This window comes from Schistocerca piceifrons, chromosome X (genome assembly GCF_021461385.2).
Source record: "Schistocerca piceifrons isolate TAMUIC-IGC-003096 chromosome X, iqSchPice1.1, whole genome shotgun sequence".
Lineage (NCBI taxonomy): Eukaryota > Metazoa > Arthropoda > Insecta > Orthoptera > Acrididae > Schistocerca > Schistocerca piceifrons.
Genome location: NC_060149.1, coordinates 12,035,061 through 12,179,239, shown reverse-complemented (window position 1 = coordinate 12,179,239; position 144,179 = coordinate 12,035,061). Strand labels below are relative to the sequence as shown.

At 39.1% G+C, this 144,179-nt stretch overlaps 1 protein-coding gene across 1 annotated transcript; it reads right to left on the bottom strand.

Moving 5' to 3' along the window:
• Window positions 1–53,029: 53,029 nt before the first annotated feature.
• Window positions 53,030–117,712, bottom strand: LOC124722147. Its single transcript, XM_047247351.1, has 4 exons — window positions 117,704–117,712; window positions 99,765–99,884; window positions 95,698–95,807; window positions 53,030–53,219 (listed from the first exon to the last, which is right to left on the bottom strand). Exons 1-4 carry the CDS (start codon window positions 117,710–117,712, stop codon window positions 53,030–53,032), a joined length of 429 nt encoding a protein of 142 aa, XP_047103307.1.
• Between the last annotated feature and the right edge of the window lie 26,467 nt (window positions 117,713–144,179).

The window sequence follows — 144,179 nt, the reverse complement described above, 5'->3', positions numbered from 1 at the left end:
AGCAAAAGAGTGTTCATTGCACAAAAGCGTGTAATCAGAATAATTGCTGGAGCTCATCCAAGATCATCCTGCAGACACTTACTTAAAGACCTAGAGATCTTCACTGTAGCATCACAATGTACATAGTCACTTATAAAATTTGTTATTAACAATCCGAACGAATTCAAAAGTAATAGCAGTGTACATGGCTACAACACTAGGAGAAAGGATGATCTTCACTACTGAAGGTTAAATCTAACTTTGGCTCAGAAGGGGGTAAATTATGCTGCCACAAAAGTCTTTGCTCACTTACCAAATAGCATCAAAAATCTGACAGATAGCCATAAAGCATTTAAAAGGAAATTAAAAGAATTTCTTAATGGCAACTCCTTCTACTCATTAGATGAATTTTTGGATATCGTAAGTGGATAACTTCCCCAACCCCCCTCTCCCCCCGTCCCCCCACAAAAAAAAGGAAAATTAAGAATATTAAGTGTCATGTAATATTTTGTGTAATGTAATATCTTGTGTAGGCACCTTTTATTAACCTGACACATTCCACATCATTACGAAGTGTCGTCTTCATGATCTATGGAACAAGTACTAATCTAATCTAATCTAATCTAACTTTCTACTAGTCTGTTCATTTACTATACCCCAGACGATCTTACATTTGTTAGAGGAGCACCTAATTGTTTTATCATTATGGGCTTTTTTAGTCCATTTCATAACTCTCCTGTATGTCGTTTTTTAATTTTTATAGTATACCTTGAACTCTTTGGATTTGCTGCTGTCCAGTTTGCTAAGTCTGTGCAGCAGCCTCATTTCTCGGGTGAAGTTTTAATACCTTTTGTGACCCAAGCATTCTGTTTTTTCTAAGTGATAGTATTTGTTTTCTCAGGGAAATGGCTATTCTACATCTACATCTACAACCATACTCCGCAAGCCACCTGACGGTGTGTGGTAGAGGGTACCCTGAGTACCTCTATCGGTTCTCCCTTCTATTCCAGTCTCGTATTGTTCGTGGAAAGAAGGATTGTCGATATGCATCTGTGTGGGCTCTAATATCTCTGATTTTATCCTCATGGTCTCTTCGCGAGATATACGTTGGAGGGAGCAATATGCTGCTTGACTCTTCGGTGAAGGTATGTTCTCTAAACTTTGACAAAAGCCCGTACCGAGCTACTGAGCGTCTCTCCTGCAGAGTCTTCCACTTGAGTTTATCTATCATCTCCGTAACGCTTTCGCAATTACTAAATGACCCTGTGGGCGAACAAGCGTACTGTAACCTACTTACTTTGTTTTCAGATTGCATTTCCTTTGGATTCTTCCAATTAATCTCAGTCTGGCATCTGCTTTACCGACGATCAACTTTATATGATCATTCCATTTTAAATCACTCCTAATGCGTACTCCCAGATAATTTATGGAATTAACTGAATTAACTGCTTCCAGTTGCTGACGTGCTATTTTGTAGCTAAATGATAAGGGATGTTTCTTTCTATGTATTCGCAGCACATTACACTTGTCTACATTGAGATTCAATTGCCATTCCCTGCACCATGCGTCAATTCGCTGCAGATCCTCCTGCGTTTCAGTACAATTTTCCATTGTTACAACCTCTCGATACACCACAGCATCATCTGCAAAAAGCCTCAGTGAACTTCCGATGTCATCCACAGGGTCATTTATGTATGTTGTGAATAGCAACGGTCCTATGACACTCCCCTGTGGCACACCTGAAATCACTCTTACTTCGGAAGACTTCTCTCCATTGACAATGACATGCTGCATTCTGTTATCTAGGAACTCTTCAATCCAATCACACAATTGGTCTGATACTCCATATGCTCTTACTTTGTTCATTAAATGACTGTGGGGAAGTGTATCGAACGCCTTGCGGAAGTCAAGAAACACGGCATCTACCTGTGAACCTGTGTCTATGGCCCTCTGAGTCTCGTGGACGAATAGCGCGAGCTGGGTTTCACACGACTGTCCTTTTTGAATCCCATGCTGATTCCTACAGAGTAGATTTCTAGTCTCCATAAAAGTCATTATACTCGAACATACTACATGTTCCAAAATTCTACAACTGATTGATGTTAGAGATATAGGCCTATAGTTCTGCACATCTGTTCGACGTCCCTTCTTGAAAACAGGTATGACCTGTGCCCTTTTCCAATTCTTTGGAACGCTACACTCTTCTAGAGACCTACGGTACACCGCTGCAAGAAGGGGGGCAAGTTCCTTCGCATACTCTGTGTAAAATCGAACTGGTATCCCATCAGCTCCAGTGGCCTTTCCTCTTTTGAGCGATTGTAATTGTTTCTCTATCCCTCTGTTGTCTATTTCGATATCTACCATTTTGTCATCTGTGCGACAGTCTAGAGAAGGAACTACAGTGCAGTCTTCCTCTGTGAAACAGCTTTCGAAAAAGACATTTAGTATTTTGGGTGTCTGGAGATTTTGTATTGATACACCTACAGCTTTGACATAAGACCAAAATTCCTTACGATTTTCTGTCATGTCGGTACATAGAACTTTACTTTCGAATTCATCAAACGCCTGTCACATAGCCCTCCTCACACTACATTTCGCTTCGCATAATTTTTGTTTGTCTGCAAGGCTTTGGCTATGTTTATGTTTGCTGTGAAGTTCGCTTTGCTTCTGCAGCAGTTTTCTAAGTCGGTAGTTGTACCACGGTGGCTCATTTCCATCTCTTATAATCTTGGTTGGCACATACTCATCTAACACATATTATACAATGATTTGAACATTGTCCACCATCAGGTACCATGTAATCTGCTTTTTGTCACTTTTGCTAAACTGAAAAATCTTCCTACCTTTATTATATTTCTATTTGCAGCTGAAATCATCGATGCAGTAACTGCTTTATGATCGCTGATTCCCTGTTCTGCGTTAAATGTTTCAAATAGTTTGGGTCTGTTTGTCACCGGAAGGTCTAATATGTTATTGCCACGAGTTGGTTCTCTGTTTAACTGCTCAAGGTAGTTTTCAGATAAAGCACTTAAAAAAATTTCACTGGATTCTTTGTCCCTACCACCCGTGATGAGCATTTCAGTCTCCCAGTCTATACGCTGCAAATTAAAATCTCCTCCCAAAACTATAACATGGTCAGGAAATCTACTCTAAATATTCTCCAAATTTTCCTTCAGGTGCTCTGCCACAACAGCTGCTGAGCCAGGGGGCCTATAGAGACATCCAATTACCATGTCTGAGCCTGCTTTAACTGTGACCTTCACCCAAATTATTTCACATTTCGGATCTTCGTCAATTTCCTTCGATACTATTGCACTTCTTATCACTGTAAACACGCCTCCCCCTTCACTGTCCAGCCTGTCTGTGCAGTATACATTCCAATCTGAGTTTAAGATTTCATTACTGTTTACGTATGGTTTCAGCCAACTTTCTGTCACTAGTACTATATGGGCGTTGTGACAGTTTATTAATGAGAGCAGTTCTGGGACCTTTCTATAGACGCTACTGCAGTTTACTATTAGCAGATTAATACTGTTATTCCCTGTTGCATTTTGCTTACTCCTACCTTGCCGTGTCTCAGGAGGCATCTTGTCGGGCCTAGGGAGGGAATTCTCTAACCTAAAAAACCCACATGTGCACTCCACACGTACTCTGCTACCCTTGTAGCCACTTCTGGCGTGTAGTATTAAAGTAATATTCAAAAATCTGCAAAAAATTGTCATATTTTTCGTTTGTAGTTGAAGAAGTAAATACGGTTTGCCAGTCTTCTTTCTTTAAGCCAAGTACAAAGTTATTTATGTTACTGTCACTATAACTTCTACACTTAATGACTGTTTTTCCTGTTGGGAGTACATTGAGTGGTGGATTAAAATGTATTGTTATTGCAGTGTGGTGTGCACTCAGCCTCGTGATGCCAATTGAGGAGCTACTCGACCGAATAGTAGCAGCTTCAGTCAAGAATACCATCATAACGACCGGGAGAGTGGTGTGCTGACCCCACGCCCATCCTATCCGCATCCTCCACGGAGGATGACATGGTGGTCGGATGGTCCTGGTAGGCCACTTGCGGCCTGAAGACGGACCGCTTTTTTAGTGCACTGTGATCTGAAAAACCAACATCTATAATTTTACAGTGCAATCAGTGTTAGTAGCAGACCTAATCAAGATAGCTGTTTAATCTTGTTGGACATTAAACTTTCATATTTAAGTTGAATGACCCCATTAAATTTACTAATTGCGACTTTTGAGCAGATTCTTCAAGGAAGTCAATGTTAAGAACACCACATATTATTATATTTTTTGACTTATTGTGACATGGTTTCTCTAGCAGTAGTGAAAAGTTTCTGAGAAACTGTACTTTCACAGTTTTGCCATTTTCAACTAAGTTTAGCACTTCAGATTCATTAGAAAGTAGAATATTGTCTTGTTCCTGGGATCTGAATGTGCTATATTTTTTAGGAAACACAAAATCAGACTCATAATTTTTATAGTTCATTTCATCCAAACCTGATGACACCAACTGATCATTGCTCACACAAATACTCAATAAGAACTCATTGTTTTGATTATGTACTGTTTTTGAGGCTGCAACTGTTTTTGAAGATCTTTAATTATTTCACTTATCAGTTCTAAATCTAAGTTGTACTGATGTCCAGTTTCCACGATACAAAAAAGCTCATTGCCAGGTCATAGTTTCACCCATATATTTAATGTTGACTCCTGTACCCTTTTCATGTAGGCAGAAGTTGCACTGTTCACACATCAATCCTCTCATCATCTTTTTGAAACTTCCTATGCTTAATACTATATGAAATCTCATTTTTATCACATGTATTTACGTTTTCAGTATTATGGTAGCTGTTAAAGACATGACTGCTGAGACAACCATTTGGAAGTCCAGAGACTATTAAAAACAGACCAAGGGACAAACTTTATGTCCAGTCTTATGGTAAAGGTATGTCAGCTATGGAAAATAAAGAAAGGGAGAACAATGCCATTTCATCCTAAGAGTAATGGCAGGGTTGAAGGCATTCATAAAACATTTGTTAAAATGTTGTCTTATTATGTGAATAGCTCACACTCAGACTGGGACAGACTATTCACATTTGTGATTTCTTTGTACAATACCAGGATACATGAAGCACCAGGGTTGAGTCCCTTTGAAGTTGTTTACAGTTGCAAAATGAGCCCCCCCTCCCCAATTTGCAATTTGAGATAAAGAAGTCATCATCTGTGATTAAGTCTAGTGAAATGAAGCTTCTGGCAAAATGATTAAAGTTTATTTGGAAGAGAGTTCAGCAAAATGATGCAGCTGTGACATGGAGATATGTAGGGTCCCCCTGAATAGGTCAGGCATGCACTACACGCAGGAAGTGGCTACAAGGGTAGCGGGGTACGTGTGGAGCGCACATGTGGGTTTTTTAGGGTAGAGAATTCCCTCCCTAGGCCCGACAAGACGCCTCCTGAGACGCGGCAAGGTAGGTGTAGGCAAAATGCAACAGGGAATAACAATATTAATCTGCTAATAGTAAACTGCAGGAGCGTCTATAGAAAGGTCCCAGAACTGCTCTCATTAATAAACGGTCACAATGCCCATATAGTACTAGGGACAGAAAGTTGGCTGAAACCAGATGTAAACAGTAATGAAATTCTAAACTCAGATTAGAATGTATACTGCACAGACAGGCTGGACAGTGAAGGGGGAGGCGTGTTTATAGCGATAAGAAGTGCAATAGTATCGAAGGAAATTGACGGAGATCCGAAATGTGAAATAATTTGGGTGAAGGTCACGGTTAAAGCAGGCTGAGGCATGGTAATTGGATGTCTCTATAGGCCCCTTGGCTCAGCAGCTGTTGTGGCAGAGCACCTGAAGGATAATTTGGAAAATATTTCGAGTAGATTTCCCCACCATGTTATAGTTCTGAGTGGAGATTTTAATTTGCAGCATATAGACTGGGAGACTCAAACGTTCATGACGGGTAGCAGGGATAAAGAATCCAGTGAAAGTTTTTTAAGTGCTTTATCTGAAAACTACCTTGAGCAGTTAAACAGAGAACCAACTCAAGGTGATAACATATTAGACCTTCTGGTGACAAACAGACCCGAACTATTTGAGACAGTTAATGCAGAACAGGGAATCAGTGATCATAAAGCAGTTACTGCATTAATGATTTCAGCCATAAATAGAAATATTAAAAAAGATAGGAAGATTTTTCTGTTAAGCAAAAATGACAAAAAGCAGATTTCAGAGTACCTAATGGCTCAACACAAAAGTTTAGTCTCAAGTACAGATAGTGTTGAGGATCAGTGGACAAAGTTCAAATCATTGTACAATATGTGTTAGATGAGTATGTGCCAACCAAGATTGTAAGAGATGGAAAAGAGCCACCGTGGTACAACAACCGACTTAGAAAACTGCTGCGGAAGCAAAGGGAACTTCACACCAAACATAAACATAGCCAAAGCCTTGCAGACAAACAAAAATTACGTGAAGCGAAATGTAGTGTGAGGAGGGCTATGTGACAGGCGTTTGATGAATTCGAAAGTAAAGTTCTATGTACCGACATGACAGAAAATCGTAAGGAATTTTGGTCTTATGTCAAAGCTTTAGGTGTATCAATACAAAATCTCCAGACACTCTGTGACCAAAATGGTACTGAAACAGAGGATGACAGACTAAAGGCTGTAATACTAAATGTCTTTTTCCAAAGCTGTTTCACAGAGGAAGACTGCACTGTAGTTCCTTCTCTAGATTGTCACACAGATGACAAAATGGTAGATATCGAAATAGACGACAGAGGGATAGAGAAACAATTACAATCGCTCAAAAGAGGAAAGGCCACTGTAGCTGATGGGATACCAGTTCGACTTTACACAGAGTACGCGAAGGAACTTGACCCCCTTCTTGCAGCGGTATACCGTAGGTCTCTAGAAGAGCGTAGCGTTCCAAAGAATTGGAAAAGGGCACAGGTCATACCTGTTTTCAAGAAGGGACGTCGAACAGATATGCAGAACTATAGGCCTATATCTCTAACGTCGATCAGTTGTAGAATTTTGGAACACGTAGTATTTTCGAGTATAATGACTTTTATGGAGACTAGAAATCTACTCTGTAGGAATCAGCATGGGATTCAAAATGGACAGTCGTGTGAAACCCAGCTTGCGCTATTCGTCCACGAGACTCAGAGGGCCATAGACATGGGTTCACAGGTAGATGCCGTGTTTCTTGACTTCCACAAGGCGTTCGATACAGTTCCCCACAGTTGTTTAATGAACAAAGTAAGAGCATATGGAGTATCAGACCAATTATGTGATTGGATTGAAGAGTTCCTAGATAACAGAACGCAACATGTCATTGTCAATGGAGAGAAGTCTTCCGAAGTAAGAGTGATTTCAGGTGTGCCGCAGGGGAGTGTCATAGGACCGTTGCTATTCACAGTATACATAAATGACCCTGTGGATGACATCGGAAGTTCACTGAGGCTTTTTGCAGATGATGCTGTGGCGTATCGAGAGGTTGTAACAATGGAAAATTGTACTGAAATGCAGGAGGATCTGTAGCGAATTGACGCATGGTGCAGGGAATGGCAATTGAATCTCAATGTAGCCAAGTGTAATGTGCTGCGAATACATAGAAAGGAAGATCCCTTATCATTTAGCTACAGTATAGCAGGTCAGCAACTGGAAGTAGTTAATTCCATAAATTATCTGGGAGTACGCATTAGGAGTGATTTAAAATGGAATGATCATATAAAGTTGATCGTCGGTAAAGCAGATGCCAGACTGAGATTAATTGGAAGAATCCTAAGGAAATGCAATCTGAAAACAAAGGAAGTAGGTTACAGTACACTTGTTTGCCCACTGCTTGAATACTGCTCAGCAGTGTGGGATCCGTACCAGATAGGGTTGATAGAAGAGATAGAGAGGATCCAACGGAGAGCAACGTGCTTCGTTACAGGATCATTTAGTAATCACGAAAGCGTTATAGAGATGACAGATAAACTCCAGTGGGAGACTCTGCAGGAGAGATGCTCAGTAGCTCAGTACGGGCTTTTGTTGAAGTTTTGAGAACATACCTTCACCAAGGAGTCAAGCAGTATATTGCTCCCTCCTACGTATATCTCGCGAAGAGACCATGAGGATAAAATCAGAGAGTTTAGAGCCCACACAGACGCATACCGACAATCCTCCTTTCCACGAACAATACGAGGCTGGAATAGAAGGGAGAACCAATAGAGGTACTCAAGGTACCCTCCGCCACACACCGTCAGGTGGCTTGCGGAGTATGTATGTAGATGTAGAGGCTACAGCTCCATAGTTGAAAAAATGCTAGGTTACCACTATACCAAGTCGGAGATTATATAATGTCACAACAAGCTGCCATAAAACCAGGCATAACAAAGAAATTTATGTGGCCCTGGGAGGGATAATTTCAAATATTGCGTTTCATGTCACCTACCAATGCCAAATTACAGCTCCCAGATGGGAAGACTGTAGTCCATTTTGATTATTTAACCAGATGTAAAGATCGAGACATACAATCTCCTGTAGCAGATCCATTGAAACTCAGAAAGAATCATTTGGTGGAAAAGCAGTGTGCACTACAACTATTACACAGCAGCCAATGAGTTCTGAGCACTATAATTTACATACCATGCCTCCATACAATTTAATGTCTGGGGCAGGGTTTCCCAAATCGTATTTCATGGAGCACTGGTGTTCCACAAGAAGTGAATATGTGCTTAATAATACGGCATTTTTTTAACATTTTTTCTTATTTTTTAAAAATTTTATTCTGAATGTTGTGTTATTAGCTGTAATTTAGAATTGGACTAATGACTGAGTAAAATGAGTCTTTCCCATTGTTTCAGAATTTTATTAACCTTAAAAATAAATGAGGTGTTCTGTCCAAGTACCAAGACTCTCAAAATATTCCATCAGAAGAAAAGTTTGTCAACTCATGGTCTAGGGATTGAGAACAAATTTTATTGCAAGTCGTAGGTGGGAGGTAGAGTTATTATTATCTATGCCAGTCTATTGTTTTGACATTTTCAAGATTCTGTTGTGATTTTGCCTCAGTCAGGCCCTCATAACTAGAATATTTTTCTTAATTGTTGCATTTCTGCCATTCTTGTAAAGTTGCCTTTATGCCTTATAGGTATTTTATGCATAAAACATTTTAGTTTGACAGCACTTCTGCCTCTACAAAACTTCTTCTCCATTGGATTGTTGCTATGGACAACAGCCAGTCTGATATGAACATCTGGACTTTGTAAATCAATGCCAGACACAAAGCTGGCACCTTTTGCCCACTGTGTGCCACTCTCACATTCTAATGTGGTTGCATCTGAGCTCCACATGACTAGCAGGTACCTCTGCTACTGATGCACCACTACTTTTACTTTTGTATGTTACATTCTCTCTGTTAACCGGTATGTCCTATTCAGCCTGATTTCACTCTCTTGCTTATTCCTCTATATTTCATTATATGGCTCTACTAGTGAATGGTTTTGTCATATAGTTTGCATTATTTTGCTATGTTGAGACATTGTTGCTACATTGTTTTCACTGTTGTATGGTATAATGATGTTATGTTCAAAGTTTACAGAACATGAAAACTTATGTTAAAAAAGCACAGATCAATTGCCATCATCATGGAGAATGCCACCGCATTGTTTTGAAGGAATCTGCAGAAATAGGATCTCACTCTCTGCTGAACTGAACCACTTACTGTTCAACTGCCACTGAATAAGTGCAACTCAACCCAGCTTCACGTGCCCGGCAGTTGAGTAGACACTGCTGGTGCAATTCAGAATCTTTTGTGGACTCTGTTTCTCCTTAGAACATACTGAATACAGTTTGTCCCATACATGGCAAATTAAACTGGTACTCGGCTGATAGTCAAACTGATGCAATCTTTGTTCTGTGGCATTAGAATCAGAAAGTTTTACATCATCCCACACCCCTTTCTAGTTTCACCTGTGTTCCCATCAGAATTTCACTCCACATATACTCTGAGTAACAGACTTCTATTCAAAGCATTCATTGCTATATTCTGCAAGCTCAATTCTGGTTGTCCACTCAGCAGAAAGAAACTTTAAATGCTTCATCAAATCATTCCTGCTATTCATGCCAGAATTTAACTTCTCTCTCGGGACACACCCTGCCTTATCAGCTCTCCCAGATACCAAAAACACTGAATTGTTCAAGTCCTTGGATTAGTTGATAGCACAGTAGCACCAACAAATTTCACTAGATTGAGCTGCTGCCCATGTGATGGCATTCTACCATATTTTACAAGAAATAACTGTTCTCACGGTGATTCTAACCCTGCTGGCTATTCTGATAGTGAGTGTGATTATATAATGATGTTTCATACGCAATTTATGCAGTGAAATAAATACAGCCTCTCCAGCTGACCACATCCCTTGGTTAAGTTCCATTGCAAAAGTTATTTATGACTTTTATTTTTCTAATGTCATGAAGTGTAATTTTATAATCTGGCTTAGAGTTGTTTCCTGAATTAGAACTACTACTTTGTATTTCTCTTACAAACTGCTTAGTTCTGTGAATTCAGACAGTAATCTTTTATTATGTGCTAATTTGTTCATTTGATATTTTTTATTGTCACTGGTTATTTTTATTATCTTTCTGTTCAGATTAGATTAGATTAGATTAGATTAGATTAATACTAGTTCCATGGATCATGAATACGATATTTCGTAATGATGTGGAACGAGTCGAATTTTCCAATACATGACATAATTAGGTTAATTTAACAACATACTTAAGTTAATATAACAACTTTATTTTTTTGTGTTTTTTTTGTTTTTCTTTATTTTTTATTTTTATTTTTTTTTTAATATTTTTGTTTTGGTTTTTTTTCTTTTTTTTCTTAATTTATATCTAAAAATTCCTCTATGGAGTAGAAGGAGTTGTCATTCAGAAATTCTTTTAATTTCTTCTTAAATACTTGTTGGTTATCTGTCAGACTTTTGATACTATTTGGTAAGTGACCAAATACTTTAGTGCCAGTATAATTCACCCCTTTCTGTGCCAAAGTTAGATTTAATCTTGAATAGTGAAGATCGTCCTTTCTCCTAGTATTGTAGTTATGCACACTGCTATTACTTTTGAATTGGGTTTGGTTGTTAATAACAAATATCATAAGAGAGTATATATACTGAGAAGCTACTGTGAATGTCCCTAGATCCTTAAATAAATGTCTGCAGGATGATCTTGGGTGGACTCCAGCTATTATTCTGATTACACGCTTTTGTGCAATAAATACTTTATTCCTCAGTGAAGAATTACCCCAAAATATGATGCCATATGAAAGCAATGAGTGAAAATAGGCGTAGTAAGCTAATTTACTAAGATGTTTATCACCAAAATTTGCAATGACCCTTATTGCATAAGTAGCTGAACTCAAACGTTTCAGCAGATCATCAATGTGTTTCTTCCAATTTAATCTCTCATCAATGGACATACCTAAAAATTTGGAATATTCTACCTTAGCTATATGCTTCTGATTAAGGTCTATATTTATTAATGGCGTCATACCATTCACTGTACGGAACTGTATGTACTGTGTCTTATCAAAATTCAGTGAGAGTCCGTTTACAAGGAACCACTTAGTAATTTTCTGAAAGACAGTATTGACAATTTCATCAGTTAATTCTTGTTTCTCAGGTGTGATTACTATACTTGTATCATCAGCAAAGAGAACTAACTTTGCCTCTTCATGAATATAGAATGGCAAGTCATTAATATATAATAAGAACAACAAAGGACCCAAGACTGACCCTTGTGGAACCCCATTCTTGATAGTTCCCCAGTTTGAGGAATGTGCTGATCTTTGCATGTTACGAGAACTACTTATTTCAACTTTCTGCACTCTTCCAGTTAGATATGAATTAAACCATTTGTTCACTGTCCCACTCATGCCACAATACTTGAGCTTGTCTAGCAGAATTTCATGATTTACGCAATCAAAAGCCTTTGAGAGATCACAGAAAATCCCAATGGGTGGTGTTCGGTTATTCAGATCATTCAAAATTTGACTGGTGAAAGCATATATGGCATTTTCTGTTGAAAAACCTTTCTTGAAACCAAACTGACATTTTGTTAGTACTTCATTTTTACAGATATGTGAAGCTACTCTTGAATACATTACTGTCTCAAAAGTTTTGGATAAAGCTGTTAGAAGGGAGATTGGACGGTAATTGTTGACATCAGATCTATCCCCCTTTTTATGCAAAGGTATAACAATAGCATATTTCAGTCTATCAGGGAAAATGCCCTGTTCCAGAGAGCTATTACACAGATGGCTGAGAATCTTACTTATCTGTTGAGAACAAGCTTTTAGTATTTTGCTGGAAATGCCATCAATTCCATGTGAATTTTTGCTTTTAAGCAAGTTTATTATTTTCCTAATTTCAGAGGGAGAAGTGGGTGAGATTTCAATTGTATCAAATTGCATAGGTATGGCCTCTTCCATTAACAGCCTAGCATCTTCTAATGAACACCTGGATCCTACTATATCCACAACATTTAGAAAATGAATATTAAAAATATTTTCAACTTCTGACTTTTTGTTCGTAAAGTTTTCATTCAATTTGATGGTAATACTGTCTTCCTCTGCTTTTGGTTGACCTGTTTCTCTTTTAATAATATTCCAAATTGTTTTAATTTTATTATCAGAGTTGCTGATTTCAGACATGATACACATACTCCTGGATTTTTTAATAACTTTTCTTAATATAACACAGTAGTTTTTATAATTTTTGATAGTTTCTGGGTCACTACTCTTTCTTGCTGTCAGATACATTTCCCTTTTCCGGTTACAAGATATTTTTATACCCTTAGTAAGCCATGGTTTGTTACAAGGTTTCTTAAGAGTATATTTAACTATTTTCTTGGGGAAGCAGTTTTCAAATGCATTTACAAAAATGTCATGAAATAAATTATATTTTAAATTGGCATCAGGTTCACGGTACACCTCATCCCAGTCTAACTGCTGTAGGCTTTCCCTGAAATTTGCAATTGTTAAATCGTTGACTGAACGTACTACTTTGGAGGACTGTTTAGTATTGCTGAATGGAGCTATGTCATATATTGTAACTAGCTGTGCACCATGATCAGAAAGACCATTCTCAACAGGCTGAGCATTTATCTGGTTAAACTTATCTTGGTCTATAAAGAAGTTATCTATCAGTGAGCTGCTATCCTTTACCACCTGAGTAGGAAAATCAATAACGGGTGTCAAATTGTTCAGTTTAACTGAACTTAATTATTTAGCTTTTGTGATCATGTAAAATTAGGTTGAAAGAATAACCCTTCTGGTGTTTGTTGTAAATTATTTATTATTTGTTTATAAGAAGCATCAATGCGATGAGAAGCATCATGTTTTGTATTTGCAAATTTATACTTCTGGGTTAAATCTATTTAATTTCAAACATCATTCTGGTTGATGCTCAGAAAGATTTAATCAGGCAGTTGACATGATGCCTTACACACATTAATATACTTTTCAGTTGTGCAATTTTTCTTTGGTCAGTTAAGTAGTTAGACTGTTAGTCAGAGGATGTAACTCATGTGGCTAACAAACTCAAAATGAATTTTACTTGCAATGCTTGCATCCCCATGATTAAGTTAAAGCAAACTGTTGTGTTTCAAAATTCTGTTCTGCGACTTTGACCTGTCCTCTCATCAGGTCAGCAGCCAATTTGTGCCACCCTAATGGTTACCCAGGCCCCACGTAAGGATGTTGCACAGAGTATGCCCATCATCATTCTTTTTTTTAAAAAAAAGGTAACTGTCTGCAGTCTGATGAGGAGGCCTCACAATGCCATGTGGCCCCTGCTCTATCACAAATTACATTGCATCTGTTATCTCCTCTAATAATGATAGAAGTCAATCATTCATTTCCATTATTATTAGAGAATATTAAAAGAAAAACTGACCTGTAAACATGTGTTGATTATTTTTGAGTTATATCCTAATCCTTGTCATTCGAGTGTTTCAGTTGCTTGTACTCCTCAAAGCTGTCTCTGAAACCAGCTTTGACTATATTTGTAGTGCCACCACGGTCACAGTACTGTCTCAACAACTGTAGTCATTGCACATTGTCATAACAATTATGTTCACACCCCAAGAGTTTAATTTTTAAATGCAATATAAGTATTGTACTGTTAATAAAAATGAAATATTGTTATTGCCTAGAATTATGGCCCCATTGAGACTGTGAAATTGATGCGTGGTGAACTCTTTCAGGGAGAGGAGTGGAGTTGTACAAGGTGGCCCCAGACCATAAGTAATTTTCATTATTTAAATTTTACAAAGAGGCTGGTTTTTTTGTCCATCACCCTCCAGCTGTTCCAACTATAACTGACCACTTCCTGCAAGAATATGTTGAATCGCCTTCAGTAAAGCCACCTTACCAAACATGTTGCTGGGTCCCCCTGACTTGTAAGACTGAGGACTCTTGGAGCTGTGGCTGAAAATCACCTTTGTATTTGCCATTCTCTTTTAAGATGGCTTTGGGGCTACTACAGTTATCTTCTGTCACCCCCAGGCACTCCTTGCCATATAATTATATAATCCCCCGCCCCAAGTGCTAATAAACAGATACAGTTTACTTTTCTAAACCTCAGTACTATATATTAATTAAAAACCTGCACCTCTTTCCAATCCAGACTATACCTACAAAGGGGTGCAAATCAGTCCTGGTTGCAGATGATACAAGCACTGACGTGAAACTACGCCCACATCTGTATTCTGAGAACCACTGTGAAATGCATGGCAGAGAGAGAGCAAATGAGCATTACTAGAAATGAAGCAAATACTTTTTTGTGAAAGTTACTGACTGATTTTGCATAAAAGGGCTAGCTTTAAAGTTTGGAAAAGAAAGTAGCTCATCCAGTTTTCTACTATCAAAAATATTGCATCTCCTATTAACATACTACATCAACAAGAAGTAATAAACACGTTAGAAACTTCTAAGTCCTTAGGAATGTATGGTGATGAAAACTTAAACTGTAAAATCCATGTAACTGACCTGTTAAAATGTTAAATGTGGCTACTTTTGACATTAGAATAATAGCTAACTTTGGAGATATAAATCTTGATTAAGTTAATATATTTTGAATATTTTAATTCACTGATGTCTTGCAGGATAAAATGAAGTAACTCCTCACTTATGTAAAAAGTACTCATTGTACATAATAAGTAATTAGAATTATGTCTAGAATTTACACTTGACCATCTTCCTGCAGACGTCTCTTTATGCAACTGGGAATATTAACCACAGCCCCACATTACATTTATACACTTTTGAAATTTGTTATAAACAATTCATCTGCGTTTGAGGGTAGCAGTGATATTAACTGCCACAACATTAGAAGGAAAAATGATCTGAGACACCCTTTAATGAATCTGACTTTTAAAACTCTTTGAAAATCTACATATGAAAATAAATGTCTGACAGACAATAGCAGTGTTTCGAAATGTAGAGTAAAGATATTTCTCCTTGACAACTATTTCTATACTGTAGAACAATTCTGGGGTAGAAATAAATAGTTGAGTATAGAGAAAAGGCCTGTCAATGGAGAGCATGTAGGTACATAAATATTTTTCAACTTTATTTTTTAAAATACATGTACTGTGGTTTTTGTAATTAAAAAGAAAAGGGCAAAGATGGATGGGTCACACACTGAGAAAGCCAGACAGAGCAATTAAGAAGGATGCATTTGAATGGAACCCTCAGGGACCAAGGAAGAGAAAGAGGCCCAGAGCTACATGGAAGAGGATGGTGGAAGGGGAAGCAAGGATGGTTGGCAAGTTCAGGTTTGAATTGAGGGAAATGAGCGAAGACAGATGTGGATGATGAGTTCTCCTGGATGCCATATACCCCAAAAGAGGCCAGAGAAATCAAGTTAAGTCTACGTTTTTTCAATTGACACATTATTGTGACCTGTGGAACATGTGTAACTAACTAAACTTAAATTGGTTCACTTGATTTTTTTAAAATAAAAAGCAGTACAGGTCAAAATAAATTTTTATTTTTAATTCTGGTTATCAGTCTATAAGACCATCTTCAGATCATTACTCCAGATGATATGAGAAACCAGTGTATAGACCCGCTGCATAGTGCAGACTTTTACCTTCTGTGAACTGCTCCAGAACTGGGCACTTCTTGGCAGGTATGCCAGTACTACATACTGACTCTGTGCACTGTCTGCCCTGGAGCTGGTCCAGACTTGTCAGTATAACAGCAGCTCCTTGCTCTGCCTCCTTACATCATCTGGAGACTTGGACTGAGGATGGTCGCATAGATGGAAACCAATAACCAGAATTAAAAATTAAATTTTATTGTGATTTGGACTACTTTTTAATAAAATATTAAGTATGACTGCTGTGTTCCAAAATGATATCAACAATTATTACGTTATTAAACAATTTTTCCCTGTGTGTTGAGGATTTATTGGGTTCTTGTTTGTATATACACTGTGAATACCAAGCTCACATATCCTATTACGTCCTCTTTTGAGACTATTAAGAGTCCTGTTGGTCATAGGTATTACCTCCAGCATCACTACTATGATGTGCTTGCAGCATCAAGAAAATAAAAATCAATACATTTTAAAAACGTACCAACAAGTGTGGCTGGTTCACTATCAAAGCAGAATCTGTTAAATACCTTATTAGGGTAATGGTGTGTAGACATCTATTAGGCACTAAGGAAATTTCATTAAATGTAAATTACAGATAAATGGAAAAATTATGCCAGAAAACTGGAAAGACAGGATGACATGAATAGTAGAAAGGAGAATAGGTGGGAAATAGGAACACAGGAAAGGAATGATTTACTTGGGGGGCTTGTTTTCAAACAGCTAACATTTTTCTTAATGACGATGAATGAGACTGGGAAGCTCATTTATTAGAATAATAATCTTTATTTCTGTAATTTAATAATACTTTTACACTGTAATATATTTGTTAGTTTCCCAACTATAACTTATATAGTGAAGAACACAATTTTCTTTCTTAATTTATGGGTACTAGAAAATTAGCTCCAAAATTACAAAAATAAAATATGGCAAGTGCTCATAACAGTGCATAGACCTGCTTATGTCAGTGATATGCTAGAAAGAGAGTAGCCACAGCCATTGACCACCTCACAAAACTTTAACTCTGTCAGCATACTTAGAGTGCGTACAGCTCAAAACATTTCTTTAATCCAATCATAATATTGTTCTGCGGTGAAATGATTGAGAACCTCACAAAACTTTAACTCTGGTTGCATGCAGCTTCTTGAACACAAGTTTATAATGAAGCCTGGACCATGTAAGTGTCCATTTCCTGGCAAAACCTCAACGTAGACTCTGAAACTGGGTATATAACGGCATGCAATAGAGCTCTCAAAATATCCACCAGAACATATTGCACAAAATTGCACGCTTCGCAGATACTCTATAAGACTCCATGGTAAAGAGGTCACAGGTAATCTGAAAGAAAAAAAGCACATTTAACGATGGATATCAATGTAATGTACCACTTAATACATAAGCTGAATCTTAAAAAAAATCTTACTTCCAGGAGATGAAGTTTTAAGTACAGTTAATAGACACTTTTAAAAGTGTGCTGTGTGTGTGTGTGTGTGTGTGTGTGTGTGTGTGTGTGTGTGTGTGTGTGTGTGTGTGTGGGAGGGGGGGGGGAGGAAGCGGTGGCAAATTATGACTAGTTTTTTGAATGGTTAGTTTCTCCCTCAGGAAAGAAAGGTTGGTGAAGGCTAGAAAGGAGGGACAGTTCATTCAGCATCAAGGATGACAGGGATTCACATGTTGCATGGACAACAAGAAATGGACCCCTTTCAGTCTGGGGTGTGAGTGACCTGTCCCTTCTGTCTAATCTCTCCCAACCTGTATGTTTTTTATCCTTAAAGGAGAACTTGTAGTGAACCAGATAGATCCACACGTGATATCCTGTCACGCAGTTGTAAGGTGTGCCACAGAAGTCAGCAGATGCAGCTACACGTTTGACAACAATCGGAGGTTGCCACTCATGGATGCACATTGTAACGGAATGTATTAAAGGCTTTACTTTAATGAAGTAAGTTATACCCTCCAAATTCAACCAGTTTAACGAGTATTTATGATTACAGAAAAGTTATTGTGTATGTTAACAATGATTGCACAACATGTCTCCATAAACAGTCAACCCATTAAATCATACTCCCTTATGCTCTCCCTGAATCTCTGTACAACCTCTGGTTCTTTTAGTTTATCCAGGTCCCATCTCCTTAAATTCCCACCTTTTTGCAGTTTCTTCAGTTTTAATCTACAGGTCATAACCAATAGATTGTGGTCAGAGTCCACATCTGCCCCTGGAAATGTCTTACAATTTAAAACCTGGTTCCTAAATCTCTGTCTTACCATTATATAATCTATCTGATACCTTTTAGTATCTCCAGGGTTCTTCCATGTATACAACCTTCTTTCATGATTCTTAAACCAAGTGTTAGTTATGATTATGTTGTGCTCTGTGCAAAATTCTACCAGGCGGCTTCCTCTTTCATTTCTGTCCCCCAATCCATATTCACCTACTATGTTTCCTTCTCTCCCTTTTCCTACACTCGAATTCCAGTCACTCATGACTATTAAATTTTCGTCTCCCTTCACAATCTGAATAATTTCTTTTATTTCATCATACATTTCTTCAATTTCTTCGTCATCTGCAGAGCTAGTTGGCATATAAACTTGTACTACTGTAGTAGGCGTGGGCTTCGTATCTATCTTGGCCACAATAATGTGTTCACTATGCTGTTTGTAGTAGCTTACCCGCATTCCTATTTTCCTATTCATTATTAAACCTACTCCTGCATTACCCCTATTTGATTTTGTGTTTATAACCCTGTAGTCACCTGACCAGAAGTCTTGTTTCTCCTGCCACCGAACTTCACTAATTCCCACTATATCTAACTTCAACCTATCCATTTCCCTTTTTAAATTTTCTAACCTACCTGCCTGATTAAGGGATCTGACATTCCACGCTCCGATCCATAGAACGCCAGTTTTCTTTCTCCTGATAACGACATCCTCTTGAGTAGTCCCCGCCCGGAGATCCGAATGGGGGACTATTTTACCTCCGGAATATTTTACCCAAGAGGACGCCATCATCATGTAATCATACAGTAAAGCTGCATGCCCTCGGGAAAAATTACGGCTGTAGTTTCCCCTTGCTTTCAGCCGTTCGCAGTACCAGCACAGCAAGGCCGTTTTGGTTATTGTTACAAGGCCAGATCAGTCAATCATCCAGACTGTTGCCCTTGCAACTACTGAAAAGGCTGCTGCCCCTCTTCAGGAACCACACGTTTGTCTGGCCTCTCAACAGATACCCCTCCGTTGTGGTTGCACCTACGGTACGGCTATCTGTATCACTGAGGCACGCAAGCCTCCCCACCAACGGCAAGGTCCATGGTTCATGGGGGGGAGGAGAACAGAACTAACGGTTCCAAAAACAAGGTACACTTTGTTTCCTTTCTATAAGTGTCTTTTAACAATCACGAACCCCTAATTTTGTGAAAGTGGGTTGATAAACTTAGTAAAAACGTAATAAATTACACAGTCAGTAACATGAAACCTCAACTCTCAACATAGTCCCCACATCAACAGATTACCTCTTCATTTAACACAAATTTATTACTTCCAAGCAACTTTTTTATGTTCGAAACAGGAAAAAATACATTGGATATCTAAAGCACGGGGTTGGCAAGAACCTACTTTGAAGCCAAGGTTTTGCACTTTTCCCATTATAATGGATGATGGTTGACAATTTGAACCACTGTGATACAAAAGTAGATTTTTAAATGCTACTCTTGGTTGCTTTTGCCTGGGAATTTGACTTAAATTTTCCTAACCAAAGTTTTGAAAAGTACTCTGTGCACTGAAATTTTCATAGGCAGAACTTCCTTTAGGATAATATGCACTACCTTCTAAATGAACCTTAATTGACTACCTGGAATGTGCCAAATAAGTAGTGTTTGTGCAATCATCTTTAACTCCATTTATTTAGTTGGTTTTGAGCATTAGTACAGACAAACTCAGTTAATATCTGGGATCTAGTTCTCAGTTTTTAAAATAAGAATGTTTTATCACCATATACTGTTACTACTCATCTTAGATGATCTTTCTCCAAAATGCGTGATATCAGTTACTTGCACTAGATGCCAAAACACAGCTGTGCATTGCATTATGTCTGAAAAATGTGAACAAAACAATTTCAACAGTCTTACTTACCACAAACATGTTGCCATCCTATCACATGAAAGTGTAAGGAAGAAAAACCAGTTATTCTTCTTTTCATTGAGTAGGTGGTTGGTACAGAAGCAATAACAGCTTGATATATTAATAATAATTTCTTAAATGTAATAGAAAATATAGGGGCAAACAATTTAAGAGAACAATGAATGTTTCCTGATCAAGCACCTTCCTTAAAACATAATCATATGGTTGTCTCACTCATTTCTCCTTCTGAAACTGAGAAAATTACATATTCTTTCAAAAATAATAGGTCACCTGGATTTTCTAGGGTTTCCGACACAGAGCTATATACTTGATATCGTGTAATGAGCATTGTCTTTACTGAAGTATGTAGGACATTACTAACTCAGGACTTTTGTCCACAGAAATTGAAATATGCCATTGTTAAAATCCCAGTATGTCACAGGAGAGATGTCACCATCTACTAACCCATTTCACTACTGACATCATTTGCCAAAATTTTTGAGGAGGTGATGTATTCGACAACAGTATTCTGTCTGAATAACAGTAACATTCTTTGTAAATCAAAGTTTGGATTTCGGAAGAGTTACTCGACTGAGAATATCATTTACACATTCACTCACCAAATTTTAAAAGTGTAGCGGCACTACCATTCGGGATAGGAAAAGTCAGTTTTGGTGCAATATTTCTGAGCATGCAAGTTACAGCCAGGCGTGGGCCTGTTTACAGTGAGTTAAGCTCACCAGCAGCTGCAAAGTAAAACAGAGGTCACAGGGGCGTAGAACTACCGGAAAAAGTACACACAGCAGTTTGCACGGCTCAAGTCATAGGCAGAAGGGACCCGTTGGCCAACCTAAGCGTTACGAGTACCTGACACAGAGTGGTGCATTTAACAAAACAGAGGCACACAACAGCATATAAATAGGTGCCGGTTCACTAACAAGGCATTCAAGTGTGGCAGCTCTCCTAGATGGTGGCGCGTGTCACACCACTGGCTACACACAGCAGCAGATGGGGTGCCAGCATTCCAGTCCACAGCGGGTCACTGGTTTCACCCTCTGAGGCCGACACAGAGTATGCAGCTATCCAGCGGTGGGCCACGCCACGGCTCGCTACCGTGGGCAGACTTGTCAGCTGCCGACACACGCCGGAGGCATCCCGAGGTGAGGGCAGCAGATTCGGACACAGCATCGCAGGCACTTGTTGTCGCCCTTGATCTGAACCACGACAGCGAAGAAGCGAGCAGCGAGCTGCCTGTGGCTCCCGGCGAGCAGCACTGAGGCAGCAGGGGCGAAGACCACCTAGTGGACTGTCAGCGCATCCTGACGTCGCGGCCGTACGAGGCCATCACACAGCAGTGTGTGGACGCGTCACTGAGGCAGCCATTCCACACCAAAGTGTTTTGCAGACAGCCGAGTAGTGTCCTCAGCATCGCGGGACCCGGTGACACACACTGAGGGGAAGGTGGCACTGTATTTGGAAACAATAAATCACTAGGAAAGCTCGAACGAGTCTTAATACGGTACCTTCTTTCTCTTCCCACTACATTTGGTGTTACCGTTACATTCGGTGTCAGAAGTTCCGATTACATTTGGTGTCAGAATAGCTGGACGTCTTCGGTACGGTACGATGTTCGAGCGCACCACCTGCATTACTGTCACGAGATGTGGTGAGTTTTGACCAGTTTATTTTGAGTGTTGGACGTTTGTTTTTCTTTTTTTGTGTTTTTGAGTACGGCTCGTGGCAGGCCATTGTAGATGTTTTGCATGGGCGTAGTATTTTTTGCTGTCAGAGTAAGTGTTAGTGTATTTGGGGCAGTAAGATGTTGTTTTTTGTGGCATTTGATTACTTTTGTATCGGTTTGAGTATGATGTTACTGAGTATGATTACACTGAGGTGTAGAGGGTCGGGTTATTTCTGTACTTAACTGTTTTGTTTTGGGATTAACAAGGAATGAAAGCGAAACAATGGCAGATTCGTGAATGCAAGCTGTGTTGGAACCAGAAGCAGTAAAGATTTTGTTAAAAAAGGTAGCACAGTTGACAGTGGACAATACATAGTTGAGGAGTGAATTAACGTCTGGACCTGAGCAGGAAACCACATCAGATCAGTCGTTGTTGCCTAGGATGAAGCAGCAGGACATTGATCCAGCTGCTGCGAGTTTGATTATACTGTTTTCTGGCAAGGCATCTGAGGATGTGCGTTCATTTGTGGAGGACTTAGAAACTTGAGCTGTGATGAATGGTTGGTCAGATGCACAGTTGTTACATGTAGCCAAGATTAGATAATGGGTGAAGTGAAGACATATGTAAGGTGTTCTGAGGCCTTAAGGAAGGCAGAAGAGTTTAAGCAGTTGAAAGAGGGGCTAGTACAAAGGTACAAGAAACAGAACAGCACTCCTTACTTTAGGGACAGGTTGAGTACAATGACAAAGAGACAGGGGGAGACAGTAGAGAAATTTGCAGACAGAAAAAGGGAAATTCATGAGTACACTTATGAGTTGGGTTAGAGTGATGAAGCAAATGGTGTTCTGTTGCAGGAGGCCAAGCAAAGGGGACTTGATGTATTTTTGAGGGGATTACAAGCGAATATATTGCGGAAAGTCCATGAAGTGACTCTGAAAAATTTTTATTCGGCCATTCAGCTGGCAATCCAATATGAGGAAATAGACGTGGTAATGGGGGTACGTGATAGATAAACAGTGTTTACAGCAGGTATAAAATGTTAAGAGTGTGGTAGTATGGGACATGTGCAGAGGAAATGTACCCAGTCCCCAAAGAATAGATGAACAGGTGGAAATAAACAGTGTGGAGGATGGAGAAGTGGAGTTAGTAGAGGTGGACAATTGTTAAACAGCAGAGCAGGCCCAAGGCCCACCTAAGGGAGCTACTGTTTAATTTAAATGCTACAAATACATATGCAGAGGTGGGATATTCAGTGGTAGGTTCCATAGGAAATAAAAAGTTTAAGATTTTGTTGGTCACAGGGGTGCAAGCGTCAGTAGCTACTAAGAGTTTAATGGGACGAAGACAGTTAGGCCCACCACATTATAGGTTGTGTGGATTGGGGGATAAGGAGGTCACACCTTTGGGGTCAGTGACAGTTGACTTTTGCATAGGGAAAGTCCAATTTGATGCATGCATGGATGTAGTAGTACCATGGGTAAATGAGGGCTATGACATGATCCTAGGAATAGATTTCTTGCATCAACATCATGCCAAAATTGGCCTTGGGCAACGAACTGTGGAACTTGGTGTAATGTTATTTCAGATAGGGGAAACTGTTGTCAATGCAAAGCTGTTTCAAGGGGCGTTCAACATAATGAACAAACCAATTGAACCACGTACACTAGCATTAAGGCTTAATTCACATGAGTGTGTGTCTGGTGGCAACGGGAAATTGCTTTGGGTAAGTGTGGGGTCGAATCTACCTGTGGGTACAGTATGTGTTATTGAGCCATTGGAGGATAATGAAGTTTTGAGTCCTTTGGGTTGTTTTGTGAAAAACAGTATTTTACGTATACAGGAGGGGAATGACGAGCGAGTAGTTCCCATGAATGTGGATAATTTTAGCGCTGTAGACGTGAGTTTGAGAAAAGGAGTTTTAGTAGCAAATTTGGATGTGCCAGATGATGAAAACTGGTGTTCAAGAGGTAGGAAACGCAATCAACCACTAAATGCCAGTAGAACTGCAATGCATGACAAAATTTAGCATTTGACAGAAGGGGAAAGAGAGCATATGGAAAAATTATTGTGGGAATTTAAGGATTTGTTTTTCCACAAGACCCATTGCCAACAACTCCATTAGTTCATAATAGGATACCAACAGGGAATGAAGCACCGGTTTACCATAAACCATAAAGAATACTGAGGTATTTGCAGCTGATTGTGGAGGATTTCATTGATTAACAAGCTTGCGGACAGTATTGTAGAGCATAGTAATAGTTGCTGGGGAGCGGGCATTGTCGTTGTACCTATAAAATCTATCGGTGGAACTAAGAACTACATGTTCTGTTGTGACTACCAATACCTCAATAATAAGACAGTAACAGATGCATACCCCATTCCAAACATATCGAAGACTTTGGATCACTTAGGACAGTGCGAGTACTTTTCTACAATGGATTTCACAAGTGGTTATCATCAGTTAGAGGTGACTCCAGAGGATCATCCAAAAACTGCGTTGTCTACTCCTGGAGTACATCAGAATACCATTTGGTTTGAAAAATGCTCTGGCAATGTTTCAGAGGTTGGTAGACACTATGTTCAGGGGTTTGAAACCACAGCAGTGTCTTGTCTATTTGGATGACATTATAGTGTTTTCAGGTAGTATGGAGCAACATAGACAGCAGGTAAGGGAAATCTTTATGAGGTTAAGAGCAGCTCGTATGGCGTTGAGCCAGGAGAAGTATCATTTCACATTAGAAGAAGTAAAATATTTGGGTCATATTATCAGTAAGGACGGAGTGCGAACAGATCCAAGGTTGGTACAGGCTGTAAGGGATTTTCGGGACTGAAAACAGTTAAGGAAGTGCAGTCATTCATCAGAATTTGCAATTTCTATCGAAAGTTCATGAAGGGTTTTGCAGATTTAGCACAGCCATTGGCGTGATTGTTACGGAAGGGTATGAAATTTGAGTGGACAGAAAAGTGTCAGGAAACGTCTGACAAACTTAAAGAAGTGTTAACATCAAGTCCCGTTCTTGTGTTTCCAGATTTTCAAAAGGAGTTTATACTAGCCTGTGATGAATTGACTCAAGCATTAGGGTGTGTTCTTAGTCAGGAAATTGATGGGAAAGAACATCCTGTAGCCTATGCATCTAGGCAGTTTAATGCAGCAGAAAGGAATTACTCAACTACAGAGAGGGAGATGATTAGTGTAATCTATGGAATCACATATTTTAAATGTTATTTATATGGAAGAAGATTTCAGGTAATGACAGATCATGCTGCGTGGAAGTGGTTGTTGGGGTTGAAGGATCCGTCAACTAGACTCGGTAGATGGGCTGGGAGGCTTAGTGAATTCGACCACGAGGTGAAGAAGCACGGTAATGTGGATGCACTAAGTGGGAAGGTGGCAAAAGTAGAAGTCATAGGTTATGACCTATTGGTATGGCAAGAATTACAGGACACAGACAACAATTGCAAATTGTATTGAACACAGTCGCAATTTAATATGTACTACGGTCTTCTGTGCAGGGAAACAAAGTTAGGAGCAAGGGTAGTAGCACCAGCGAAACTGAGGGATGAGATTTTAAAGGAAGCACATGATCATGTGTTATCTGGTCATGGAAGGTGTAGAGCAATGAATAGGAGAGGTAGGAAAGTAGACGTGGATCAGTATGTTCAGAATTGTATACCATGTGCGCTGAGAGCAGATTTGAGTCGGAAACAGATACAGCTACAACGATTGCCAGAACCGACATGTCCATTCTCTATGTTGGGGATTGATGTCTTAGGACCTTTCAGGCAAACACCATCAGGGAACAGATTTGTTCTGACAATAATAGACCATTTTTCAAGGTATGTGGAGATGGTGACTATGCCAAATCAACAGGCACCAATGGTCGCGCAAGCGTTAGTAAACAACTGGATTTTGAAGTATGGTGTACTGGAGACAATAATTACTGACCAAGGAACCAACTTCATGTTGGATTTAATGAAGGAACTGTGTAAATTGCTGAACGTAAGGAAGTTGAAGATGAGTGCGTTGCATCCATAGTCCAACAGAAGTACTGAATGGGTACATAGAACAATCGGGAAGATGCTGAGTTTTTATGTGGATTCTCATCACCATCAGGTGGACGAGTATTTGAAGCATATTGTATGCGCATATAATGCAGAAATCCATACAAATACCGGTTTGTCTTCGTATAAGGTAGTGTACGGGCAAAAAATGGTGTCACCGTTTGATTTGGTTAGGCTACAGAAAGGAAGGTCCAGTGAATCTGTACATCAGTTCGTGAGAACAATGTGGGATGTTTGGAAACATGTACAAAAGGCGAATTTGAAGGCTTTGGAAAGGCAGGAAGACACAGTGAAGTGGAAAGGAAGTTTACCGGAGAATGGGTAATGCTATCCAGCTCCTATACGCCAAAAGGGAAAACAAAGAAGTTCCTTACAAGGTATCACGAGCCATACCGAATAGTTGAAACCATATCCCCCATTAATGTTAAGCTTCAGCTGCCAACTAGAACAACAATAGCACATATTGGGCAGTTGCGGCCATTTAAGGGTTACCCGGAAGTGATTCCAGATGTGTCACAGGAAGTAAAGAGGAAGAAAGTGAGACTGAAGAAAGGCGCTAAGCACAGAGAAGATAGAGTACAGCATGAAGTACCATATGCTTTGCAATCCAGAAAGAAGTAGAGTATTTGTAGATTTTTTTTTTTTTCTTGTTATTTATCATTGGGTTTGTGTAGATTAATTAGGCATTGTATTTTCGTATATGTATTTTCGAGTGTGGTGAGCCTCCTAGGGACAGCAGTCTTTGTGAAGAGGGAGAAAGGGTGATAGTGATCCTGTCCTCAGGTCACTGAAAAGGGAAGCGTTGAGCAAGTTGGTAGAAGTAAAGAACTGAGGAGGTATTGCTGATCTCGGCAGTTAACAGCCAGTATGCCAAGGGAGGAATTATGGAGCTGCCATAGAGGGAAGGTAATGGCATGTCCAGCCAGGGTGATAAGCACCAATCCAGACATGTGCATGGTGAGTTACCCTTAGCCAGGTGGGAAGAAATAGACTGTCCAAGGGACATCGTGGAGCCAAAATTGAGCTTGCAATGGGTCGAGATGCACTGGATCTTCTCCACCTACAAGAATTTTTTAGTAGCAGCAAGTTGTTTTGAGCGCGTAGTATTGGCAGAAGCAAAACATATAGAGCTCGAGGGGAGCAGAATTTTAATCAATGGAACTGCGTGCAACATAACAGGACCAACCTTCCATCTGCCAGCGTCAATTTCAGGAGTCATGCAATTGAATGTGACACAGCCACAGCTGTAGTGGCCAGAAGCAACTTTTGCCAAGGCAGAATGTGACCTTGTTAAATCAAACTCTGGAATTGGGTCTGTTGAGATCCATAAACCAGTTCATTTTAGAGCAAGAGGGGCACATATCAGCTGAAGAACTTGTGCAGTATGTCGATTAGTATAAGGAAGGGCAACGGCACTCTTAACAGCCATTGTGGTAGAACAGGTGAGTGGAAACCTTGAGAATATTTCATGTAAGTTTCCTGGTCATGTTATAGTTTTAGGTGGGGATTTTAACTTAGGTGCTATAGACTGGGAGATATGAGAAACTAGGGTTGATAACAGGGAAAGAGAATCATGCAAAATTGTTCTAAGTGGTTCATCCAAAGTTACCTTGAGCAGTTAATCAGACAACTGATGCAAGAAGGTAACATCTTACACCTGATGGTGAGAAAAAGACCCAAACTTTTCAACCCAGTTAGCATAGGAAAGGGAACCAGTCATCACAAGGCCATTACAGCATCACTGAATATAGTTATAAATGAGAATACAAAGAAAGGTAGGAGATCTTTCTGCTTAGCAAGAGCGACAAGAAACAAATTTTACATTACTTGAGTGGTAAGCACGAAAATTTCATCTCCAGTACTAACAATGTTGCATATCAATGGGCAAAGTTCATGATTATTATACAATATGCTTTAGATAGATACTAGCTGAGGAAAAAAATTAAATGAACCAAAAATTAGTTTAAGTAGAGCCATGTGTGAAGCATTCAACAAATCTGAAAGTAAAATTCGGTCCACCAAATTGACAGAAAATTCTAAAAAGTTTTAGTCTGATGTTAAAACAGTAAACGGATTGAAGCCATCTGTCCAGACAGTCCTTAACCATAATGACACTGAAATGGAGGATAACAGAGAAAAGGCAGAATTACCAAATGTCTTTTACCAAAAGTGTTTCACACAGGAAGGTCGCACTGTAATGACTACAGTGGCACACACAGCGAGAAAGGCATTCTCCAATTGCTGTGATTTACTGTTAAAGTTCTGAGAGAGTGTATTCCTAGAAGAGTCAAAAAATGTATTTCTTTCTCCTACCTATGAAGATGATCAAGATAAAATTAGGGAGAGTCAAGTGCACATGGAAGTTTATCAGCATTTTTTCTTCCTGCAAACTATTTCCAATTGGAACAGGAAAGTTGAAGTGACAATGGTGCTCAAAGTGTCCTCAAAGACACATCACAAGGCAGCTTACATAGTACACAGGGTGAAGAAAAAAATTCTGCACTTGGTGTTTGGTATGCGATTCCTTATCCCAGTTCTAGACAAAAGTGTATCTAGCAACACCTAGTCCCACCAGTTGGTTTAATAGAAATGAGAGTTTAAAAAAAAACAAGGCTATGGCAACACTGTAACTGCATACAGCATGGTCAAAAACAGATAGCACGAGCTCCATGCTGTGCTAGAGCTGTGCCATTAGCTCAGTGAGGTGAGGCAATGTCATGGGCAACAGATATGCAGACGGGCCAAAGTTTGTGTTGTGTTTGCGCCAAACTTTTTTTTCAGTTAAAACATCAAATTGTATCTCATTTACACCTCCAAAATACAGTATCATGTATATTTCTTTCTGTTACTGCTAGATTTATTTAAGAATGAAGACATAACATGAACTTATTACAGACATAAATGACCACTTTGTTTCGTTCGTGACACGCATAATGCCAGCAGAAATAATAGTCAATATAGTAGCATCATCTATGTCCAATGATGTACAAAAAATACAATACATAGGATACACTAGACTGCATATTATGCTACATACAATAATTCCAGTCTGTACATTTGACATCTGGGTTTATCTTCACAGAGCTAGTACATAACTGTACAAGCAACATTCCAAAGTGTGGCAGTGCACCATCACGCCAAAATCATAGCTGTTGCTGAACACCAAGTGGAAGGTTTTCTAGTGCATCAGACAAAGTATTGAAAAGAAACAAATGAGCTGCTCCGGGGAACACAATGGTAAGCCCCATCATCGTGTATTTTGCGGTAGATGGCTAATGATACCACCTGTGGGATGCACAATGCAGTAAACTTACTAGTAGTTCCAAATTCACTCAACAGATGTCAGGGCAGAGCTTAATGGTAAGTGCCACTGTCCATTTGTTGCGGAAACATAATGGTAAGTGACAGAGAGAATGGTGGCAAGTAAAAACATCTCCGAGATTATGGCAACAGTGAAAATGGCAGAAGACGAGGAATATACTTCCAATGATACTAATATCTTCAAGAGGGATCCAGAATACATTCCTAATGATTCAGATGACTCAGTGGTATGTTATTTTGTAAATATACTGTCTTTAGTATGTTTCACAAACATAATGGTAAGTGCATGTACATACCATTATGTTCCTGAAGTGCATTAATTTTGAGGTTATTTTAGAATGGCTACAATTTTTTGGCTAAGTGGTGTGTGAATGCGCATTTCTCATATATATTGTTACATGTAATAATAATAATGGTAATGGTAATAGTAGTTTTTGTTGTTATACAGGTTAATAGCGAATCAGATCATATTGCCCAAAACAACGAACAGTGTATCGCTCCTGCAGAAACCATTCAGGAAGGGGCCCTCGAACAGACAATGAGGTCATCTCGGAAAAGGCTGAGAGTTGATTCTGAATGCAAAATTAAACAGAAGAGGCTTAATTTGGGCGAAGAGTGTGTTTCTTGTACAGGAGCAACTGTAAGTAAAACAACTGTGGGACCTAATTGCCAGTGCCCTCGTAAATGTTTCGAAAAAGTAGGAGATTTGAATGTGATGAAACTATTCAAAACATTTTGGGAAGTAGGTGATTTTAACATTCAAAATGCATACTTATTTGGTGCAATGAAATCTAATACTGTTGCATGTCGCCGAAAAGCAGCTGGAGAAAATTCCTGGAGAAACTGTACCATTTCCTACACTGTAAAAGTTAGTGGCAGTGATATAAAAGTATGCAAGAAAGCTTTTCTTGCCATTCATGGTCTACATAAGAATTGTGGTTGTGTCAAAAATATACAGAAGAAAATCGCATCCGGATCTACCACGCCACCCCAGGACAAATGGCGCAAGCATACCGTACGTCCGTATGCTTACTCTGAAACTAGTGTTAACCATATCAGGGAACACATCGACAAAATACCGAAATACGAGAGTCATTACAGACGCTCAAACAGTCGTGCCAGATTGTACCTGGGCACAGATGCAACAAACACCTCCTGTTATGAGCACTATAAGAATGTTTTCTGCAAGGAGATGTCCTATGAGCCTGTATCTGCAGACAAGTACAGGCGAATTTTCACTGAAGAGTGTAACATAGGAGTAAAATCACCAAAGAATGATATGTGTAAGGCTTGTGACATGCTCATAGTGCAAATTGAGAGCACTGATGCCCCCAACTGAAAGTAAGTCTGGAGCATCAGTTGGAATTACACCAATGTCGGGCAGAAGCAGGGCAAGCTAACATTTCCATCCACACAAGATGAGCAGAAGCAGACAGTAATGTACATGTTGTGACTTTTGACTTGCAGCAGACTCTCCCAGTTCCTAAGTTAAGTTGTGTTCCAGCTTTTTACAAAAGGAAGATTTGGTTGTATAATCTCAATGTTCATGATTGTGTCAAGAAGAAAGGGCGCTGCTTTTTGTGAAATGAGACTACTACTGCCCGTGGATCAGAGGAAATTTTGAGCTGCCTTTTACGTTACTTTGCAAAATCTGATAACTGCTGTGGCCAAAATAAGAACTGGAACATGGTACTGTTTTGGAAATGTCTAATTTCAACTGGTAGAGTTCATGTGATTGAACACCACTTCCCCGTGAGCGGGCACACAACGTTGCCGTCCGATAGAGATTTCGCGACAATTGAAAATTACGTTCGCCGACAAGGACAACATGTGTACAGTGCAGATCAGTGGTGCAAGATCATCAAGACATCAGCTAAGAAGAATCCATTGCTTGTATATAATATGAAAAGAGAGGATTTCTATCAAATATGACACTCTAAAGAAGCATTTGTCTTCAGAAAGAAGACAGTTGATGGTTGAGATGTCAACCTAAGGAAAGTATGTAGGTGGAAGGTGACCTCCGAATATCCATCATCTTTATTCATCAGCGAGACATTTTGTCATGACATTTGGCATGAAATAAGCTTCAGGAAACGTGGAAGGCAAGGACCAGTTCCCACGCGTCGGCTTAAATACAATGGGCCAAGGCTTATTGAAAAGAAGAAAATTGCTGACGTCCTGTCGCTCCTAAATTACATACCTCCTGTCCACCATGGATTTTTCCTGTCACTAAAGCCAACAGTTTTGGATGAAAAAGACATTAGTAATGAGAGTGAGGAATGATTTTGCAGTTTCAGTAAAGTGTTGAAGACTTACTGTAAAATTTAATATGTAATGTGCTATCACTATGTGTTGTTAATGGTGTATGGTAATGTAATAAATTTTGTATATTTCATTTGTTTTAGTCAGTTCTGAGTTTCATTTATGTCTGTATAGTAGAAGATATATGCTAGAATCACTACAGAATAAAAGGATTGTTCAAAAAAAAAAAATTATTTAGATTTGCAGATCAATCGAAACTTTAGATGCGCTGTATCTCGAAACTGTGATTTTGGTGCTTACCATTTTGTTCCCCCAAGCAGCTCATATGATATTGGGGCACATTCAACTTGTCCAGCAATAGATAAGGGACCAAAAGCACCCCTCCCACGATTCCAGCCCACAGGTTTATGCCAAAGCTTGCCTGAAAGTCACATTCATGGGAGACATGTGGGTTGTGTTCTGGCCAACAATGGCTGTTGTGGAGGTTGAAAATGCCTTCACAAGTGAAGCTGGATTTATCAGTCTATATCATATTATTTATAAAATGTTCATGATCTTCCACTTGGTGCAAAACACTGTAGTCATCAAATGCAATCTTCTGGCCATTAGTATTGAGTTAACATGTAATGACACGGATGCAGTTCTTCATCGTACAACTCTTCTACAGCCAGTATTTGAGACATTTGGAACTGTCTTGCTGTATCATAGGTACTTTGCTGAGGTGATTGGTGATCAGTTCCAAAAATCACATCTTCTGTTTGTTGAGTATATATAGCCCATTGCTTGTGCATGAACATTACTAGTTTCCCAAAGGCATTGCTCCATGTGACAAAGAAGATTCTCGTTGGGATGGCACCTTTGAGGGTACCGTGCAGCATGCACATAAGCAGCAGCAATAGAATTGTTATCAGATGCACCCAGCTCCAAATGAGTATCAATGTATTCACAGTTGTGCACTCATCTGGGAAGCTGCCCCACATGAACTTAACAGGCCCACTTATAGTTGTGCACTGCACGGTTAGTTGACACACAGATGCAGTTTAATGAATCCCAATGTCGTGTTGTAGGTTTTTGTCATGTGACAAAATGACTTCCCACTTGTAGACAAAGAGAACTAGGGAAGAGACACGACAAAAGTAAAAAGGGAACCTAATGAGGATTCAAACCACAGCTCAATGGTGGATGGGGGTTGGAGCAAATCACCAAGATCATGGAATGTGTCAGCACATGAAATTACAACATAAAAAGTAATAACAGATAAAATAAAATATTTATGAACCCAAAAAAAGGCAAGCCATAAGTTTACGTAAACGCAATCAACTTAATTTTTCAAGGAACTCCTTGGCAGAATAGAAGGAATGACCCATGAGGAAGCAACCGTTGGTTGTGAAAGCTTGAATTTTGTGTGTATGTTTGTGTTTGTTTGTGTGTCTATCGACCTGCCAGCACTTTCATTTGGTAAGTCACATCATCTTTGTTTTTAGATGTATTTTTCCCACGTGGAATGTTATATATATATATATATATATATATACACACACACACACACACACACACACACACACACACACACACACACACACACTCCTGGAAATGGAAAAAAGAACACATTGACACCGGTGTGTCAGACCCACCATACTTGCTCCAGACACTGCGAGAGGGCTGTACAAGCAATGATCACACGCACGGCACAGCGGACACACCAGGAACCGCGGTGTTGGCCGTCGAATGGCGCTAGCTGCGCAGCATTTGTGCACTGCCGCCGTCAGTGTCAGCCAGTTTGCCGTGGCATACGGAGCTCCATCGCAGTCTTTAACACTGGTAGCATGCCGCGACAGCGTGGACGTGAACCGTATGTGCAGTTGACGGACTTTGAGCGAGGGCGTATAGTGGGCATGCGGGAGGCCGGGTGGACGTACCGCCGAATTGCTCAACAAGTGGGGTGATGTTGTCGCCAGTGGTCGGCGGAAGGTGCACGTGCCCGGCGACCAGGGACCGGACCGCAGCGACGCACGGATGCACGCCAAGACCGTAGGATCCTACGCAGTGCCGTAGGGGACCGCACCGCCACTTCCCAGCAAATTAGGGATACTGTTGCTCCTGGGGTATCGGCGAGGACCATTCGCAACCGTCTCCATGAAGCTGGGCTACGGTCCCGCACACCGTTAGGCCGTCTTCCGCTCACGCCCCAACATCGTGCAGCCCGCCTCCAGTGGTGTCGCGACAGGCGTGAATGGAGGAACGAATGGAGACGTGTCGTCTTCAGCGATGAGAGTCGCTTCTGCCTTGGTGCCAATGATGGTCGTATGCGTGTTTGGCGCCGTGCAGGTTAGCACCACAATCAGGACTGCATACGACCGAGGCACACAGGGCCAACACCCGGCATCATGGTGTGGGGAGCGATCTCCTACACTGGCCGTACACCACTGGTGATCGTCGAGGGGACACTGAATAGTGCACGGTACATCCAAACCGTCATCGAACCCATCGTTCTACCATTCCTAGACCGGCAAGGGAACTTGCTGTTCCAACAGGACAATGCACGTCCGCATGTATCCCGTGCCACCCAACGTGCTCTAGAAGGTGCAAGTCAACTACCCTGGCCAGCAAGATCTCCGGATCTGTCCCCCATTGAGCATGTTTGGGACTGGATCAAGCGTCGTCTCACGCGGTCTGCACGTCCAGCACGAACGCTGGTCCAACTGAGGCGCCAGGTGGAAATGGCATGGCAAGCCATTCCACAGGACTACATCCAGCATCTCTACGATCGTCTCCATGGGAGAATAGCAGCCTGCATTGTTGGGAAAGGTGGATATACACTGTACTAGTGCCGACATTGTGCATGCTCTGTTGCCTGTGTCTATGTGCCTGTGGTTCTGTCAGTGTGATCATGTGATGTATCTGACCCCAGGAATGTGTCAATAAAGTTTCCCCTTCCTGGGACAATGAATTCACGGTGTTCTTATTTCAATTATATATATATATATATATATATATATATATATATATATATATATATATATATATATATACCTTAGGGGGTAAGTCTTTCCGCTCCCGGGATTGGAATGACTCCTTACCCTCTCCCTTAAAACCCACATCCTTTCGTCTTTCCCTCTCCTTCCCTCTTTCCTGATGAGGCAACAGTTTGTTGCGAAAGCTCGAATTTTGTGTGTATGTTTGTGTTTGTTTGTGTGTCTATCGACCTGCCAGCACTTTCGTATATATATATATAGACACACACACACACACCACTTATTGCCCAAACTGCCCATTTCTGAACCAAAAATATCGTTCAAGAATGGGAAGAGCTACTCCAAAATATAATAGCATACAACATAAGCGAATGAAAATAAGCAAAGTAAACTACTTTTCATGTCAAAATATCAGTTACTTCAAATACTGTTTCAATAGTAAAAATGATGGCAGTAAGACTCTGAAGACGATCCTGAACATGGGATTTCCACGACAGTTTACTATCTGTCTGAACCACGGAAGCAGACCATAGAGGAAAACAAGTTCACACCAGCACCATAGATATATAAATCGCCCTATATTTTTTAGATCATATAAAAATGATAATTTTACTGTTTTTTAATATTGACAAGTACATATTTTAATTAAGTATTTTTGATATGAAAGAAGATCTACTGAATACAGTATGTGCAAATGAAATGTAACAAATGTACCAGATGCCACCTGTCGGTAATAGTGTTATAATTAATATAAATGATGCGCACTCTGCCAACCAATTTTATGTGACGTAGCATGTGAAAGTTGCTGGAATTGGACGGGTTACTCCTGTAACTGAAATATCAGTACGTTCTGGTACATTTGATGTTGATTAGATGGGATGAAAAAGATTTGCTTGCGTGAAATAGTAAATTAGTATCATTATTTTTACAGATCTCAAGATGGTTCTGAATGAACCGAATCCAGTCATATGAATAAAAAAATTTGCAATCAAGACGGATTTTAAGTAACATTATAAAATCACTGATAGCTGTTTTTCCATAAGACAATATGTCTGTTTTTGCAAAATCTGTCTGAACACCTAGAAATTTGAATTGTTCAGTTTCACTTATCATATGCCCATTCTGTGAAATTAAAAGATCGGGTTTTGTTGAATTGTGTGTTAGAAACTGTAAAAACTGAGTCTTATTGTGATTTAGCTTTACTTTATTTTCTACAAGCCATGAACTTATGTCATGAACTGCACTATTTGAAACAAAGCCAATGTTGCATATAACAGCCTTTACTACCAAGCTAGTTTTTATATTCATATATATAAGACAAGGGATCATCAACATCCAGAAAAAAAAGAAAAGAAAACACTGAATCGAGGCTATAGAGTGCAAACTAAATTTTGGCAACATATGGATTTTTAGAAGACATTGTATGTGAATCGAGCCATTCTGCTCCAGGATGACTTAACTGTTGCCCACAGCTATGGAAATAGGAATTGGGTCCAAGGCACATGTACAGGGCATTACAGATGCCCTGATATGACTGAGGTCAAGTGGGCTGGGCATCACAACAGTATCTTCATGTATACGAATTTTTCTTCAAATAACTCTACAATAACTTGCAAGAAATGGAGTGGTGCATAGCCTTGCTGAATGCACAAGTTAGCTGTAGAATACTGAAGTACAGATTAGTACAAATGGAAGTACATAACTATGCAGTAGGTTTCCCTATCACTGACTGGTGAGACACAATGGCAGACTTATGAGGGCTCATGTAAATGTATGTGCTTTTCAATATAAACCTACCCTGCAGCCAGCATTTATTACAACTCATTTGCCCTGGTAACCTCTTTCCATGTTTTGAGCAACCTATGGGTACTCCATAGAGAGGAGATATTTCTGGATGTTTTGGCTGGCCAATCAATCTACAACACTGGTCAAACACACCAATTGAGCTCTTCAGTGGTTGTGGCACCAAAACAGAGAATAATACAGAGAAGGTAACGTTAGTGAATTCTGTTACCTTCCATTATTTCAATCATTGTACAAACACCAAACTGACAGATAAATAAAGGGATACACTATCAAAAGTCATCTAAAATCATTCAACAGAAAAAAGGCATGTGGACTTAATGGGACACCTGTACAATTCTATGTCAGATATGCACAAGAAATTATTTCACTTTCAGCAGCTGTTTATCATAGGCCATTGGAGTAATGAACTGTTCCAAATTATTACGAAAATGTGCAGATCATTCATATAATACAGCAGGGTCATCAGACATATGTACATGACTATAGGCCTGTATCACTGACCTCAGTCTGTTGTAAAAATATGGAGCAAGTTCCGGCATGATGTGAAATTTTAAATATTAAAATGCATTACATGACCGATCAGGGAAAACAACTTGCTTGTAAATGCCAATAAGACAATGTACATACAGTTACAAACAACTAAAACTACCAAGACTGACAATGTCTCCCTTGAGCTAGTTAATTCAGTTCTCGGCAAAGTAGGGAATCACAAATTCTTTCATATCATTGTTAATAAACTAGTCATACACATATTTATAATTACATAATATTTTGGTGATAATGTCATATGTTGCTAATAATCTACATCTATGTTAAATATTCTTTTACAGTATAACAACTTTTACTTACTAAAAAGGTTTTAAGCTTTTGCCTGAAAGTGAGGGGCTCATTTATTTCTTTAATTTCTTGTGGTAATTGTTGTACAGTTTTATCCCATTGTAAAATACACTTTTTTGCGTCTTTGCCTTGTTCTATCTAGATGGAGGTGGTGACAAGCTCTTGTTTCGTGGTCATGTATTAGGCTGTTTGTGTTGTACATGTTGAGAGTTTTCTTAATGAACAATATGTTCTGAAAGATATACTCACAAGAAACAGTTAGAATTCCTAGCTTTCTAAATAATTCTAGACAGTGGGCCCTGTTGTTGCTATTTGTTATTATCCTTATGGCTCTTTTTTGTACTTTGAACACAGTTTGTATGTTACTGCCACTTGTTCCCCAAAACATGATCCCATAGCTGAGGACTGAGTGTAGATATCTGTAATATGTTATTTTAAGACAGGTATTATTGCATACCGGTGCAAGGATTCTAAGAGCATAGCATGCTGTGGATAATTTCTTTCCCAAAATGTTGACATGGTTTGTCCATTTCAGTTGGCTGTCTACATTCATCCCTAAGAATTTGGTACTTGTTACACATTCTAATTCATTAGTGTTAACTTTTATGCTAGTGGCATTGTGTTTTTTGTTCAATTGGAAGTTAATATAGTTAGTTTTCTTTACATTTAGGGTTACTTTATTTTTGAATGACCAGTTATGGACATCATTGAGAGCCTCGTTTGCTCTTTCTGACAGTTGTGTTGGATTTTCACCTGTTATTACTATGTTGCTGTCATCAGCAAAAAGTATTTTTTCGCCATGTCTGATACTTTGTGGGAAGTCGTTAATGTATATAAGAAACAATATTGGGCCTAATACACTTCCCTGTGGGACGCCTATATTCACATTTTCTGGGTCAGACAGGTGTTTTATAAGGGAATTGTTTGAAACTTGTGATATCTCAACTCGTTGAACTCTGTTTTCCAAGTATGATTTGAACCACTTCTTTGTCACACCTCTCATTCCTATTTGCCCTAATTTATGAAGTAAGATTTTGTGGTCAACTGTATCAAAGGCCTTGGACAAGTCTAAAAAGATACCACTTACATTTTCACCTTTGTCCAGTGCTTCTAAAATTACTTTAGTGAACTGTGCTATAGCATATTGTGTGCCTTTTCCGGGCCTAAAACCAAATTGGTCATTGGAAAGAAGATTATATTTACTCAGGTAATTTAGCAGTCTCTTTTTGACTAGTATTTCTATTATTTTAGAAATGATAGACAGTATAGAGGTCGGCCTGTAGTTCTCTACATTTTCCACATCTCCGTTTTTAAGGATAGGTATAACTTTTGCTTGTTTTAGGTACTCCGGAAAGTATCCAGATTCGAAAGATTCATTAATTATGTCTGTTAATGGTCCCTTTATGGAGTCTATACAATCTTTAATTACGCAGACTTGGATTTCATCAAGTCCTACTGAAGTTTTATTTTTTAGTTGGTGTACTACTAGTGCCACTTCCCTTTCTGTAGTTGGCAAGAGCACCATTGAGTCTGTTGGCTGGTTCTGAGTAGGTAAATCATACGTATCTGGAAATTTCTGCTGCAATTTTTTTGCAATACTACTGAAATATGAGTTTACAAAATCAGCTAATTTTTTAGGGTTACCTACAGGTACATCTTTTTTTTAATATGTGAATTGAGGTCCTTATAGCAGAGTTAGATGTTTCCTGTTTGACGATGTTCCAGGCTGCTTTGCTCTTGTTTTCAGCTGCAAGTAATATTTTGTTGTTTGAAAGTTTTTTTGCAGCTAGCAACACCTTTCTGTAAATTTTCCTGTACTTTTTGTAGGATTGCAGAACTTCTGGGTTAGATTGATTATTTTTTATGGAGTTGAGATATCTAAAAGTTTCTGAGGATTTTTTGATACCTGTAGTCACCCACTGATTTCTCTTTGTAGTTTTAATTTGATAACGAGTTTTGGGAAACATCTCTTCAAATCTGAGTTTAAAAATTGACATGAACTTGATAAATTTCTGATTTGCGTTGGTTTCTGCATAGACTTCCCTCCAATCTTCATATTCTAGCTGGGATTTAAACTGATGCAGGGCTGATTTGGAAAACATTCTTCTGTATGTACAAAGTTTAGGAGGAGTTTCTACATGAATGTTAGTTTTTAAGATCTGGCAGAGGTGGTCTGCTAGGCCCAGGTTTTGGACAACAATATGACATTTTTTACTATCAATATCTGTAGCTACATGATCTATAGATGAGGAGGATTCTTTCATTATTCTAGTTGGACAATTAACAAGGGAGGATATTCCATAACAGCTTAGAATATTCACATATATGTTGCTAGCCTTATCAGGCTTCATCATATTAATGTTTAAGTCACCACAGATAATTACATTTGCTTTTGGTCCAGAAACCTTGTCTAAGCTATGATTCAGTTTTGAGAAGAATACATCAATGTCTCCACTGGGAGAGCGGTACACACAAAATATGACTAATTTTTTTGCTATGCCAGGTCCTATTATTTCAGAACTGTTTCCCCAAGAAAGTAGTTAAATCTAATTATAAGAAACCATGAAAAAAACCTTGGCTTACTGAAGGAGTCAAAATATCTTGTAACCACAAAAGGGAACTGTATCTAACAACAAGAAAGGGTAATGACCCAGAAACAGCCAAATATTATAAAAACTACTGTGTTACATTAAGAAAGGTTATTAAAAAGTCTAGAAGCATGTGAATCATGTCTGAGATTAATACCTCTGATAACAAAATCAAAACAATTTGGCATATTATTACAAGGGAGACATGGCAACCGAGAGTACAGGATGACAGCATTACTATCAAAGAGAATGGATACTTGACAAACAACAAGCTGTAAGTCGAAAACATTTTGAATAATCATTTTTTAAAAGTTGTAGAGAAAATAGGATCTAAATGTTCATAAGAAGAAGCAACACAGTTAATGGAAGAGGCCTTACCCACACAATTTGATACAATTGAAATTCCCACCCCTGCTTCTAAAATTAGGAAGATAATAAACTCTCTCAAGAATAAAAGCTCACATGGAATTGATGGCACTTCCAGCAGAATAATAAAAGCTTGTTCCCAAGAAAGAAGTGGGACTCTTAGCCACAGATGTAATAGCTCTCTGAAGCAGGTTTTTTTTATTGCAGATAAACTGAAGTTGCCACTGTTAAACCATTGTATAAAAAAGAGGATATGTCTGATGTTAACAACTAAAGCCCAATCTCTCTTCTGACTGCCTTATCCAAAATTCTTGAAAAAGTAATGTATTGTAGAGTAGCTTCACACCTTTGTAAAAATAAAGTTTTAACAAAATGTCAGTTTGGTTTCCAGAAGGGTTTTTCAATGGAAAATGCTATATATACTTTCAATAATGAAATATTAAATCCTCTGAGGCAAGAAATAATGAACATTTTGTTGGAATCCCGATCAATCCACAGAGCTATGAAAAATAGAAATGTCAACACACAGTGTGTCAATTATAATCTGAGGTGAGCTGAAGAGTCCTAGATCCACTTGGGAGAAACTGCTGTAGTTGATGCCTTATTTAACTGGTGCCAATCCTAGTGATCTATTGTTTGATTCAAACCACGGTTACTGAAATTCATTCAAGTAACTGCGGAGCAAAGTCCTGCAGATGAACTGTGTGTGTGTTGTTGCAGCCATTTTGTATCACATTTCGATATGAGCATCTTTTAAATGCACTTTCATGAGCTGTTGTAGTTCTGAGTGATATTTTTACCAGCGCACATGATCAGCATGGAAACTAAATTGTCAGTGCAGCACAAGATGCTGCCCTGAGAAAGCCATTTCCACCCAGAAATTAATGTGGTCTTTCTCCTCTCCCCACAAACCTCTCAAAGGTGAACTCTTGGATATGGTCTGAACAGGGCTTATTGACACTTGCCACTCTAGTCAGGTATTTTAGGTGTTAGATAAGTTTGATGGACATTGTCACATCTTACCACTGCAAGTGTTTGTCAATTTGAACTGTTCAACAGGTTTAAATTAATTTCATAGTCATTACTACAAATAAGTACCAAATCTGAATGTGAGAGTCTTTACAATGTTCTTCCACAAAACCTTGTCACTCCTGTGTGACATTTGTACCATAGCAGATGATTATCATGAAGCGTATGTTATCGGCTATGCTGCTACTGCTTCCTCCCGCAACTGTGGCCACCGAGCAAGACTTTGCAAAGTCCTGGGCTCGCGACCCACAGATTGAAAAGCACTGAGCTTGAGTACAAACAAACATACACGCGTGCGTGTGCACACATGTGCACGCGCGCGCCCACACACACACACACACACACACACACACACACACACACACACACACACACACACACACACACAAGCTTGCAGGCACAGCCACACATACCTATGCACTTACATTGTGCCAACTGGACACACAACCACAGTAACTGCTATCTTTGAATGCTTGCTGCTGACTGATTGCCACTTTGTGTGATGTCTCTTTAAAAATATGTGTAGGACAGATATTACAAAATGTTAAAATATAAAGCTATTACCTTTTAGATATTTATATGAAAGACAAAAAAAGTATACAATATATATTCACTTTAGGTAAAGACATTATTTTGGTTAACAATTACCGTATTTCCTCGAATCTAAGGCACACTTTTTTCCTGGTTTTTGTGAGTGAGTGCAACGTAAGCAGAAGTTCTGAAAAATGTTGGTAGGTGCCGCCACAACTAACTTCTGCCGTCGAATATGTGTAGCGCTACACAGGCATGCTGTGCAGGCATAAAGATAAATACTGGCGCCAAAACCTCTGCGTCAGTAAATAAATAAAAAACGAAAAAGGTAGAATAATCTAAACATTATGGTATATATTCTTTTGTGTTTGCTGCTATCTCATTTAAATGCTGTCTGCCTAATAAACTACAAAACTAGTGTGAGAGAGCAGCAAACGTGGAAGAACATACATACCATGTCATGTTTATATTAGTTTTACTCTTATGCTGAATAGTGACAGTCAGAAATTAAGAATGACAACTGACTAGATTTTTAAATCTAAGATGACTCTAATTTCTGTGCAGAATACAATGTACTAAAGAGGCATCTGCAAAGATTTTCAAACGGAGAAAAATTTTTGCTTAACTCTCATTCAGAACATCTTCTTTCATACGCAGTCAATTATTTGGTTCCTATTGATCATTGTCAAAGAAAGCAGCAGTGTAAGTAACAGCCAATAGCAGTCCCTTGCCATTGATTCGCTAATGAGACAATTCCTCTCTTCTTTTTATTGTAAGCAGCAGTAGAGTGCACAAAAGCAAGCCATGCCGCGAGCGGCAACAGATCGTATACACTCATTATCTGAATGCAACAAACAGTGCATGACAAGGTATGACCATGCATTTTCAGCTTAGAGTGACATAAACACCTATAACAAAGAGAACGGCACTTATCAGATCAAAGCAAAATAAGCAATCAATTTAAACCAGACAAAGCACGTGAAAAAGAAAGGGAACCCATATAAATACAGACAGAGCTCCTGACGCATAGCGATGGCTACCTGGTAAAGTTTAACTGCTAAGCTTGCGACTTGAACCAAACTACTGTAGCTGTATCTTCATCCATTCAACCTAAACTGTGTCTCATGTTACAATGGACGAACTTTGTTTTGATTTGGAGGTGCAGTCTAAAACTTTCCTCTCCCCTTGAAATTCGAGTCTCAAATTTCAGGTGCAGCTTAGATTTGGGAAAATTTTTTTTCCTTGATTTTGAGTCTCGTTTTTCAGGTGCGGCTTAGATTCGAGTGCGGCTTAGATTCGAGTAAATATGGTAGCTCAATGTCTTTAAACTAGTACCAGCAATTACATGTTGTCAGAAAAGATAACATGTTCTTTAGAAATATAGAAATATGAGCTCTCAGATGAGGTATGTCAGGCTATCTCAATTCTACGTTCCTACTTGATGTCTCACTAGAAATATAGAAATATGAGCTCTCAGATGAGGTATGTCAGGCTATCTCAATTCTACGTTCCTACTTGATGTCTCACTTGAATTCATCCCATTTTTTCCCTACTGACATTCCTAGTGGCACATAAGACAGACAGTTTGCACTGTGGGTGGTGGCACAGTTAACACAATATTTTAGGCCATTGCAAAGAGGGGAGACATGAAGAGGAAATACACTACCAGCACCAAAATGCACCAGAGAAATCTACTACCAGCATTGGCAGCACAACCTACAATGTTTAGCTTCACCATGCAGTTATAATACAACTACTGCTAGGTTGTGGCAGGAATGGAAAAAAATGCAAGTTAATGTGACGTGTTCTGGACTGAGCCAATACGTGACAAATAAGCCCAGCTGCCACCTTTTCTTGTGTCATTTACAACTTAGTTTCATCTTTTTGCATGTATTGCTGATGCACTGTATTCAACAACAATACTGATTGCCAATCTTTTAAATGGAAACACCGAGTCTCAAAGAATATGCTTGATCAGAATCAAGGAAACATTGCTTATTTCCAGCTAGTGAGATGTTATTGGTTGGTAACTTGTTACACCACACAACAGCCAGTGCAGCTACCACACCACACTGATACACATAAAATGAGCTTACTCGCTTGATGTGGAAGAGGGAGAGTGGCCCTTCAACAACGGGAGTGCAGGTAGGGGTGAAAGCATTCTGCGAAGTGCTGAAAATATACTTTTTGTGCAGATCATTTGCTATGGCAGGGATGTCACACAGAAATATAACAAGGTTTCCATGATAGCACATTTGAAAGACTTTCATGTTCAAATCTGGCATGATATAGTTGCAAAAACTACATACACTGTTGATCGTAAAAAATAGCATCAGTGATAGAAGGCATGAAGCAAAACCATAGAGCCTGAGCTTTCTTTTAAATTTATATTTTACACATTGTACAGAAATTCACTGAGCCAACTTCTAATAAGCTTCGCAATGATGTGGAATGTGTCAGGTTAATAAAAGGTGTATATACAAAATATTACATTACACGAAATATTACATGACTTTTTTTTGGGTTGGGGGTGGGAAATTACCCACTTCCTACATCCAAAAATTAATCTAATTGGTAGGAGGAGTTGTCATTCAGAAATTCTTTTAATTTCCTTTTAAATGCCATATGGCTATCTGTCAGACTTTTGATGCTATTAGCCAAGTGACCAATTTTGCGGCAGCATAATTTACCGCCTTCTCAGCCTTACTTAGATTTAACCTTGAGTGGTGAAGATCATCCTTTCTCCTAGTGTTGTAGCCATGTACACTGATATTACTTTTGAACTGGGGAGCGACGTGTAGACAACCTCCAAGATGGTGCTCCCTGGGCAACACTGCAGTAAAATGCAACGGCAAAAAGTCTACACAATTCCGGCGACCGGACGCTCAAATGCCTCCCGGCCCACAAGAAGGCAAACGATTCAGAAGCGGAATGACTTCACGAAGATGGTGAGAGTGCGCCACTTCAATATAGAAGGCTACACAAGGACAAAAGGAGAAATCCTTGAAAAAATTGTAACAAGAGAAAGAGTAAGTGTTGTACTCTTGCAGGAGACACACCTGATGGATGAAAACATCGAACGATTATGCATACCAGGATTCACCAATGTGGGATACTCAGGACACGACAAACATGGTATGGCAACCCTGGTGAAAAATGAGTTTCTAGGAAACCTTGAGAACAATGTGGAATCGGTTCCACATGCAATGGGCATTAAACTGGGAGAGATGACAATCTACAATGTCTACAAACCACCTTCACCACCTTCGCAGCAATGGCCTATGGGAATCTTACCACAGGCTAATCATCCAGCAATCTATGCCGGCGACTTTAATTCCCAGCACACCAGATGGGGATATCAGAGAACCACTCCGGAAGGCGTTGGACTAAGTGACTGGGCTGACAACCGGGACCTACACCTCCTGTTTGATCCCAAGGACAGAGCGTCCTTTAATTCAAAAGTATGGGGCACAAAGACGACACCTGACCTGACCTTTGTCACACGCGGCGCAACAGGCGTACCAATGCAAGTTACAAGAAGAGTCCTCGAAGCTTTCCCACTGAGCCAACACCTCCCGATTATGTGGAGATCGGCCTTTCCATCCCAATCATATAGAGCCCCCCGATTCCACGGTGGAATCTGAGAAAAGCAGACTGGGGGAAATATAAATCTTTGATTGACAAGACAATAAATCGAATACCACCAAGTCCAGAGAACTACCAAAGGTTTGTAAACCTGATATATAAAGGGGCCCTAAAGGCTATCCCCTGAGGGGCCCGGAGGGAATACATTCCTTGCTGGTCAGAGGAGTGTGAGTCATTGTTAGAGCAGTATGAGAGGAGTGGGGAGGACTAGACTGCAGAACGACTGATCAACACTATGAATGAGGAACGTAGGAACAGGTGGAAGATGGCAATGGAGAATCTGGACTTTACCCATTCTAGCAGGAAGAGCTGGGGTCTGCTACGGAAACTGGGTGGTGCCACAACACCACGAAGATCGGCTGCGGGTGTGGGCCCATCCGAAATAGCGACTGCCATGAAACAGACCTCCAAAATACGCCTGAAGACTGAGGAGAAGGAAAGGATCTCCAGGAACCTAACCAAGGAATTAGCCAATAATCCAACTAATCTAGATATTGTCAAAGCAGTAGACGTCGAAGAGATTACCCAGGCCCTAACACTAATGAAAACAGGGAAAGCAGCCGGACCTGACGAAATCCTCCCAGAATTTCTGAGGGAACTGGGACCCATTGGGAGGAAATGGATGGCCAAGCTCTTCACGGAATGCATTAAATCAGGTGCACTCCCAAAGTTATGGAAAGAAGCTAAGGTAATAGCGGTACTGAAACCAGGTTAAGGATGGAGATAATCCAAAGAACTATAGACTGATCTCACTGCTTTGTACCTCTTACAAACTATTTGAGAGAATATTACTGGCCAGACTAGCACCATACATTGGGGCAAACCTCCCGGACTATCAAGCAGGGTTCCGTGTGGGAAGGAACTGCTGTGAACAAGTTTTGTCCCTTACAACATATATAGAGAAATATCTGATATGCCAAGCACCAGGTCACGTAAATTTGCGTATGTGGATAATCTGGCCATTGCATACCAAAGCAAAAATTTCGAAGATCTTGAAAAAACATTGAATGCGGACCTTGAAGCACTGAACACCTACTACCTTAAGTGGCATTTGCATCCCAACCCCAATAAAACGACCAGTACCATAATGCACCTTAATAACAGAGCTTCAAGCAGGAAACTACAGCTTTCCCTGAATGACTGGCATATCAGACATGAAGATAAGCCCAAATATCTGGGAGTAAAATTAGACCATACACTAACGTTTAGCTCCCATCTGGAAGACACCAAACAGAAATTAAAATCTCGAAATGCCATTATGTCTTAACTGGCTGGAACATCATGGGGGTGCGGAGCTAATACACTAAGGACATCAGCATTAGCCCTCGTGTACAGCGTGGCTGAATATTGTTCGTCAGTCTGGGCGAAAAGTGTGCATGTAAATTCAGACACCTAATTGAAAGAGACGATGAGAATTATCTCAGGCACACTTAGGGCTACCCCATGTGACTGGCTCCCAGTCCTTGCCAACATAGAACCCCCTGATATAAGGCGCTCCATGGCGACCTCAAGAATATATAGGAAGATCGTACACAATCCAGAACTCCCTATACACCAAGACTTATCACCCATCAACAGGCTAAAATCTAGGTCCCCCTTTTGGAAGATTGGCAGGGAATTACAGGACTTCGACCCAAAGCTAGCCTGGGGGGAATCATGGCGCAAAGGGACACACAAGAACCAAAAGCTTATTGATGACCCCAGCAAGAAGATAAATGGTTTTGATCTCCCTCGGAAGCTCTGGGTTGCCTTAAATCGCCTTAGAACAAGCGTTGGAAGATGCAAACATCTAATGAATAAGTGGGGACTTGCGGAGAGTCCCGTGTGTGAATGTGGTGAAATCCAGACAATGGATCACCTACTGGTGTGTGAAGTGGTAGGATATAGTGGTGAACTGAAGGACATACATTACTTGCCTGACCTAGCCATAGATTGGCTCAAAACTGTAAGTAGCATTGTGTAGTGTTGTAATTTCCTGGTGGATTGTAATGACACTGTAATATTTGCCTTGTATATGCCGAACGAATAAATAAACTTTTGAATTTGTTCGGATTGTTAATAACAAATTTCATAAGTAAATATATATATTGTTAGGCTACAATGAAGATCCCTAGCTCTTTAAATAAGTGTCTGCAGGATGATCTTGCATGAACTCCTGCAATTATTCTGATTACACATTTTTGTGCGATAAACACTCTTTTACTCAATGACGAGTTACTCCAGAATATGATGATATACGAAAGCAGGGAATGAAAACAGGCATGGTAGGCTAATTTACTGAGATGTATATCACCAAAATTAGAAATGACCCTAATAGCATAAGTAGCTGAACTCAAACATTTCAGCAGATCCTCAGTGTGATTTTTCCAGTTCAACCCCTCATCAATGAATACACCTAGAAATTTTGAATATTCCACCTTAGCTACTGATTTCTGATCAAAGTCTATGTTTATTAATGGTGTCATTCCATTTACTGTGTGGAACTATATATACTGTGTTTTGTCAAAGTTTAATGAGAGCACATTTGCAGAGATCCACTTAATGATTTTCTGAAAAACATCCTTTTACAATTTCATCAGTTAATTCTTGTCTTTTGGATGTGATAGCTATACTTGTATCATCAGCAAAAAGTACCAGCTTTGCATCTTTGTGAATATAGAATGACAAGTCATTAATATATATTGAGAACAGCAGAGGACCCAAGACAGAACCTTGCGGCACCCCATTCTTGATTGTTTTCCAGTTTGAGAAATCACCAATTTTTTTTCATATTATGTGAACTGCTTATTTCAACTTTCTGTGCTCTTCCAGTTAGGTATGATTTAAACCATTTGAGTGCTGTCCCATTCATACCACAGTGCTTGAACTTATCTAGAAGTATTCAATGACTAACACAATCAAAAGACTTAGAGAGATCACAAAATATCCCAATGGGTGACTTCCGGTTACTCAGAGCATTTAATATTTCATTAATGAAAGTATATACGGCAGTTTCCGTTGAAAAACTCCTTCTGGAAACCAAACTGACATTTTGTTAAAACTTTATTTTTAGCTACTCTACAATACATTACTTTCTTCAAGAATTTTGGATAAGGCAGTCAGAAGAGAGATTGGGCAGTAGTTGTTGACATCAGATGTATCCCCTTTTTTATGCAGTGGTTTAACAATGGGATACTACATTCTATCTGGGAAAATACCCTGCTCAGAGAGCTATTACATAAATGACTAAGAATCCCACTTATCTCTTGGGAACAAGCTTTTATTATCCTGCTGGAAATGCCATCAATTCCATGTGAGCTTTTATTCTTGAGAGAGTTTATTATCTTCCTAATTTCTAAAGCAGAGGTGAAAATTTCAATTGTATCAAATTGTGTGGGTAAGGCCTCTTCCATTAACTGCGTTGCTTCTTCTAATGAACATTTAGATCCTATTTTCTCTACAACGTTTAAAAAATAACCATTCAAAACGTTTTTGACTTCCGGCTTGTTGTTTGTCAAGTTTCCATTCGCTTTGATGGTAATGCTGTCATCCTGTACTCTCGGTTGCCCTGTCTCCCTTGTAATAATATGCCAAATTGTTTTGATTTTGTTATCAGAGGTATTAATCTCAGACATGATTCACATGCTTCTAGACTTTTTAATAACCTTTCTTAATGTAGCACAGTAGTTTTTATAATATTTGGCTGTTTCTGGGTTGTTACCCTTTCTTGTTGTTAGATACAGTTCCCTTCTGTGGTTACAAGTTATTTTTACTATTTTAGTAAGCCAAGGTTTTTCGCATGGTTTCTTATAATTAGATTTAACTACTTTCTTGGGGAAACAGTTTTCAAATTATCTTACAAGTGTATCATGAAATAAGTTATATTTTAAATTAGCATTCGGTTCCTTGTACACCTCATCGCAGACTAGCTGCTGAAGATTTTCCCTGAAATTTCTAATTGTTGAGTCTTTAATTGAACGCACAACTTTGCAGGGTAGTTTTGAATTACTGAATGGAGCTATGTCATATACTGTAACTAGCTGAACACCATAATCAGAAGGGCCATTCTCAACACGACATGAATTTATGTTTTTAAACTTATCTCGGTCTACAAAAGTGTTATCTATCAATGTGCTGCTGTCTTTTACTACCCCATTAGGAAAATTAATGACAGATGTCAAATTGAAAGAACCGAGCAAGTCTTCCAGGTCATTCTTCCTATTACACTCTTTCAGTGAATCAACATTGAAGTCCCCACAAATAATAATTTGCTTACCACTATCTGACAGATAGCACAACAAGGCATCCAAGTTTTCCAGGAATAAATGAAAGTTTCCTGAAGAGGACCTATACACTGTTACCATTATAAAAGAGCCCTCCTTCAGTTTAAGTTGACAGGCAGGTGCTTCTATATGTTGCTCTAGACAACACTTTTTTGTATCCAAGCTTTTTACACAGTGATAACTTTTGACATATATGACAACTCCTCCTCTCTCTTTATTCTCTCTACTCATATGTGCAGCTAGTTTATAACCACTGATATTTACCTTTTCCATATCAGACACAATGTGATGCTCAGACAGGCATAGCATATCTATTACATTATCAGATTCAATGTCATCTCAACAAACCAGGAGCTCATCTACTTTATTCTTCAAACCCGGAATATTTTGGTGAAAAATGATAACATCATTTTTTACTTTACGTTTGTGAGAATCTACTTTTTTCTTTAATCGATCAATATTTTGGTTAAATATGGTAACATTATTATTTACTTTCCTGTTGTGAGAATCTTGTTGGTTTGAACCTCTTTAGCACCTGCCTGCCTGAACTTCTCATTGGACACTGATGTTAGTCTAAAACAGAGGTACGTCCATGAGTACTAGTGTCCCCCCTTATGGATTTTGCTAACAACCCTGCCAGTTTACCCTTCCCTTTCCTATTGAGTTGTAGGCCATTCCTTGTGAAATCCCCCATATCAATAGCCTCGACAGGAACCAATCCAATGTCTGACAGAGTGGCCACCGCACGCAACTGATCCGACTCCATATTTACCCTCCTGACAGAGTGGTGCAACGGGGGCTGATCATGCCACATTAAAGCAGGCACCAGCCCAATGGTGGTATGGGTTGTTGCAAAGGCTATTTTCACCAGGTCACACTCAATACTGTAGCCCTGATCCCTATCAGTACTGTTTCCCACTCCTCTCACTATCTTCACATGTTCCTGCTTTGAGAAACCCTTGCACAAGGAACCTGTATCCTCTAACATGCACTTGGCTTGAAAAAGTTTGTGACCTGGTACCTGTCACCTAATGCTCCATGCAAAATCTGGCCCACACCTCTTCCATGGCTGCTACCTAGCAACAGAACTGTCCTCTTACTTTCTACTTTTTTGAAAGAGTTGGTTTCGTAGTGAGATTCTACTGCATCTTAACTACATCTATTTTATTGGCGCCTCTTGCTTACTTACTGTGGTAGCAAGACAAATCTATTGATTGTGACAACTGGGAAGCTGTCAGACACTGTTTCTGAAAGCTGTTGGGCACCAGAATTTCAAGATTTAAAACTGATACGTGGTTAATGTTTAGTAATTGTACCAGTTAACATTCCACATGAAATATGAATATTCTGTAGTATTATTTATTTTTATTCTGTGCATTGCATAAATTTTTAAATACTATGTCTGCATGCTTCCTTCATGGTTTTCAAATTATATAGTACACAATCAATGTTCATTGTGTGACCTCCTGTTGGTTACATTTTTTGATACTTATTTATGCACGGTATTAGTTGCCAATGTTGTTTTTCTCACACCTACTGGTCCCCATGTGCATTCAGATTGGCATTAAGTTTCATATATGTATGACTTGTTTTTGATACCTTATTTCCCCACTGCTGTGTGGTTAGTTCTTGTATTTATTTCTAAGTATTGATGTAACAGCTGACTATTTTTTGTACATAGTGGTGACAAAAGTTATGGGATACAGATATGCACATACACAGATGGCATTAGTAACACATACACAAGGTATAAAATGACTGTGAATTGGCAGAGCTGTCATTTATAGTCAGATGATGCACTTGAAAAGGGTTCTGAAATGATTATGGCCACACGACAAGAATTAATGGACTTTCATCTACATCTACATCTACATGATTACTCTGCAATTCACATTTAAGTGCTTGGCAGAGGGTTCATCGAACCACAATCTTACTGTCTCTCTACCATTCCACTCCCGAACAGCGTGCGGGAAAAACGAACACCTAAACCTTTCTGTTCGAGCTCTCGTTCCTCTTATTTTATTCCTACCTATGTAGGTTGGGCTCAACAAAATATTTTCACATTAGGAAGAGAAAGTTGGTGACTGAAATTTCGTAAATAGATCTCGGCGCGATGAAAAATGTCTTTGCTTTAATCACTTCCGTCCCAACTCGCGTATCATATCTGCCACATATCTGAACATGGAATGGTAGCTGGGGTAGATGCACTGGACATCCCATTTTGGGAATCATTAGAATACCAAATTTTGGGCATTATTTCTCACCACAGCCTTCACTTAATGAAGGAGAGCAGTGCTGTTTGTGTAGAGTTGTCAGTGCTACCAGACAAGCAATACTATGTGAGATAACCACAGAAATCGTTGTGGGACATATGATGAAGGTATCCACTAGTACAGTGTGGCAAAATCTGGCATTAATGGGCTATGGTAGCAGACAACTGACACAAGTGCCTTTGCTAACAGTATGACACCACCTGAAACTTCTCTCCTCGTCCATATTGCTTGGACCGTAGATGACTGGAAAACTGTGGCCTGGTCAGATGAGTCCTGCTTTCAGTTGGCAAGAGATGGTAGTAGGGTTCAAGTGTAGCACAGAGCCAAAGAAGCCACATACCCAAGTTGTTGATAGAGCACTGTGCAAGCTGGTGGTGGCTCCATAATAATGTGGGCTGTGTTCAATGGAATGGACTGAGACCTCTGGTCCAAGTGAACCAATCATTGACTGGAAATGGTTCTGTTTGGCTACTTGGAGACCATTTTCAGCCATTCATGGACTTCATGTTCCCAAACAATGATAGAATTTTTATGGATAATCAAGAGGTCAGTTTGTGCACAAAATCCTGCACCAGCAACACTTTCACAGTTATGGACAGCTAAAGAGGCAGCATGTTTCAATATTTCTGCAAGAAACTTCCAACGACTTGTTGGGTCCACGCCACATGGAGCTGCTGCACTAAGCTGGGCAAACGGAGGTGCAACACAGTAATAGGAGGTATTCTATGAATTTTTCACCTCAGAGTATAACTGTTCTGTGGTATTTCATGCCATAATTCCTTCTAACATGGCTATGACTTGATGATGTTGCACGGAATTGTGTCAACAAATTAAATTGTAACCAAGACTTTCCACAGACAATTAAGTGTCAATTCTGAATGATTGCCTACCTCATAGATGGAAGCATATATGTACCAAGTACCAAGTGAAGTACAAATTTTTTCATAGGAACACAGTTTTCTGTTCAGTCAATCTACAAAGATGATACTGCAAGAAACAGTGCAAGCAAGTAAGCAAGCAAATGTATAAAGGGCTATACTTCAGAGGAAAAATAAGTGATCATCGAAGAAAGTTTGATAGAATTGTGCACCAGTATATTGTAGCTCTAGAAAAAATATGCAAGAAATTACCTGTAGTCAACCACAGTTCGGGCAGCAAGTTCTTTGAGAGATGGTGGTTCGTACTTCTGAGGTCTATCTGGTATCACAAAATAGCGTGAAGTGAATGGATTATTTGACAAATCCAAAGCAAATTCATGTAATGGAAACAAATTGTATGGAAAAATTCGCATCATATTGTTGGAGGCCGTTAGAACACTGAAAAATAAGAACAAGAAGATATTATCAGTTAACAAAGTGACTAATTTTATATCATCAACAACAGTTTCTCTCCTGTTCTTATCTAATTAGGTATGATAAGAAATACATATAACAGTAACTTGGTGCCATATTTATGTCACCATCTCATCTGGTGCAACAGACTATGACAGTGAAATTGTAGACTGAAGAAAGGTCTAGTGATGTGGTAAGTACTAGGTTTTATTCTGCTCTGTGGGTAGAGAGTACATTTGCACATATGGTATCACCTCCTAAGTCTGCAAGAAGAGCTATGATCAATCAATCAATCAATCAATCAAATTTTATTGTCGTTCAGCTCATAAAGCAATAGACAACGTCAAGATAACTTACATTTTTAACATTAATTACTAAATACAATTTAGTTTGGATTACATAAGGCCATCCACTAGATACAGTGTTGAAAGACAGTATTTTCAGTTTCAAAAAATTCGTCTACTGTGTAGAAAGGATTATTTACTAGTATTCTGTACAACTTAGCTTTGAAGATATTGACAGGTAACTCTTTTAAATCTATACTTAACTTATTGTACAACTTAAGCCCAAGAACTAAATATGAATTCTGTGACTTGGATAGTCTTTGATATGGTACATCTAAACATGATTTGTTCCTGGTGTTATGGCTATGTACATCCCTTCTTAATGATATATTTGAAATATTGTTCCTAACATGCAATAGAACATTACAGATGTACAAGTTTATTATGGTCAGGCATTACAATTTAACAAACAAGGGTTTACAGTGTTCTAACTTATCTGAGTCGGTTATTATTCTTACTAATTTTTTTTGTAAAAGTAGAATGCTCTTTACGTGACTGCTATTGCCCCACAATAAGATTCCATATGATATGATACTCTGAAAGAAAGCAAAATATGCTGATTTTATATAACTATTAGGGACATGTCTTTTTAAGTTTCTAATTAAATAGATAACTCTTGAGAGTCTGGCAGATATAGGTTTGACGTGTGGTTCCCATGTCAACTTGTTGTCTACTATAACACCTAAAAATTTTATACTTTCTAACTCATGATTCTCTCTTAAGCTAGAGGAAAGTGCCTGGGTCTTACTTTCATTTAGTAGAAAACCGTTCACTCTAAACCATAATGAAATCTTAGCAAGGGTATCTTTAACTTTATTTTTTAGTGTGTTTAAATCTGAGGTGTTTAAATCTGAGCTGCACACAGTGCAGAGCAGCAGCAGCTGTGTAAGGTAGAGAGAAATGCCTGTCAGCACTGTGATTTCCTTATGGAAATGGCCAAACTGACAATTTTGGACTCCTTTCCAAACAGAAGGGGCCTTTGCTAAGGTGGCTATTGCCAACACTCATATGTATTTCATATTAGAATTGTTAGAATGACACAGTACAGAATTTCATCACTTTGATCAGTCACCAAATTAATAAAATCTCAATTATGTTAAGCATCTCCCTGAAACTGCATGAAATAGCACATCTGAACACTGTAACACATTGCATTAGTCATATGCTGCAGAGAGGTGTCTCTCTGGGTTGTGGAAAGTAATACAGGGCGTATCAAAAAGAATCATCCAATTTGGCATGTCTGTATTTCTGAAACTAATAAACATATACAATGAATTTTGTTTTATGATGAACAGGAAACTCAAAAAGTTTTTTTTCATATCTTCTTATAGGTGTTCAATATGCCCCCTTGAGATGCACAGCATATGTCAATGTGGTATTCAAATTGTTCCCACACTGCAGCAAGCAGGTCTTGAGTTACAGCTTCCACAGGTGCTGTTATGCAATGTCTCAGTTCATTCAGTACTGTTGGTAATGGAGGCAGATAAACAGAGTCTTTTATAATAATCACATACAGTCAGGTCCGGTGACCTTGAAGGCCAGTAATGTAGGGTTGGATCATTCGGTCCAGTGCGATCGATCCATAGTTCAGTACTCTTTTGATTTAGAAATTCCCGCACTTCCAGATGCCAGTGTGGTAGTGCCCTAACCTGCTGGTAAATGAAGTCATTTGAATTAGTATCCAACTCTGGGAAAAGAAAATTGTGAAGCATATCGAGAGACATGCTTTCTGTAACAGTGTTCTCGGCAAATAAAAATGGACCATAAACCTTTTCCTTTGCACAAAACACATTAAATTTTGGAGAGTCCGTCTCATGTTGTACAACTTTGCGTGGTTGTTCTGTACCCCGTGTTCTCACATTATGACAGTTCAAATTTCCATTTAAAAGGAGTTTTGGCTTGTCACTGAACACTAAGCCTGGAAGAAAACTGTTGTCCTCCATCTCACCAAGAATGAAATTACAGAACTCCACAAGTTGTTGTTTGTCACCTTCATGAAGAGCCTGCAGTAGCTGAATTTTGTATGATTTGATGGGTAAACATCGATGCAACACACACCAGATGGACATCAGGGGCATGTTGAGTTGTCGAGATGCACGAAGAATGGATTTCTACGGACTCCTTGGTAAACTATGGCACACGCTTTCAACGTCTGTGTCTGACAGTCAGGGATGGCCTGGTGATTTGCCTTTACACAAACAACCTCTTTCTCCACACCATACCTAGTACGAAAGTCACACTGAAGAGTTATTACTGACCTGCACTGTGAAAAACATAGAGCAAAATATGCTTTCTGTTGACCTGAGATCATTTTTACTAGAACTGAAGTGGGCACACACTGCTGCTACCTAGTGGGAGCCATGCAAAACTCCAGAGTTTCCTCTTTCCAACATACGTATAGCAAATAGTGTAACAGTTCTGATTTTTATGAATTGGATGATTCTTTTTTATACACCCTGTACAATGATAGCAATATAATGAAATGACTTGACATAATGACATATTATTGCAACCAAGTGCTAACAATAATTAAAACTGATTTAAAATAAAAATTTTAAAAGATTCTGTTCAGATATTCTTCAGTTGCTTAGAATGTGTTGATCAAAAGGTACTTCCTTAATTCATGCTTAATCGTCACCAAATTATCCATACAACATCTAATACACTCTAGTTGGTTGTTATACACGTGTGTGCATGAGTCTTTTACGTATTAATGTTAATGTATTGAAGCTTTATAGATACTGGTATCAGATTTGTACTTTGCTCCACTTTCCAGAAACAACAATGGGCATTAATTCAGTAATATGAGCTCACTGGAGAAATATTAGTGATGCCTTTAAAGGAGCACACTTGCCACTTTGGGGTGATGTATATGCTGCAGAACTGATACCAGGCAGTCACATGGCCCTCTCCCACTGACATAAGTCATGTCAGTCAAGTGAAGTGTACATGGAAGTCTATTGTATGGAATCAGTAAAGATGGGTCGACATGGTGACATACAGAGCAGAAAAAAGGAGCTATGATGTTTGTTCAGAGGCATCCATGATTACACCATGAATGTATGTGCTCAATTTATTGGTGTATTGACACAGACTGTCCGAGACATCTATAAGATAGGGTACACTCACAACCATGACATAAGAACAGTGGTCATAAAATGATTCTAAATGAAAGGGACCAGAGATGAATGTCACACTCTTCCAATGACAGCCAGTTTCACTAACTAACAGAAACTGATGCTGTCAATGAATGCAGTCCATCTCAACCAGAGTCCAAGTTAATATTATAAAGGTAACTGCATGCAATGGATACCGGGAGTTGGGTACCTTACAAAACATCACTGAACACAGTGCTACATAAAGCTGTATGTCTTCAGTAGGTCAATCATCACAGAAACTGGACGGTAGTTAACTGGCAGGATTACAGTGCAGTTCACTTAGTCACATTTTTGCCTCTTTTCAAATGATGTGAGGCACTCAGTGCACTGATGGCCCAATGAGGCATTCAACCCACAGTGTGTGAAGCTTGGTAAGTGATGTTTTGATGATGTTTTTCATTTCATGACTTGGATCTACTTACACATGAAATACACAATGCATTTCAACATTGTCATTGACCATTTGTTGCTTTGTCTTGCACATCTTCATTATGAGTATGCTGAAGATACTACCCTCTTTTCCAAGACGACAAAATTCATGTTCACAGACCTGCATGCCTACGCTCCCAGTTTGATGAACATTCAGCATTCAACCACGCCTCAGTTTATCCATGGAATCCCCCAATCTTAATTCCATACAAATATCTGGGCTTGTTTGGAACAGTGGATGAAATGCAGCAATAAGATGCATATGGCATAGCTGAAGAAACATCTGGCCTCTCTTCCTCACTCAAATGAGGTCATTATCAAAGCTAATGTGGTGTTAGACAGTATTAGCATGATATATCTTGGGATTAAAAAAAAAAAATTATTTTTTTATTTTTTTTAATTTTTTTATTTTTATTTTAATTTTTTTTTTGCCTAGTGTGCTTATCTAAGTTGTAATAGTTGTCAGGATGCCAGATTTTTTTAAGATTTCTGCGACTAAATGGAAAGATGCAGAATAAAGCACTTTCTTCATTTTTAAATTACTTATAGTACATACCAGGTGTACTGAAAATGTAGGTGAACTAAGGCATCTCATTAAATACATGACAAGGGTTTTGTAATTAACGCTGTTATATATTTGTAGTTCCATAAAATTAACACTATTTATTTATTGTATTTCATGATCTTCGTGGTGACTAAGATTTCAAGATGAACTTCATAGTACAATTTATTTAAAATTTATATTCCAGCAAAATGTTGAGTCTCATGCCCTACGTCAGTGGCACAACAGTTTAAAGCTATTTTTAATACATAAAGAGCTTAAAACACAAATTTAAATTGTTGTACCACAGAAAATAGTCATGAGGTTCGATAGTGGTCCAGTATGATAAATTTTAAATAGTTCGTACTATGTAGCCAATGCAGGGATTTTAGTTAATATTAAATAGCTGAAATTTGAACAAGCAGCAACATACAGTGTGAATTTTACATGTCATTGTTGAAGTAGACTATTTTTATAGCTCGAAGGTCTCTATGAGAAGTGCGGTATGATTGGTGTTGTGATTTTCAATCTGAAGACTGGTTTGATGAAGCTCTCTACATTTCCTGTGTAATCCTCTTCATCTCTGAATAACTACTGCAACTTAAATCCTTCTGAATCTGCTTACTGTGTTCATCTCTTGGTCTCCCTCTACGATTTTTACCCCCCACCCAATTCCCTCCTATACTACATTGGTGATCCCTTGATATCTCAGAATGAGTTCTATTAAACAATTCCTTTTTCTATTCAGGTTGTACCATAAATGTCTCTTCTCCAAAATTCTGTTTCAGTATCTCCTCATTATTTACGTGATCTATCCATTTAATCTTCACTATTCTTCTGTAGTACTACATTTCAAAAGCTTCTCTTCTATTCTTGTCTAAACTCCTGAACTGCTGATCATCCATTTTCTGTTTCCATACACGACTACACTCGATACAAATGCTTCCAGAAAAGATTTCCTAACTCTTAAATCTATATATGGCGTAGACAAATATCTCTTCTTATTCTCAAACACATTTCTTGCTAAATCGCCAAGCAGCCGTGAAATTTGAGAAGCTATTTTACTGTATTTTCACAGCCAGTTTTGGCAGTTCAATATGCCATTCAGGCCCGACATGCACGTCATGTACGTACACTCGAACGAATTGATATTTGCATACTGAAGCCATCAGTTTCTGGATGTTGGAATTCATATTTCAAGTGCTTCCTTTGAAGACTTGATTTCAAAGGCTTCAAAGGGAGCATCTGAAATACGAATTCATGGCATCCAGAAACTGTTGGCACCAGTATGTCAATATCGATACATTTGAGTGTCTATACGAGTACATGATGTGCACATGGGGCCTGAAGACGGCATACAAAATTTCCGAAACTGGTTGTGAAAATAAAGGAACTTCTCAAGTTGCTGTTTGCCAATTTTCCTTGTTAAAGACTAAAATATCTGTTGTGCCAGCAATAACTAGTTGTCATGCAAGGCAAAGCTGTTGCTGACAACTCTACAAAAAATCCACAATTTTTTATTTGTCTCACCGTATTTATCTGCTTTCTTCTGAGATGTCTACGCCCCCCCCTCCCCTTACCCCCACACCCACCCAATAAACTCTCACGCCCCCCAGGGTGGTAACACTGGTCTTTTGGTAACACTGGTCTAGCTTACCTCTAAGTTACCACACCTAAAGCAACAAATTTGCATCGTCACCCTTGCATCTCGTACAGCACGTTTCAACTGCATCTCCTGCTTGGAGGTACCATGACAGCCACATGTGAGGTTCCCACCGGTCGGTCGGCTGCTCAGACGTCAGACAGAAATGAGCCTAATTCCACCGGCTGTGTACAAGCGGCAGCACTCTGCAGCACAGCATAGCACAGTGCGAATGCTGCCCGCCTGAAATTAGGCGTAGACTGTTTGAGCCGGTGCCAAGTTGGGGGTAGCTATTTCCTGAAGAACTGCCGCCTCTGCAGCTGAACACCTACTCTCTTCACAGGTGCCACTGTGGGGCGTCCCACTCACATACACCATCCCTTTCTGTATGTTTCATGAATTTCCAATTTTATAGCGGAATTCTTCAACTTCGTAATACTGTATTATGTTAGTATGCTTCAAGATCAGGGTTAATTTTTATTTTCAGTGTACATTTAATATCCTATCTACTTCAGCCCTCATCAGTTAATTTGCTGTCCAAATAGAAAAGCTCATCTACTACTTTAACTTTACAAACCTAATCAGCATCATTTGATTTAATGTGACTACATTCCATTATCTTTGTTTTGGTTTTATTGGTGTTCATCATTATATCCTTTCCTCAAAACACTGTCCACTCCATTCAACTTCTTATTTATTTATTTATTTCTTACTCCATCTTAACTGTAATAAACTCACAAGGATATAGTGTGTGTCACTAAACAATCTATACATAGGTAATATACAAGGTTCGCAGAAGAGCTTCTGTAAAGTTTGGAAGGTAGGAGACGAGATACTGGCAGAAGTAAAGCAGTGAGTACCGGGCGTGAGTCGTGCTTTGGTAGCTCAGATGGTAGAGCATTTGCCCGCGAAAGGCAAAGTTCCCGAGTTCGAGTCTCGGTCGGGCACACAGTTTTAATCTGCCAGAAAGTTTAATATAAAAGCAGTCAATCATACAAAAGTAATACTTCATGTTTGCATTACACATATTTGGTAAGAATGACAGATTACAGCAAACATTAGCCACAGAAAGTGAAAAACAAATACAACCAATGAAAATAACTATTAATATTACATGAGTATGGCAACTACATCATTTATCAAACTTACACTATGGTATATCACCCTTAAAATTTCTGGTCCAAAAATCTATTACGTTTTCTGATTGTGACTAAAAAACTCCTCCAAACAATAAAATTCACTCTGCAGTAGAAATTACTTCAGATACTTCCTAAAAGAGGAATGGTCATCAAAGTTGCTTTTAATATAAGGAGGGAGATCTTTAAAAAGTTTTGCACAAGAGAACTGCACACCCTTCTGCACCATAGTCAGATTTGTACAATCATTGAGCAAATCATACTTTCTCCTAATATCATATCTGTGATATTCACTACTTCTTTTACAAAACACAGTGTTTTTGCTGATGAAACACAGAAGAGAAAATATGTACTGGGAAATAACAGTAAGAATTTTTAGTTTCCAGGAAAGGCTTCTACAACTGCTTCTACAATCTATGCCACTCATTAGTCTTACAACATGGTTTTGGGCCAAGAGTATTTTCTTTGCTAGTGTTTAGTTTCCCCAAAATATAACATGTTATAAGAGACTGGAAATATGTGTAGTATGCTACATACATTGTGTATATATTTCCGCTCCTGGAGAGAACACGTAGGGCAAAATTTGATGTACTTGTGGCGTAGAGCGCCATAAAAATCGATATTTGTTCTGTGCGTAAGTGTGCTATCTTTGAGGAGAGGGCTTTGGAGAGCATGTTGGACGCTAGCGGCAGTTAGCCTCCGGACTTGTATCTGTGTAGACGCTAAGTGTGAATAAATCTGTATATGAGAGAATTCTGGTTGTTTACCTACAACTATACCATATTCCCTCACTGGTGACCCCGTTTTTGTGTAATACACATCCGAGTTACCGCCTGAAGGTTATTTACGCGCCTACCGCGTCGGGTTTCTCCGCGATCGCGAGGGCCTTTGTTCAGCTCCAGACAATGGCCTTTCAGCATTCACCGCGGCCCGGATTCCAGCAACATCTCTCCAGCACTCCTGCCGTCATAGTGGACATGCGGCAAGACTCTTCAGAATCCTTCAGCCCAAACATGCAGTGGAATTCATCGAGTGTCGCCAGTTTCTTCCAACCGCCAACGGTCGTGGACTCTGGCTTTGTTAGCCGGGACCTTCCCACGTCTTCTCCACAGAGTGTTGGTCGGAACATTTCTACTCCTGTGTCGAACACACAATTCAATACAGTTCATGGCGTCGAGCGAGGTTTTGCTACATTGGAAAATCCAGCAGTAAATTCAAACTCGAATCAGTTCCCACCACGTGTGTATCCTTCCGCGCCGGCTAGTCAACAGGTGTTCAATGATCGCCAAACAGCAAATATCACACTGAGTGTGCATCCTAGTGGACGTGTGTGGGATCCTTGTGTTGCTTCTAATCAGATCAACAATTCTGTGCTGGATAGTAATTACTCTGACATCTACAACCAGCCCCACCACTCACGGTCGAGTGAATACTGTGTGTATAACGGACATTCACCGGTGTACTCAAGCACTTGTGGCTTCTCTCTGAGCTACCACGTCAATGAGAATGCACATTTTGACTACGATCCTCACACCGTTCGAGCGTCCGCCGCTTCTCAGCCGCCCCCCGGCGTCAAGTGAATTTTGCGATTCCCGCATTACGGGACGCCAATAGTCCGGACTCGCATTCTTCTGCATGCTCTACTTCCGTCCGAAGTAATAGGCGCACCTCCGCAGTGACTGCAGTGCCGAATCTGCCAAAATTACCAGACTTCAAACCTGCTCACGCGGAGTTCTGGTTTAACCTGATTGAGCAAACATTCAATGTCTGTGCTTTGGACGACGACACACGCTTCGCCTGCCTCGTGAACCATCTTCACGACTGCGTCGATTTAATTTATGATCTGGTCAAAGCACCCCCCCCCCCTAGCAGGGAAGTATTCTGTGGCGAAACAAACGATACTGGAGCGCATCTCTAAAACCAGGAGAGAAAATGTGCGACAGCTCATCTACGAAGAGCGTCTCGGCGACAGGTCACCGTCCCAGCTGTGGCGGTGCATCCATCTTCTCGTCGATGAGCAAGTTATGCCTGATGACACGCTCGCAGAAATCTGGACTGAAAAGCTGCCTTTGCCTGTCCAGACTGCAATCTCTGCGTATGAAGATAGGCCAGTAAATGAACGTTTACAAGCCGCCGACAGGGCATACTCCGCCAGGCAACATGAGCTCCGTGCACTGCATTCTGGACGTGACTGCACTAAGATGCTTTCTGACGTCACGCCCCTGTCTGGTGCTTCTGATAACAAGTTTTTTAAACTAACCGCCCTGCCTGCACCTTCAACTCCTCGCAACGACAGTGCATCGACCTCTGTTGAAGACTATGGGGCACATACTCCGTCACCTAGCAACTACCCACAAGGGCACAGGCCCGCCCAACCTTACTGTTTCTTCCACGCGAGATTCGGGGAGCAAGCTCACAAATGCCAGTCACCGTGTTCTTACCCAAACTCCAACCACACGTAGGCTACGGTGCCGCCTCCTGCGATGTAAACAACGGGCACCATCCTACGTTGCACTCCGTTTTGGACAATAATAGTAAGTGTGTTCGAGTCTATGTTCGCGATTTACGAACAGGCGTATGTTTTCTGGTAGACACTGGCACAGACGTCTCTTTGCTGCCGGTTCGCCTAGCAACCAATAAAGTGCAACCACACAAAACAGTGCTTCGTGCAGTGAACTTGTCTACCCTACAGTGTTCGGGTTCCACTTTGTATACAGCGAAACTTTCGCCCGAGTGCAAGCTGGAGTGGACGTTTCTAGTGTCAACAATTGAAGAACCTATTCTCGGAATTGATTTCCTCAAGCACTATCAGTTGTCACTAGATTTTGTGCAAAATACTGTGGTTTACCCCTCCCTTAACAAACATATTCCTTTCGCTTCGCCGAGTGACAGTTCGGCTAACACCAAACATGTGTGCTGTGCTAAGAAGTGTGTAAACCTATCCTTGGAGATGCAATCTTGGACAAACAAGTGGCTAGTGGAGTGCGCCAAGTCTTCTAAGTTGCGGATGGAACGTATGGAAATGCTGCTGCATCTCCGCGACATACACCACGAGTTGGCCTCCACACAACAACGCCTCACGGCACTACAAGCAGACGACTCATTGGCTACAGAGAAGGTCAGTCCGTGCCAATCTGGTGTTCCCGTGCCCGCGCACGTTAACGACAATGTTGTGAACTCTGTAAACTGTGTCAGCACCCCCTTTTGTAATGATAGGGTATGCCCGAGTGCTCATGCTCCTTGCGTTCCGAATGGAAAATTAACTTGCCAAGCTTGTGGCAATGAACTACGGCCATCTGCTGTCCGGCCACGCCCACTCGTGCCTACAGCGCTCGTAGCGGCACGGCCCGCTACCAAGAACCAGTGTACCAACCTCGCCCATGTTAACACGTGTGTGGCCTTTACGCAGCCTACGAGCGGGTGGCACACCTGTACTTCCGTGCCCTCAGCGCCACAGCTTGGCCCGTCCACCACTGCCTGCTCCGCTTCACGGACATCTGACTATCGTGGCACGCCACGTATTGCAGTAGTCACTAACGACACAGTTCATCGGTTACATCTAACCGATGGGCCGCCCATATCGCAACGTCCACGCCGCCTCAAGCCGGAATTTATGAAAATTGCAAAAGAACAATTGGACGATCTGTTACAAAAGGGAATAATTGAACCTCCTTCCAGTTGCTGGGATAGTCCTATCCTGTTTGACCAAAAGAAAGATGGTACTTGGCGTATGGTCGGAGACTATAGGCATTTAAATGCCCGCACCATCATTGATAAATATCCGGTCTCACACATCGCAGACTTCAATCATGCGTTCGCAGGTGCAAAGTACTTCTCTGTTTTGGACTGTAAGCACACATTTCATCAGATTCCTATGGCTCCGGAGGACATAGAAAAGACTGCCATAACCACTCCCTTCGGGCTGTTCCAATACAACTTTATGCCGTTTGGGTTGAAAAATGCACCCCAAATGTGGCAGCGTTTCATCAATCAAACTTTATCCCATCTAGACCTTTGTATCGTATATATGGACGACATATTGGTTTTTGCTTCTACTTTAGAACAGAGTGAGGAGCGTGTTCAAGTCGTGACAGATATTTTAGCAGCCGCTGGTATTGAACTGAACGATAAAAAGACTCAATTGCACCAGTGTTTCGTCACATTCCTAAGTTATGTTGTGTCATCGGACGGTCTGACACAACCACAGGACAAGATCAAGTCTGTTCTCGAGATGCTATGCCCACAGACCTACAGGGAATTACGCAGGTTCATCGGAACAGTTAATTATTACCGGAAACATTTGCCAGCCGCTTCTGCGGTGCAGGCTCCTCTCACAGATGCTCTCGCTGGCCCACAAACTTCTGGCACCCGCCAGGTACCATGGACACCAGACATGGACAAGGCATTTAATGAGCTCAAACAGCTGTTGGCCTCCACTGCCACTATTGCTCACCCACGGGCGGATGCCACAATGTTTATCATTACTGACGCTAGTGACAATGCTATCGGCGCAGTACTGAGTCAGACATACAACGATGTTACGACACCCCTGCAGTTTTTCTCAAAAAAGCTAAACAACGCGCAGAAGAAATACTCAGCATTCGACAGAGAATTACTTGCAGTTTACGAGGCCATAAGACACTTCAGAATTGATGTTGAGGGACGAGATTTCTATGTGCTCACTGATCACAAGCCGTTGGTTCCTGCCGTAAAAAATCCTGTGGCTGATCTGCCCCCACGACGCTTTCGTCACATCGATTACATCTTGCAATTTACAAATGACATTCGCTACATCCGAGGAGCGGGCAATGTGGTCGCTGATTTTCTCTCGCGTGTTGGTGCTGTCACAACCCTAATTGACTTAATGGACCTACCTCGGTTGCAATCGGCAGACCCCGATACCATGCAGTTAATTTCAGACCACAGCTCCTCTCTCCAACCAGTACGCTCTACTTTCCGCCAACCGGTACGCTCTACTTTCCCTGGCATATCTGACTTACTGTGGTGTGATGAATCGACTGGTATGTTGCGGCCATTCATTCCTAAGCCCCTTCAATGCCAAGTCTTTGACAAACTACACACATTAGCACACCCCGGTGTCAAAGCTTCCACCCATCTGGTAGCTGAACGGTTTGCCTGGAGAGACATGCGCCATGACTGTCAGTCTTGGGCAAGGGCATGCGTGGAGTGTCAACAGAACAAAGTTTCCAGGCACACTTCTCCACCCCTTGGCTGTTTTGCCCAACCGCCAGGCCGGTTTCACCATGTTCAGGTCGACCTCGTAGGCCCTTGGCCCCCTCCGAGGGTTTCCGTTACTTGTTTACAACTATTGACAGGATGACTCGGTGGGCTGAGGCTGTGCCTATTCTGAACATTACCTCTGAGACAGTAAGTCAAGCATTCTTAGATTCGTGGATCTCTCGATTTGGCTCACCTGTTTACCTCACCACTGACCAGGGGTGACAATTCGAGTCTTCAGTTTTCTCTGACTTATGTAAAATGTGTGGTATTGTCAAAATTCATAGTTCTGCATACCACCCCCAAAGCAATGGGCTTGTTGAGCGATGGCATCGCACCTTAAAGTCTGCCCTGCGTTGCCATGACTCACTATGAACAGAGGCACTGCCCTTCATGCTTCTTGGCCTTTGTGCCACTTTCAAGGAAGACCTCAAGGGGTCCGTAGCTGAGTTTGTATATGGCCAACCTCTGGTTTTGCCTGGAGAATTAGTCACTCCGACCCCACTTCCATGGCCCTCTGAACTCCCTTCACTTCTCGAGCGGGTGCGCTTGCACTGCAGCAAAATTCAGCCGCCACCTCCGGCTGCTCATACACCTCCGTGCGTGTACGGACCGCGCACGCTAGACTCTTGTGAGTACGTGTTTCTCAGAGACGACTCAGTCAAAGCCCCACTTCAGTCGCCCTACACAGGTCCTTACAAGGTCGTCAAACGCTCTGAGAATAACATGGATCTCCTCATAAAAGACTCTGTAACCACGGTCTCACTCAACCGAGTGAAACCAGCTTTCATTGAGCCTCAGGTGAACCTCCCTGATTCTACCCCTATTTCTCCCACTCCTGCTTCGAGCGGCCATCCATCTTCCCACACCATGCATTTGGGTATTGATTTTCCACAGCGTGTTTCTCTGCCGAACACTGCTCCTTCTCCGCGTTCATCTAACTCGAGTGGCCAATCTTTTCGGGGCTTCACTCCTCACAGCCCTCGCAGTCGAACTGCCAACCACTCGGATTCTACCATTGTGTTACCATCTTCATGTGACAGCTCTTTGTCACGCCGTTCAACCCACGCTGGCTCCTCGTTGCCTTCGGTCACGCTCCCTCGTCTGTCAGCTGATCGCCCGAGGTTGTCTCCCGCGCAGTCCAGTGCACCTGCCACCCCCCTCTTAGCAGATGCTTCCCCCTGCCATGGCTTTCCCATACCTGCCTGCCTCCCTACCATTGCTCGTACAGGTGCCATCCAAGAATTCACAACACATGTGCACCCTGATGACGTACATAAATTATCTGTTGTCGTAGATGGCGATACAGTGTGTGTGGTACTAGCGTGTGACAATATTGAGGGAGGAAGTGCAGAATCTCGTGTGGTGCGCCGCTTTAAATTGAGCAGAAGTGCTGCGTGTGGCAATTTGCGTGCCTTTGTTAGGCCTTCTGACAAGGTGATTCTCCGCCTGCCGGCTGACAAAGTGCTACACCTTCACTCCAGGACGGGACGTCGTCTTCAGCCGCCGGCGTCGCTTGCTGACTTCACCGGCGACGTACCGGGCTTCACCCCCCGGTCTCCTACCAGTCGACCGCTTCCGCCTGACGCAGAAGAACTGTGCGTTACCTTCCTAACTTCTCACCCCCCCCCCCCCCCCCCCCCCCCCATTCACAGGGATGTACTCCATACTGCGCGGGGGGGCTATGTGGTGTAGAGCGCCATAAAAATCGATATTTGTTCTGTGGGTAAGTGTGCTATCTTTGAGGAGAGGGCTTTGGAGAGCACGTTGGACGCTAACGGTAGTTAGCTTCTGGACTTGTATCTTTGTAGACACTAAGTGCAAATAAATCTGTATATGAGAGAATTCTAGTTGTTTACCTACAACTATACCATATTCCCTCATACTCTCTTCTGAAGATTTATTATATGATGAGACCAGTTTACTCTTGAATCAATTACAATTTCAGCTCTTTCTGTTGACTCTGTGCCACACTTCACAGTTAACTCTTTATGTTCAATGAGAGTCCATTGACGTTGAACAATTCTATTAAATCAATAAGAATATTCTTAACAGATCCTTGAAGATCTTCAGATGCATGACCATCAATCATAATCCTGGTATCATCAACAAAGATGGTAAAAAAGCACTGTAGCTTTGTACATTGAGGAATGTCATTTTTAAATATGAGGAACAGTGAAGGATCAATGATGAATCCTTGAGGCACTCCACAAGTCGTATATTGATGAGAGATGACCAAAGAGCATTTTGGAATAAAAATTCCACGTTATAAAGAAAGATTCTAATTTCACACAATGTCCCAACCAAATTCTACACAATTACAACCAAAACAAAATGAACAACAAAGTTGAGATACTTAGAAAAAATTTGAAAATTAAGGTAAACACAATTTTCTATTCCACTGAAAGAAAAACACAAAAAAATTTAAAAATATTATTCAAATGCAATACCATGAATGGGACAAAATTTATTTTGTTTTTTACATTGATAAATAAAATGTAATCCTACAATTTTAGCCAATTTATCAACATCATTTGTAAAGATTTGTGTATAACATTGTGGAAGGGTAATTTTATATTTATCATCTAAAAGAAATAAGACTGTATCCCCAAATTTAGTTGGTAAAATTTTGACTTTTGAAATGGCGTAAGATTTACATTTTTTAAGTTCTGGTAATTCAGCGAACATTTCAGAAATACCATATTGTTAAGCTCAGCTAACAGATTTTCAATACAACCATTCACGTTCATTTTTATTTATACAGAAAAAATTTAAAGAATCAAATATTAAAATCTTTTTTCAAGTGTTTTGAAAACGTTTGGAAAAAGTTTTAATTTTTGAAAATGTAAAGTTTTCAGTTTTTATCTTCTCTATTTTTCTGAAAATATTTCAAAAGGAAATGAAGATAGGAAGTTAAAAGTTCTTTAATTTTTTTCTAATTTTTTCATTTAAGGAAATAAAAATTTCCAGTAAGCATTCTATGTTGTGAATCACCAGTCAAATTTTTTTTACCATATACAATAACATACGCATTTGTATCATTTGGAATATTTTAATTAAATAATGCACATAGTTTCATTGTTGTCTTTTGAGTATTTACAGCATTCATTCTTCTAGTTGTACTGATTACATAGATAGGATAATTTTGAATAAAGTTGAAAGGAGTTACATTTACATCATTATTTAATTGGTTCATCTTTTAACATCTTCAAAAGAATCATAAGCTTTTAAGAAGTTATTTGGTGGTTCAACATTCCATAATTATTGAGGCAAAACATTTCCTCCATTTTTTAAAAAATTACTTTGTAATGTAACATGATCGAATAAAGAAGACTCATGTACTGATAACTCATTATTTTGTTGGGTAGTTTGGAGAACAACGAAAATAAAGTAAGGTGTATCAATTTTGGTCAGATTATGGTAATTAGCAATGTCTAATTCAAAATTTATTTTTCCTTGTAATCCAGCAAATTCAGTTGTTTGCAGTTTGAAGAAAGAAATTCTATTTTTTGGAATTTTAAGTCTTTCTAGTTCTAGTTCAAGTGAATATTCTGGCTCATATTTAACAAAAGGAACGCGTATTTCCACACTTTGACAACAATTTTACCTTCTTTTGGAAGTGTAGTATTATCATTTTTAGTAGTCCAACAAAGAATATAATCTTCTTCATCTTTTCTTGAACTCCAAGTAAAAATTACGGTAAAATCACCATTCCACATTATTTACTAATAAACTTTTACAAAAGCCACCAAATAATTCTAGGGGATAAAGACTTTCATTTTGTTTTTCATTAATTTTCCATTGTGAGAATACGTCCTTCCACATTTAATTCATTCAACAGAGAAGAAGTTAATCGAATAAGCACTGAAGAAGAAATAAAAGGATGTTCGATTCTAGATAAAATACTGTTTCCTTTTTTAATTGTAATTATTGAACACCTTTAAAACATAATTATCAATTAATTTAATATCTGATTTACCATCACGTGCAGAAAAATCAGTTCCATCTGTGCAAATAACATCAAATGTCATATACAGGTTGGTCAGAAAATGTGTGAAATGCTTGTAGGGATGTTACAGGGCAAGTTGTACTGAGACATAAATGTTGAGAAAGAAATTCAATACGTTGCGCTGTTTCCGAGTTATTTAGCATTGAAGTTAGCCAATCAGATAGTCAAGCGTGTAAATTCTAGTTTCAGCTAATGAGACAAAGCACTCGTTGGGATACACTGCCCCTGGTAGGCCGCTTGAATGCGAGTGCGCAATACCCCGATTGGCTAACTTCAATGCTAAATAACTCGGAAGTGGCGCAACGTATCGAATTTCTTTCTTAACATTTGTATCTCAGTACAACCTGCCCTGTACCATCCCTACAAGCATTTCACACATTTTTGGCCCACCCTGTATAGTTTTGAACAATAGGATGAATGCAACAATCACCCATTTAATATAAATTTGTTACCTTGTTAGTATGATTTAAATTAATTTTAGTTTTCTCATTAATGGGATATGAGTGAAACTGGTAACTTTTGATATGGTTCATTATTTATTAAGAGAAAAATCTACTTACTCATTTCTAAAACAGATATTATAAAAGCACCTTTAAAGTCAATCAAATAATCAATATCATCAGTTATAGTTACACCTAAATTTTGAACAGTATCAAATACTGGAGTACATATTTATAGGGTGATTTCTTTCATAAATTATTGGACCACCAAATTCAGCATTTTGTTTAAATGAAGCAATAATAGTTCCTAGACGAAAATAATCATAATGTTTTTACACATTCATAATGTATAAAAACATTCTATCAGCCAAATTAAAAGTTACATTATATAATTCAAATGAAATAATTTTAGGAACAGCTTTAACAATAGTTTCTTATTACCTTTGGTAATTTGATTATCAAACCTTAAAACTTGACAAACAGCATCTCCTTTATCCATCACTAATTTAACATCGCTTTCAATAACAATTCTATTTAAAATTTTATCTGCTTTAATATGAAATTTGTATTTTTTGAATGAATACATTTTTCTCAATTCTTCAAACTAAATGGACCAACAAGAATTACTAGTGATTCTCCAATACTGTAAAGTTTTAATATTTTTCAATACAATATTTGGAGCTAAGAATGTTCAGAAAAAACCAACTAATGAAAACATGTTCCACGTTTTTCTTATTGTAACAGTTAATCTTTTCTTCACAAAAGATGAATTATCACTCACTTGAAATAATCTACTCACTTACATATATAAAAAAAACTGTGCCAATAAATGGCGGATTGGTAACCAAAAATAAGAATTCAAGGAAAGAAATTAAAAAATAAACATGGTAAACTTTTCCCAAATTCCATTCGATGCAGTGTAACAGGACCAAGTGATTGTGGAAAAATATCATTGGTGATTGATAATTATATTTTAGCACCTGGATGGTTAAATAAGCAAAAATTAAGCATCTTTATGTTTATTTTAAAAGTTTTGATCAACCAAAATATGAAGAATTTATGAAAAGATGTGAAACAATTGAAGATAAAATTGATGAAAGACTTGCAACTTGTATTGACAGTAATCATGAAACTATTCCAGTAGGTGAATGTGAAAAAAATTCAGTTGTAGTGTTTTATGATTGCACTCTCGAAAATCAAGATATAGTTAGAGAATATTTTACTATAGGAACACATAAAGGAGTATATTGGGTTTATTTAAAGCAAACATTTTCAAAAATACCAAAACAATTGTTGTTGTTGTTGTGGTCTTCAGTCCTGAGACTGGTTTGATGCAGCTCTCCATGCTACTCTATCCTGTGCAAGCTTCTTCATCTCCCAGTACCTACTGCAACCTACATCCTTCTGAATCTGCTTAGTGTATTCATCTCTTGGTCTCCCCCTATGATTTTTACCCTCCACGCTGCCCTCCAATAATAAATTGGTGACCCCTTGATGCCTCAGAACATGTCCTACCAACCGATCCCTTCTTCTGGTCAAGTTGTGCCACAAACTTCTCTTCTCCCCAATCCTATTCAATACCTCCTCATTAGTTATGTGATCTACCCATCTAATCTTCAGCATTCTTCTGTAGCACCACATTTCAAAAGCTTCTATTCTCTTCTTTTCCAAACTATTTACCGTCCATGTTTCACTTCCATACATGGCTACACTCCATACAAATACTTTCAGAAATAACTTCCTGACACTTAAATCTATACTCGATGTTAACAAATTTCTCTTCTTCAGAAACGCTTTCCTTGCCATTGCCAGTCTACATTTTATATCCTCTCTACTTCGTCCATCATCAGTTATTTTGCTCCCCAAATAGCAAAACTCCTTTACTACTTTCAGTGTCTCATTTCCTAATCTACTACCCTCAGCATCACCCGACTTAACTCGACTACATTCCATTATTCTCGTTTTGCTTTTGTTGATGTTCATCTTATATCCTCCCTTCAAGACACCATCCATTCCATTCAACTGCTCTTCCAAGTCCTTTGCTGTCTCTGACAGAATTACAATGTCATCGGCGAACCTCAAAGTTTTTATTTCTTCTCCATGGATTTTAATATCTACTCCAAATTTTTCTTTTGTTTCCTTTACTGCTCGCTCAATATAGAGATTGAATAACATTGGGGAGAGGCTACAACCCTGTCTTACTCCCTTCCCAACCACTGCTTCCCTTTCATGTCCCTCAACTCTTATAACTGCCATCTGGTTTCTGTACAAGTTGTAAATAGCCTTTCGCTCCCTGTATTTTACCCCTGCTACCTTTACAATTTGAAAGAGAGTATTCCAGTCAACATTGTCAAAAGCTTTCTCTAAGTCTACAAATGCTAGAAACGTAGGTTTGCCTTTCCTTAATCTTTCTTCTAAGATAAGTCGTAAGGTCAGTATTGCCTCACGTGTTCCAGTATTTCTACGGAATCCAAACTGATCTTCCCCGAGGTCAGCTTCTACTAGTTTTTCCATTCGTCTGTAAAGAATTCGTGTTAGTACTTTGCAGCTGTGGCTTATTAAACTGATTGTTCGGTAATTTTCACATCTGTCAACACCTGCTTTCTTTGGGATTGGAATTATTATATTCTTCTTGAAGTCTGAGGGTATTTCGCCTGTTTCATACATCTTGCTCACCAGATGGTAGAGTTTTGTCAGGACTGGCTCTCCCAAGGCCGTCAGTAGTTCCAATGGAATGTTGTCTACTCCGGGGGCCTTGTTTCGACTCAGGTCCTTCAGTGCTCTGTCAAACTCTTCACGCAGTATCGTATCTCCCATTTCATCTTCATCTACATCCTCTTCTATTTTCATAATATTGTCCTCAAGTGCATCGCCCTTGTATAGACCCTCTATATACTCCTTCCACCTTTCTGCTTTCCCTTCTTTGCTTAGAACTGGGTTTCCATCTGAGCTCTTGTTGTTCATACATGTGGTTCTCTTATCTCCAAAGGTCTCTTTAATCTTCCTGTAGGCAGTATCTATCTTACCCCTAGTGAGATAAGCCTCTACATCCTTACATTTGTCCTCTAGCCATCCCTGCTTAGCCATTTTGCACTTCCTGTCGATCTCATTTTTGAGACGTTTGTATTCCTTTTTGCCTGCTTCATTTACTGCATTTTTATATTTTCTCCTTTCATCAATTACATTCAATATTTCTTCTGTTACCCAAGGATTTCTACTAACCCTCTTCTTTTTACCTACTTGATCCTTTGCTGCCTTCACTACTTCATCCCTCAGAGCTACCCATTCTTCTTCTACAGTATTTCTTTCCCCCATTCCTTTCAATTGTTCCCTTATGCTCTCCCTGAAACTCTGTACAACCTCTGGTTCTTTCAGTTTATCCAGGTCCCATCTCCTTAAATTCCCACCTTTTTGCAGTTTCTTCAGTTTTAATCTACAGGTCATAACCAATAGATTGTGGTCAGAGTCCACATCTGCCCCTGGAAATGTCTTACAATTTAAAACCTGGTTCCTAAATCTCTGTCTTACCATTATATAATCTATCTGATACCTTTTAGTATCTCCAGGGTTCTTCCATGTATACAACCTTCTTTCATGATTCTTAAACCAAGTGTTAGTTATGATTATGTTGTGCTCTGTGCAAAATTCTACCAGGCGGCTTCCTCTTTCACTTCTTAGCCCCAATCCATATTCACCTACTATGTTTCCTTCTCTCCCTTTTCCTACACTCGAATTCCAGTCACCCATGACTATTAAATTTTTGTCTCCCTTCACAATCTGAACAATTTCTTTTATTTCATCATACATTTCTTCAATTTCTTCGTCATCTGGAGAGCTAGTTGGCATATAAACTTGTAATACTGTAGTAGGTGTGGCCTTCGTATCTATCTTGGCCACAATAATGCGTTCACTATGCAGTTTGTAGTAGCTTACCCGCATTCCTATTTTCCTATTCATTATTAAACCTACTCCTGCATTACCCCTATTTGACTTTGTGTTTATAACCCTGTAGTCACCTGACCAGAAGTCTTGTTCCTCCTGCCACCGAACTTCACTAATTCCCACAATATCTAACTTTAACCTATCCATTTCCCTTTTTAAATTTTCTAACCTACCTGCCCGATTAAGGGATCTGACATTCCACGCTCCGATCCGTAGAACGCCAGTTTTCTTTCTCCTGATAACGACATCCTCTTGAGTAGTTCCCGCCCGGAGATCCGAATGGGGGACTATTTTACCTCTGGAATATTTTACCCAACAGGACGCCATCATCATTTAATCATACAGTAAAGCTGCATGCCCTCGGGAAAAATTACGGCCGTAGTTGCCCCTTGCTTTCAGCCGTTCGCAGTACCAGCACAGCATGGCCGTTTTGGTTATTGTTACAAGGCCAGATCAGTCAATCATCCAGACTGTTGCCCTTGCAACTACTGAAAAGGCTGCTGCCCCTCTTCAGGAACCACACGTTTGTCTGGCCTCTCAACAGATACCCCTCCGTTGTGGTTGTACCTACGGTACGGCTATCTGTATCGCTGAGGCACGCAAGCCTCCCCACCAACGGCAAGGTCCATGGTTCATGGGGGTGGCCAAAACAATTAGTTACAGACAATTTAAATTTTTTAAATATTTTCTTAGACCATGATACAAATTTAAATCATATTTATCATGAAATAGTTGTTAGTGATTTAAAGTTTGTTGAATTTAAACATATATGTAGTAAATGTTGGAATGAAGGTAAATTACAACTGATATGACACGAAACGTTAATAATGGTAACTATAGAGAAAAGATTATGAACTTTTTAAATGCTGAACATAAAAACCTTGAACTTAAACATAGAACACAAGAACACTGAACATAAAGGATAATAGTAGAAAAAAAAATGAATGGAAGAACTAAAGATGGATGGGAAAAGACCTAGACGGCACCCAAGAACACGGAGGAAAATGGGAGTGAGAATATCTGTAGAAAGGAGAGGTGTGACCTGGCAGCAAGTGGAGGAAGACAAGTGGTGGGAGGACCGAACTAAATGGAGAGGACTCATCAGCTCGCAGACCTGGCAGTAGCTGGAGCGGGATTTGGATATAGATAGATAGATAGATAGATAGATAGAAAAATAATTAACATATTTTTATCCTTTATAAATAACTCAAACCTTAACAAACAAATTTAGCAATTTATTATTTATGAACCAAAAGGAATTTCTTATTTAATTAGAATTTTTTAAATTATTTACCATACACCTTCTGGAAAAGTGAAAAATATGGAAAAGGATTACTTAATAGTTTAATTAATAAATTACCATTTGAAAAGCATTTACCAAAATTTTGTGGTCCTGGATCAAAATTTGAAGGAAGATAAGCTAGAGGTGGTAACGGACTTATCTATTCGAAGAAAAATGTAAAAACCACGATATTACTTATAGAGCTAATTAAGAATTAGAAAAAAGACATGAAGCAGACAAAAACTTCAATTATTAGCAAAAGAAACAATGAATGCAAATGATTCCTCATTAGGAGAAAAAATTGTTGCAACTGGAAAAATAGAAAGTGTTGATGCTGTTAAAAGTGGAGAGTGATAATAAAAAATTATTTATTAATTTTTAATCTATTAAAATTAATAACTTTCCGATTGATTATTCTGTGTTATCTAGTGACAAATTAAGCCAAAATCACTTAAAGTCAATAATGGACAATTAAATAGTAATGAGCAATTTTTGAAAAATATATGAAACAGAAAACAACTTTAAAACTGTTGGTGGAATATTACTGTGTCATTAAATTTTCTGAATCATTCAATGTCTTAGAAAAAAGAAAGAAACAAAACATGTAGGTGGAATTTTACCATTAATATTAGCTGTGTTACCATACTTGGCAACTATTTTTTAACCTGCTGCTGGTTCTGCAGCAATTTCAAATGCAGTTATAAATAAGAAACTAGGTGATAAAGAATTAGAAGAACTAAAAAGTCATAATTTAGAAATGGAAAAAAAAGAAAGTGGAAAAAAATAAATAATCGAAATGTTTAATAATTCCATATCTAATTTTCACAATAAGAATTAATTAAACAACTTAATCAGTTTTGTGGCATTTTTGTGACTGATGAGTGACCAGTACCCAGTTAAGCAAAAATTTAGAATGTTGAACAGTAAATTTTGATGCTTCTGATCATGTTGGTACTCATTTGCTTTCTTATTATAAAAATAAAGATATGAAATTAGTTTTTGATTAATATGGATGAAATATATGTAAACAACTATTTCAGTATCGAATCAATACGAAACTCCAATGAAGCAATGTGTGGAAATTTGTTTTTTTTTTTTTTTGTATTAAAGCTATTATGCTCAGTTATTAGAAGCAAATATTAATAATGAATAAATTTTAAAATAAAAAATATTCAATCATCAGTAGACTCAAAATAGTTAATATAATTAAACAACTTAAAAAATTAAAAGCTATTTTTAAAGTAACTAGAGGTTAGATTGGTTTTAATTGTAGAAGAATTGTGAATATAAGTGATCAAACAGATGCAAAAGATGTACTGAACAATGAATATTTACAAAATGAGTTATGAATTCTTCTTGCAAAAATCTGAATGTACAAATATTGTAACACAACCCAGTAATTACATTACTAAACAAGAACTAAGTAATTACTTAAAAAAAAGGAATTTATAGAAGTTATTGCAGAACTATATTTAACTCCATACTCAAATAAGTTAAGAAAACTATTTATAAAGTATATGACAAATAAATTATTCAATTTACTTTTAAGGCTGGAGGTGAAGAGAAAATGCACAATTTCAATGAATATAATTTAATTCTTAAAAAAGTAATTGTTGTTTGTGAAAATATAAACAGAGAATTAACATTTAATGATTTTGATATTTGGGTCAGTGTTGATGTATTGAAACATTTAATCCTCTCAAATTAACAACTAAAAATAGAAGACAAAGAATTGAAATCCTTGTTCAATTAGTAAAAGTAAAAATAGTAAATTAGTTAAAAATATTTGTTAGTGAATGTCTGAATATTCGTGAACAAATTATTAATAAATTACATAAACCAATTAGAAAGGATTTTAAAGGAAAAAATATAATTTCTTTTGGAACAGATGAATTATGGCAATCTGATTTAGTCGAAATGGATTCAAGTAATTTCAAAAGTAAATAAATTATATAAATAAATTAAATGTCGCAGATTTTTCAAAATTTGCGTGGCTATTCCAGTTAAGGACAAAACAGGTAAAAATTTATATCATTCTTCCGAATAAATATTCTAGTCAAGATAACGAAAAAATGGTACAGAATTTTATAATGAAGAATATCAAGAATAAATGAAAAATTATTCAGGTTTTAGTGATTTAAAATCAACTGCTGTTGAACGATTTAATACAACACTGAAAGATAATATGTGGAAGAAATTCGCTCTTCAAGGCAATTATAAATGAGTTGACTTAGATTCTAAGTTAATTGATGAATATAGTAACACAAGACATGCAATGATAAAAATGGTTCCGAAAGATGTAAATAGAGGAACTGAAAAAAATCTTATTGAATACATTTTATGTAACTGTTTTATTGGATACTGAACATGGATATAAAATTGGTGATAAAGTTAGAATAAGTTGGTAAACAAAAATTTTTTAAATTCAACATGTTATTTGTTCTAATCCAATTACACATAATTTGAAAGATTTAAATGACAAACAAACAAAAGGAAATTTTTATGAACAAGAACTACTGAAAATTAATTTTGCAGATGTTTATCATGTCGAAAAAGTTTAAAATATGGAACGTATTAAATGGTATGTTAAATAGTTAGGTTTTGATAATTCACGCAATAGTTGGGTATTTAAAAGTAATGTAATTTTTTAAAAGGTTAGTAAATAAAGTTTATATATAAATGGGAAGTGTTGTTGTGAACTTGAACAAATTTTCATTGCATACAATATTCATTATGCTTTTTATTTCAATAAAGAATATAGAGTTTATTGTGGTTTTCAAATATATAACAAAACTGACTACTGACTGAATAATTTGAGAATATCAAATTTGAGTTAAAGAAATCAAATGGTTTTAACGAATTTTGTATATTATATGTACAAAAAATTTATGACTGTTATTTAAATTTAAATATGAAAAAAGTAGTTAGAAATTTAATTTAAATTCTAGGAAACTTTTACTAGTTTAATTATATCTTAATAGAATTGTTTTTGTGAATAATCAGCCAAAGTATTAAAATAATTTCGATAACAAATAATTCTTCAATTTTTTTTCTAAATCTCTGTAACTCAATCCATACTTTATTTTACTATAATTTTCCAAGCTTTTAAATTACTCAACTTTCTTGTTAATTTTATTTAGGTTGTAAATATATAGAACGAAATTTTATATTTATCTTATTAAGACGATTACAGTTATAATGTAGCTTTGAGTTTCTTAATCGAAATTTCGGTTGATGATATAGGTAGCTAAGATTTGATTGATGCTATTTATAAAGAGAAACATTTATTAGGTTGGTACTTTTTAAATAGAGTAGACTTTGTTTTTTTCAGTATAGGCTAATGAAGTTTGATGCTTCTTATTTATAACGAACAAAATTTATTACATTTGAAAATTTTTAAATGAATAATGAGAGTTTAGTTTCTCAGGATAGGTAAATGATGTTTGATGTTTCTTTTTGTAAAGAAAAAAATTTATTATATTTGTAAATCTTTTAAATGAGCAAATGAGAATTCGTTTTTTTTCGATATAGATAAATAAGGTTTGATGATTGTTATTTAGATCACTAGGGAACGATTGACAAGAATGGGGGAAAGAAATACAGTAGAGGAGGAAGGGGTAGCTTCGAGATACAAAATAGTGAAGGTATGGTAGCAGAGGATCAAGTAGGTAAAAAGACGAGGGCTAATAGAAATCCATGGGTAACAGAAGAGATGTTGAATTTAATTGATGAAAGGAGAAAATATAAATATGCATTAAATGAAGTAGACAAAAAGAAATAGAAACGCCTGAAAAATGAGATCCATAGGAAGTGCAAAATGACTAAGCAGAAATGGCTAGAGGACAAATGTAAAGATGCAGAGGCGCATATCACTAAGGAAAACTGAAGAGACCTTTCGAGAAAAAAGAATCACTTGCATGAATATCAAGAGCTCAGATGGAAACCCAGTTCTAAGCAAAGAAGGGAAATCAGAGAGGGGGAAGGAGTATATAGAGAGTCTATACAGGGGTGATGTTCTTTAGGACAATATTATAGAAATGGAAGAGAATGTAGATGAAGATGAAATAGGAGATATGACACTGTGTGAGGAGTTTGACAGAGCACTGAAAGACCTAAGTTGAAACGAGGTCCCAGGAGTAGACAACATTCCATTACAACTACTGACAACCTTGGGAGAGCCAGGCCTAACAAAACTCCACCATCTAGTGAGCAAGATGTATGAGACGGGCGAAATAGCTTCAGACTTCAAGAAGAATATAAGAATTCCAATCCCAAAGAAAGTACAAGTTGACAGATGTGAAAATTACCGAACTACCAGTTTAATAAACCGCGGCTGCGAAATACTAACACAAATTCTTTACAGACGAATGGAAAAACTGGTGGAAGCCGACTTCGGGGAATATCATTTTGGATTCTGTGGCAATGTTGCAACACGTGAGGTAATGCTGACCCTAAGACTTATCTTAGAAAATAGATTAAGGAAAGGCAAACCTACGTTTCTAGCATTTGTAGACTTAGAGAAAGCTTTTGGCAATGTTGACTGGAATACTCTCTTTCAATTTCTGAAGGTGGCAGGGTAAAATACAGGGAGCAAAAGGTTATTAACAATTTGTACAGGAACCAGATGGCATTTATAAGAGGGGCATGAAAGGAAAGCAGTGGTTTGGAAAGGAGTTAGACAGAGTTGTAGCCTATTCCCGATATTATTCAATCTGTATATTGAGCAAGCAGGAAAGGAAACAAAAGAAAAATCCGGGGTAGGAATTAAAATCCATGGGGAAGAAATAAAAACTTTGAGGCTTGGCGATGACATTGTTATTCTGTCAAAGACAGCAAAGGACTTGGAAGAGCAGTTGAATGGAATGGATAGTGTCTTGAAAGGAGGATACAAGATGAACATCAACAAAAGCAAAACAAGGATAGTGGAATGTAGTCGAGTTATCTCAGGTGATGCTGAGGAAATTAGATTAGGAAATGAGACGTATAAAGTAGTAAATGAGGTTTGCTATTTGAGGACCAAAATAACTGATGATGGTTGAACTAGAGAGGATATAAAATGTAGACTGGCAAAGGTAAGGAAAGTGTTTTTGAAGAAGAGAAATTTGTTAACATTGAGTATAACTTTAAGTGTCCGGAAGTAGTTTCTGAAAGTATTTGTATGGAGTGTAGCCATGTATGGAAGTGAAACGTGGACAATAAATAGTTTACACAAGAAGAGAACAGAAGCTTTTGAAATGTGGTGCTACAGGAGAATGCTGAAGATTAGATGGGTAGATCACATAACTAATGAGGAGGTATTGAATAGAATTGGAGAGAAGAGAAATTTGTGGCACAACTTGACTAGAAGAAGGGATCGGTTGGTGGGGCATATTCTGAGGCATCAAGGGATCACCAATTTAGTAATGGAGGGCAGCATGGAGGGTAAAAATCGTAGAGGGAGAACAAGAGATGAATACACTAAACAGATTCAAAAGGATGTAGGTTGCATTAGGTACTGGGAGATGCAGAAACTTGCACAGGATAGAGTAGCATGGAGAGATGCATCAAACCAGTCCCTGGACTGAAGGCCGCAACACCCACAACATTTATAAAAAATAAAATATGAGATTTGTAAATTTTTAAATGAGAATTTTGTTTTGTGGGCATGGATAAATTATTTGGTTGGTTTAAAAGGGGGTGGGGGGAATGGTCCAAACTGCTTGGTCATCAGTCCCTGATAAATTTTTTGGTTTGGAAATTCTGTGAAATTAGAACTTTGATTTATAACCTGGAATCTTTAATCCAAAATGTTCTTTGGTCCAGAACTCTCATCAATATACTACTTCCACATTTAATAGTTCTCCAATTAGATGAGAGCAGGACAGTATGGGTCTCATCAGTACTATCTACTACTAAATTCTGCCTTTGAGGTATGTTCCACAATTCTTGTATATATACGCTTTTCCAGAATCTTTGAAAAAGCAGTTAGAAGGGAAATTGGTTTTTAATTTGTGACTTCAGTTTTGTCACCTTTCTTATTTGCTACGCCAGTCATTCCTGATAGGTCTGCTTGCTGTAATGGGTTTTGGTGGTTCACAGTGTCAAAGGCTTTTGACAAGTCACAAAATAATTTTATTGTTACCATTTTGTCATTAATTGAATCCAGAACTTTATTTGCGAAAGCGTAGATTGCTTGTTCGGTTGACAGACCTTTTCGGAAACCAAATAGAATTTTACTGAGAATGTTACATTTATCTGGATGTTCCACAAGTCTCTTATATATATGCTTTTCCAGAATTTTTGAAAAACTAGGTAGAAGGGAAATTGATTTTTAATTTATGACTTCAGTTTTGTCACCTTTCCTGAAAAGGGGTTTTACAACAGCACATTTGAGTCGGTTAGGCTAAGTTCCTTGTTGTAAGGTTACATTGAAAATGTGACTAAGTACATCACTTATACAAGCACAGCCTTGTTTCAGTAAATTATTAGAGATATTATCTAATCCAGTAGAATACGTATTCCTTAGAAAGATGATTGTTCTTTTCATTTCAGATGCTGTGCCAGGTGTAATATGAATTTTACCTGTATGTTTGGGTAGAGTCTTTTGCATATGACACAGAACTTCATTAACACAGCCCTTTCAGTCTATCTGTTCTGAATCTGTCAAGAAGTGGTTGTTGAAAATATTGACTATGTTTTCAGAATCATGTACTAGACTTCCTTCATGTTCAGATCTTCAAAAGTTCTTATGGACTTCCCTGTCTCCCTTCTAACAATATTCCAGATAGTCTTCATTTTGTTATGAGATTTATCAATATCTTTCTCATAATAACAATGCTTTTGATTATTGTATTACCTTCTTTAGTATCTTACAGTACATTTTATAATAGCCAGTTCATTGTGTCCTTAGTCATTCTAACTGCAATGTAATGTTCCCTCTTTGTTTTACATGATTGTTTAATTCCCATTGTGACCCAAGGTTTGTTTGGTAATGTACCAGTATTGCTTCTAACAAACATGTTTTGGGAATACCTCTTCAGAGATGGCTGAGAAATCATTTATAAATATATTAAATTTAGCATTAACCTCAGCCACCCTGTATATTGGGTTCTAGCCCAACTGTTGCAGTTTTTGTGTAAAGATGTCAACTCTAGACATTGACCTAATGGATTTCCAGATGGGGATTAATTCCTTGAGAGGTGTACTGTCATACAGTGTGAGGAGTTGTCCATCATGGTTACACAACCCATTCAGGGGTGACAGTGAAGCTCTGGTACCTGCTTAATTCTATAAATACATTGTCTATCAAAGCCTGACTCTAAGGTGTGATACTAGTGGGAAAATCAACTGCAGTAAGATTATATGAATTCATCAGATGTTGGAGCTCTACTTTGCAGTTGGTTTCAGTTAAAAACTCTACATCAAAACCCTCAAATAATAATTTCACTATTTTTAGTAAATAAATCAGAGAACTATAATTCTATTTGAACAAAAAAAAAAAAAAAACCTAAAATTAGTTCCAGGTGCTCTGTAAATTAGCACGACTATTATTGGGGAGTTACCTACATTAATTTCTATTGCACATGCTCCAAATAGTTGTTCTAAACAGTATTTCCTTACATTTATAGCTCTAAACATAATATTATTTTCAACGAAAATAGCTACAACACCTCTTTCCTTGTTCTCCCTAGAACAGTAGCATGCAATATTGTAGTCAGACTCTAAATGTAATAAATTAATGCCAGTTGTGATACATTATTTAGGAAAATATAATATTTGAGCATTTTTTATACAATTTCTCTCATTTATATTAACTGATAGCTGATCTGCTTTGCTGATAATCCTCTAATGTTTTCATGAAAGATAAACAGGTTAGACTTGATTGTACAAGTGGCACTTGTCTTGGGTGCTTTTTGTTCATTGTGTCTGTAGTTTAGTTAAAAATTCTTTCACACGAGATGGGCGCACTACTTTCCATCTTCTTACTATTCCTTGTGCAGTCTGCTTTGCTGTTGTGTTTACTTCTGTCGGTGCTGGAACTTCTTCTTCTTCTTCTGCAGGTGATGTTATGCCTAAGAAGTTCTTGGTGTATTTTTAGGTGCTGCTTCATGGTGATCATCAAGTGGTAAAGCTATTTTTGAAGCTCGCAAAATCTGTGCTTCGTTCACCTCTGTTCTTATTGGCTTGAACCATTTCGTGACTTGCATCTGTTTTACTGTTGAATTGTTACTTTCTGACCTACTGGACTTAAACCACTTTGTAATTGGCAACTGATTGATGGCTTTACTGTTTGCTGCTCGCAAAACACTTTGTGGTTAGGCATATGATTGCCACTTGTCCTAATATCTTCACTGTCCCGTGAAATATAAATAAATATTTTATCAGCAAGTATCCCATTTCCTGCTGCATTTAAATGAAGTCCATGAGCTGTATAGAAACTCCATTCCAAAATGTCTATGTCTATAACACCGACATTCTGGAAATTAGTATATATTTTGGTGAAACTCTTTTTTGCAACACTCATTTCACGGTTCATGCATGACCAACCAGCCATTCAGTAAATCATGATGTTGTGGGTCATTCACAACGAGCACATTTGTATGAATTAAATTATTTAAGCATTTTATCAGTTCTGTGCTAGACTTGTAAATCTCACTTTGATAGAAGCCATTACAGCCTCCCAGCAATACAATGAAATTGTCCTAGGTCAAACTAGTTACATACTTCACTTAATTTTGTCAGAAACATTAAACATTGTTATTGACTGATGTCCAGCAACCACACGTTTACTTAATTACAGAATGTATGTATAGCCACTTCGGCTGCACAAATTTGTCAAATTGACCATGGTTTTGGCAGCACTAAAACGGTCTTCATCAGAATTAGTGGCTCTATCTTGAAAAAAGCTTTTGTTGCGTAATTGCAGCTGTTCATTAAGAATGAGACCACCCTTCATTCTGATTTAGACCACCATAGCGCTGTCAAAATGATGGTCAATCTGACAAGAATTTTATGCAGCCGAGGTAGCTATACATATAATTAAGTTAACCCATGGTTGCTGGATGTCAGCCAATATCAATGTTTAAAATTTCATGATTCCCACCTGCTGAGGTCTCTAAGGCTGTGACGATATACAAAGACTTGAAAATGAAAATTCTGAATTCTTCCGATAGGCTGAACATCGAAGAAGAGCTAGAGATTTTTAAACACCTATCTCATTCTTAACAAACGGTTGCAATTATGCAACAAACACTTTTATCAAGGTATAGAGCCGCTAATTCTAATGAACACTGCCTTAGTGTTGTTGAAACCATGGTCAATTTGACAACAATTTTATGCCACTGAGGTGGCTATACATACATTCTGTAATTAATTTTGTTAGGTTTGCTAGTTCACACAATGGAGCTCCAGGCTTCAAGAATTCAGATCCCTTGAAATTGTATTTTTCCTTTACCACTGCGGATATTCCCAGTCGTGAGTAGTCCAGACACACATGTTTTTTTGTATTTTATAATTTTCGCACTCAGGGGATTGCCTAGCAATGGTCTGTTTAGTTTTTGTGATTGATTTCCCAACTTTTCGACTTCAGCTGGTGTGATCATTGAATCTTTAGCAGTGAACACAGAAAAGTTTTTATGCACTCGAGTTTACTGTTTTTATGCACTTAAGTTTCAGTGTTTTTCCACACAGAAGTTTCGCTGTTATTTTGAGATTGTATTTCCTGGGCGCTGTTTTCTTCCTTGTTCCACTTGTCTGCTGAGGCCGAATTTTCTTGGTTCATCAGTGCCTCACCTTTCCTGCATTGAAGTTTCTTCATGTGCAGTTTCAGGGCACCGACTATAAATTGTAAACTGGAAATACGTTCATTTAGCTTTGAAATTTCCTCCTATATATCCTCTTGAATTTCTATAACATTGCCTTCAAGTTTACCTCCCTTGTCCAGACCTTTTATACACTCCTTTCACCTTTCAACTTTCTCTATTTTACTTAGTACTGGTTTTCCATTTGAGCTCTTGATATTCACATGGCTGCTTATCTTTACTCCAAAGGTGTCTTTAATTTTCCTGTAGGTAGCATGTTTCTTTCCCCTAGCAAAACTGCTTCTAAATCCTTACATTTGTCCTCTCACCATTCCTGCGTAGCCATTTTACACATCCAGTCAGTTTCATGTTTTAGACATTTGTATTCCCTTTCACCTGCTTCTTTTGCTGCATTTTTATATTTTTCCCTTTCATTACTTAAATTCAATATCTCCTGTTTTACACAAAGATTTATAGCTGGCCTTGTCTTTTTACTTATTTGATCCTCAGCTGCCTTCACTGTTTCATCTCTCAAAGCTACCCATTCATCTTCTGCTGTATTCCTTTCCCCTGTTCTAGTTTCCTAACGCTCCCTCTGAAAATCTCAAAAACCTCTGGTGATTTCTACTTTTCCATATCCTATCCCCTTAATTTCCTATCTTTTTGCAATTTCTTTAATCTACATTTCATAACCAATAAATTGTGGTCTGAATCTACATCTATCCCTTGAAATGTCTTACAATTTAAAATCTGGTTCCAAAATCTATGTCTTACTATTATACAAGATGCAAAAAAATGCCACATTTGGTGGTCGGCATGTGAGTCCTCATCCTAATTCAAGACAAAAGTGTATCTAGCAAAATCCAATTCCACCAATAGGTTTTATAGAAATGTGATTTAAAAATTGAGGCAAAGCTGTAACTAGATACAGCATGGCCAAGAACAGGTAGCATCAACTCTACACTGTGCCAAAGCTGACCCATTAGCTCTGTAAGATGAGGCAATGCTGTGAGGAATGATATGCAAACTCACCAATGTTCGAGTTGCACTTATGCCAAACACTTTTTCCAGTTACAGCATAAATCTGCACCCACCGTGTGTTATCTTGTGTATTTCTTTCTGTTACTATTAAATTTATTTAAACATTAACACACACGATGACCTTCTTACAGACATAAACGACCAATTTGTTTTGTATGTGACACAAATAAAGCCAATAGAAGTAACTGGATACAGTAACACTGTCTGTATCCAGTGTGGCACAAAAAATTATGTACACAAACTACACTAGAGTGCACATTATGTATGATTGATGCCCAGGATTATCTTCACACAGCCAGTATGTACATGTATGGGCAACTTTCAATTGAGAGAAGATGCTCAAAGTGACCATCTTGCATTTTCAAACACCTTGCCACATCCTGGATCATACTTTCTGGACCCTATGCAACACAACTGCATCCATCACTGCGAAAGTAGTATGTACACAAGCTGCTAGGTCATGTACATCCATGGATGGGACTACAAACTGGCTCCTGTAAATGTCGCCACACATAAAACTCTAGTGGATTAAGGTCCGGGGAACGTGGAGGCCAGAACACTGGACCTCTACAACCAATTCATTTCTGTGGAAATACTTCATCTAAATATGTATGCACATTCATTCAAAACTGCAGCAGTGTACCATCATTCTGAGACAATGGCTGTCACTGAGCAGCAAGTGGACATTTTCTAATGCATCATACCAAGCACTGCAAAGAGATGGGTGATAATGGGGCACATTGAACTTGTCTAGAAATAGGTAAGAGCCCAAAAGCTCTCCCCCCATGGTTCCAGCCTACAGGTATATGCCAAAGTATGGCTGAAAGCTGTACTCATGTGGGACATGTGGGTTGTGTTTCAACAAATAATGGCTGTTGTGGAGGTTGAAAATAACCTTCACAAGCGAAGCTAGATTCATCAGTCTATATCACCTTATTTATAAAATGTTTATTATCTCCTACTTCGTGCAAAAGCCATTCACAAAAATTGTACTCACTGAACATGATCTTCTGACCACTGATGTTCTGTTAACGTGTAATGATATGGATGTAATTCTTTATTGTGCAACACTTCAACAATCAGTCTTTCAGATATTTTGAACTGCCTTGCAAAATCATGGGTACTTCACTGAGGTGAATGGTGAATGGTTTCAAGATTTGCTTCCTCTGTTTGTGGAAGATGTCTAGTCCTTGGATGCCCTCTGCCCTTTACTAGTGGATCAAGACTACCAGTTAGCCATAGGTGTTTCTCCTGGTGACAAACAACATTCTTATTGGGATGGCACCTTTGAGGGTATTGTGCAGAATACGCATGAGCAACAGCAGTAGCTTGGTTATCAGATGCACCCAGCACCAAAAGCACATTGACATATTCATTGTTTGCATAGTCTATCAGGAAGTTGCCCTACATGACCTTGATGGGACCAGTTAATGTTGAGCTCTGTGTGGTTAGTAGACATGTGCATACAGTTTAATGGAGCCCACTGTCATGACAAATGACAAAATGATGTCCTGCTTATAAACGAAGAGAACTAGGGAATGAGCAGGTAAAAATTAAAAAAGAAACCTGACATTTATTTGAATGTGGGTTTTGATGGAAGGGGATTTTCCCATATGACCATTTCATGAGTGTACTGTGAGTATCAGGAATCTGGTAAAACATCAAATCTCTGATACTGTTACAGCCGGAAAAAGATCCTGCAAGAACTGGACCAAGAATAATTGAAGAGAATCATTTAACATGACAGAAGTGCAATCCTTCTGCAAATTGCTGCAGGTTCCAATGCTGGGCGATCAATAAGCATCAGCATGCAAACCATTCAATGAAATATCATCAATATGGAATTTTGGAGTCAAAGACCCTCTCGTGTACCCTTGATGACAACATGACACAAAGCTTTAAGCCTCTCCTAGGCCCATCAACATCAACATTGTGTTGGTGGCTGGAAACATGCTGACTGGTCAGACGAGTTTCATTTCAAATTCTATTGAGCGTATGGATGTGCATATACAAGTATGGAAACAACCTCATGAATCCATGGACCCTACATGTCAGCAGGGGACTGTTCAAGCTCGTGGAGGCTCTGTAATGGTGTGGGGCATGTGCAGCTGGAGTGATGTGGGACCTCTGATACATGAAGATATGACTCTGACAGATGACACATACGTAAGCATTCTGTCTGATCACCTGCATCCATTCACGTCCATTGTGCATTCCGATGGGCTTGGGAAATTACAGTAGGACAATGGAACACCCCACATGTCCAGAATTGCTCCAGAGTGGCTCCAGGAATTCTATTCTGAGTTTAAACACTTCCGCTGGCCATCAAACTCCCCAGGCATGAACATTATTTAGCATATCCGGGATGCCTTGCAACGTGCTGTTCAGAAGAGATCCCCACCCCCTCGTACTCTTACATATTTATGGACATCCCCGCAGGATGCCCAAATTGCAGAATCGCATGAGCATACAGAGGCAGTGAGGGACATCTTTTCTGATAATTAGCAGGTGGAGCAATTAGGTAGCATGGTAAACAGTCCCCAGTGACCTGTGTGACCTCCCAGGTGGCCTCACCTCTGACCAGGTCAGCACGTGTTGCTGCCATTGGTGATTCAGGTGCATTGGCATTGCTGCACTGTCGATCCTTGTCCTTGTGGGCTCAGCAGGTCTAGGCTGCTCACACCATCATAATTCCACATGCGGCATTTCTTGTGTCATCAGTGCCATTCTCCTTCTGCTTGTTGCGTGAGCCAGCAAGCCTGCCCCAATTGTCATTTGTTGCGTGTTCACCAAGACTGCTTGAACGTATATGGTCATCCATCAGATAGGCCATTTGGTATCTGTTTCTGACTGTAAGTGGGCCATGAGAGGCACTGGATGTCCCAGTGTTTTCACTGCACTCTGGGGCTGCCTCCGGCACCCTGCACAGGTCACACCTACATATTTTGCTGACATTGGTAGTGGACAGGTAACTGGTCAAATTTCAGGCAAACACAGGAATGATGGTTAACCTCATTAATTTAGATACATAGAAGCTCTTGGTGTACCTGGAGTTGCAATAGCCTCTTTATCAGGTTGTGCCTTATAGTAAACAGTGCATTCCTTTGTGAGGGCTCTTCTCCATTTCTGAGAATCTGGAATGGTAACTCACATTGTTAGTTGTCTTTGGATTAGACACTTTTTCTATTTTTGGGTTCCAGATCACTGAAAAAGTAAGTATAGTGTCTCAATCTGTGCCTTTTCAAGATCTTAACTCCTTACTGTAATCATACAGCCAGCTGTTTGAAAATACCTTGGGCCGGCAGAAAGTTTTGAGGTACAAATTTCTCTTAAGCTGTCAGTGGTACATAAATCCTGTCATTCCTTCTCACTTCCTTTTCCATGTATGACAAGATAAAGGCAGGGTTGGCAGGATCAAGGTGTCATTTCTCCTATTTTGTTGGGTCAGTGGGCCACCCCTTAGGTGGTGATTCATATTTGCAAGAGCACTTTGCATCTTTGCTGTGATTTTAAACTGATGATCAAAGCACAATGTGTCACTGATTTGTATCTCATTCTGTGACAGGCAGAATTATTGGCAAAGTTGTCACCAATATTTTCCCTGCATCAGCTTGTAAGATGCCTACCTGCAGTTGCATTGGACACATTTTCTTGGACTTTCCTGGTCCTGTACATACCCAACTGGCTTTTCCAGTTTATTTGCTTGCCTTTTGGAATCTCATCTGCACCTGGAGTTAATCAACACTACTTGGAACAACTGATTTAGGACATTCCCTGTTGTGTTAGTTACCTTGACCGATGATACCTGGGTAACATGCCCTACTTGGGAAGAACACCCACAAAACCTGCAATCAATTTTCCAACGCCTCCTGGAGAATGGAATTTGTTGCAAACTGGAAAAGTGCTGATTTTCTTCCTAAATGTGCTCTTTTTGAGTCATGTGCTTAGTAAAGATGGTGTCATTCCTATGGATGACCACATCAAAGTCATCATGAACCTGCCAGCAAACAAGCACCTGAAGGAGTTCCCATCTTTTTTGGGTAAGATTTTGTATTATTCTCAGGTCACTCCATGAGGTGTGCACATCTGCCAACCTCCTAACCAGCTTCACCAGAAAGGTGTTAAGTTTGTCTGGGCTGCAGATTGTCAATGGGATTTTCAGTCTCTCAAGCAGTTGTGGCGTAGAGCGCCATAAATATCAATATTTGTTTAGCATATAAGTGTGCTATCTTTGAGGAGAGGGCTTTGGGAAGATGTCGGCCGCTAACGGCAGTTAGCCTCCGGACTTGGTTCTGTGTAGAAGCGAAGTGCTAATAAATCTGTGTCTGAGAGAATTCTAGTTGTTTACATACAACTATATCCTATACCCTCACTGGTGACCCCATTTTTTTGTGTAATATGCGTCCGAGTTACTGCCCGAAGGTTATTTATGCGCCTACCGCGTTGGGTTTCTTTGCAATCACGAGGGCCTTTGTTCAGCTTCAGACAATGGCCTTTCAGCACTCACCGCCGCCCGGATTTCAGCAACATCTCTCCAGCACTCCTGCCATCGTAGTGGACATGCCGCAAGACTCTTCGGAATCCTTCAGTCCAAACATGCAGTGGAATTCATCGAGTGCCGCCAGTTTCTTCCAACCGCCAACGGTCGTGGACTCTGGCTTAGTTAGCCTAGACCTTTCCACGTGTTCTCCACAGAGTGTTGTTCGGAACATTCCTACTCCTGTGTCGAATGCACAATTCAATACAGTTCATGGCGTCGAGTGAAGTTTTGCTACTCTGGAAAATCCAGTAGTAAATTCAAACTCGAATCAGTTCCCGCCATGTGTGTATCCTTCCGCGCCGGCTAGTCAACAGGTGCTCAATGCTCGCCAAACAGCAAATATCACACCGAGTGTGCATCCTAGTGGACATGTGTGGGATCCTTGTGTTGCTTCTAATCAAGTCAACAATTCTGTGCTGGACAGTAATTACCCCGACATCTACAACCAGCCCCACCACTCATGGTTGAGTGAATACAGTGTGCATGACGGACATTCACCGGCGTACTTAAGCACTTGTGGCTTCTCTCCGAGCTACCACGTCAATGAGAATGCACATTTTGACTACGATCCTCACACTGTTCGAGCGTCCGTCGCTTCTCAGCCGCCCCCCCAGCGTCAAGTGAATTTCGTGATACCCGCGTTACGGGACGCCAATAATTCGGACTCACTATCTTCTGCATGCTCTACTTCCGTCCGAAGAAATAGGTGCACCTCCGCAGTGACTGCAGTGCCGAATCTGCCGAAACTACCGACTTTAAACCCGCTCACCCGGAGTTCTGGTTTAACCTGGTTGAGCAAACATTCAATATCTGTGCTTTGGACGATGACACACGCTTTGCCTGCCTCATGAACCATCTTCACGATCTCGTCGATTTAATTTACGATCTGGTCAAAGCACCCCCCCCCCCAGCAGGGAAGTATGCTGTGGCGAAATAGATGATACTGGAGCTCGTCTCGAAAACCAGGAGAGAAAATGTGCGACAGCTCATCTACGAAGAGCGTCTCGGCAACAGGTCTCCTTCCCAGCTGTGGCGGTGCATCCGTCTTCTCGTCGATGAGCGCCACTTTAAATTGAGCACAAGTGCTGTGTGTGGCAATTTACGTGCCTTTGTTAGGCCTTCTGGCAAGGTGATTCTCCGCCCGCCTGCTGACGAAGTGCTATACCTCCACTCCAGGATGGGACGTTGTCTTCAACCACCGGCATATTGCTTGCTGACTTCACCGTCGACCACTTCCGCCGCCTGATGTGGAAGAACTGTATGTTACCTTCCTAACTTCTCACCCCCCCCATTCTTAGGGATGTACTCCATACTGTGCGGGGGGAGGGGGGGGGGTGGCGGCTATGTGGCATATAGAGCGGCATAAATATTGATATTTGTTCAGTGTGTAAGTGTGCTATCTTTGAGGAGAGGGCTTTGGGAAAATGTTGGCCGCTAATGGCATTTAGCCTCCGGACTTGGTTCTGTGTAGAAGCAAAGTGCTAATAAATCTGTATCTGAGAGAATTCTAGTTGTTTACCTATTCCCTTATAGTGCTTGTCTCTGTATTTCTGCATGGCTTCCTTTACACCAGATAAACCTATTAACCCTGGCCTGTGACGTCTAACAGTGTGGTATTATCACGGAAAAAAGTGCTGATGGCTTGCACTAGATTTTCTTCTAAAATCATTTTTGTCAATGTTGCCGCTAATGCCCAAAAAACATGTGTATTAGTTAATGACAACAAATCAGAATTGTAGTTAATGAGTTGCAATATCATTGTGGAGGCCGCAGTATTAGTACCAGAAGCAACAATGGAGGCACAAGGTGCATCTTGACTAGTACATCTGAATATGGATTTGTCAGAGCTCCTATCATACAAAGCAGAGTGTGCGACACATTGTCCATTCGTGGCAAAGCTGATCTAGATCAGAAGGCAGTTTTTATATGGTTATTAAAAACAGTGAAAACCATAATGCAGACTCACTGTCCAAGATTTTGGTCATTAAGAGACTCAGTTTTCTACAATTTGTTCTGCTCATTATGAGAGGTGACTGCTGAGCAAAGTTTGTATTTACCATGACATTTTTTACCATTGCAGATGACGGTTCCAAAACACATGCACACAGGTTGACAGTACTGTCACAACTGTTCCCCCATCCCCCTTTTCCATGGTCTTCAATTTGGTGATTGAGAGATGGCACTATTTTCAACAGGACAATGCTCATCCACATGTGGAACATTTCTGTATGAGTTGTCTGTGTGATATTGAGATACTCCCATGGTCAGCAAGGCCCCCAAATCTGTCTCCGAAACAACACATGTAGGACCAGCTCGAATGTCAACTCTGCCCCAGTGCCAGTATCCAGAATATCGAGGACTAGTTACAACAGTTGTAGTCCAGGTTATCTTAGAAGAGGATACAAAGGTATTATGACAACATCCCCAATCAAATCAGTGCATGCCTAGAGGTCAGTAGGGGTGCAACATCATTCTGTTAAGGGGACTCATACAGCCAAGTTCTTTGTAAATTTGATTTGATATTGCAGTCACTTAAATAACATCACATACCCTCTCAACCTGTAGAGTTTCATTTTATTTCTTTCTTCCTTTCTGGATGTTTCACTTTTTTGATCAGGAAGTGTAAATAAAATAAATAATAAATAAATGAAATGTTCGTTTCCATGCATTAAAATGTCAAGATGCTCATTAAAGATATTTTTATGTGAAAATTTATGAAAATTAGATTTTTTTAAAAATGAATGGGCATAGCTGTTACGTGTTATGTTGTATGTTTATTGTGAAAGAGAACAGAGGGGACGGAAGAGTCATCTTGCGAAAGCAGCAAAAATCTGTACCAGGAACATTGCCCGATGGTGGCACAATTATGTGCTAGCTGCAAAAAATGAATTTGAGCTAGCTGCTAAAATTCAAGGTCATCATCATAACAGCTGTAATACAGAACCAAAGCATTGTAACTTTGGCTGTTTTAGGACTTACGTGAGACTGTTCATTAGAATTTTGCCTGGGTCAGCACATCAGTCATAGTGGTAAATGAGGAGCTCTACTAGTATGTTACAATGTGGTAATGTATGTGATAGAACATATTCTGAATCTCTGAAGTTGATATGGGTGTTTAAGTCTAATTTCTAAAATATTTTGGAAAGTAATAGTGAGAGAGTTGGACAGTGATTGGTAATCAAAAACGTGGTGGAGCCATGTACGATTTGTCCCAATTTTTGTTTTGTTCCTGTTGAATAGGAAGTGTAGGTTGGAAAACCTTAGACCATTAGTGGGATTTTAAGATTTTTTCTATGACTCAACACCATGCCAATCAGTGTACTATGCTTTAATTGGTCCAGTATCATTGTGTGTTCATTTTACATGTAGTTAGAGAGATAACAATAATAATAATAATTAATAACTGAATAGCAATAATCTAACAACAGAAGAAGAAACTAGCTCATGAAAAAATGTCCTTACCATCACTAAATATGAGAAAGTTATTTTTACCATTTGTGCAGATTCAGTATCAAACTCTTTTTTTGAATGTGGCAAAGCTTTTACGCAAAATTTGATCAAGTGATATCAGTAATTCATAGCAGTCAGATGCAGGTAAGAGTTTAAATTAAATCAAATACTATATGATAGCACAGACACAAAAATATTTGTCAGGCACCTAGCAGAACATTAAGCATTATTATGATCCAAAGTCGTATAAAGTGAAATTCAAATTAAAAATATAAATCTTGTCTGTAATAATAATTGAATTTACCTGTGGTGATACACTTTTGAATACATTGGTACCGAGCGAGGTGGCGCAGTGGTTAGACACTGGACTCGCATTCGGGAGGACGATGGTTCAATCCCGCGTCCGGCCATCCTGATTTAGGTTTTCCGTGATTTCCCTAAATCGCTCCAGGCAAATGCCGGGATGATTCCTTTCAAAGGGCATGGCCGACTTCCTTCCCCATCCTTCCCTAATCCGATGAGACCGATGACCTCGCTGTCTGGTCTCCTTCCCCGAAACAACCAACCAACCAATACATTGGTTACTTTGAGAATGTATTACCTTTGGTATATATAATCAATAAAATAATAAAGAATGACTGATATAATCCACTGGTAGTCAGCAGTTGTCACTCAATGGCTGTAAGTTTAATGACTGTGGAATACGAGGTTCTTAGGAAACTATGATTTTAACTGATCATGATTATGTGAATCCCCATGGGCATATCAGATACCAACTTCTAAAATATACAAGGAAAAATATCACAATGGTTGGAGCAATATATTTAATATTAGCTGTCACTATCATATTATGAAGCCTGCTTAGTGTCAAAAAACCCAATATCTGATAATATGACGTGGTAACATCACTCATGAACTCTGAGGAAGTGATTTCTTCTAATATACACTAGTTATGAAAGAATTTTCCAATTCTTGGGACTCTAGCAGGCATCATACATCCTGAAGATAACCTACTTTATTTTTTCAGATGACACATGAATGATTTGGAAGACTAATATAACATGCACTGTCACTTTAAAGGCAGCACTACATGAACCATTGAGCACAAATTTGCTGGATCTCATCAGAAACATATGCTTATGTGTTTTCCCTGCGTAGCAATGATATACCAGAAGTAAGGCACCACAAATTGAAGCCACCACAAATAAATGACTAAAACTGTGAGCTACATAACACATCCCCAAAACTTTCTTGTGCAGAATGTCTTACATAGTGAAAGGTTAATGAAAATGTTTTACGCAGCAGAGCATTAGCTTGTACTCTTTCTGTTATAAGCATAGAGTAGCAGAGAGAAGGTGTGGAAAGAAATAGTAAAATAAGTGCATCAAAGAGTCACACTATTTTGAACAGTGGTTATCACTTTTTTGGAAAAAATTATAATTACTAGTCTCATTAAATCAAAGTTGCAGCAATCTAAATATCAATAACATACCTTAAACCATCCATCTCTTTCAGAGCAGTTGGGAGGGTCACTAAAAAGTTATCATCCAGCAGGCAGATTGCAAGGTCAAGTTCCACCACTTCTTGTGGTACATTCTGAAGCTGTCAAAACAAAATAAATACTTAAATTAAAATTTGTAAGATCACTAACACAGCATCATTTTAATGTTTTTGTAATTATTGTCACCTGCAGTGTTACTACTTGAAACATTACACTGCAAAATCCTACATGCAATACAAACAATGAAATGATTAATGACATCCACTCAAAATATAGTGGAGGACTTAAGCAGTGAATAAGTGTGTGATCAAAGGTTCAACAAAGTAGTTCAGATTAAAAACTTGTACTCTTCTTTGAGCACACATATACCCACAGCAACACTGTCCAGGTTCTGCAGCTTGAATCGGATGACTGGTTGTCTTTGGTGGAAGAATGAAGAAGAGATGAAGAGAAGGAGACTGAAATGGAAAAAGGGGAGGGGGGTTTGGATTGGAGGAGAACAGGACAGATGTGTGGCATCAGAGATAGTTCACTACAGTGTAGATTTGTGTTACACACAAGTATAAGGACACAGGATTATAAAGGAGGTTCAGAAAGGCCATTAAGAGAATGGTGTAGATTGATTAGATATAAAAACAATACTCTGAGGACAAAAATGAAGGAATTGCTAATGCAGTACATCTTTTTCCTGGTAATGAACACTTGAAGGCAAACTTACATTGACTATGGCATCCATCCCTCCCTCAAATGATTTTAAGTTTAAAAAAACTGTTCCTTATATGTATTATGTATAGAGTGTTCAACAGTGCATATAATTTGTTTTTATATTTTAAATTTGCTCGAAGTGTAATGTTCTAGTTGCCCTATATCTCGAACAGCTGTTACACTGTTAGATGCACTGGCCAAATAAAGAAATAACGTAAATGTATTTATTTGTGTCATATTCTATGACTGTATTAGCATGTATCATTTATATTTTTTAAATTGTTTTTTTTATATTTTTGTATATTGGCACAGCTGATGTAAGTTTTCTCATTTCTATATTGCATAGCAGCTGTTGATTTGGCACAGTGAGTATGCAGAATTTTGTTGTCTATCTTCTGTTTTCACTTACTTGCTGCTTAAGGTAAATGGTATTTTTTCATGTCATAAGCATTTTTTTGTTGTTGCAAATACTTTATCTGTACAAAATCATTTTTATCCAGTATTTAGAATTTTATTGCCATCAGCCATCTATCTTTGTGGAAACACAAGATTTCTGGCTTTCAATAAATAAATAAAAAAGAAAAAAACTGTTAAATCATAAAATAACCTAAAGTGAAGGATCCAGAGAACAGAAGTGAGAAGTCAGTGTCTGATGGGGTAGAGAGGGAGTCACAAAAAATGAGACAGGACCAGAGGTGAACGCCAGTGTATGATTAGGTCTTATTGTTTATGAGACCAGGAAGGCTGTGGAAACAGAAAATATATTTGAAGGGCAATTACCATTTGCACAATTCAGAGAAGCTTAGGTATCAATCAAGATTCTAGCAACTGTAAGGCAGCCACTGACATTGACAATGCCTCCTTTTAGATATCCCCAGAGCCAAAAGTCACATAGATTCAGATCAGATGATCTTGCAGGCCATGCATTTGGAAAACCTCTGGAGATAGCATGTTCAAGGAATGTTGCATTAATCAGTTCTTTCAATGGTGGAGGGAAATGAGATGATGCCTCATCTTGCATAGAAACAGTGATTTCCATGCTGTTGAGCTCTTCCAAACAGCATGCTGTACAAGGAGATCTCAATAACTTTCAGACGTCATGCTACACCTGACAGGTCTTCTGAATATACTCTGTTCAAAGAAGAATGGACAGAGTATAAAGGTGTTTATGAATACACACCACAAAGACACACACAGTGAGTGAAATGGCTCTTTGTGCACAACATCGAATTAACAGAATCTCAAAGCTTGCTTGTCTGTTTATTTACTGCATCCTGTAGAGTAAAATGTGCCTCACCACTCCATAGAATATTGCTTGGCCACTTGTCATCAATTTTGATGTATGCCAGAAACTGAAGAACAAATTCAGAATGTTACTGCAGATCACAAGGTTTCAGTTGCTCACCATATGAGTCTTGTACAGGTACCAGTGTAAAATCGACCATAAAACTTTCTGTTCTGTTGAACATGGGATGGACAGTTCTCATAACACTGCATGAGCACTAGCACTACTTGGAGAACATGCTGCATGGTCAGTTAGGAAGAGGAGATTAGTGTTTAACATCCCGTCAACAACGAGGTCATTAGAGACGGAGCACAAGCTCGGGTGAGGCAAGGGTGGGGAAGGAAATCGGCCGTGCCCTTTCAAAGGAACAATCCCGGCATTTGCCTGAAGCGATTTAGGGAAATCACGGAAAACCGAAATCAGGATGGCCGGAGGCGGGATTGAATCGTCGTCCTCCCGAATGCATGGTCAGTTACAGCAACAGCAACCTCATCAATAACTTCCACCAGGATAGGATGCCTTCCTAGTCCTGGTGCCTTGCAAAGCTCACTCATGTTTTCAAATTTCATTATCATCTTCTTTAAACCATTTAATGATATCAAGCATCTCCTCAGAGCTCTGGGTCAGCAATACTGTCTAAAGGCAGCACTGTAATTGCTGCCATTTACATAAAACAGTTTCACTAACAATGCACAGTCTCTCATTTCAATAGCCACATTGCTCACTCACATTACGGCTTGTCAATTGACAGTGTGGATGTCATACCATCATACAACCAAAGTACAGTGTAAGATCTGCACTTGATGGTCAAAATTGGAACTAATAATTTTCCAGTGTAAATCGGTTCCATATTAATCCATTAGCATATTTAATTCTACTGCTCTATGATAATTACAGCTCACACTGAACTTCCATGGGTAACACTTTAATTATAACCACCTGGTAGTTTGGTGATTGTCATTCATATGGGTGAACTGTTCATGAATACTTGTGCACACGTTAAAAGCCATGCAGCTGTTGAAGAGGTATTGCATATGATGTGATTGCTGTCAGAGGTGACCCTGCCTCTGGCTGCACTGTTGACAGATCTGGAATAGGATGTGCTCCATAGATGCATGGGACAGGCCTTGCATGTCAGTATTTTAAATGGATATGAACAATAAGGCAAGTGGTTGTATCTTTGGGAATAATGAAAACAGAATAGTCATAGCCCTGATGGAGGACACTGTTCAGCTATTCCAATCCCATGTGATATTCAATATATTCAGTTCACTAGAGTAACTGGTTTACTTTCTTCTTTTTTTCCCTACACAAATTAGCAGTAATAGAAAGATGGTATGTAAGTTGTTGGTACAGCTTCCTCCTCAAATGTCTATTTCAAAAATATCCTCTAATACAAGGAAGAACATAAGGTCAAATAATAACTGTTCTATGTTTGATAGGAACATCAAATATAAAGTACTCTCATAATTCAGAGATCAAACTAGCTGAACATGTCTTCAGTTAGGATACAAATTCAGCTTGAGAGAACTTCAAAGTTTATTATGTAAGATCATTACAGTAAATGTAGTGAATATATAAATACGTTACATAGAGAAATATGCACTTGTAAACGAGGTTACATTTTCTGTTTCTTGCTCATGTGATTGTGTAAGTACTTCAGAGTTAAGTGCAATTCTGATTTTAAAAAAGTGGCGATGAAGGAAATAAACTGAATGCTACATTTTGCATGCTCTAGGGATTGAACACATCAGCTCGTTATTACAACAGCTACAGAAATCCTATTAATTAAAAATTTACCTATTCTTATTTTGCTTTAACAGGAAATTCTGAGTATATTCACAGGAGAACAATGAAAATGGTTAAAAATTTGTCTGCAACATAGAGGAAGCTCATACAATTCAAGAAAAATCTGAACTGGCAGATGATTATATAATGTTGAAATTGATTTTTAAGATTTTAATTTTAAAGTTGTATATCTGTTTAATATATGATATTTAACATGTACATTTTATGTTAACACTAATTTTTTATCTTTGCATTGCAGTTGTAACACGCTATCACTAACACAGCCTATTACAATGTATGTGTTCAGTGACATGTAAGTAATCTGAATTATCAAAAAATGGCCATTTTCTGATGAAGCCAGCTCAGTAAAGGTGTCTTCAGTAGTCCCTACATCTTTCTCCTGCAGAAAATACAAAAATTAAATTAAATACTGCTCATGTATGGATCTATGTTTTGTACACAATCCATATATAGTTCACCTATGGATGGAATTTGAATAAACTTTGATATGCAGGAGACACAACTAAGACAGGATGCCCAAAATATATTCAGAGTGAGAAAATGCAGTGTGAGTCAAAAGTCTAGCATTTGACAATTCAATACTTCATGCAAAAATGTAGGTAGAGAGGTGAGAATTGACACATATGCTTGAAATGACAGGGGGTTTTACTGAAAGTGACTGACATATGCTGCTTCATATGACACAAAAGCAGTAATTAGCATATAAATTGATTTTTAGCAAAGACAATTTTCTTAATAGCAAATGCTTAGCATGTTGGCCATCATTCATCAACAATACCTGTAGTCAAGAAACAAGGCTGTGAACAACATTGTACAGCATATGAGTAGGTATGGTGAGGAAATTACTGTTGTACGTTGTCTTTTAGCATCCCTAATGTGGTCAGATGATCAAGGTAGACTTGTAGCTTCAGGTAACCCCACAACCAATAATCACACGGATTGAAGTCTGGAGACATGGGAGGCCAGGTAAGCCAAGCATCATGGCTATGGTGGTTCAGCATGTGATCCTCACCAAACAATGTGCATGTGTAGCAATATGAGGTGGAGCACCATCCTGAATAAAAGGTCATGCCTTCCAGCAGGTGTTTATTATCCAGGCTGATTATCTCTCTCTCTCTCTCTCTCTCTCTCTCTCTCTCTCTCTCTCTCTCTCTCTCTCTCACACACACACACACACACACACACACACACACACACACACACACACACTACAGCACATTTTATATGTGATTCTCATGTGATGTCACTGATGTGTTGCTATCCAGTGCCAGCTTCTGGCCAGTTTTTGCACCTTTTTGTTCCATCATAACCCCATGCCATTTCAGATGTGTGTGTCAATTTTTCCCTCTCTACCTACATTATTCTGTGAATTAGTGCATCTTCAAATGTTAATGAACTTTTGGGTCACCCTGTATATTAACACATTCCAGTTGGGCTACAGTTGTTGCTGTAGCCTCCCACATGTAAACTGTTTCAATTTCTTTGTGTTGCTGCTGCTTTTAAGATGAAGGATTCAGGCAAATTACCCTACATTTCAAAAATACTGGCATTGATTTCAAAAGCATCATCAATTTCAGAACCAGATACTTCAAGAAGCCTCAGTATTTCTTCATCAATCATAGTGTGCCCAATTTTACAACAAAGCTTTTTCAATCAAGGCAATTATGGAAGCGCACTGCAACCATGAATGAATGGGAAGTGATTACACCTGTAATACATTTTTCAAGACATGGCCAACTTTGTGGAAGCATGAACGTCCATTTAATGTCTCTTAGAAGCACTTAAAGATCAAACAACTGACTTCAAGCCATCACTGCTTGGAAATAACGCATCATGAAGTAACATCCAGGAAAGCTGCACTTGGAAATTCTTTGAGAACTGGCTGTTAGGCACATCACAACACACCTGTAGTTTCTACAGGCAGTGATCAGTATGTACTAAAGTGTAGTTTATGCCAAGATCTAGGGGACAGTGTTAAGAATTTTCGGAGACACATAAGCTATGCCAAAGTGATCATGCACCCCAAAGAAGAACTGTCAGAGCTGTCCCCCCTTCCACAAAACTACCTTTCTGCAGGGAGTATTTCCCTAAACAGATTTAGAAAAATTTATAATTTTGTATGTAGGTTTCTTAGAAATGAAGTATATTTAAAACTTCACTAAAATTAAGAACACTGATGAAAAATGTTGCAAACAACAAATAAAATGTATCATCATACTAAATAAATTACCAAAAATATTAATAGTGCATAAATAATTGATTACAAACACAAGAATTAGATCAGAACCAGAATTTTATTGTCTCATAACATGTATGTTATATCATTGATTTAGTGTACAGGAGACTCATCAAGCTTATGGCTATATTAGATTGTACATGGAGTACAACGTTTACTAGAACTATGAAATATCTGAATATAAAACCACTCCATCTACAGGCCACAAGTGGCCCATTGGGACCATCCGACCACCTTGTCATCCTCAGTGGAGGATGCGGATAGGAGGGGCGTATGGTCAGCAAACCGCTCTCCCGGTCAGTATGATGGTATTCTGGACTGTAGCCACTACTATTCGGTCGAATAGCTAGTCAATTGGCATCACGAGGCTGAGTGCACCCCAAAAAATGGCAACAGCGCATGGCGGCCTGGACGGTCACCCATCCAAGTGCCGACCACGCCCGACAGCACTTAACTTTGGTGATCTCACAGGAACCGGTGTATCCACTGCGGCAAGTCCGTTGCTATCTGAATATATATACTATTAATTTTTATCCTGCTCAAATGGTCAGATCATCATTTAAAAATTTACCAATCGAGTAATAGCATTTTTGTACCAGAGTGCTATATAATTTTCTTTTTACTGAATCAGTTTCAATCTTTTGCAGATTTGTCTTTTTAAACTTGTATATTTTCATTCCCATATATCATAGGGTCTGCATGAAAAGATTGAGTCTATGTGTAGGAAGCATGAAACTTTCTCTGTTTCTAGTTTCATATCCATGCCGGAAGTTATTTTAAAGCAAACAGTTTTGGATTATTATTTGTGAAAACAATTATTTCCTGTAAATACAGTAAGGGAACCCTTAGTGTGTTTAGATCTCTTAATAGTGGGTGACAAGATTCTCTTGGCTTTGTGCTACACATGTTCCTTATATTTATTTTCTGTAAAGTTAATATTCTTACCAAATTACTAGCATTTTGCCAGAAGACAGTGGTGTATCTCACTATTTCCTCAAAGTAGCTATGGAGCACTGCCTTTTTCATGTCTGTGGCAGTTGCATTGGCTAAGATTGACATAGCAAATGCCAGGCTGTTCAGTTTATTTTTTAAATAGCCTATATATGATGACCAAGACAGATTTCTGCCAAACTCCATTCCTAAGAATTTAACACACTCTGTTTTGCTTAGTTCCAGACTTCTGTGCATAATTTGAATACCATTTATTTTAGATTGTCTTGTCTTAAACTCCACAAACTGTGTTTTTGAAATATTTAGTTTTAGACCATTTAGATGGAACCACACATTTAGGATTTTCTAGAGTTTTTACGGCGTTTTCAGAAACATCTTCTGCATTTTTCTTTACTATCAGTACTGATGTGTCATCGGTGAATAAAACCAAATGATGATAATTGTAATCAAGGTATATATAACTGAGAGTTGAGAAAATATCTCCTTTGAGGAATTCTGTTTTTATTACAATTTTATGTCTTATTTCCTTTTTTTGAGCAAAGCAAACTAATTGATTATGTCATGGAAGTCAAGTTTAGCAGCTGTGTCATAGTCCATAAAGACAGCTGAATTTGATAGTCTGTTGTCATTCATGCTTAACCTTACAAAGATTTTTATAATCCTTAGTTTGCTGAAACTGTGTTCACCAAATACTGCAGTCACTAATATTGTCATAAATATCTATAACATTATTACAACTTTTTGAATATACATTTCTTAGCCTACACTTTAAAAAAAAAAAAATATTCTTCAAAATATCAGAATGGGAAATTGTGTCTCTGCTCTTCATCAGCTCTTAAACCTTTAACTTGAAAGCAGCTATTTCATAAACTGTCTCCACTGTATAAACATCTCTGCTACATTTTTCATGAGTTCCTCTCGATAACTGAGAGGTGAGCATAGATGGCAGCCATGTGGAGGACCGAGGTTCAATTGCTGCTAGTGTCAAGGATTTTTCCTTTGTGGGAGAACTGGTATAGTGTGCACCCAGCCTCATGATGCCAACTGAGGAGCTGCTTGACTGAGCAGTAGGGCTCCACAGTATGGAAAGTCTATAAACTGGCTGGGAGAGAGGTATGCTGACCACATGCCCCTCCATACTGCATCCACATAATGCCAGAAGGTAGAGGATGAGACGGTGGCCAGCAGACATCCCTTGGGCCGTCACACCCTGAACAAGAATTCGTTTAAAGAGTTTTCAAGATATGATACTGAGCTTTCATATTAAGACATTTCTTAATAGGAAATTTTAGTCAGATTAAACTGAATATGGGTGTCAAAAACACATCATATATTCTTCCATGTATTTTATGTCACTGGATTCTCCATCTTAAGTATGATTATAATGGTTTGTGCTGCACGTTTACTGCTAGCACACCTCCAGTGCAGTCCATCAATGATGAAACAAACCCACAAATTTTTGGCACTTTTGACCTGCAACAGCACTATACACCTCACTATGATTCACTCAGCTATGCACATACAAATGACATCCAGCAATCACTGAACTGAGAGAGAACTTGAAAGACTGTAATATACTCTTTAGAGATACTAAATTACAATATTTTTAACAAAATACAAACTCACCAGAAAAAATACAGAGATTATCTGACTGATTTTAAAGCTCTGCTGCACCCTGGAATATCAGGCTAACACTAAAAATTTGTTAACACTCTTTTCTGGTGGCACCAGAAGTCAAGCCATGTGAGTCAACAACTGTCAAACTCCAAGCTAGGGGGAAATACTGAGCAGACTGAGATGAACATGGATGTGATTGTGACAAGTGGGACCTGCTGAGTGCCCCAATTTGCAAGTGAAGCACAACAACATTGTGGCAACAGACAGATATCATAATACTGGTAACAGAGCAGAGTGACACAAGAAACCACAATTATAAGACAACAGTAACTATACAGCCACTGATTCTACAGAAAATGGCATTTGGAAAGATGAAGGTAATAGGAGAGCCGACCATGCAAGAAATCTAGTACACACAATGTCATTGCTACCTGCACTGCAGCAGAGTGGACAGAAAGTACCAGTATAAATACTATGCAACTCTCAGTCGCAGCAGTCCCATGATACAGGGGAAGCTATGTCAGTTGACCCTCTGCATTCCTTATGGTCTACAATCATCTATGGAGTTGCCAATCTCACTGGTGAGACTCTGACACTGCAAGCTGCAGTGACAACTTCTGAGTCATCACTGATTGGGTGCAGAAACTGCCACCAGTCTGCTGACCTACTGGAGACTTGACCAGCCAGGCCAGGAAGCTGTATACTATCTGCCGATGTGAGAAAGAGCCGCAGCTGCTGCTCGCCCCATTCCTGCAGCTGACAATGATGCTGTCAGCCTCTAGGGGCCATGGGTCGGACTCTACACGATGAGTACTTCCAGCTGGGCTGGATGGTGAGTCTCCTGGAACACATACTCAATGAGAGCACCTCAGAGACTGGTCCACAGAGGCTGCTGTCCACCATTGTCCAGTAAGGACTATGTCTGCCAGTGTCTGGGGCCACTGGCCAAGCCGTGTCATTAATGGCCAACACACTATCCTTCTGTGATGCAGCAGAACTGCTGAAGATGAACTTTCACTTCTGCTGACTGGGTCTGCACTCCACTGGCCTGACGGAGCTACCATTGCCTGAACTTCTCATTGTGTCTGTGTATGTGCGGATGGATATGTGTGTGTGTGCGAGTGTATACCTGTCCTTTTTTCCTCCTAAGGTAAGTCTTTCCGCTCCCGGGATTGGAATGACTCCTTACCCTCTCCCTTAAAACCCACATCCTTTCATCTTTCCCTCTCCTTCCCTCTTTCCTGATGAAGCAACCGTTGGTTGCGAAAGCTTGAATTTTGTGTGTATTTTTGTGTGTCTATCAACCTGCCAGCATTTTCGTTTGGTAAGTCACATCATCTTTGTTTTTAGATATATTTTTCCCACGTGGAATGTGTGTGAATTAAAGCTTTGCATATGTGAACTAAATCTATGTGAATGTCTGAAAACTGATTGTTATATGGACAGCAAATAAATACTTAAAATGGGTCCTACAATACTGCAGTAAGAGCTTCACTGATGAACATGAGAGAGCTGTGTGGATTGCAAATGTGTGATCTAAACTCACTGTTGCCACATAAACCATGTTAGTGATTAGACATTTTTTGGTAGTAATTGCATCTTTATGATGCAACTTGGATGAAATGATACTGTGACAATAGTGTTCATTTACAGTCACAGGCTGAAGAAAAGGATTCCTCTCATAGGAAGAAGATGGGAGCACAATCCACAAGAGAACTCACATACCTCTCTCAGTTAATTTTTAAACCACCTTTCTTTCCTCATATTTTTCCAGTCAGTTTTTAGACCCTCAGCAGGAGGGGGTCGGGGGTTCCTATCTCACCACCTCCTTATTATGGCCCTGTACACAAGTAGTTTTTAATGTTTATTGCTGGTGAATTAAAACACTGACTTTGGCTTTTAGTGTGGAATTATATCCACATTAGAAAGAGCTATCAAAGAGGACTTCACAAACATAGTGCATGTTGAACTTGATCATACAGGAACAAGATAATAGCACTGAAAATCGCTGTACCTCTGCCAGGTGAAGATATGCCACTAATGTCTACCATACAGTAGCACATGTAAACAGACACATAACTCATGTAAAGTTTGTGTGTTTGCCTGAGCACTTGAAGTGCATCAGTCTGTCCTCTGCTCTTGTAGTAACTGAAAATTTGCTTGTGAAGCTATTCAGAATTACTCCAAAAGTCAAGAAAGTGGATATGGTTTTTGTTTATGACAAATGTTGCCAAATGATTAGAACAGCAGTGCAGTTGGATGCTGAAAGATATCCTGATCATTTCAAGCGCCTAAAAACTCTCTTTCCAAATATTATTAAAAAACTTTCCAGAAACAGTATCTATGAAGAATGAAATACACTAACAAAGAAGAACAGTAACTGGTTAGAGAAATGCAGACAACATTTTAGCAGCAATAACACACAATATATGATGAGATAAAAGAAATTATTCAGATAGTGAAGGGAGACGAAAATTTAATAGTCATGGGTGACTGGAATTCGAGAGTAGGAAGAGGGAGAGAAGGAAACATAGTAGGTGAATATGGACTGGAGCTAAGAAATGAAAGTGGAAGCCGCCTGGAAGAATTTTGCGTAGGCCGCAGGGCATAACTTAATCATAGCTAATACTTGGTTCAAGAATCATGAAAGAAGGTTGTATACATGGAAGAACCCTGGAGGTACTAAAAGGTATCAGATAGATTATATAATGGTAAGACAGATATTTAGGAACCAGGTTTTAAATTGTAAGACATTTCCAGGGGCAGATGTGGACTCTGACCACAATCTATTGGTTATGAACTGTAGATTAAAACTGAAGAAACTGCAAAAAGGTACAGTGTTTCAGGGAGAGCATAAGGGCAGAATTGACAGGAATGGGGGAAAGAAATACAGTAGAAGAAGAATGGGTAGCTTTGAGGGATGAAATAGTGAAGGCAGCAAAGGATCAAATAGGTAAAAAGACAAGGGCTAGTAGAAACCCTTGGGTAACAGAAGAAATATTGAATTTAATTGATGAAAGGAGAAAATATAAAAATGCAGTAAATGAAGCAGGCAAAAAGGAATACAAACGTCTCAAAAATGAGATCGACAGGAAGTGCAAAATGGCTAAGCAGGGATGGCGATAGGACAAATGTAAGGAAGTAGAGGCTTATCTCACTAGGGGGTAAGACAGATACTGCCTACAGGAAAATTAAAGAGACCTTTGGAAAAAAGAGAACCACTTGCATGAATATCAAGAGCTCAGATGGGAAACCAGTTCTAAGCAAAGAAGGGAAAGCAGAAAGGTGGAAGGAGTATATAGAGGGTCTATACAAGGGCGATGTACTTGAGGACAATATTATGGAAATGGAAGAGAATGTAGATGAAAATGAAATGGGAGATACGATACTGCGTGAAGAGTTTGACAGAGCACTGAAAGACCTGAGTCAAAACAAGGCCCCCGGAGTAGACAACTTTCCATTGGAACTACTGACGGCCTTGGGAGAGCCAGTCCTGACAAAACTCTACCATCTGGTGAGCAAGATGTATAAAACAGGCGAAATACCCTCACAGTTCAAGAAGAATATAATAATTCCAATCTCAAAGAAAGCAGGTGTTGACAGATGTGTAAATTACCGAATTATCAGTTTAATAAGTCACAGCTGCAAAATATTAACGCGAATTCTTTACAGAAGAATGGAAAAACTAGTAGAAGCCGACCTTGGGGAAGATCAGTTTGGATTCCGTAGAAATGTTGGAACACGTGAGGCAATACTGACCCTACGACTTATCTTAGAAGCTAGATTAAAGAAAGGCAAACCTACGTTTCTAGCATTTGTAGACTTAGAGAAAGCTTTTGACAATGTTGACTGGAATACTCTCTTTCAAATTCTAAAGGTGGCAGGGGTAAAATACAGGGAGCGAAAGGCTATTTACAATTTGTACAGAAACCAGATGGCAGTTATAAAGAGTCGAGGGACATGAAAGGGAAGCAGTGGTTGGGAAGGGAGTAAGACAGGGTTGTAGCCTCTCCCCAATGTTGTTCAATCTGTATATTGAGCAAGCAGTAAAGGAAACAAAAGAAAAATTCGGAGTAGGTATTAAAATTCATGGAGAAGAAATAAAAACTTTGAGGTTCGCCGAGGACATTGTAATTCTGTCAGAGACAGCAAAGGACTTGGAAGAGCAGTTGAATGGAATGGACAGTGTCTTGAAAGGAGGATATAAGATGAACATCAACAAAAGCAAAACAAGGATAATGGAATGTAGTCTAATTAAGTCGGGTGATGCTGAGGGAATTAGATTAGGAAATGAGACACTTAAAGTAGTAAAGGAGTTTTGCTATTTGGGGAGCAAAATAACTGATGATGGTCGAAGTAGAGAGGATATAAAATGTAGACTTGCAATGGCAAGGGAAGCGTTTCTGAAGAAGAGAAATTTGTTAACATCGAGTATAGATTTAAGTGTGAGGAAGTCATTTCTGAAAGTATTGGTATGGAGTGTAGCCATGTATGGAAGTGAAACATGGACGATAAATAGCTTGGACAAGAAGAGAATAGAAGCTTTTGAAATGTGGTGCTACAGAAGAATGCTAAAGATTAGATGGGTAGATCACATCACTACTGAGGAAGTATTGAATAGGATTGGGGAGAAGAGAAGTTTGTGGCACAACTTGACTAGAAGAAGTGATCGATTGGTAGGACATGTTCTGAGGTATTAAGGGATCACCAATTTAGTATTGGAGGGCAGCGTGGAGGGTAAAAATCATAGAGGGAGACCAAGAGATGAATACACGAAGCAGATTCAGAAGGATGTAGGTTGCGGTAGGTACTGGGAGATGAAGAGGCTTCTACAGGATAGAGTAGCATGGAGAGCTGCATTAAACCAGTCACAGGACTGAAGACCGTAACAACAACAACAACAATAATGAACATATGAACCTTACCTGAGTTACGTGTTGGCTTACATTTTGTACAGTAGGGCAGATGCCTGTGGGACTCCTTTTCTGATGACGAGACGGTAGTTAGTGGCACTGTTGTATTATTTCTATATGATCAAGTTCCACACATGCTATGGCAATGAAGTCCTTTTTTAATGCTCTTTTCAATACCACAGCAAAAGTCTATAGTACCATTTTAAGGAAAGGAAGTTTGTTTAATAATTCAACACCAACAAATGTTAAAAATTACTTGCATATGTCACACCACTGTCTGCTATAATTTAGTGAAAACTGTACCGCTATACATTTACTCATTTGTGGATTACTGCCATTAAGTTGTGATGCTAGCAGTCTGGTGTAGTGGTTAGTGTCAACAACTGCCATTCTGTGGGTCACCAATTCAAATCTGAAGACCAGCCAATATTTTTTTACTCAATAATTATCATTTCTGAAATGTTCTCATTATGTCTTATAGTTGAAACGTTTGTATATTCTGGTATAGCTGTGGTTTGTGTAAATAACAGCACTATCTGTCCAGAAGTTCATTTATGTTCTGGCCATATTATGGAATCAGTAATAAATGTGTTTTCAGTGCTAAGTGTTGTACTTCATTGATGATCCCACCTTTTGATTTGGACTCGATTGTGCTTTTGACGTGAGATGGTTTGGTGAAGATGCAGCTTATTTCAATATGTCTTCATCACCACGGTTCCAATTAGGCAACATAAAAGTCGTCTCCTGCATGGACACGACTTGGAATAGAAACGGTGCAGCACTCCTAAGATATGTATGTTAAGGAGACTATTGATTCTAAAACAGAAGTAAGTAAGCTGCATATGAGGTATCCATTAGTGTTTTCCAGAGATGCTGGTCAGGACCTGACAAAATGGCTGAAAGAATTTGACCAAGCCACAATATACAAAAGGTGGGATGACATGATGTGTTTGACTAACATATACTTTTACGTGTATGGCAGGTCCCAACAGTGATTTGAGAACAATGAAGAGAAGCTCAATAGCTGGACCGAATTCCAGGCCAAACTAAAGAGAATACTTGGCGACAGTCAGCAGCAGGTCCACATAGTTGAAGAACAACTGAAGAACAATGCCCATCATCATAGGGGAATGACATACAGAATGTTTTAGCCCCTATGTCACATTGTGAATATAAATATGGCAGCAGCTGGCAAAATCTTGCACTTGATGAAAGAAGTTTGAGAAGACATGTACCCACCTCTTCTGGTAAAGGATGTCATAACAATAAAGTAATTTATCAAGTGGTGCCACCATATCAAGGAACTGTAACAGAAAAGAATTGGGCAAAAGAAGTACGACCGACTCCCAAATGTGGTCCCCACGGCAGCTGTGGAAGACCACCATGACCTTGCCTGTCTCATATGCCAGATAGTAAAAGAGGAGCTGCAGCAGTGTATGGAAGTCAGAAATATCAGCCCAAGTACAGCACCCAGGAATGTGAACCTCATAAATCGTGACGTAATAGAGAATGACGAATAAGAGGTGTATCCGTCTTTGGCACCAACCTCTACCACCAATCAAATGCACAATGAATAATGGACTAGACCAACTTGGACTTCTGTTGCAACTGTCAAATGAGAACCCAGCATCAAACCAGCAAATGTACAACCAACCGCTCCACCAAATACGAAGCCCCATAAAGAAATGGACATTTGGAAGGCAGAGAACAACATGGTGGTATGTTTTCACTGTGAATAGTCTGGACACATTGTACACTACTGTAGACAAAGAAGATGAGTGTTCAATCACTATTATGCCATGAGATGTCCGCTATCACAACAATCCTCTTCATACCAGTCAACTGTAGATGATTATAGTCACCTTGTAGGGTGAAGCTCATCACTGTATCCTGGACAACATCACTCTCCAACGTACCATAGCAATTTCCCATCACCATAAACAGAAACCAGCCACTCACCTAGCAAAAAAAAATTCAGGAGGTGAGGCCACCACAGATAAAAATCCTCCACAGACAACAGTCACCTAGATGTCAGCAAATTTCAATAACATGATCATTAACAGCCAACCTGTCTGAGCACTAGTTGACTCAGGGTCTTCCTTCCCTGTAATGTGGGATTGTGATCGTCATCAGCTAAAGAACACTATGTCCGTGATATAAAGCAATTGTGCTGAAAGCTACAAATGGGAAATATTTCCAGCCAAAAGGAACATGTATAGCAAGAATAATTATCAATGGTAGAACACAATGCTCCAAATTTGTCATTTTAGCAGAAGCTAGTGATAATGTTATCCTCGGATAGAAGCTCTTGCACGCATCACAAGCAGTCATAGGCTACAGAAGATCAGGTCTCCAGACTGATGAAGCTGTTACAAAAAGCTCACATAACATAGATTCCTCCGAGTGGTTGTTTGCCAATGAAAACACTGTTATCCGACCATCGTCAACAAGATGAGTTCCAGTCATCAATAAAGATGCTCAGCTAAACTGTGAAAGTTCTTTAATTGCAAAAAACTGCTCAGGCTCACAAAAGAAATCTACTTGCCAGCAATGACCATAATCACTGCAGGTGGCCAAGGAGTACTTTGTATCACTAAATGTCAGCTTCAACTCGTCCCTAAAAGTATTTGTATAAGTATAGCTCAACCAGACCAGGAATGGCACCTTAGTGTCAGCAATGAAGAATCATTCTGCACTACCACTACATGCAACACCAGGGAGGAAGCTACTATCAAACTGCCAATAGTATCTGGCCTCACCAAAGAACAAAGGTGACAAAGGAAAGTCATTCTGCATTAATTCACAGATGTTTTCAAATCCAAAGTGGAGAGAAGATAGGCCTAGCAGCACATGATAAAATGCTGTGTCAATACTGGGGATCATCCATCAATTAGCCAAGGTTCATATGGAGTGTCACTGGATGACTGATAGATAATCCCGGGGGGAAGTGGAGATGATGCTGGAAGATGATATCACCTTGAACCTTCAGAGAGTCCTTGGTCCTCACCTGTGGTCCTCTTCAACTGAAACAACAGCTTGTTACATTTCTATGTCACCTGCCAATGGCTAAACAAAATCGTGAAAAAAAAAAAAAGTCTACCCATTGTCGCCCATTGATGACATCCTGACTGCCTGAAAGGCACGAAGTATCTCTCAGCTATGGCCTTGTAGACATGCTAGTGGTGAGTCAATATTTATGAGTCAGACTGGGAAAAGACTGCGTGCGTAACATCTGGCAGCATCTATGAGTTCAAAGTCATGCTGTCTGGACCAGATAACACTCAGCCACCTTGGAGTGTATGATGGGTAACCTGCTGCAAAACCCTACATGGTTTTCTATCATGGATAACACCATAACTTTTTCAAAGACTTTTGAAGAACATTTAAGCTGCTTGTCAGCTGTGTTTAAGTGTGTACATACCAGAGCCCTCTGCCCGAACCTGACAAAGTGCCTTTTCATCGGACAAGAAATAAAGATCTTCGGGTACCCAGTTAATGGCGATGAAGGCCAGACCAGTTCAGAGAAAATAAGATTTTCTGACTCCTTGGCATATTTGTGAAGTGAAAGTTTTTCTGTAATATGCTCATACTACCTACGATACGTAAAGGACTTCTGTACCAAGGCACATCCCTTGCATGAACTATTGCGAGGGGACACCAAATTTTCCAGAACGAGATGCAGGAAAGGCCCTTAGAAGGCACTAACATCTCCAGTTCTAGGATTTTAAGACAGGAATGACAGGTCAGAAGTTCACACTGATGCTAGCAGTTTTGGGATTCATATAGTTCTAGTACAAACACAGGAAGGTGCTGAAAAGGTGACACCTTATGATTCCAGGATACTTACTAAGTTCATAATGAACTTCTGTACATTCAAGAAAGAGGGCCTTGCTGGTGTTTGGGCCATCAAGAAGTTCTGTCTTTATTTGGCAAACCATTCACCATCATGGTGTACCAGCATTCTCTACGCTAGCTAACTAGCCTGAAGGATCCATTGGGTCAACTGGTGAGATGGGTACTGAGACTTCAGGAGTATGATGTCACAGTGGTATACAAAGTCAGACACAAACACAAGGATGCCAACAGTCTTTCACGGAATCCTGTTGTGGAACCCAGCAAGATGGATGAAATATCAGTCATTACTGCATTAAATTACATTGCTGCTGAACAGAGAGAAGATCCAGAACTGCTGAAAACCACAGAAGGAGGAACCAACCACAGAAGAATTCCAATTAACAATTGTAAGATTGTATAAGAGGAACTATGATTTGGTGGGATGGAAATGGTTGCTCGTCATCCCAATTCATATGTGGCCAGCTGTCTTGAAGTACTTCCGTGATTCTCCAATGTCTGGTCACCTGTGATTCATGAAAATTCACCAAACAGTGGCAGGAGAACACATATGTAAAGGTATCACAGTTTGCAAACTTTCAGAGAGAGTGACTCCTTCTTCTGGGAGAAGGGATGAAGGGAAAGGAAGAAGGGTGCATGAAAAAGGCTGGTGAGGTTTGGTAATAGGGGTAGAGTTCAGAAAAGTCACCCAGAACCCCAGATCAGGAGAGACATACTGGAGAGGATGAGAAGGAAAGGCTCTTTCCTTCTCATCCCATCCAGTAAGTCTCCCCTGACCTAGGCTTCTCTTCCAAACTCTAACATTTTCCTAAGCCTCATCCATCCTTTACCTTCACCCCTCTTCCTTCCACTTCAAGCCTTCTGCCAGAATAAGGAGTCACTGGTTCTGAAAGCTTCTGAACTGTAATACCTTTTATGTGTGTGTACTCCTGCTGCTGCTATACAACTACTTATATTATCAAAAACTGATTATTTTCATTGATATTCCAGACAGAATCAGATGCAGGTATCACTGGCCAAGTCTCTACCGATCCAATTACACACTACATGAGCCACTGAAGGAACACCAGTTGTCTCTGGGATATCTCGTACCAATCCTGGCTGCAGCAGCACCAATCCAGCAGACTGGAATCAACCTGTTGGACAGGTTCCTCCAGTAAACAAATGGGAGTTAATTGTACAATAGTTTGCACTGACTACCTCACCTGCTACGCTGTCACCAAAGCTGTACCAACTGCCAAAGCTTCAGAAATTGAATTTACTTCTATAAAAAAATTAATTTGAAGCATGGAGCACCATGTGTGATGATCTGTGATTGTGGGAAGCTTTTCCTGTCCAGAGTACTACCCAAGGTGATTTCACTTTGTGACATCACTCACAGGATGACAAGTGCCCACCACTCACAGATGAATGGCCTAACAGAATTCTTTAATACGACATTGGCAGATATGCCCTTAATGTATTTTAATGATGAACAGAGAGATTTGGATACAATATTGCCCATCAGTATATTCTCATATAACAAAATGAAGCAAGATACTAAAGGCTTAACACTGTTCTTTCTACTTCATGGTTGCGAGGTCAAAATGTCAATTGATGCACTGTCTGGATGACTACATGAAACACCTTATTACCAGGAATGATTAAAGAGGCAGCTGGCTTGCGTACAGGCCCTGGACAGCTATAAAAAACATTGACAGTGCTTTAGTGCCAAATACCATCTGGTGAGATGCAGCCTGGGACACTTGATATGGATTTTTACACATGTGCTAAAGTGAGGCTATCCAAAGAGTTAACTAGTTTGCTACTCTGGTCTACATCATATATAACATATGAAGCTGAAGCTTATGACCTTTCATCAAGAAATGGAAGTGAAGAGATGTCATCTGTGTCCTCCACATCAAGTCCTACCGCAGTCCTGAGGGGCATATCGATAATGGGAACTTCAAGGAAACTGAAGGCCAGCTCAACAATCATGAATCTCTGATGGGAGGGGCTATCTTCAAAGCTTAACATAGAGAAGAGGATATGACAACACAACCACCAACATTGCCATACAGGGTGCCATTAACAAGCTCTATATCCAGGATGCTGTTGTTGGTCCCAATGAGAACTTTTAAATCAGAGGGTCACAGTTTCTCCAGGAGAGGGAGCAATGCTGCAAGTTGTGATGCTACCAGTGTGGTGGAGTGGTTAGTGTCACTGACTAGTGTGCTGTAGGTCACCAGTTGAAATGTGCCCACCAGCCATTACTTGTTATTTAGCAATTATCATTTCAAGAAGTTTCTCAAAAAATCTCATATTTGCAATGTTTGTGTATTCTAGAATATTTGATGTTTGTATAAATAGCAACAGTCTGGAATATCTTATGTTTGTTTAAACTGCAGTACTCTGCATGCAGGAATTCAGTTCTGTTCTGGCTTTAAATTGGTGTCAGTAATAAACATATTTCACTGACGACCCTGTCTTTAGATTTGGACTTGGCCGTGGTTTCGACATGACAGTATTTTGGGTGGCTTATCTTAGTTGTCTTACCATGTATAGCATAACAAAGAGTAGCAGATATTAAGAACATTTCAGTGTTGGGCAAATTTTTTTCATACATACTATAGAGAGAATCTATAGCTCATAATACTGCTTCAAGTCTCAAATATAATGACCTTTTTTTGTAGTCTAATATGTGGAAGAGTGACTTAGTTATTTACTTTACCCTGTTTTGTCTGACTACAATCCTGTATCATCTCCAATAATTGATTGTCCGAATCATAGTACAGTATGGTGACGTTGTGGAATATCCAGGACTATTCTCATGGCAAGATCCGAATGTAAGTGGTTTGATATTGCTTTTTTATGACTTTTGCACAATGTTCCAGATGTGTAACTCTGACATAGATGATGATTATGCATGAGTATGGAAATGAAAGGGAGGTGGAGACTTTACTTCTGAACAGTACTGCAATTGTAGCACCAACAGGAATTCCAAACTTAATGTTCATTCTTACAAATGAATCACCAACGATGTCACATCCCCTCACAAACTTCATTAACTACTGGGAGAGTTTTGGGAACTCAGGACTGTAGTCCACAGTATGGCCATGAAGTAAAAAATGTCATCACTTTATTTGTGTTTATCAGCCAATTACTGATTATGAAAATGTCTTTTACTGGTACAACTGTCAACCTCTGAGTTCAGTGCTACTGTACTAACATGTATTAGAATTAGTGGTCTAGGTATGTGCTGCACTAAGGCATCAAGGCCTAGATGTTTAGTCTATTAGTCAAACACTGATCTGAATGAAATAGTCAATGTCAATTTTATGATTTTTATCCAACTGAAATCAATTGTATTTCTACAGCTATAACTGCTCATCACAAACACCAGTAAAGTGCTTGGCAGACAATACTTTTTACTGGATATACATAACAGTCTTTTCTTTTTCATTTACAGGCAAATGGAATGAAGGAAGATTAAAGTTTAATGTCCCACTAACTGCATGGTCATTAGAGACAGAACACATGCTCAGATTATGAAAGGATGGTGAAGGAAATCGGCCATGCCCTTTTCAAAGGAACTGTCCTGGTCTTTACCCGAACTGATTTAGGAAAATCAGATTTGCAATAGAAGCATGACACAAATCTCTGAAAATGGATTCCCCTGTGAGGTTTTGTTATTGAAATTTTATCTTCATGTCCCCATACCATATTTTCTGCTGCCAAGTCATTGGCGGACTAATGATTAGTGTCACTTCCTCTAGATCACATAGTCCCTGGTTCCATTCCCAGCCAGGTCAGAGATGACTTTGCTGGGGACAGCATGTTTGTGTCATCCTAATCATTTCACCTCACCATCTTCTACGGTAAGGTGCGTAAGTAGCATCAAATAGAAAGTTTTTGCCCAAGAGGCCGGATAACACCAGATGGGGTCTGCTGGCCAATAATGCCATATGTTCATTTCATTTCATTGGGGAGAGCTATTATTCCTGACTTCTGTCAATCCATCTTACAAATAAAGTAGCTGTTTCTTAAATTAATATAATATTTAAAATAACTCAAGCAACATAAAACTTGAAATGCCCACCTGGTAAATTATCCCAAGTCTCTATATATCAAGACTTCAGATGTAATATATTGTTTATTACAGAACTGAGTGAGACACCTAACCACCAAGATGATAAGAATTGACATTCTCTCATTACTTTCCATGAAATACTCCATTCATAGTGACAACAATTATTACTTTGAATTAGTGTGTTCCTACACTTACCAGTAACCTCTGCCATGTTCATACTGGCAATGGTTATTAATTTGAATTAGAGTGCTCCAAATCAAATGCAATTGCATCCATTACAAAAAGAAACAGGGAAATTATTGTGAACTGAACAGAAAGATTTTTGTCCTCTTCATTATTATGCATAATATTCCACGTTCAGTCTTCTCTCTTTCTGAAGTTTCCTAAGCAGGTGTTTGATGGGTGGTGAGCATGTTCCTGTATCTTCTGGTTAAAAGATTTCTCAGCAATTCTGTGACATCCTCATACTTAAAATCAGTCTTTCATAATTTTGTACCATATTTTCCTAAACATGGTTGAAAGGCTCTGTCTGATCTAACACATATACAACATAAACTTACATTGTCCATATTAGACTGTGGTTCAGAAATTGTGACTTTTATGACATTAAAAACAAATTAAAACAATTATCTGTATCAGTCACTTTTATTTTCTCCCAATATGTATTTCGAGGGTTTACACCTTCATCTTCAGGTGGATCAGTAGACATGCACCATCCTCACAAGATGGCATTGCGAATAGATGTGGTTGTAAATCGTTCTCTAGAAATCGGAATTATATTTAATCTTTTATGTGTATGTTGCAACAAAGATGATGGCACAGGTATTAGATTGTGTGCAGTAACACACGTGTGGGCTCATGTTTTGTGTTTGGTGAGTGTACGCACAGTAACTAAAGCATGTGACTGTGACATTGAAACATGCAACCTTCAAGAAACTGCTGTTAAGAAGTTTTCTCTTGGAGTAGCAGAAAGTACTGCTGATGCCCTTCAACAGAAACTTATGGCAGCAAAAAGGTTTGTTTGTAATTTGGAGACAGTCGTAAAATCACTCACAGTGAAAATGTCTAGTGATGGTACTGGTAGTGAAAATGAGAATTGTTGCATTGTGCTGAAAGTACTTTCAAGTGTGAAACAATACCAGCAAGTGTATACAATGGCCGTGTCTACCAAAAACAGTCCTGAAGTGATTTCAGATGATAAATTTCCCCATACGATAAATCAAACATTGCGAAAACCAAGTGATTCTTTAGATACTGTGAATATTCCCATGAATGTTACAAAAGTACAAAAGACGTACATAAAATTGAATAACAAGGACAGTATGTTTCCCCATGGCAACATGAAGTGCCATGACATAAGTTATAAATTTTGAAGATGCTTAGTGAAATGAACATTAACATAACACCATTCATAAAACAAAGTGCACCTATGTATGAAGTAACAAAGGACTGCTGTACACTATTGGAGACACTCACAAAAAATGATGTTGATATCTTAGTTGGAAGTTCTAATGATGTGTACCATAATAATGCTAAACAGGCTGTCAGAGAAGCAGTGAAAGCCCTAAGCAATTTATGAAATGTAAACATGATTGTCTCGAGCATGCCAACAATATATGACTTAATTCCTACATCATGCGTCAACAAAGAAATCGAAAATACTAATAGGAAACTACAGAAAATTGCTACAGCATTTCCTAATTCATCTTTCCTCGAATGTCATTCCCATGAAAGGGCTCATTATACCAGGCATGGTATGCATATAAATAATAAGGTAAAGCAATTTATGTGTAATCAAATTAGAGAACATATTAGTAATATAACTAAGGGAAGCAAGTCAAAACTGTCCTAGAAATGGTAATACAAGGACATCCTGGTGTTTAAAATGCAAAGGAGAAAAATAACTTGTCAGATGGTGTACAAATCAAAATGCTATGTCCATTTAAAACACTCTTCTCAGCTGAAGTTGTGATTTCACTTACAAGATTAACATCATCTGCAGAAGAAAAAGATGTGACATCTATGAGAAAAATGGAAATTCCAAATTCAAAAAATGGGAAGATATCTTCATCAAGCAATCCAAATAAAAGGTTGTTGGGCAGAAGGAATACTGAGCCTCCTTCACATCTGAAGGATTTTTTATGTGTGGGCCTGAAGAAAAAAAGGGACAACAGTAGGTAGTGTCAGTGGATTCTCAGTCAGGTAACAACAGCACTAATAGAATAAAAAAGCATTTCATCTAAATATAGGAAGCCTCTTAAGTAAAACAGATCAACTACTTATTAACATTAATGAAAAGGGCTGTATAAATATTGCTCAGGTTTTGTGCTTAACTGAGCACCATGCTGTTGATAAATGTGCTTTGCCATCTATGGTAAATTATAGTTTACTAACAAAATACTGTAGGAAAAGTAAAGACAAAGGTGGAGTAACAATTTATGTTAAGGATAGTATAGCATACAAAGCCATAAATATTAAGAAATACTCTGTGGAACAACAATTTAAGGCATGTGCAACTGAAATAATAACTAATTTCTACACAATAATAGTGCTGGCTGTCTACATGGCACCTTCAGATGACATAAAAACTTTTCTACATATAATAGAACTCCTCCCATCAGGGTTACATGCAAGAGCCTAGGTTATTGTAGTTTAGATGATTTCAATATAAACTTTTTGACATAAAATATGAATAAAATTGACTCTGAGATTGTGATGACCTTACATAATCTGATACCGGTAATAAATTTTCCAACAAGAATTACATCTGAGTCCCAAACTATGACAGATAACATTCTTTTAGATGTAAGTAGACATCAGAATGATACTGTCAGGCAGTTTATAAGTGGGCTTTCAGATCATGATGGACAAATTCTCATTCTTTATGACGTTAATCTGTTTAAAAAACAATTTCCTCAATGGGAGCTCATAAGAGTAATGAACAAAGAGGCAAAAGAAACTTTCAACCATAAGTTGTAGCAAATGGATTGGCCTTCAGTATGTAGCCTTGATAATATTGACTCCAAATTTAACTGTTTTATACACGAATTCTTAACTCTTTTTGAAGAAATATTTCCACAGAAATGGGTCAAAAACAGTGCTTCCAATTCTGTAAGTAAGCCTTGGATTACAAAAAATATAAAACAGTCATGCAAAACCAAAAGGGAAACATATGCTGCAATAAGATTATCTAAAGATGTAGAAAAATGGAAACACTATAGATTATACTGTAAAATTTTAAAGAAACTAATACAGAAATCAAAAGCCCTTTATTATGAGAAGAAAATGGATAATTCTAATAATGAAATAAAAACAATTTGGAGCATTGTAAAAAAAGAAATAGGAAGTGATACAACAAGCACAGAAGATGTAAATGGAGGAAAACTAGTAAATAACCCAAAAAGTGTGGCTGAGGTTTTCAATACACACTTCCTATCAGTAACTCAACAGATTGGTTGCAAGCTGATGTTGATGAAGCCATAACTCTTTGTCAAGCTGTATATTCAAACACAATTCCAGAAACACACCTTAACCCCGTCACTGTAGACGATATTCAAAACATCATCATGTCTCTAAAAAGTAAGAACTCTGCAGGGGTTGTTAATCATTCTAATAATTTATTGAAATATTCTTATGTGTGGATAAGGGACATTCTCTGTCACATATTCAAAGTATCCCTTCAAAAAAGTGTTGTTCCCAGTACGCTGAAGTATGCCATTGTGAAGCCCCTATACAAAAAGGGTGATAAAACTGAATTAGTCAACTATCAACATATCTCTCAGATTACAGCTTTTTCTAAAATTCCAGAAAAACTAACAAATATAAGAATTGAAACTTCCTGGCAGATTAAAACTGTGTGCCTGACCGAGACTCGAACTCGGGACCTTTGCCTTTCGCGGGCAAGTGCTCTACCAACTGAGCTACCGAAGCACGACTCACGCCCGGTACCCACAGCTTTACTTCTGCCAGTATCTCGTCTCCTACCTTCCAAACTTTACAGAAGCTCTCCTGCGAACCTTGCAGAACTAGCACTCCTGAAAGAAAGGATATAGCGGAGACATGGCTTAGCCACAGCCTGGGGGATGTTTCCAGAATGAGATTTTCACTCTGCAGCGGAGTGTGCGCTGATATGAAACTTCCTGGCAGATTAAAACTGTGTGCCCGACCGAGACTCGAACTCGGGACCTTTGCCTTTCGTGGGCAAGTGCTCTACCAACTGAGCTACCGAAGCACGACTCACGCCCGGTACCCACAGCTTTACTTCTGCCAGTATCTCGTCTCCTACCTTCCAAACTTTACAGAAGCTCTCCTGCGAACCTTGCAGAATTAGCACTCCTGAAAGAAAGGATATAGCGGAGACATGGCTTAGCCACAGCCTGGGGGATGTTTCCAGAATGAGATTTTCACTCTGCAGCGGAGTGTGCGCTGATATGAAACTTCCTGGCAGATTAAAACTGTGTGCCCGACCGAGACTCGAACTCGGGACCTTTGCCTTTCGCGGGCAAGTGCTCTACCAACTGAGCTACCGAAGCACGACTCACGCCCGGTACCCACAGCTTTACTTCTGCCAGTATCTCGTCTCCTACCTTCCAAACTTTACAGAAGCTCTCCTGCGAACCTTGCAGAACTAGCACTCCTGAAAGAAAAGATATAGCGGAGACATGGCTTAGCCACAGCCTGGGGGATGTTTCCAGAACATTTAAGTCTTGTTCAGAAAGGTGTTCATTATTCAGCCACAAAAATTTTCAACTCCCTTCCATCAGGTATTAAAGATCACATTAATGTCTTACCTACTTTTAAATGTAAATTGAGAGAATACCTAATGGTAAATTCCTTCTATTCTCTTGATGAGTATCTACAGATAAAGCAATGATTTTTTATACTGATAAAAATTTGTTTGCTATAGATCACATTAACTGTTTAATTTGGAAAATGTACTATATTTCCTTTTTAGGTATTGTTTTATATTACTTGAGCTATACCTTTGATTTGATTTTAACCTACAAACTTATTCATAATCTTATGGTACATTTTTGTCATTTTATATATGTGTATTATTTGTTTAATTTGGAAAATGTACTATATTTCCTTTTAGGTATTGTTTTATACTACTTGAGCTATACCTTTGATTTGATTTTAACCTACAAACTTATTCATAATCTTATGGTACATTTTTGTCATTTTATATATGTGTATTATATCTGTTGTATGTAATCTTGACTCATTCCACATCCTTGTGATTTATCACAATACGGATTAATGGAATACGAAATAAATAAATAAATAAATAAAAAATAAAGAATTTGACTGTGTTGATCACCAGATTCTCTTGCCAAAAGCAAAATTAGTAAGAATAAGTGGTGTTGCAGGTAATTAGCTACAGTTATATCTCCAAGACAGAAAAGAAAAACTTGTCTTGAATAGCTCAGGTACAGTATGTGATATTTCTGTACATTCTGAATGGACTTCCATTACATGTGGAGTTCCTCAGGGCTCAATTCTTGGACCACTATTATTCTTCACTTTTATAAATGATTTACCATCATGTACAAGCCTGCCGTGTAAATTTACTTTATTTGCAGATGATACCACAATTTCTGTGAGCAGTAGAACAGATAGGAATCTTGAGGAATCCATTAATCACATACTATCAGATGTGGTTAAATTGCTCAAGGTGAATGGCCTCTCATTAAATTCCAGTAAGACCAATTTTATTCAGTTCTGTACAAAAACAGCAGAAGAGAGAGAACTAAGTATGACATGTGGTAATCAGCCAATAGAAAGAATGGAAACAACAAAATTTCTTGGATTTTACATTGACAAGAAAATGAACTGGTGTCCACATATTATAGATCTCTGTAAGAGGCTTAGCTCTGCTATGTTTGCTTTACGGATTGTCACTACATGTATTAAACCAAACACTGCAAAAGTGGCATATTATGGCTATTTTCACTCACTCATTGAATACGACATTACTTTTGTGGCAACCAGCCACTACCAAGGAAGGTGTTCATTGCTCAGAAGTGAGCTTTAAGAGTTATACGTGGATTACGCCCAAGAGACTCATGTAGAAATAGCTTTCAAAAACTCAAAATATACACAACTACACGCCAATATATTGTTTCACTTGTGTGTGTTGTCTATAAAAATATAGAGATGTTTCAACCAAACTATCAGGAGCATAACACATGGAGGAAGAATGACAAACAAAATGAGCAAAGAAATTTGGGCTTGGTGCAAAAGGGTGTCCACTACACTGGAACAAAACTATTCAGTACTCTTCCACCTACAATAATGACAGAGATTCATAACAAGAGTACCGTATTTACTCGAATCTAAGCCACATTTTTTTACGGTTTTTGTAATCCAAAAAACCGCCTGTGGCTTAGAATCGAGTGCAAAGTAAGCAGAAGTTCTGAAAAATGTTGGTAAGTGCCGCCACAACTAACTTCTGCCGTCTAATGTATGTAGCGCTACACAGGCATGCATTGCAGGCACAAAGATAAATACTGGCGCCGAAACCTCTGCGTCAGAAAATAAATTTAAAAAAAAAAATAGAAGACAAGCTTTTTTTCTCCGCCTCGAGTTTCGACAACTGCATTTTCGTACATTACCCAACGAAGTAAATAGAAATTCCGTATTGTTCATCTTCGAATGTAGCAACCTTTCAAATATTCGTAACAACAAAAATAAATTTCTTTACACAAAAATACCAACAATGCACAAGACTTTAGGACTGCTGCACGAGTTGATACGCTGGCGTTCTTCACGTAGCGGCACATATTGCTTCGTGGAATTTTGTGAAATGCTTGTTGGTGTTAGTGAACGACAATGAAATGCTTTCATTACAGTACCAAATTCAAGCGGGGAGTTATTTCTTTAGCGGAACAAGGTTCTAATCGTGCTGCAGGTCTGCGATACGGGATTGATGAGAGCAACGTCAGGTGACGGCGACTGAAGAGAGACAAATTATTTGAATGTTCAAGTAGCAGGAAAGCATTTAGTGGTCCAAAGTGTGGACGATATCATGCACTAGAAGTGATTTTAAATGAATTTGGAAAGGAATAGTGTGAACGCCGAAATTTTAAAAATTAAGGCACATGAAATGCATGCTAGAGAGCAAAAAATCGAACATTTTAAGTTTAGTCGCAGCTGGATTGATCTGTTTATGAAGCGCTGGGGTTTTTCACTTTGGAGGCGAACTTCAGTTGCACAGAAGCTGCCGAAAAATTATGAAGAGAAACTTGTGGAATTTCAGCGCTTCATAATTAGGCGGCACACAGAAAAGCAATACCTTCTTGGTCAGATAGAAAATGCTGACCAAACTCCCGTATATTCTGACATGCCGTCAAATTATACGGTTAACGCCAAAGGAAAGAAAGACATAAGTGTTCTTACAGCAGAGGGTGGAAAACAGATGTCCGTCATGCTTGCTTGCACAGCAGATGGACATAAATTACCCCCATTCACAGTTTTCAAGCGAAAGCCTTACCGAAATCGGAAGTGTTTCCAAAAACTGTAATTGTAGGAGCAAACGAAAGTGGGTGGTTTTCGGAGGACATGGTGCTTGAATGGATTTGGCGTTTGTGGAATCGTCGTCCTGGCGCAATGCTTGGTTTATGCAGTCTGTTGGTATTAGATGCGTACGCAGGCCATACAACACCTGCAGTAAAACGAAAATTAGAGGGAAGCAAAAGGAACTTGGCAGTAATTCCAGGCGGGATGACTTCAGTTCTGCAACCACTTGACGTCTGTTTGAATAAACCATTTAAGGGCAAGCTTAAACGCATGTACACAGGCTGCCTTTCGAAAAGCGACAGACAACTGATACCAACAGGACGTGTACAACGGTGACAAGAGATGGTTGCTAATAGGAAATTTTATGAATCGTGAAACCCATGCAGTTATGCAGTATTCTCTTCACCATAAGAATAATACGTATGTAAACATTATGCCATGTATTCTTTCGTGTTTGCTGTTATCTGATTTAAATCCTGTCTTCCTAATAAACTACGAAACTAGAGTGAGGCAACGGCAAATGCAGAAGAATATACGTATCATGTCATGTTGATATTCGTATTATTCTTATGCTGAATAGTGATACAGTCAGAAATAAAGCACGGCAACTGACTAGATTTTTAAATCTAAGATGACTCCAATTTCTGTGCAGAATGTAATGTACTAAAGAGGCATCTGCAAAGATTTTCAAACGGAGAAAAATTTTTTGCTTAACTCTCGTTCAGAACATCTTCTTTCATACCCAGTCTATTATTTGGTTCCTGCTAGTAATTGTCAAAGAAGGCAGCAGTGTAAGTAACAACACATAGCAGTCCCTTGCCATTGTTTCGCTAATGCGGAAATACATTCTTTTTATTGTAAGTGGCGGTAGAGCGCACAAAAGCGAGCGGCAACAGGTCGTATAACAGTCATTATCTGAATGCAACAAACAGTCCATGACAAGGTACGATAGTGTATTTTCAGTTTAGAGTGACGTAACACCAACAAGAAAGAGAACGGCACTTATCAGATCAAAGCAAAATAAGCAATCGATTCAAACCAGACGAAGCACGTGAAAAAGGAAGGGTCCCCGTACAAATATGGACGGAGCGCCTGACGCATAGCAATGGCTACCTGGTAAAGCTTAACTACTACTTGCGACTCGAGTCAAACTGCTGTAGCTGTATCTTCATCCATTCGACCTAAACTGTGTCTCTTGTTACAATGGCCGAACTTTGTTTCGATTTGGAGGTGCGGTCTAAAACTTTTCTCTCCCCTTGAATTTCGAGTCTCAAATTTCAAGTGAGGCTTTAGATTCGGGAAATTTTTTTTTTCCTTGATTTCGAGTCTCGTTTTTCAGGTGCGGCTTAGATTCGAGTGCGGCTTAGATTCGAGTAAATACGGTAAGTTTAAGAAAGCATTAAGAATATTTATGCTAGAAAAAGGTTTTTAGAGTCTAGATGAGTAAGCAGACCGAAAATGGAATGGCAGCACTCCAGTAGGTCGCTGCGAGCGGGTGCAGACCGCCTGTAACCCCGGTGGCGGGGGAAGGCCACAGACATAAATACTGATCCAGGTCCACTCGAGGAGCAGTCTCAGCTTACAAGCTACGTTACTGAAATATCGTGCAAGAATGACGCTGTTATCCAGCAGAACACCTGACAACCCGAGATGTCATTAGCTCGCTGGGAAAGTCTCAAGAGTTACAACTGTCTGTATACTTCCATACAAGCCCTGATTTCTGTTATCTTGTTGTTGTGGTCATTATGTGAAATGTATGTTGGTTCCAGTAGAATTTCTCTGCTGTCTGTCCCAAATGCCAGTTCTCTAAACAATTGACCTTCCCTACAACCAATCTTACATGCTCATTCCATTTCAAATCATTCCAGTTCACACTGTGTACCTTATCTCCCAGTACCTGCTATGCAGCAGAGTATGACATTATAGCTTTCGTCTGCCAGTGCAGTGTGGCACAGAAATCCAACCGACATACCGTATACACTCAGATAATCCACACGCTCGAATAATCTGCGCACCCTAATTTTGAGGTGGGGGAATTCTTTTGTTTGCTTAAATTTGTTCCATTTAGAAAAAAATTGTTCTAGCTTACATATAATATCAATTGGTTTGAAAAAACGTGTCAAAATCTTGACATGCTTTGAACAGGTTGATAAATCATTAAAACGCAACTGATTCGGTGGCACGCAGCTGGCTGGCTAGCAGGCCTGCTGGCTGGCCCATTAGCTAGGCGGTCAGCTGGGGAACATTATCCCCGTCAGCTGGGACTATAGTCCTACCTACATTAGCAAAAGAAAGAAATGAGGATTACCGTGTTTAAGAATTTAAGTTAATATCTGCAATAAAATACACTCATGGAAATGGAAAAAAGAACACATTGACACCGGTGTGTCAGACCCACCATACTTGCTCCGGACACTGCAAGAGGGCTGTACAAGCAATGATCACACGCACGGCACAGCGGACACACCAGGAACCGCGGTGTTGGCCGTCGAATGGCGCTAGCTGCGCAGCATTTGTGCACCGCCGCCGTCAGTGTCAGCCAGTTTGCCGTGGCATACGGAGCTCCATCGCAGTCTTTAACACTGATAGCATGCCGCGACAGCGTGGACGTGAACCATATGTGCAGCTGACGGACTTTGAGCGAGGGCGTATAGTGGGCATGTGGGAGGCCGGGTGGACGTACCGCTGAATTGCTCAACACGTGGGGCGTGAGGTCTCCACAGTACATCGATGTTGTCGCCAGTGGTCGGCGGAAAGTGCACGTGCCCGTCGACCTGGGACCGGACCGCAGCGACGCACGGATGCACGCCAAGACCGTAGGATCCTACGCAGTGCCGTAGGGGACCGCACCGCCACTTCCCAGCAAATTAGAGACACTATTGCTCCTGGGGTATCGGCGAGGACCATTCGCAACCGTCTCCATGAAGCTGGGCTACGGTCCCGCACACCGTTAGGCCGTCTTCCGCTCACGCCCCAACATCGTGCAGCCCGCCTCCAGTGGTGTCGCGACAGGCGTGAATGGAGGGACAAATGGAGACGTGTCGTCTTCAGCGATGAGAGTCGCTTCTGCCTTGGTGCCAATGATGGTTGTATGCGTGTTTGGCGCCGTGCAGGTGAGCGCCACAATCAGGACTGCATACGACCGAGGCACACAGGGCCAACACCCGGCATCATGGTGTGGGGAGCGATCTCCTACACTGGCCGTACACCACTGGTGATCGTCGAGGGGACACTGAATAGTGCACGGTACATCCAAACCGTCATCGAACCCATCGTTCTACCATTCCTAGACCGGCAAGGGAACTTGCTGTTCCAACAGGACAATGCACGTCCTCATGTATCCCGTGCCACCCAACGTGCTCTAGAAGGTGTAAGTCAACTACCCTGGCCAGCAAGATCTCCGGATCTGTCCCCCATTGAGCATGTTTGGGACTGGATGAAGCGTCGTCTCACGCGGTCTGCACGTCCAGCACGAACGCTGGTCCAACTGAGGCGCCAGGTGGAAATGGCATGGCAAGCCGTTCCACAGGACTACATCCAGCATCTCTACGATCGTCTCCATGGGAGAATAGCAGCCTGCATTGCTGCGAAAGGTGGATATACACTGTACTAGTGCCGACATTGTGCATGCTCTGTTGCCTGTGTCTATGTGAATGTGGTTCTGTCACTGTGATCATGTGATGTATCTGACCCCAGGAATGTGTCAATAAAGTTTCCCCTTCCTGGGACAATGAATTCACGGTGTTCTTATTTCAATTTCCAGGAGTGTATTTTAGTCAGTAAATGTGCTGCATTACCTCTCTACTCACCATCACTTTCATCGTCATCACTAGCAGCAGAATAATTGTTATCGTAGCCATGTTTCCATAGATTGTCATCCTCTGTTGCATCCAGTGAATTTGTGACACCACATTTTTTTAAGGATTTTTCCACCAGTGGTTGCACAATGGAGTCCCGTGCACTTTTCACCCACTCAAAAATCTGGGACAAATCTGGGCATTTGATTTTTCCACTTGGTGTGAACTTGTGGTTTTCATAAGCCATCCATTGCGTATATAGCTGTTTAAGTGCAACTTTGAATGACTGATTTATGCACAAACCTAGTGGTTGTAGGATGTATGTTAGACCCCCAGGGATAATGACCATATCAGTTTTCCCTTTTTGTAATTTGTCTCGCACTTCCTTAGCTGTATGTCTGTGGAAGCTGTCCTGGATCAACATGTTACGTAAATTCAGTAACGTACCAGGACAACATTGCCAAATCTGCATCACCCAGTCAGTCTCAAGATCATTGTCTATCCACCCTAGTATGCCTTGTAGTGATATTTTCAGAATAGTTTTCCTTTTACACATCATTTGAGATGGCAGTTTTCATACATCGCCAGTTACAAACAACATTACTGTACGCCTTTGCTTCTCACTGTCACTATAGTTCAATTCTTTTATCTTGGCGGCTCACGCATGCCCGCCCAGACGCGGGAGATTGCTGCGTTGCCAGTTGCACACGACGCAGGCACCAAGAGAAGCAGCGCCATTGTATAGCATAGTTTGCAAGCTTACGGTTAGGGGGGAGCATGCAGTTAATGAAGTAAAGCCACCACGGCCGCATTAACCCTTTCGCTGCTACACAGACGTGCTCCCCGCGACTTTGTCACTGTACTGCTCTCCTGTGCAGACACATGGTGTTCTGACTGCTTTGACACTCTTATCATTCGATTCCACAAAAACTATTTGGCCCAAAAATTAGATTTTCACACATCTTCTTGACTGATACCTTCACACTATAAATGACTTAAATATGTTTCGATGTTTAATGCAGTTATTATGAAGCATTAAATATAGTAAACTATTGCACGAAATTTCGAAGAGTTTGCAGAGGTAAAAGTCCATAGCATATACTTTCCGTATGGTCGATTTTAGTTGCCACAATGTTGAGAATGAAATGTGGACAAGATACCTAAATTTCATATAAATTTTACTGTATAACAATATCTCATTTAATTTAAGTACCACACAGGTGTCGTATGTAATACTGAGAAATATTCCATCTTTCGCGACTGTAACAAAATTTTTATTTACACCGGGCACGTTTGGCTTTATTTTAAAGCAAACTCTTCAAAATTTCGTGCAATGGTTTACTACATTTAATGCTGCACAATAACTGCGTTGAACAGCGAAGTCATTTATGGGGGGAAGGTATCAGTCAAGAAGACGTGTTAAAATCAAATTTTTGGTCCAAATAGCTTTTGTGAAATCGAATGACAAGTGTGTCAAAGCATTGGGAACACCATGTGTCTGCACAGGCGAGCAGTGTAGTGATGACAAAATCGCGCACAGCGCGGAATGTGGGGAGCACGTGTCGGCAGCAGCGACAGGGTTAATGAAGAGACAAAGCACTAGCAATTGCAAAAAATTGCATTCAAACGAATAAAATTCGTGAAGTAAGGCACTTCAATATTGTTTTTAAATAAAGAAAATATTAAGCACCGAGGACCGCACAAGGTTTGAACTCATAACTTTGCACTTATCGTCCCAACACCTTTTTTTTTTCATTTTGTTCGTTATTGATCGTTGTGTTTGGTCATTGCGGACGTCTCAAGACATCCTGTTCAAGTTCGGTGGTTGATCCTTCTACTCAGTTTTTTATTACAGAGGCCAACCGGCTCTGACCGAACACGCTGAGCTACCGTGCCGGCAGTTTTTTTTTTTTTTTTTTTTTTTTTTTAGTTCGTTGCATCTGCTCGGGGCGGACGTCGTAAGACATCCAGTTACATTCGTTGTTGATCTGTTGACTCAGTTTTTTTATTACAGAGGGCACATTACCCTCTGACCAAACACGCTGAGCTACCGTGCTGGCTATCACCTTAGCCGTTACACTAACGCAACTCGTCCGACAACAAAACTCCAGAGGTTTGTAACATGTCACGCAAAATACTGACAAACACTGTTGGTGTGACTATGAATTACTCACGCTTCGTCAAAGTACAATAAACAATTACCGCTGTTCTTTATTGCGAAAAAGCGGTTCGTGAGATTGATACAAACACCTTTCCTTGCTATCGCCTGAATTAGGAGTCTTATTGCTTGTTTAGTTTAATTAATTAATAGAATATGAAACAATTGGTATAAAGAATGCTTTTTCCAAACATTCTATAAAAGAAAGTCTGCTATCAAGACATTGCTTTTGTTCTATTACTTTATTTATGACTGAACGTTTCTAAAACTGAAGACACTCGTCCGTGCTCTGCACTGCAGTCGAGCTTTGGCAACGTTGTTCTCTGTTCATTTGCTGACTGTGTTTTGTGTCGTCAGATGCGCAGAATGAACCTAAACTCGGCCGCCAACATAAATGACGTGCACTTTAGTTCATATGATGATGCTGGAGTCTCCTTTCCTGTTCATGGTGTTGTCTAGCGGCATCTCAAAATAGACTGGCGTCGGATCCGCATTACCAATTTACAATAATATATAGGACTACTCGTGTCGCAGTTTTATCGTGTAACGATGAAAGCTCACTATTTTTTCCTGGTCATCACCTGGAAGCCATTGAGCGATAGTAGTTTTCCTCCAGAGTCCTTATCCATTTTCGTTGAAAAATCTTGGCAGCCAGCCCTGCCTAGCTTTGAAACTGGTAATACCCAGTTCTTTGGCTAAAGCCAGTGCTTTAAGTTGGTACATTTCACTGTGCATCCATATTTTCGCTTCTCATCTACGTAATCGTAGAGCCTTTTTTGGGGGTCCGGATGCTTTGCTTTTTGGCCACGAAACGCCTGGTGATTACTATTAGTTTCTTGAAGCTGTGTTTTGTTTTTTTGCCCGGTTGTGAATACAACTTTCACTCACATCATACTTTCCCCCTGCTGCAAGGTTTCCAATGTTCTTGGCTTCTTCAATAAATTTCAGTTTTTCTTTAGCAGTGTACGAGCGATAACGAAAACTTTTAGCCATAATTAACGAGTTTGAAGATGTTGTTAACATGCTACTGATGTGTCACAAACTGAGGTCACAACAATGCAATTAACATAATGGGATCTATTGTTGGAGGTGGAGCAGTACCAGCCTTGTTTCAAATAATCTGTGCATCCCAGATTTTTGTCCTTAACTTTGGGAAAAAACAAGTGCAGATTATTTGAGTATATACAGTCATGTTATAAAGAAAATAATTACATTTTATGTAAATATGAGGAACATCAATAACTCACCATATATTTGAGGGATTCAATCCTCAATAAACACGTAAAAAGGACTGAGAACATTGCTAACTTTTAGATGTATCCTTCTTCAAAGCTAACAGAATACATATATGCACGCATACGTACACATACACATATACCTGCACGACTGCAGTGTCCAGCTGACAACATCGTGCAGCTTGACGGGGATGAGAGGTTGAGTCTGGTGGAGTGGGAAAGAGGAGAAAGGAGGTGGGGAGCAGGACCAATTCAGCACATGTTCTGGTCAAAGGGGGAGTTGTGTGCAGTGTTTAATGACATAGGGGAGTGGATCAGAGGAGAAGACAGAAGAACAGAAGATGGATACTATGGAGAAGAGGAGTTGAGTGCAGGACTGTTAGGATCACAGGGCAGGGATGCAGGTGAGCGGAGGATAGAAGCTAGCAGAAACTGAGGACAGGAGAGATATGAAACTGAAGCGTGTGTTACAATGACAATTAATATGTACATAATTCAGAGAAGCTGGTGTCAGGGAGAATTTCTGAAGACACAGTTTGTGAAGCAGCTACTGAAACTGATTGTGTTGTGCTCAGCAGTATTTGCGCCATTTGGTGGGCATCTCCACCCTCGGCCACAGTTCATTCAGATGGATAACTAGTTGGTTGTTATTCCTACAGAAAATGGTGTGCAGAAGTTAGAACAGAGCTGGTATATGGTATGGCTTCTTTCACAGGTGGCCTGTCCTGTGATAGGATAGGATCTGCCTATGACCAGACCCGGGTAGGACGTACTGGGCAGGTGTGTCAGGTTGGTCTTGTACTTCCTGTACTTCAAGACAGGTATGATCCCTGTGTCAAAGGGTTGGGAGCAGGTGTGATATAAGGATGGACTAGGATATTTCATAGACTGGGAGGGAAATTAAGTACCACTTTTGGAAGGCAGCATTCTCAGACTTTTCTATGTATTTATCTCTGAATCGAAACTTCAGATTTACAGTAAATTGTAACCCGTACTCTTTCCATTACTTACTTTTAATTAAAGGCTTTAAATTACTACAATTATATGTCATATCCTACAGCAAATTGTCTATTATGAGGATAGACTGAAACTTTTGATAATGATGCCAAATTTCAATGAGAAATACTAACCCAAATAATAAGTAGTGTTACTGTAGCTACCACCTAATGATTTATTGGTTATCACTTCCATTAGATCATATTCAGAAGCTTGTTTATAAATACAATACAAAAACTAAAAACTTTAAATATTACAAAAGCATAGAATCACTGTAATAAAATATATAATAATTGTTTGGAGAACTGTACCTCATTATCTTGCAAACTAAGTACAACCAAGTTCTGTCTAATATGAGGGCGTGAAAGGAAGTCCCAATTTTCTTGTGCACCTAATTTGTTGTGAGCCAGGACTAATACTCTCAACTGGGGAAGATCGCCAATGAAGACTGGAATCTTAATCAGATTGCAATTTACTACTTCAAGGTGCACAACATTGAGAAGTCTGGCAAGAGACTGTGGTAGGCAAACCATTTTGATGTTATTGAGCTGAAAAAAGGCAAATAAGCAAGGAAACCTCTTAACTTTGATCAATTCCTTAAATCAATTTTTAAGACACAGAATGTGACTACAAAGATTGAATAACATGATACCACTGAACTTTGTAATTTTTATGGCACACTGAATACTCAGTAGATGTTTTGAGAGTGCAGGTGGTCACTGTTTGCTACAACACATGATTTTTCATTTGGGAATTTAACACACACCCTCAGGAGAGCTGTGTTTGACAGTTCTTCTGAAGATATCTGGTAGGTACTCAGATCAAATACAAGTATTGTAGGTGGTAGTAAATAATGACCAGCTGCACTCATGAAGCATGATCAGATGATACCATACAGTAATCAATTTCATTGTTTCACATGTAGAGGTTGACAATCTGGGTATCTCTTCACGCAAAAAAGTAATTACCATCCCATCACCCACAGGTACAGAGTTTCATAAAAATTCATCAAACACCTTTTGCATGAACTCCTGTTCCATTTGCATCTTAGAACATCAAATGTGACACTTAAGTATACTTACAACTAATGAAAAACCGTTCCCCTAAAAAAAATGAAAATTTGAAGTGAACTTTTTACACAAGTAGTGTAATACATACCTTCAGCATTGTCAGGTACTGAGGGAAATCATTAATGTTTTCTACCTCTCTTGGAATGTCAGGTGGATTTTCATGTTGTGAAGGATCAACTCTTTTACATAGTTGCCTCAGAAGAGTTTCAAAACGTTCAAGAACAATTGTGGTGTTACTTATTCTCAGTTCATGAGGAGGCTCCCTCAGCACTATAGTAAGAATGTCTCTGAACAGTCCACCTACAGATATCTGCAGCACATTCTCTCTTGAAATCTACAGTACAAAAATAAAATAAAATAAAATAAAATATTCCCCTTTCATTGAAAAACTGACATTGGTATTCACATACAATAGTAAAAATTAACGTTTAAATCTAATGCCATATTCCATATTTCTGCATGTCCAGGGAATTCATTCATTTGAAAAGGATATGACTTCAGGCACTTAATGAAAATAGAAGACTGCATAATCAACAACCATTTTTCCATTAATATTATGACACTGATAAGAGATAAGTAGAATCATTGGACACGTAAAAAAATGACGAAACATGTCAAGCACGACAGAAACGCTAAAGAACTCATCATTACTTTCATACTTTTTCAACTGAATTTCCTCCTGCAGAAATAAGGAGAAAGAAGATTGAAGTAGGTAGATGGAAAGGGAAGCAAGGTAATTTATAATAAACAAATGAAATCAAATCATAAACAAAAGAGAGATGTGAATGTAAATAGCAGACACAAAGAGAGATAATGGAAAGAGAAGACAGATAAGCACAGGAGAAGTAACAAAACAAAATACCCACTTGTTAATTTCCTGAGTGTTGACCAACTGAGATCTGTTAAATACTCATCATATAGAGGCATGTACTTTAGATTTTTGTAACAATGGTTATTATCTTTTAGAATTATCTTAAAGGCAAAAGAGTTAGTTTATATTTATCCTATTTGTACTCCATGATTAATGTAATTTAAGCAATGTAGATTTATGCCACTTACAGTACCTCAGTTGGGTAATATGATCTATTGTTGTTATCTGCTTGTGGTTTCTCAGCCTCTGACTGTTTTGATTAGTACGTTTTTCATGCTTTTATATAACTTTTATATAGTAGGCAATGAATAAGAGCACTTGTGCTCAGATACAGGGTGAATTGGCTGCTGCCCAAGAACAGCTAGAATCTGTATTAACCACAGTCTACAGGCTTCATATTGCTATCCTAAGCTACGGTATCACTGAAGAACCTGTAGTAAATGCAGTGACATCTATTATGTCACTGGAATCCCATGAAAAGCTAGATGCCAATGCTTCTTCTGATCTATAACAGCTTACTACTTGTCCTCGTTTGAGAGTGATTGGTGAAAAGCAGTGTGATCACATATCTCTGAGCAGAAGGTGAATGTGGGAACTGGCTGTAAAATGTGTGAAATGGCTGCACAGATGTCTCTCATGGCCGAGTGGCAGCTAAGAGGTGCTGTTCAGTGCTGATGACACATCTGAGTTCGAATGGGATGCCTTGCCTATTGGACCAGTGGCCAATTTTCTTCCCAAGACTGGAGAATCACACAGGCTGAGTATATTCATCATTCAGAGCTCCAACACTAGGCACATAAAGAACACTCTCAGAAAAATATAAGGGTTGGGAAAGAAGCACACTGTGCACTCAGAATGCTAGCTGAGCTGTCTCAATCAAAATGTGGTGGAAGCTTTGCTACTGGCCATTGAAAGCACTGGCTGCAAATCATAGCTCATGTCAGCACAACTGATATTTTTCACCTGGGCTCTGAGAACATACTTTGTTCCTTATTCCTTTTATATGTTACTAACACCGCAAATAAGATAAAATAATGCCCAATACATTGTGTTTATTAATATTTTCATAAAAGGATTTGAAAGCAAAAGGCAATAGAAAAGTTAGATTGCAAATGAATTTCCAGGAAGGAACATTACGGCATATATGGAAACTTCATGCATAAACTACATACTTTTATTATTTTATAGTTGAAGATGGAGGAAGCAGTATAATTATCTCATCATCTTGCACATGCTATAAAAACAGTATTTTTACGATTACATGGATGTTCTAATTGTTTTAATGTTTCTATGGAAAAGTAAACTTCTTTTAGATTCATGAAACGTTTTCTCTCACTGCAGAGTTTGGCAGCAGACCATTCATAACACATTACTTTGACAAATATTGGTGAGGAAAGTTGGTACTGTACAATGGAATGTATTTAGATGCAGTCTTCTCAGGATATGATTTCTTTTACTCTATCGATGGGCTAATTTTACCTGCACTGGAAAACGACTGTTTGGGTGCAACTGCTGAGGGCGGCTCAAGAGACAACATGGAATTAATGGACTGGGGAGTGTTGTACACTTTAATTTCAGTACTTTCTTGTGGAGTTATTTACAGACTCCTTGCGGATGCTGTAATTGCAATTCTTTCTTGGAAATTTATTTGCAATCCCATATTTTTCTTTGCACTGCTTTTCATGCCTTTTATGGATATATTAACAAATTCAATACACTGAGTATTTTGGCTTACTTGCAGTGTAAGTAACATGAAAATTGAAAAAAAAAAGGTTTTGCCTAGGAGCTCAAACCCATGAGCCTCAATTTACCATTCTGTACTCATTCTGTACAGGTGCACAGAGCACAACTTAATCATACTAACACTTGGTTTAAGAATCATGAAAGAAGGTTGTATACATGGAAGAACCCTGGATATACTAAAAGGTATCAGATAGATTATATAATGGTAAGACAGATATTTAGGAACCAGGTTTTAAATTGTGAGACATTTCCAGGGGCAGATGTGGACTCTGACCACAATCTATTGGTTATGAACTGTAGATTAAAACTGAAGAAACTGCAAAAAGGTGTGAATTTAAGGAGATGGGACCTGGATAAACTGAAAGAACCAGAGGTTGTACAGTGTTTCAGGGAGAGCATAAGGGAAGAATTGACAGGAATGGGGGAAAGAAATACAGTGGAAGAAGAATGGGTAGCTTTGAGGGATGAAGTAGTGAAGTCAGCAGAGGATCAAGTAGGTAAAAAGACGAGGGCTAGTAGAAATCCTTGGGTAGTAGAAGAAATATTGAATTTAATTGATGAAAGGAGAAAATATAAAAATGCAGTAAATGAAGCAGGCAAAAAGGAATACAAACGTCTCAAAAATGAGATCGACAGGAAGTGCAAAATGGTTAAGCAGGGATGGCTAGAGGACAAATGTAAAGATGTAGAGGCTTATCTCACTAGGGGGTAAGACAGATACTGCCTACAGGAAAATTAAAGAGACCTTTGGAAAAAAGAGAACCACTTGCATGAATATCAAGAGCTCAGATGGGAAACCAGTTCTAAGCAAAGAAGGGAAAGCAGAAAGGTGGAAGGAGTATATAGAGGGTCTATACAACGGCGATGTACTTGAGGACAATATTATGGAAATGGAAGAGGATGTGGATGAAAATGAAATGGGAGATACGATACTGCGTGAAGAGTTTGACAAAGCACTGAAAGACCTGAGTCGAAACAAGGCCCCGGGAGTAGACAACATTCCATTGGAACTACTGACAGCCTTGGGAGAGCCAGTCCTGACAAAACTCTACCATCTGGTGAGCAAGATGTATGAAACAGGCGAAATACCCTCAGACTTCAAGAAGAATATAATAATTCCAATTCCAAAGAAAGCAGGTGTTGACAGACATGAAAATTACCGAACAATTAGTTTAATAAGCCACAGCTGCAAAATACTAACACGAATTCTTTACAGACGAATGGAAAAACTGGTAGAAGCCGACCTCGGGGAAGATCAGTTTGGATTCCATAGAAATACTGGAACATGTGAGGCAATACTGACCTTACGACTTATCTTAGAAGAAAAATTAAGGAAAGGCAAACCTACGTTTCTAGCATTTGTAGACTTAGAGAAAGCTTTTGACAATGTTGACTGGAATACTCTCTTTCAAATTGTAAAGGTAGCAGGGGTAAAATACAGGGAGCGAAAGGCTATTTACAATTTGTACAGAAAGCATATGGCAGTTATAAGAGTCGAGGGACATGAAAGGGAAGCAGTGGTTGGGAAGGGAGTGAGACAGGTTTGTAGCCTCTCCCCAATGTTACTCAATCTGTATATTGAGCAAGCAGTAAAGGTATTAAAATCCATGGAGAAGAAAAAAAAACTTTGAGGTTCGCCGATGACATTGTAATTCTGTCAGGGACAGCAAAGGACTTGGAAGAGCAGTTGAATCGAATGGATAGCGTCTTGATAGGAGGATATAAGATGAACATCAACAAAAGCAGAACGAGGATAATGGAATGCAGTCGAATTAAGTCGGGTGATTCTGAGGGAATTAGATTAGGAAATGAGACACTTAAAGTAGTAAAGAAGTTTTGCTATTTGGGGAGCAAAATAACTGATGATGGTCAAAGTAGAGAGGATATAAAATGTAGACTGGCAATGGCAAGGAAAGCGTTTCTGAAGAAGAGAAATTTGTTAACATCAAGTATAGATTTAAGTGTCAGGAAGTCATTTCTGAAAGTATTTTTATGTAGTGTAGCCATGTATGGAAGTGAAATATGGACAATAAATAGTTTGGACAAGAAGAGAATAGAAGCTTTCGAAATGTGGTGCTACAGAAGAATGCTGAAGATTAGATGGGTAGATCACATAACTAATGAGAAAGTATTGAATAGTATTGGGGAGAAGAGAAGTTTGTGGCACAGCTTGACCAGAAGAAGGGATCAGTTGGTAGGACATGTTCTGAGGCATCAAGGGATCACCAATTTAGTGTTGGAGGGCAGCATGGAGGGTAAAAATCGTAGAGTGAGACCAAGATATGAATACACTAAGCAGATTCAGAAGGATGTAGGTTGCAGTAGGTACTGGGAGATGAAGAAGCTTGCACAGGATAGAGTAGCATGGAGAGCTGCACCAAACCAGTCTCAGGACTGAAGACCACAACAACAACAACAACTCTTTACACTGCACCAAATGCTGTGATGCAACTATGCTAACATAAATAGCTCATGCCTCATTTGACTCACACCAAAAATGCTATATTTTCTTAGCACTTGGCCATCTTGATCTCCAAATTCTGTCACTTTCATTTCAGCCAAGCCCTGCACCAACCAAAAATCTGGACATAGTTGGTGGTGATGAGTAGACATAGTCACTGTGTATAAGTAGGAAGGACTGACATGATTAAATAATTGTATGTTACACATGCATTTTACAGAAGCGTTCACGGCTATATCAAGTTGGCTGGAGTCTTCACTATTTGCACTGTTCAGAAATACATCACAGAAGTAAAAGGACTGGAAACCAGACTAGCTTTTGTTTTATTTTTGCTTAATATGTTTTTCTAAATTTTTAGATCGCAAGCAGGCAAGAAAAAATTTTTCTGTGTGATGTGACAGTTTTTTCTTCTGGATTAAGTGCTCATCAAAGATTATGCATTGACCTTTTACTATTATTTGATAGGGTAATTAGCTACCAGGGGCACCAACTTATAAAAAATATTGGGGGGCGGGGGTGAGCATACTGGGGGTCTTGCCACAGGAAATTTTCTAAGTTTTAGATGAAAAATAGTGATTTTTAAAGTTTTTTAAGCATTTTAGAGTCATATGATCAACATTAGAACCCCGAAAACTGGTCTCTTGATAACTCGACACAACGGGAAACTCGATAAGCCTGACACTTTTTTTGGCTTTGAAAAAAGAAACAAACCATAAAGGCACAAGATTTTTTCATAAAAAGCTAATTTAATTTACAGTAATAATTATACTCATAGACTATTACAGAGCAGTGAATCATAGACTATTACAGAGCAGTGAATATATATCTATGAAAATACTGAAATTATATTTAAATAAATCCTAAACTATCATTAAAAGGATAAAACATAAAATATTGCTGTTGCACAGTAATAGCACTTTGATTAACAAGTGAAACAGCTAATTTAAGCTTACTTTGAATAAGGCTCATGGTTCATTAAATAAAAACAATATCTCAAACTTAATGCTTTAATACAGTTAATAAAGTTAATACAGTATGCCTAATACTTTCAGTCAATAAGTATGTAAATAGTAGGTTTTAATTGGGTCTTCCCCCCTAAAAATATATAAGTATTTGAAAATAACTAATACAGTACTATAGTAATATAGTAATACAGTGCTAAACTAGTACTAATACTTTGAAACTGAAAATTTAACATTATGCATGTATTTAATTCTCTATTTTATAAAGATTTTTAATATTGCTCTAAATGCCATTATTAGGGCTAGAGTATCTTTAGAAAGGTGCAAATGTCTGACTGGATTACTGAATGTGAAGTCGTTGATGACTAGTCAGATATCAAATTCATCCAAAAAAATCTCGGTGGGCATGAAGAACAAGCAAGTTGTTCAATCGCTTCTGTCCCATTGTTGATATCACTTAAGACATCTAAGGGAGCTAAATGACAATTCTGCTGTTGCTGACATGATTTGAACTACTTGGAGAAGCTTAATGCATTTCACTACTTCACATAACATTTCTCCAACTGCAGGCTCTTGTGTACTGTCCCAGTCTTCAAGAAGGGTCGTCGAGCAGATGCGCAAAACTATAGACCTATATCTCTGATGTCGATCTATTGTAGAATTTTAGAACATGTTTTTTGCTTGCGTATCATGTCGTTTTTGGAAACCCAGAATCTACTCTGTAGGAATCAACATGGATTCTGGAAACAGCGATTGTGTGAGACCCAACTCACTTTATTTGTTCATGAGACCCAGAAAATATTAGATACAGGCTCCCAGGTAGATGCTATTTTCCTTGACTTCCGGAAGGCGTTCGATACAGTTCCGCACTGTCGCCTGATAAACAAAGTAAGAACCTACAGAATATCAGACCAGCTGTGTGGCTGGATTGAAGAGTTTTTAGCAAACAGAACACAGCATGTTGTTATCAATGGGGAGACGTCTACAGACGTTAAAGTAACCTCTGGCGTGCCACAGGGGAGTGTTATGGGACCATTGCTTTTCACAATATATATAAATGACCTGGTAGATAGTGTCGGAAGTTCCATTCAGCTTTTCACGGATGATGCTGTAGTATACAGAGAAGTTGCAGCATTAGAAAATTGTAGTGAAATGCAGGAAGATCTGCAGTGGATAGGCACTTGGTGCAGGGAGTGGCAACTGACCCTTAACATAGACAAATGTAATGTATTGCAAATACATAGAAAGAAGGATCCTTTATTGTATGATTATATGATAGCGGAACAAACACTGGTAGCAGTTACTTCTGTAAAATATCTGGGAGTATGTGTGCAGAACGATTTGAAGTGGAATGATCATATAAAATTAATTGTGGGTAAGGCGGGTGCCAGGTTGAGATTCATTGGGAGAGTCCTTAGAAACTGTAGTCCATCAACAAAGGAGGTGGCTTACAAAACACTCGTTCGACCTATACTTGAGTATTGCTCATCAGTGTGGGATCCGTACCAGATCGGGTTGACAGAGGAGATAGAGAAGATCCAAAGAAGAGCGGCGCGTTTCGTCACAGGGTTATTTGGTAACCGTGATAGCGTTACGGAGATGTTCAGCAAACTCAAGTGGCAGACTCTGCAAGAAGCGCTCTCCATCGCGGTGTAGCTTGCTCGCCAGGTCTCGAGAGGGTGCGTTTCTGGTTGAGGTATCGAATATATTGCTTCCCCCTACTTATACCTCCTGAGGAGATCACGAATGTAAAATTAGAGAGATTTGAACGCATACGGTGGCTTTCAGACAGTCATTCTTCCCGCAAAGCATATGCGACTGGAACAGAAAAGGGAGGTAATGACCGTGGCACGTAAAGTGTCCTCCGCCACACACTGTTGGGTGGCTTGCAGAGTATAATGTAGATGTAGATGTAGAATGTGCTTTCTTACATCATGCATGTTTTTTAAGACCAATTGTTTTTTATTAGCAATATCGGCTAACATATTCAAATGTAAGTGCAGTCTTTCTATGTCTAGGTCATTTTTTAAAAATTCAATTAATTTTTTCAAATTTGTTTCACCTCTGTTTACTAAAAGCAAGCACTCTTGTTCAACTGCAGTGACCTGTGTGAGTCCAGTTGAAGTAAACTGCTCACTAATGCAAGACTGTACTGTTTCACAAACTTCAATTTAAATAGCTTTGTAGTATTCCTTTGGGGTTTTGAAAGTGTGTGGTGAGCTGGCTCTCTTGTTTTCATACTTCCTTGGTTTACTTCAATTCTGAGGCAGCGAAGGATCATCAATTTGTGAAGGGTTTTCTTTCAAACACAATTCCGAAAAGTGTTCAAAACTATCATGTCTTCCATTCAATATACAAATCAAGTCCTCATATATTTTTTCCAGATGAGCAACACTTAGATGAGGGCATTGAATTTTTTCATTGACATCCTCTACTGGGTTCACTGCATGGCAATAAAGACGTAAGAAGAAATAAGTCATGAATTGTAACATCGACTCAAGGTAGCCTGCACATTTGTAACCTGCCTCTGTTTTGTCCTCTGCAGAAAATGTTTCAAAAAACTCTAGAAGTTCTTCAAAGTTTTTCAATATTCTCAAGATATAAGAAGCTCACACAGACCATTGAGTCAAGCAAAGGGGTTGTAGACCAGCTTGTTCGTTGGCGTTCTCACAGTGTGTGCTTCTGAAAAGTCCTATCCTTCTGTTGGATTCCCTTACAGTGTTTATTAAGTCCTTGGCTAATGCCATAATATCCCTCATAGATGTAACATATCCCTCATAGATGTAAGATGGCGGAGGCTGTCAAAAACTGCCAAGTCCAAACTGTGAGCAGTGCAGTGCACATAACGTACTTTTGGTTGTATGTCCAAAACTAACTTTTTTAGTCGTTTGGACTTACCTCACATATTTGAGACACCATCATAGTACTGTCCTCTTAAGTTATCTATTGACAAATCAAGACTAGCAAAAACATCTTTTAAAATACTAAACAGAGTTTGTGATTCAGTGCTTGGGGTCTCGTATAAGCCAATAAAGTCTTCGTTGATGATTAAGGAATCATTGACAATATGAATATAAAATGACACTTGTTCATGAATTGAAGAATCGCTTGTTTCATCAAACATAATAGAAAAATGTTCAGTCTTCTTGATTGAAGCCAATATCTTTCTCAACACAGACTTTCCTAGTAGATCAATGCTCTCGTTTTGAATATTGTGGGATGTCCACTTATACCCCAAATGCCCTAACCAATCTTTAAACTCAGGTATGTCATTCTTTCGGAGTTCCAACAATTGAAAAGAATTTGTGCCCTCTAATTGCTAGTCCTTGTCAGCATAGAAATTCCACGGTAATAAAAATTGTTTCAAGAGCTAAACAGCCTTTCTTCATATCACTATCTAACTGTTTATTCACTAACTTCAGTTAGTGATAGAATTTAGTTTCAGAACACCTTCTTTAGGCAGAAACATATTTTCATGAAGACAGAATTTTTCCAAAGCCTTTTTCCAGTTAGAAAACCCTACAGAACTAAAGGTATCTTCTTTTTTTTGAAGAAAATTGTAATACATTTTAAGCATCTGCCTCTTTGCAGGTTTTGCAAAAAACTTTTTTGGTAGATGCTTCATATTATAGCCATATATATTTGATCAACCAAGACTTCTGAAATGATCTTCCCTTACTGGATTTCCAGATTTTGGCTGTGAATGTTCTCACCTCAAGACGACAAAGCAATTGATGACACAATAGTTGTAGGAGGTTGACTTGCAGTATCAACAACTTACAAGCGCACCATTTTGGTAACAAATTTATCCATTGCAAACTTAATTTACAATACACAAACAGACTAAAGTAAACGAATAAAATATTGTCATATAAAACAGTCCACTAGACACTAAAGTTGGAACACTAAACACATCTGCAGCATGCACTGAACGAAACTATTCACAATGAATGACCACAACAGCTGGGTGGGCCTTATATAGCCATGGCATGGCAATGTCCCGAAGCGTCAAGACGATGCAAGGTGGAGGGTTCCAGGTGCTTCTGCTCCAGTCCTTTTGATGTTGCCGCGGCTGGAACACTGGCCCTCTGTCGCCAGACTTTACCCAAAGGTTGGTGTGTGTAGAGGACAAGGGGTTATTTTTAGGAAACACGGTGCGAAATTGTGATTTAGTGTGTTTCAGTGCACGATGCGCCAGCCTCACTGCAAATGGCAGACAAAGGCT

Coding starts and splice junctions, on each gene's coding strand:
- LOC124722147 (XM_047247351.1), bottom strand. Junction 95,808..99,764: donor CATACATTGTAATAGGCTGT/GTTAGTGATAGC, acceptor TTGTTTTGACAG/CTTCAGAATGTACCACAAGA. Junction 53,220..95,697: donor AAAGAGATGGATGGTTTAAG/GTATGTTATTGA, acceptor CTTATTTTTCAG/TGTTCTAACGGCCTCCAACA.